At 47.3% G+C, this 144,179-nt stretch overlaps 1 long non-coding RNA gene across 1 annotated transcript; it reads right to left on the minus strand.

The window, feature by feature from the left end:
- Nucleotides 1–37,798: 37,798 nt before the first annotated feature.
- Nucleotides 37,799–120,611, minus strand: LOC135190838 (uncharacterized). The gene is made up of 3 exons (XR_010308650.1): nucleotides 120,352–120,611; nucleotides 43,676–43,887; nucleotides 37,799–37,879 (listed from the first exon to the last, which is right to left on the minus strand). It is a non-coding gene; the product is annotated as an uncharacterized LOC135190838 (long non-coding RNA).
- Between the last annotated feature and the right edge of the window lie 23,568 nt (nucleotides 120,612–144,179).

Consider the following 144,179-nt stretch of genomic DNA (forward strand, 5'->3'; position numbering starts at 1 on the left):
GCATCTTTGCAGCTTCCTGCCAACTACAGAGGCAGGGAGAGACTGAAATCACACTCACACTTCACAGTATCACAGTATTATTAGGATTGGAAGAGACCTCACAGATCATCAAGTCCAACCCTTTACCACAGAGCTCAAGGCCAGACCATGGCACCAAGTGCCACGTCCAGTCCTGCCTTGAACAGCTCCAGGGACGGCGACTCCACCACCTCCCCGGGCAGCCCATTCCAGTGTCCAATGACTCTCTCAGGGAAGAACACTTGGTGTTCTTTTAGCAAGAACAGAAGCACTCATTCCAGAAGAGGCACACTTGACCAGTACAAGCCAGCAGTAATATTATGCAGATGATAAGAGAAATATTATCTTATGGTCAGCCACAACAGCAGGGTGAACCTCACGGCAAACATTCACTTGGCAAGTTTTAAACAGTAAAACACAAAACAAAACAAAGCCTGGGAGGGAAAAATTAAAAAAGAAAAAGAAAAAGAAAAAGAAAAAGAAAAAGAAAAAGAAAAAGAAAAAGAAAAAGAAAAAGAAAAAGAAAAAGAAAAAGAAAAAGAAAAAGAAAAAGAAAAAGAAAAAGAAAAAGAAAAAGAAAAAGAAGAAAAAGAAAAAGAAAAAGAAAAAGAAAAAGAAAAAGAAAAAGAAAAAGAAAAAGAAAAAGAAGAAAAAGAAAAAGAAAAAGAAAAAGAAAAAGAAAAAGAAAAAGAAAAAGAAAAAGAAAAAGAAAAAGAAAAAGAAAAAGAAAAAGAAAAAGAAGAAGAAGAAGAAGGAGAAGAAGAAGAAGAAAAAGAAGAAGAAGAAGAAGAAAAAGAAAAAGAAAAAGAAAAAGAAGAAGAAAAAGAAGAAGAAGAAGAAGAAGAAGGAGAAGGAGAAGGAGAAGGAGAAGGAGAAAGAGAAGGAGAAGGAGAAGGAGAAGAAGAAGAAAAAGAAGAAGAAGAAGAAGAAGAAGAAAAAGAAGAAGAAGAAGAAGAAAAAGAAAAAGAAAAAGAAAAAGAAAAAGAAAAAGAAAAAGAAAAAGAAAAAGAAAAAGAAAAAGAAAAAGAAAAAGAAAAAGAAAAAGAAAAAGAAAAAGAAAAAGAAAAAGAAAAAGAAAAAGAAAAAGAAAAAGAAAAAGAGTGAGACTGAGAGAAAAAGACGACCAAAAGTGAAGAGCTGTGACCAGGGAAAACAAGAGCCCCACAGTGCCAAGCCGAGCCTTCCACAGACGGCTGCAGAGCAGCCCCTGCTCTGCGCACATGCAGCCCTACACGCAGAGACAGGTCCCGACGGCTCCCAAAGCTCAGCAGTTCCACCGTCAGCAGCCAGCTCTCAGCAGATTCCCTGATAGCACCTTGGCAAACGCCAGCTCCAAAGCTCCGGACCCGGCAGGTGCCTTGCATCAGCTGCGAGAGGCTTCCTCCTCTCGGCAAGCCTGCGCTGACCCTGCCTGCCCATGCCGGCGCTCCTCGCGTCCCTGCCACCACCGCCAGCTCCTGCACCGCGCCAGGTCATAGTATCATAGTATCATAGTAGTATCATCAGGGTTGGAAGAGACCTCACAGATCATCAAGTCCAACCCTTTACCACAGAGCTCAAGGCCAGACCATGGCACCAAGTGCCAACCTTGCCTTGAAGTGCTCCAGGGACGGCGACTCCACCACCTCCCCGGGCAGCCCATTCCAGTGTCCAATGGCCCTGCCGCAGCAGCTCTCGTTTGCCAAGTCGGGACAAAGGGCAGCAGTGGCATGGAGTGAGCCCAGGGGCATCACAGAGGCCCTCAGGTGTCTGACAGAGCATGAAGCTGTCCACTGGAGAGCCAGAAACTTCTCTCAGCAAGGGACAAGCCTCCCCGGGACAGGCAGAGGCACAACAACCTCAACCAGAGCGGCCAGCAGCTTGTCACCAGCCCCTAACCATGGACCGAGAGCTGTAAACTCCTCGGGGCTGAGGGTGCTGAGTGCCTTGGGAAGCCAGGCCCAGCCTTTTGGCTTCCAACACCACCGTGGGCAGCCAGAGCTCTGCTGGTGCCTGCTGTGGTGATGGAACAAACGGGCCCCAGGCTGGCCACAGCTCACAAGGCTTGGAGACATCTGCTGTATTATGACAATGTAGTGGCTGCTGAAGGAGAAATAATGCAGGAGTAGAGGACGGAGAAGAACTCTGCCCAAGGCAGCATGAAAATAAGCAATAGCAGGTCTCTCTGATGAGTTTCTCCAGTGTGCCCTGCCCCTCTCAAGAGACACATCAAAGGCAGAGGGGGAAATCAGTGCACGGCAAGGAGCCTGCTGGAGCCCGCTTGCTCAGCACAGGCAAAGTTAATTAAGAGGGAGGGAGAAAAAGAGCCAATACCAGCCTGATTCTGTCAGGATGTGCAGCACTGACAAACAGCAAATGCTAATTCAGGAGTTTTCCATCTCTTTTACACCTGCCTAGGAGGGAAAGAGGAGAACAGCTCAAATTTGACACAGAGTGGATGTGGATACCTCTAACACACTGCACAATGCCACATCTACCAGGGCTTCGTGGGAGCCTGCAAAAGCTAAAGGTAGCTCAAGAGAAACTCAGCCAGTTGTTGCTGTCACAGGAAACAAAGCAAAGGTGAGGCCAGGAGAAGCCACTAATAGGGCCCTCTTACCCTGTTAGAAGAACCTCTTACCCTGCACCTCATCAGAACAAGAGAAACACAACCCATAAACAACCCAGGAGAAAGGAATTCAATTTTATTTGACACAATAAGCACTAAAACTGATTAACATTGCTTTGCTATGTATTAAATGCTACAGGAGAGGAAACAGGAGACCCACGATAGTAGGAGGAGACAAAACACCAGACAGGAAAAGTGTTAACAAGTAGGATTTGCAGACATTCAGGTGCTGAAGTTGAGAGTCCCTGGAAATGTTCATATCTTAATTAGATTAAAGATGTAAAGCAACCACTCCAGGGGTGTTGTTGCTCTGCAATTTCTTTTCTTGCTTATCATTCATAAGAAAAGAAAAAGAAGATGAATCAAAAAAGGAGATGAAGCATTTGAGCTCAGTGTGGGACTAATAATTTCTAAATCAAAGATAAATTTGTCAAGGTCTCATAAACAGAAAGGAGAGGGTGGCACTATAAATAAGCTTTCTTATTTGTTTTATTGTAAAGGTTATCTGGTTGGGCTCCTGCCTTTCACCAGAGTGCTTTGGACAGGGCTGGGTGCTAGGTTGGACTGGATGAGCTTGGAGGTCTCTTCCAACCTGCTTGATTCATGATTCTGTTAATATTACACATACAGTGCATGAAAAAATTCTACTGGAAAAGGGACTTGCTTTATGTGTCACAGAACTCCTGAAGCACTGCTTGTGGAGCAGCCTCTGCAATGTTGTGGCACAGCTCTTGCCTATGAACAGCCACTGTGCTGCATCTGTGGCAAGCAGGGTCTCTGGACCTAGCCACAGGTGCCTTAATCTGTGTGTGCTGCTTTCTTCTGCTTATTTCCTGTTTGTGGATGTTAAGACCAGTCCTCAAATCTATACAAGACAATTAATCTGAAGAGCTCCCATGATATCTCCTAAATTCATGGACAAAGACGTGTGGGAACAAAATCCCAACAGCAGGCAGCAGTCCCTGACTACCAGGCACAAAAAAGGCATTGCCCAAGAAACTGGTCCACTGGTGCCATGCTTTCTAGGGGCAGACAAAAGACTATCAGGCTACCATCTGCCCAGTAGCTAAGCAAAGCAATGCCTGTCTCATCTAGAGAGTAAAAGGTGCTTTGTTCAAGTCAAATAGAATCATCTATCAGCAGCATGCATTAATAAGTGATAACACAAAAATATCTGGTGCATTTAATACTATCAAACTAATTAGGTGTTGGTTTGCCAGGAATAAAGGTGAGGTTTAAAACTCCAAGATGAGATGATTACCTGAGTAAGATATTCTTGCTCATCCTGAGCACAGGCTAAAAGCATAGGTGACTGAGAGAAGTCACCAGGCTGGAAGCCAAACTTACTTCACACACTAAATTTGCAATGAGAATTCTAATGAAGCCATCTCGACAAGCTGAAACAATGCTGCTCTGGCCAGAGGTCTTCAGCTTGCTCTGAGGAAGATCTGGAGGCATTAGCTTGCTGAAGGGTCACTCAGTGCATGGAGCTACTGCTAAAGCTGGCATTGCAAAACTATCAAGGCTGCCATGAAAGTTTGGCAGGCCAGATCTGGGAAGGGGATAAATAATGAAAGCAAAAAATTCCTTTGCCACCCTTACTGTTATTACACTGCAGGAAGTTCCTATTCCATAAGTGTACCTGCTCCACTCAGGCAGGGAAGAAGTTGTTCTATCAGCCTGAAACACTGCATGTACTAACCTTTCACTCTGTGAGAGAGAGCTGGAGTTAAATAGGGTCAGAGCTACACTTGCTCTGGGGAGAAGAAAGGCTGACTTTGAAGACAGGCTGGTTACCCTGTTTTTCTTCCTACACCACAGCTTTCAGATTGCAGCTAGAACTTGAAGGGAGTTGTTCCCACAAGCTCTCTAGTCCAATGTCTCCACCCGAGAGGCTTGAGTAAATAGCAGGAGCTCTGGATATGAATCAGATGGAAAAGATTCAGTGCTCTCTGCTAGGTCTGAGTTCAAAGGCATCCACGGCTGAACATTCAAATCAAGATCACTATCTGCATGTGAGGGCAGAGTGGAGTGTTCAGTACTAATGAACTGCTCACCCTTACCTGCTCGTTTCTGGATGTAGTGTAGCAGGTTGTAAGTGGAACCCAGCTGAAGTCCAGGTACCACTGCACACAACACCAAGAGAGGTGGGAAAGTCTGGATGGTTTAGGAAACCTTCTTTCCTTTGTTTCCTTTCTGTTTTCCTTCTATTGCCTCCAGATGAAATCTTGGACTTGACCTCTCAGTGTAAGTGCTCAGCTTCACTGAGTGCTTCAGAAGGGGAAGACCACAGATGCCACAGAACACATCACAGAGCAGAGAGCTCAGTCTACAGCACTGAGATCCATGGCAGAGCTTCTCCTGTCACCAGGAATAGTGTGCACGATTCAGTGATTCATTCCTCATATGCACACATCAGACCCAAGTTCTGTTGCATGACATGGTGCTCCAACCATGGGTTACACCTACACAGCTGCTGCACTCTCAAGCAAATTCAAGTACAGACACCCATGCTGCAGCCACATCTCACTGCATGATGCCTACAGATGGTGCCATGATGAGCTTATGCAGAGATGGGCAGAAACCAGGGGACAGTGAGGATGCACAGTGAAGATGCACACAGGGAAGGATGCATCCATACACAACAAAGCTCCATGGCAGTTGTTGGCTGAGAACTCAGGTGCGTCTGAAGGCCTGCTCAGTGACAAGTCTGTTCACCTGTGCCCCTCCTGCAGGTCAGACCATCTGCATCTGTGTTCCCCTAGCTCCTCACCAGCAAGGGTACCCCAGTTGGTAGCTGATGCTGGAATCCAGCCGGAGCCCACAGCTAGGGTGTGTCTGTACCTCCCTCTGTGAAGCTGCCTGGTTTATTATCTGTAGAGCAGCACACCTGGGAAGATGAGCCAAATAACTATTAGATATAATCAGATACTTTCTGTCTTCAGGTGCCACCCATGTGCACACCTTCCCTACAAGCTGTGGAGTGAACCTGCTAAGGATTCTATTAATAACGAGCAGTGCAAGTAGGTGAACTGGATGAACTTGTGTGAAAGCAAAACCCCAGAGGTAGATGGGTTGCACTGTTCAAAGCAAACAGATAACTATCCCAGGCTGCAGGCAACTGTCCCCCTCCCCCTTTCCCACCTCCTCCTCTGGGACATCTCCAGGCATGTCCAGGGTGGTGCAGCCTGGCAAACAGACATTTGATCAGTGATTTTTGCATCTGAAAAAGAGGATTGAAAAGCCACCAATGACCCTGGGAAATGACGAGTGCCAGAAGTCCTCTGAGGACTCTCTTTTGTGTTCATCTGCACCATACAAGACACTGATAACAAACAAAACCAAACTGTTTATTCCTCAGAAATGTGTGTACCTCTGTTTCTTCCCTGCCATCTGAAGTCATAGAATCACAGAATCAACCATTTTGGCAGAGACCTTCAAGCTCATCCAGGCCAACCTAGCACCCAGCCCTGGCCAATCAACCAGACCATGGCACTAAGTGCCCCAGCCAGGCTTGGCTTCAACACCTCCAGGGACAGCGACTCCACCACCTCCCTGGGCAGCCCATTCCAATGCCAATCACTCTCTCTGACAACAACTTCCTCCTAACATCCAGCCTAGACCTCCCCTGGCACAGCTTGAGACTGTGTCCCCTTGATCTGTTGCTGCTTGCCTGGGAGAAGAGCCCAACCCCATCTGGCTACAGCCTCCCTTCAGGGAGTTGTAGACAGCAATGAGGTCCCACTTTACCTGACTGATAGCACAGAGGGGCCTGGGTTCAGCTGAGAAGAGAGCAGCAGGGTTGGAGAGCAATGCCTAGGACACACACAGCCTACTTGTAGGCAAAGCTACTTGTTGCCTGCAAGAGAGCACCACCAGCACAGCCACTGCTCCCTGGGAGCCTCTCTCCTCTGAGGCAATGCCTGAGTGTCGTGGCAGAGCAGTGAGGAGCGTGGGGCAGGCTCTGGAGTGCAGGTTTGTCAGTTGGCAGCTGTGCCATTCGCAGGCAACTCTTGCTGAGGTGAAACCATGCAGGCAAGCTGGCAGCCAGAATTTAGTGCCGTGGTGTAGTTACTCAGGAGGGTTAGGCAGTAGGTTGATGATCCAAGCTGGTTAGTTCTGTGGCTCTGTGAACAAGGACTCAATGATCCAAGCTGGTTAGTTCTGTGACTCTGTGAATAAGGACTCAGTGATCCAAGCTGGTTAGTTCTGTGACTCTGTGAATAAGGACTCAGTGATCCAAGCTGGTTAGTTCTGTGGCTCTGTGAACAAGGACTCAATGATCCAAGCTGGTTAGTTCTGTGACTCTGTGAATAAGGACTCAATGATCCAAGCTGGTTAGTTCTGTGACTCTGTGAATAAGGACTCAGTGATCCAAGCTGGTTAGTTCTGTGGCTCTGTGAATAAGGACTCAATGATCCAAGCTGGTTAGTTCTGTGACTCTGTGAATAAGGACTCAGTGATCCAAGCTGGTTAGTTCTGTGACTCTGTGAATAAGGACTCAGTGATCCAAGCTGGTTAGTTCTGTGGCTCTGTGAACAAGGACTCAATGATCCAAGCTGGTTAGTTCTGTGACTCTGTGAATAAGGACTCAATGATCCAAGCAGGTTAGTTCTGTGGCTCTGTGAATAAGGACTCAATGATCCAAGCTGGTTAGTTCTGTGGCTCTGTGAATAAGGACTCAGTGATCCAAGCTGGTTAGTTCTGTGACTCTGTGAATAAGGACTCAGTGATCCAAGCTGGTTAGTTCTGTGGCTCTGTGAATAAGGACTCAATGATCCAAGCTGGTTAGTTCTGTGACTCTGTGAATAAGGACTCAATGATCCAAGCTGGTTAGTTCTGTGGCTCTGTGAATAAGGACTCAATGATCCAAGCTGGTTAGTTCTGTGGCTCTGTGAATAAGGACTCAATGATCCAAGCTGGTTAGTTCTGTGACTCTGTGAATAAGGACTCAATGATCCAAGCTGGTTAGTTCTGTGACTCTGTGAATAAGGACTCAGTGATCCAAGCTGGTTAGTTCTGTGGCTCTGTGAATAAGGACTCAATGATCCAAGCTGGTTAGTTCTGTGACTCTGTGAATAAGGACTCAATGATCCAAGCTGGTTAGTTCTGTGACTCTGTGAATAAGGACTCAGTGATCCAAGCTGGTTAGTTCTGTGGCTCTGTGAATAAGGACTCAATGATCCAAGCTGGTTAGTTCTGTGACTCTGTGAATAAGGACTCAATGATCCAAGCTGGTTAGTTCTGTGACTCTGTGAATAAGGACTCAGTGATCCAAGCTGGTTAGTTCTGTGGCTCTGTGAATAAGGGCAGATGAGAGGCTCTCAGACATTTTGTACCTTGGCAAGAATTGAAATCTATGGCTCTGGGGGGTGATTGTCAAGGGGCCACAGGCTTAGGATTAGTGTGGTGAGCAGGGCACCACCAGAGAGACAGAGAGATGGCCTCAGGACCACCAGAACTGCGAAAGAAGAGTCTCCTTAGCAAGACTTCAACCTGAGCTACTGGTACACCTCTAAAATGCATGCACTTTGCCTGCCTCTCCTCCCTTTGGATCTAAGGACAGGGCTCAAAGTCATGAAAGAGCAGGATAACCTCGAGTACTCCAAGGAACATTCCTGAGGAGGAACTTGATCTGAATCCACCTGCACCAAGACCTTGCAGACAGCCTCTTAGGCAGGAATAAATTCAAGTGCTTGAAACTTGCAGAGGAACAAGTTTTTCTTTCTCCTCTGGTATTTAGAAGGCCTTTTTAAAATGCAGGTTTTCTCTCAGCTGCACAAGTCCAAGAGAAGTGCAAAGTTCTATAACACTCTAGAATTTTACTGAAAGGACCTGGTCTAGTGTAGGGTGATCCTGCCCATGGCAGGGGGGTTGGAACTAGATGGTTCTTGTGGTCCCTTCCAACCCTGACTGATTCTATGAGTTCATTGTCAGGAACTGGTCAAAGATAATGCTGGGAATATAGCATGAGGACAGGGATCAGAGCCAGCAGACATATTTAGTCCTCACTGAACATAAACAAGGACTCTCATTCCTCTTCCCTATTGTCTAGAACAGCTTAAGGCTTCCTCATGTGTTTTTTTTTTCCCTCAAGGAGGATCCTCTTGAAGTGCTGACTGCACCAAAGTCTCTCACTGAGATTCTTGTGTCAAGCATCTTAAAAAGGGACAAACACTATACATGGTGTATATAAAGTCATTTAATGGCAGTAGCTCAATTCCTAATGTCAGTGACAGCAACTCCTTCAAAATGAGAAGAATATTTTTCTTTCCAAGACAAAAAAAACCCCAAACCACAAAGATAAGGGGGGAAAAAAAACCCCAAACCCTGCTGCAATACTGGCTCCTGAGGCTGGGGCACACTGGAGTGGAAGGGGTAAGTGATGGATCATCAGAGGCACTGTTCTACCAAAAGATGGTTTCATCTCCAACTGGAGCAGGGCAATACTGGCTCCTGAGGCTGGGGCACTGGAGTGGAAAGGGTAAGTGATGGATTATCAGAGGCACTGTTCTACCAAAAGATGGTTTCAGTTCCAACTGGAGCAGGGCAATACTGGCTCCTGAGGCTGGGGCACACTGGAGTGGAAGGGGTAAGTGATGGATCATCAGAGGTACTGTTCTACCAAAAGATGGTTTCATCTCCAAATGAAGCAGGGCAATACTGGCTCCTGAGGCTGGGGCACTGGAGTGGAAGGGGTAAGTGATGGATTACCAGAGGCACTGTTCTACCAAAAGATGGTTTCAATCTCCAAATGGAGCAGGGCAATACTGGCTCCTGAGGCTGGGGCACACTGGAGTGGAAGGGGTAAGTGATGGATTATCAGAGGCACTGTTCTACCAAAAGATGGTTTCATCTCCAAATGAAGCAGGGCAATACTGGCTCCTGAGGCTGGGGCACTGGAGTGGAAGGGGTAAGTGATGGATCATCAGAGGTACTGTTCTACCAAAAGATGGTTTCATCTCCAACTGGAGCAGGGCAATACTGGCTCCTGAGGCTGGGGCACACTGGAGTGGAAGAGGTAAGTGATAGATCATCAGAGGTACTGTTCTACCAAAAGATGGTTTCAATCTCCAACTGGAGCAGGGCAATACTGGCTCCTGAGGCTGGGGCACACTGGAGTGGAAGAGGTAAGTGATAGATCATCAGAGGTACTGTTCTACCAAAAGATGGTTTCATCTCCAAATGGAGCTTTGGTCTCTGGATTCAAATGATAATAAATTATGTGGTTTGAGAACAAATATTACATCTTTTGCAAACTCTAAAGGGAGAAGTAGTAAGGCTGGACAGGCAGACCCCTCCTGAGTGCTGCTCTGGCTCAGTGCCATTTGCTGACTGACAGCTGATAATTATCTTTGATTTAATGTCACTTAATGTTCTCTTCCCCCTCCCCCAACTCCCCACCCTTAACACCTTGGTTATTCCCCTCCTGTACTGACACACACCAGGAAAAGTGGTGTCTTGGAAGACAATGCACACCAAAAGGACATCCTGCTTCAGACAGCTACAGAGAAAATGCCAAGTTTATTTACTCCTTAAAAATATTAACTAATCCACCAGCTGAGAAAACTATAATTAAAGCTTTAAACTTCAGAGGAGAGTACAAAACATGGACAAAAGGCCAACCCTAACCAGAAATGAATTCAGCATTTCTTTTTTATCTGCAGAGTAGTGGCACTGAGCATTCCCAAATAAGGGAGCTCTGGAATCAAGCAAATCAAAGGCTTTTCTTTATGTCCAGGACAAGCAGTATAAGCTATTTCATTGCCTTGAGAAAGTACCTCAGAGGCCTAAGCTTCCAGGTGAAGGAAGGAAAAGAGGGTTTCTGTTATTTCCTCAGTGTGGAGGACAAGAAAAGACTGGATGAGGCACTTAGTGCCATGGTCTAGTTGACTGGATAGGGCTGGGTGATAGGTTGGACTGGATGATCTTGGAGGTCTCTTCCAACCTGGTTGATTCTATGATTCTATGACAAGGAAGAGCTCCCAGCTCCTCTTTTAGCTTTCCCCCTTTCTCGGGAGCTTAGATCTCCCCTTCTGCCTTCTTCTATGTGTGCACTTGCAGCCCAGAGGGCTGACCAGATTGTTGGCTGCAGCAGCAGAAGTGTGGCCAGAAGGGTCAGGGAGGTGATTCTCCCCCTCTGCTCTGCTCTGCTCTGCTCTGCTGAGACCCCAGCACCATTCTGGAGCGCCATTACAAGAGGGATGTGGAGATGCTGGAGAGTGTCCAGAGCAGGGCCAGGAGGATGCTCAGAGGCTGCAGCAGCTCTGCTGTGAGCACAGAGTGAAAGAGTTGGGGCTGTGCAGGCTGGAGCAGAGGAGGCTCCCAGGGGACCTTCTTGTGGCCTTCCAGCATTTGAAGTGGGCTACAAAAGAGCTGGGGAGGGACTTTTTAGGCTATCAGGGAGTGACAGGACTGGGGGGAATGGAGCAAAGCTGGAGGTGGGGAGAATGAGGCTGGAGGTGAGGAGGAAGTTGTTGAGCAGGAGAGTGGTGAGAGGCTGGAATGGGTTGCCCAGGGAGGTGGTTGAGGCCCCATGGCTGGAGGTGTTTGAGGCCAGGCTGGCTGAGGCTGTGTGCAGCCTGCTCTAGGGTAGGGTGTCCCTGGGCATGGCAGGGGGGTTGGAAGTGGCTGCTCCTTGTGGTCCCTTCCAACCCTGACTGATTCTCTGATTCTCTGTGCTCTCTGAGCAGAGCTGTGTTTGTCAGCAAATTTCCCTTGTGCTGAAGCTCAAGAAAAGCCTCAAATCTGTCTGCTTCTCATCCCAACAAACAGAACAAACTGAAATCTGACCAACTGATTGATGAATCCTCATGTAAGTGAGAAAAAGTACAGAACTTTCCAGCCAAGGTGGTGAGACACTGGAACAGGTTGCCCAGGGAGGTTGCACATGTCCCCTCTTTGGAGGTGTTCAAGGCCAGCTTGGATGAGGACTTGAGCAACCTGGAAGGTGCCCCTGCCCCATCATGACAGGGGGTTGGAACTAGATGACCCTTCCCATCCCAAACCACTCTATGAGTCTATGAAAGCAACCAGGAAAGTCACCAACTGAGTAAGCTGGCACCTGACAGTGTCTTCCAGACCCTGAGCTTCCCAGTCTCTCTTTAGGAGTGAGATAGCCTCTTCTTAGCAGACTACCTTTCACCTTGATTCTATTCTATTCTATTCTATTCTATTCTATTCTATTCTATTCTATTCTATTCTATTCTATTCTATTCTTTCAATTTAATTTTATTTTGTTTTTGCTTTGGTTTACTTTTATTTTAGTTTCAGGTTTTTGGTTTTGTTTTACTTTATTTTATTTGATATTTTATTTCAGTTCACTTTTTGGTTTGTATTTCAGGAAATGCTTCTGTCTGTCTTACACCAAGCAGCAGTTTAGGGACCTCTAAGACAATTTTAAGGAGGTCACAGGATCACAGAAACATTCAGGTTGGCAAAACCACTCAGAGTCACCATGTCCAACCTATCTCCCCACTCCACCCTAAACCATATCCCCAAACACCGCATCCAAACAACTTTTAAACACATCCAGAGTTGGTAACTCCACCACTTCCCTGGGCAGCCCATTCCAATGCTTGACCACTCTTGCTGGGAAAATTTATTGCCTAATATCAAGTCAAAACCTACCCAGGGGCAGCTTGAGGCCATTCCCTCTTGTTCTGTCACTAACGACCTGTGAGAGGAGCCCAGCACCAACCTCTCCACAACCTCCTTTCAGGTAGCTGTAGACAGCAATGAGGTCTCCCCTCAGCCTCCTCTTTTTCAAGCTAACCAGCCCCAGCTCCCTGTCACTCATAGTCATTCCTCTGAAGGGGACATCCACTATCATTCTAATTAACTCATTTTTTTTTTAGCATGCAGATGGATTCTGGCCAAAAAGGATCCCACAGCAAGTCCAGAGGGAATTTTTCTTTCATCTAGTTCCCCAATATGGCTAAGACAGTGTTCATTTCAGGCCTGCATCCTCATGGCAATCTTAGATCCTGGAGTTTTCTGCCTGTCATCATGGGTAAAAACAAATTCAGTAGCTTTTAAAACACTTAGCAGCCTAAAGCCTGCTTCAAGAAGGATTCTGCAGTCAACATCAAGGATTTCTGACATCATCTGTGCAAGGTAAAGATCCGAATCCCACTGCTGAATGTTCAGTGGGGCTTTGGGTTCTTTGCCAATTAGCTATTGCAAAGTCACAGATAAGAAGCAGTGAAAAATCTTAAAGCACTGCAATAAATACTATTATCACTGTTTAGTGCATACATATTGGAGTAAGCAGAGAGAAGAGTGCAATATTCATAGAAATGTAGCTTAAAAGTAAGTTCCTTTGCTTTGGGAACTCTCAGAGAACACAAAGGAAGTGAATGTAAAACCAGAGCTGTATTTCCTCTGCAAAAAAGGCACAGATTAAGGAACCACTCAGAGTATTTCTGTACTTGGTATGCAAGCCTCCTCCTTCCTTTCCCAGCCTCCTACCCTTAACTAACAGCAGCTTCAACCTGGGGAAATGTTTGTTACTGCAGTGATTTCAGACAGCCTTCATCAAGGGCAAGTCCTGCCTGACCAGCCTAGTGGCTTTCCATGATCACAGAATCAGCCAGGCTGGAAGAGACCTCTGAGCTCATCCAGGCCAACCTAGCACCCAGCCCTGGCCAATCAACCAGACCATGGCACTAAGTGCCCCAGCCAGGCTTGGCTTCAACACCTCCAAGGATGGCGACTCCACCACCTCCCTGGGCAGCCCATTCCAGTGCCAATCACTCTCTCTGCCAACAACTTCCTCTTAACATCCAGCCTAGACCTGCCCTGGCACAACTTGAGTCTGTGTCCCCTTGTTCTGTTGCTGGTTGCCTGGCAGAAGAGCCCAACCCCACCTGGCACTGAAGATGCTGAGCTCTTGCACTGTGAGGTGATGCTCAGTAATCTTGACCAACTTTGGTTCCCACATACCCCTGGTAGGGCACAGCTGGCAACAGCACCCACAGTGCTTCCTCCACCTCTGTCAAGCTCTTCAGCACAGTGTCCCTTCTGAGTGCAGGGTTTAGCATTCCTCTCTTAGGAAATGATAACTTCTGGCTCCATTGCCAGTGTTTTCCTGATCCTGCCATTGCACCACAACTATCTTCTCATGCCAGGTGGTGCCATTCTAGTCCGTTTGTCTCTCAGGTCACTGCAGAAAGTGTCCATGGATCATTGTTTGTCTCTGTGCACCAAAGAAAGTAGGAGGCATGCCTGATGCTTCCTGTGCAGGAGGGTATGTATTCACTGATGGCATCTTTTATAAACACATCATGTACTCCACCTAAAGGTGCTGTGTGCCCTGAAAGAGCCAAACACATTTGCATTCCTCCACCATAACTTCTGAAGTCGGCATTTGACTATTTTTGCATTTCTTCCAGGTTGTAGTTAGACAACTCCTAACTCTTTGGGGAAAGCAAAGACCATAAAATGCCAGAGCTCCACTCTGCTGAAATAACATTAGTGAAATATCAAGTCCCTTATGATGTCATGAGGGATTCCTTAATGTGACTATAGCCTCCTAATGACATCATAAAAAACAACTGCAACATCAGAAAGCAGCCAAGGGTCATCAATCAGCTCATCCTCTCTCCTACTCACCAGGGGCAGCAGCCCAGCCTGCTCCTATCTGCTTTTTATGAGCGGTGCTGTCCGCTGAATAGCAGCCAGAGAAGAGACTAATAACCATACAGAGATCAGGGAGAGGACTAATAACCATACAGATATCAGGGAGAGTGCTCAATCATCACCTGAAATGTTCACTGCACCTGAGGGAAATCCGGGTGCTGGAGCCTGAAGAGTCTGCAAGCTTAGCATGTCGAAGAGACAGCATTTACAGCCTTAGAGGTGACCTGGTGTTCTCTGGGCAGCTGGCAGCACTGAGTTAGCAACTCAGTCAAAAAATGAGGGGAGAATGGGACTGGAAATTGAATTCTTTGGTTCCTCTTTTTGTCCTCCAGCTATAAGCAAAAGGGTTTTTTCCCTCCCCCTCCCCATGCTCTCCAGATACCCACCTGCATGCCACATATTGCAAAAGACCACACTGAAAGAAGGCTTTGCACAGTAATGGGTTTAAACTGGCAAAAAGAAGACTGAAAGTAGATGTTAGGAAGAAGTTGTTTGCAGTGAGGGTGGTGAGACACAGGTACAGGTTGAGGGTGGTGAGACACTGGCATAGGTTGAGGACGGTGAGACACTGGCACGGGTTGAGGGTGGTGAGACACTGGCACAGGTTGAGGGTGGTGAGACACTGGCACAGGTTGAGGGTAGTGAGACACTGGCATAGGTTGCCCAGGGAGGTTGTGGAGCACAGAAGCACCCAATGTGATCAAAGCCTGGAGAAGAAAAGGCTTTGAGGAGACCTTGGAGTAGCCTTCCAGTATCTGAAGGAGGCTACAGGAGGGCTGGGGAGGGACTACTGATAAGGTCTTGTAATGACAGGAGGAGGAGGAATGGGTTTGAAGTGGCAGAGGGGAGACTGGAAGTGGATGTTAGGAAGAAGTTGTTTGCAGTGAGGGTAGTGAGACACTGGCACAGGTTGCGGGTGGTGAGACACTGGCACAGGTTGCCCAGGGAGGTTGTGGAGCACAGAAGCACCCAATGTGATCCCTGGAGGTGTTCAAGGCCAGGTTAGATGAAGCCCTGAGCAACCTGTTCTAGTGGAAGGTGTCCCTGCCTATGGTGGTGGTTGGAACTGGCTGAGCTTTGAGGTCCCTTCCAACCTAAACCATCCAATGATCCTCAATCCACCAGGATACTGTGCCTGCCAAGTCTCCTGCTCCTGACAAGAATGGAAACAGCTTCTTTACGTGTGAAAATGCAATGCCTCAGAGCTAAAGGCTCATTATACTCTCTTAAGAACTCTTGGAAGTTTTCCAGGATTGAGGATGCACTGAGGACTTTCCCAGACTTTCAGTAAAGTGAAACAATTAAGTGGCAGATACTATGGTCCCTGCATGGTTCATGATCACTGGTGGAAAGGGTTTGAAACAGAGCTTCTGCCAGAGGAGCACTGGCCAGATAAAAAAAGGTTGGTCTGCCAAATAAGAAGGGAAAGGATCTGGCTCCTCATGACTTTGTAACTGTGTCTGCAGCGTGCTCCTGTGTGGGCAGGCTGTAGTTGGGGTCTCTTCTCCCAGGAAACCAGCAACAGAGTGAGGGGACACAGTCTCAAGGTGTGCCAAGGGAGGTATAGAATCATAGAATCACAGAATCAGCCAGGTTGGACGAGACCTCCAAGCTCAGCCAGTCCAACCTATCATGCAGCTCTGTCCAATCAACCAGACCATGGCACTAAGTGCCCCAGCTGGGTTTTTGCTGAGCACCTCCAGGGACAGAAACTCCACCACCTCCCTGGGCAGCCCATTCCAATGCCAATCACTCTCTCTGCCAACAACTTCCTCCTAACATCCAGCCTAGACCTCCCCTGGCACAGCTTCAGGCTGTGTCCCCTTCTTCTGTTGCTGCTTGCCTGGCAGCAGAGCCCAACCCCACCTGGCTACAGCCTCCCTTCAGGCAGCTGCAGACAGCAATGAGCTCTGCCCTGAGCCTCCTCTTCTCCAGGCTGCACACCCCCAGCTCCCTCAGCCTCTCCTCACAGGGCTGTGTTCTATGAGGTAGAGACTATCAGCACTTGTCACATACAAACCTACACACTAATATGTTTCCAAACCAAGACCTATTGTGGTGTACTTGAGGTCAGATTTCAAGGGCAAAAGGAAGTTCCTCTAATAACCTTTGATTTTAAAAACTCTGATCTTTGTAAGCCTAAAGTTCCACACTCAAACTCGCATCCAGAGTTCTAGGAAAGAGTAAGACCTGCGACCAAAGCCATGTCCCTGGGATTCTTCATCGGGTCAGGAAGCAACCCAGAAGTGTGTATGTGTGCACCTTGCATCCAGACACAGAGTCACAGGCTCACAGAATTTCTTAGATTGGAAAAGACCTTCAAGCTCCTCGAGTCCAATCATTGGTTTCACACTGACAAGTCCTTGACTAAACCCAATCCCTCAGCACAACCTCTGCTCACTAGGAATTGCTATGGTTGGAAGAGACCGCAAGGATCGTAGACTCATAGAATCAGTCAGGGTTGGAAGGCAACACAAGGAGCAGCCAGTTCCAACCCCCCTGCCATGCCCAGGGACACCCTACCCTAGAGCAGGCTGCACACAGCCTCAGCCAGCCTGGCCTCAAACACCTCCAGCCATGGGGCCTCAAACACCTCCCTGGGCAACCCATTCCAGACTCTCACCACTCTCCTGCTCAACAACTTCCTCCTCACCTCCAGGCTAAATCTCCCCCTCTCCAGCTTTGCTCTGTTCCCCCCACTCCTGCCACTTCTTGATATCCTAAAAAGTCCCTCCCAGCTTCTTTGTAGCCCCCTTCAAATGCTGGCAGGCCACAAGAAGGTCCCCTTGGAGCCTCCTCTTCTCCAGACTGAACAGGATCATCCAGTCCAACCTTCACCCCAGCATCTTTCATCACCAGACCATAGCCTCAAGCATCACATCCACTCTCCTTTTAAACACCTCCAGGGATGATGACTCCACCACCTCCCTGGGCAGCCTGTGCCAGTGCCTGAGCACTCACTCAGTAAAGACCTTCCTCTGAACACGCAGCATTCTTACCTGTAATAGGTGCCAAAGCATTTCCAATCCATATTCACCAAAGTTTTCTTCCATAACCCCAGCAAAAATTCCCTTCATTCCCTTTTTGGTAAACTTAGGCATCCATGTAATTTCCCTTGCTTATCAGGATCTCAGTCACACTTGTGCAGTGCTGTCAACCATGTCCTGAAGGCACAGGAGTGCTTGATATATTCCTGCAATTAGAATTTACAGGGAGGAAAAAGAATTTACTGATGATGCATAAAACTCTCAAATTGAATTCAGCCTCTCAGCAAGTAGCCAGGAAGAGCATTCTGACAACAGCAACCACTCCACTAATGTCAGCAGACCTGACTTGGAGAGAGAGGATGAGCTAAGTGAGGCCAGGTCAAACTCACATAATTCCTTTTCAGAGCAGAGTCACATTTCAAACAGCACATGCAGGCAGTTTTAATTCCTCCTTTTGGCCACTGCCATGCATTATCAGGCCATGTTTGCACTTCATGCAAAAGTCAAGATAAACTGAACATAAAGAAACTACCCAAAGCAATCTCCTTCCATGGGCAACCTGTAGGAAAATGTCTCCTTAAAGTACCTCTAAATGAAGCACACGGAGAAAATAAAGACCGTTACGAGCTGCAAAAGCTGTGTGCTTGTTACCCAGATGCTGCTTAAACACAGGGTTCATAAAAGGGAAGGATAAAAACCACCTCAACAGCTTCAGGGAGTGCCAGAGCCAAGACAGAGGGAATAAAAATGGGCTAAATGTGCAGGTGAGGGAAACAGGGGTTCAGGAAGGGAGAAGTTTCAGAAATAGGCTATCAGGTAGTGACAGGTGATTCTTGCCCTCTGCTGCACTCTGCTGAGACCCCACCTGGAGTACTGCATCCAGTTCTGGAGCCACTATAACAAGAGGGATGTGGAGATGCTGGAGTGTGTCCAGAGAAGGACCAGGAGGATGCTGAGAGGGCTGCAGCAGCTCTGCTGTGAGCACAGACTGAAAGAGTTGAGGCTGTGCAGGCTGCAGAACAGGAGGCTCCAAGGGGACCTTCTTGTGGCTGAAGGGGGCTACAAAAAGATGGGGAGGGACTTTTGAGGCTGTCAGGAAGTGACAGGGCTGGAAGGAATGGAGCAAAGCTGGAGGTGGGGAGAGTGAGGCTGGAGGTGGGGAGGAAGTTGTTGAGCAGGAGAGTGGTGAGAGGCTGGAATGGGTTGCCCAGGGAGGTGGTTGAGGCCCCATGGCTGGAGGTGTTTGAGGCCAGGCTGGCTGAGGCTGTGTGCAGCCTGCTCTAGGGTAGGGTGTCCCTGAGCATGTCAGGGGGGTTGGCACTGGCTGCTCCTTGTGGTCCCTTCCAACCCTGATTGATTCTATGAGTCTATGATTCTAAATTCAGCCAGGCCTCTTAGTACAGTACTGTGTAGGGGACCTCTACAATAGCAGCCAAAGCATGAAATGAACTAAGACTCAGTTCTGTCAGGTGAGTCTCTCTGTAGCTGATCCTATCAGTTAGAATCCTTCCTCTTACACAGAACTTGGCAAACCAGATGGCTCATCCAGTGACGTGGCATGAGAATGCCTGGCAGGTTGTTATCCATGATCAGCACTGCCTACCTCGGGCTATGGAGCTTCATCTTAAGTTCATCTTCTCACAACTCTAAGCCTGGCCTTTGCATGGAAATCACAGGTCAGTCGTGCTCCCCTGGCATCCTGCAGCATCACCTTGGGCAATGTGGTCAAACCTGAGAGCAGTTCCCACTTGGAGGAGAGGATTAAGCCAGATGCAGCCAAATACCTCCTCCCAAGCCAAATGAACCTGTTCTTCCACAGTTCCAAAGTGGTGGAACACAGAGGTTCCAGGAAAAGGGATGGAGCAACTTGTGATGCTTGCTTGCCCTTTACTCAAGGGACAGTTTCCTCATCAACCAAGCTACTTATCAACCTGTATTCAAAGGAGACTGGATCATTAACAAAACGTAATTAACACACAATCATAGAATGGTTTAGGTTGGAAGGGACCTTAAAGATCATCCAATTCCAACCCCCTGCCACAGGCAGGGACATCTCCCACTAGAACAAGTTGCTCAAGGCCTCATCACAGAATTCCTTAGATTGGAAAAGACCTTCAAGATCATTGAGTCCAATCATTAGAATCCAATCATCCAACCTGGCCTTGAACACCTCCAGGGAGGGAGCATCCACAACCTTCCTGGGCAACCTGTGCCAGTGTCTCACCACCCTCACTGCAAAGAACATCTCCTAGTACCTAGTTTAAATCACCTCTATTCCAGTTTAAACCCATTACCCCTCATCCTGTCATTACAAGACCTTGTCATCTCTTCAAGATCTCTGCTGGTCTACACTCCTGCTGTTTGAGGGGCAAAATATCCTCTGGTGACAGCAGGAGAGGCAGCAGGAAGTGCTGCTGTTTGGAATGCACAGGTCCTGCAGTCCACAGCTATTCTCCACTTGATCCAGCTTTTAAGTGTTGGTGTTTTTGCTCCTCTGACTTCACATTAGGTTAAGTTGTTACTTGTGATCAGAATCAAAGAGAGAAAAATGAGCAGTAAGAGCATAAAATGTGTTATGTTCTTGTGCATCTGTAGGACTGCAGAGGGTGCCAAGTCCTTGCATGCACCAGGTGAGCAGAACTAAGGCTTGACTGCAGATTTCCTCTGAGATCCTACTTGCACAAGCCCTGCCAGCTCCTTCTGCTCTACCTGCAAGGGAAAAAGCCCAATCCTTCACTACACCAGAGATCAGAGGAACACAGCTGTGTGTGGTTAGACAGGATTGAAGATCTACAAGTGTGTGTTAGACAAATATGTATTTCGGGGAATTTCTCTCTCTGCTGCCACAAAAGGTTATTGCTGACAGCTGTGGATGAGAAATTATAGTGTGTGTAGCACTCTTAAGGGCATCACATGAAATTGCATTACAGCTGTGATGGCAGAAAATGTGACTTCTTTTCTTGTCTTTTTTTTTTGATGGAGCCTATTACCCAGGACTTAGTACTGGCAGCCTTAGATTTTCCTGCTGCTTGACCTAACAAACATTGAGCCAAGTGAAAAGAATCAGGACAACAACAGCAGTGATCCTGAAAGTCTGTTCTGAGGTGGAAAGCTGTGTTTTGTAATGCCTACTTGTATGCCCTAGCCCCACAGTTCAGAGTCCGTGGTAAGTGGGAAAATGGAACATCACAGCTCATAGGATGTCAGGGGTTGGAAGGGATCCAAAGAGATCATCCAGTCCAACTCCCCTGCCAGAGCAGGACCACACAATCTAGCTCAGGGCACACAGCAACACATCCAGACAGGCCTTGAAAGGCTCCAGAGAAGGAGACTCCACAACCTCTCTGGGCAGCCTGTGCCAGGCCTCTGGGACCCTTCCAGTCAAGAAGTTCCCCCTTGTGTTGAGCTGGAACCTCCTGTGCTGCAGCTTCCATCCATTGCTCTTTGCACTGCCCCCAGGAGCAAGTGAGCAGAGCCTGACACCCCCACCCCCTCAGACCCCCAGCCCTCAGATAAACATTGATTCAATTCCCTCTCAGCCTCCTCTTCTCCAGACTAAGCAGCCCCAGGTCCCTCAGCCTCTCCTCACCAGGCAGTGCTCCAGTCCCCTCATCATCCTCCTAGCCCTCTGCTGGACTCTCTCCAGCAGATCCCTGTCCCTCTTCAACTGTGGAGCCCAAAAACTGCAGGCAGTTCTCAAGATGAGGTCTCATCAGGGCAGAGTAGAAGAAGAGAAGAACCTCCCTCAATCTGTTGGACACACTCTTCCTAATACACCCCAGGATCCCATTTGCCCTCTTGGCCACAAGGGCACATTGCTATTCCATGGATGTTATCCACCAGCACTCCCAGGTCCCTCTCCACAGGGCTACTCTCCAGCAGATCACTTCCCAACCTGTACAGGTTGACATGATTAGAGCCAGCTTTCTTGCTTTTGATGAAGTCAGATCACTGTGTGCTCCAGGCCCCTCCCCAGCCTTGCTGCCCTGCTCTCAACACCTTCCAGCACCTCAACATCTCTCTGCAATGGAGGAGCCCAGAACTGGACACAGCACTCAAGGTATAGCCTGAGCAGTGCTGAGCACAGGGGCACAAGAACCTCCCTTGTCCTGCTGCCCACACTGCTCCTGAGCCAGCCCAGGATGCCATTGCCTCTGCTGCCCACCTGGGCACTGCTGCCTCCTCTTCAGCTACTATCTACCTGCACCTCCAAGGCCCTCTCTGCCTGGCTGCTCTCAGCCACTCTGGCCCCAGCCTCTAGTGTTGCTTGGGGTTGTTGTGGCCAAAGTGCAAAACCCTGCACTTAGCCTTATTAAATCTCAGCCCATTGGCCTCTGCCCACCCATCCAGCCTGGCCAGGTCCCTCTGCAGGGTTCTCCTACCCTCTAACAGCTCCACAGCTGCTCCTAGCTTGGTGTCATCTGCAAACTCACTGATTGTGGACTCAACCCCCTGGTCCAGATCATCAATAAATATATTGAACAAGACTGTGACCAGCACTGATCCCTGGGGCACACCACCAGTGCCAGCTGCCAGCTGGATGTGGCACCATTCACCACCACTCTCTGGGCCCAGCCCTCCAAGCAGCTCTTGACTCATATCAGAGTGAATCTGTCCAAGCCATGAACTGCCAGCTTGACCAGGAGCTTGTTGTAGCAGACAGAGATATTAATTGAAACATTAATTGAAACTTAAACATAATGATAATACGCTATTATTATTTCATAATATCAAAATCATAAGTATTAAATATCACATTAAATGATCTGTGGCTACAACTAAAAGCCAATGACCTTTTTCTTTCACTGGGGTCAATAATCAGCATTCTCTGTATGGCAAATCCCTGATTTGCCTTTTTTTTGGGTTGTTTTTTTTTTGGGTTGCCCTGAATCCAGACTGGCTGTGGGCACCTGATTCCAAGGGGTGCATCAAATGGTTGATGCTGCCCAGGGAGGTGGTGGAGTCACCATCCCTGGAGGTGTTCAAGCAAAGCCTGGATGAGGCACTCAGTGCCATGGTCTGGTTGACTGGATAGGGCTGGGTGCTAGGTTGGACTGGATGATCTTGGAGGTCTCTTCTAACCTGGTTGATTCTATACCTTCTACCCCTTTCTGCTGACAAAACCTTTATCAACTCATTCACCATCTGCCCAGGCTGATGTTAGCTGAGGCTGCAATACAGCAAGGTTCAATAATTTTATCTGCTTTGTATTTCTAATGGAAAACAACATGGTAATTTCAGAATGTTACTGATTAGATGAAAATGATATTGCATCAAAGTTACTTCCTTAATTTATTCAGAAAAAAACAAGAAGGATTTCTCTATTAAGATGCTTAATTAAAATCTATCTCTCCCCATACAAAATCCATACTTCGGGACCCGCGTGGCACATCTGAAAAGAACAAAGGCTGATTAGCATCTTGTACAGTCTGCTCCTCTTTTTGTCACTTACACATTCATCAACAGCAATCCCAGCCAGGTTTAGAAGGTCTGAGCTGGTGCCATCACACAGCCTGGCTGAGCGAAGGCAGAAGAACAAAGAACAGAGCTCAGCTTTTTGGGTTTGTAGAGAAAATAGTGGGGAGGGAGAGTAGTCAGAGTCATAGAATCATAGAGTCAAGCAGGTTGGCAGAGACCTCCAAGATCATCCAGCCCAACCTAGCACCCAGCCCTGCCCAACCAACCACACCATGGCACTAAGTGCCCCAGCCAGGCTTGGCTTCAACACCTCCAGGGACAGCGACTCCACCACCTCCCTGGGCAGCCCATTCCAATGCCAATCACTCTCTCTGACAACAACTTCCTCCTAACATCCAGCCTGAACCTGCCCTGCCACAACTTGAGGCTGTGTCTCCTTGTTCTGTTGCTGCTTGCCTGGCAGAAGAGACCAACCCCACCTGGCTACAGCCTCCCTTCAGGCAGCTGCAGACAGCAATGAGCTCTGCCCTGAGCCTCCTCTGCTGCAGGCTGCACACCCCCAGCTCCCTCAGCCTCTCCTCACAGGGCTGTGCTCCAGGCCCCTCACCAGCCTTAGTGCCCTTCACTGCCTACATTCCAGTACCTCAACATCTCCTTTCAGGTAGTTGTAGACAGTCCAGACAGGAAAGGGTAGGGTGTGATGTGGAACAGTTCCTACTGTAAGGGAATCTGTGAGAAACACATCACATAAATACCAATTCAGGAAGGGATGCTAAAGTCAAACTGCTCCATCACTCTCCCCCACTTTCAGAGTTCTTTCCCAATTTCAGCAGTAAGATAGGAGAAAGGCAATTGGAGCACCAGCATTAAGGCAGACACAGACACACACATGCACAAATTCATGAGCTATCAGAAACAGGCTGGTAAAAGACACAAGGGAAAAACCTGAAGTTCCATCTCTTTCTCAGCAAAGCAGTGAATTAGGGTTGCTTAGATGAAAATAAAGCTTGCTAGGCTTTAGTGCCTCTATCCTGAACATATTACTTACAGAAAACTCTGAGACCTCTGATTATGAGAACTTTCCATCTGTCCTGTTCCTGGAAAATGAAGTTTGCATCAGCCCAAGTATCTACCTAGCTGAATGTGATGCAAACCAAGATGATGTTGGTTCAAAGTAAGAAAAGTCTATACCATGAAAGTCTTTCAATCTTATTTTATACAGAGTCTAAATGAGAGAAAGGATCATAGAATTGGAGAATGGTTTAGGTTGGAAGGGACCTCAAAGCTCAGCCAGTTCCAAACCCCTGCCATAGGCAGGGACACCTCCCACTAGAACAGGTTGCTGAAGTCCTCATCCAGTCTGGCCTTGAACATATCCAGTGAGAGAGCAGCCACAACCACCCTGGGCAACCTGTGCCAGTGTCTCACCACCCTCACTCTAAAGAACTTCTTCCTAACATCCACTTTCAATCTCCCCTCTGCCACTTTAAAACCATTCCTCCTTGTCCTGTCATTACAAGACCTTGTCAATAGTCCCTCCCCAGCCTGCATGGAGCCCCCTTCAGATACTGGAAGGCCACTCCAAGGTCTCCTCAAAGCCTTCTCTTCTCCAGGCTGCAGAGCCCCAACTCTTATAGCCTGTCCTCATAGTAGAGCTGCTGCAGCCCTCTGAGCATCTTCACGGCCCTCCTCTGGTCCTAGCAATACCACACAGTGTTATTGGCATGAGTGAAAAGAAAAATGATGAAGTAATTAGCTGCAAGTTGGGCAAAATATCTGCTGAAAACCTGATCCTCACTCTTACAGGGGCTCTAATTCTGTCCTTGCTTACTTCACCAGAGCAGGAAAAGCCTCCTGCTAACCAATGTGCCGCAGAGAGAGCCACGAGCAGCTCCTCCTTACTGCAGCACCTCGGCAGCTTCTAAGACACAACTGGTGCTTGGGTTTGGGAGCAGTGCACACAAAACCTACTCCCTCAGAGTAATCTCTAGCAGATCTTCTGACAAGATGCCTCTTGGTAGCCCCAGGGCATCCTGAACATATTCGAGTGCCACAGTCTGCCTGTCCGAGGAGCACATCTGCCAGCTCTCCAGCAGGAGACGTTGGATGAGTTTGGGGAATACCTTCACACACGGAGCAAAGCCAGAAAATGTGCATTTTGCTTGCCTGCCTGGGGTCAGTTTGCCTCTCGAGCCTGATTCCAGCATCTCAGGCTTGTCACACAGGAGCTAGAAGTTGCAGAGGAAATTACTTTCCTCTGTTCTCAGAGGACGAGTAGTGACGAATTGATGTTCCCCCTTGCAGTGTCCACTTACTTCAGATTTACTACTCTAAGTGTGCTCCAGGATCACTTGTCCTGAGAGGTAAGGCTCAACTATGGCACAGTGCTGGATGCTGTTCTGAAAGGTGCTTAGACAGGCAGAGGAGATCCAAGGACAGGAGAAAAAAGGAGTGGGCTTAGCTTTTGCTAATTTGTGACAGTATCTCTTTGACCCAGAACTGTGATCAGCAGCTAAGCTATTCATAAAACCAGCCAAGCTCCTTTCTAACTCTCCAAAGGAACTGAAAAGATCCTAGGTGTCCAGCTCTGGCTGCAACACAGAGAGTTCTAAGCATCCACCAACTCACTTTATTAAGCAACAGCAGCAGACAACAGACTCCAGCCTTCTTCTAAGACCAAACTAACACATACTCAGTTCATCTAATGGGTTGCATCTTGTTCTTCTCACTTAGCACTAAGGACATGTGTGTGAAGAACAGCTGAGCAGGCTGCTGAGCTTCTCCCACATCCTGGACTGTGCAGGCTGCAGAAAGCTTCCTGTTCTGCTCCTCAGCACAGAGGAAAGGTGTGCAGGGTGCTGCCCCAGAGAAGGAACAGCAAGCAGAAAGCAAAGCTGTAGTCACAGTATCACCTCTCCCTTTTTACTTCTCCAAGACTCCTGCATCTTTACAAGGTGTCTGACTCCCACAACTTGCAGACATGTAATTTGAAATCAGGAAAGTGTGTTCAACAGCCACACTGCAGATACAGGCTGTTGATTTTTTTCCCTCTTTCATCACTGAAGGATTCCCTGCTGGTTGTAATCAAGATCCATAAACTCGACTTAAGTCAGTCTGGATGCTGTGATCTCAGCCTCATTACTGCTGCTAAAATAAACCACATGAACACATCCACTTGTCTTCTGACCCACCAAAAGCAGGAGTGATATGAGATTTACATGGTTAAAATTTCAGTGGCAGGATCATAGAATCAGAGAATCAAACAAATTGGAAGAGACCTCCAAGATCACCCAGTCCAACCTAGCACCCAGCCCTGGCCAGTCAACCAGACCATGGCACTAAGTGCCCCAGCCAGGCTTGGCTTCAACACCTCCAGCCACACAGACTCCACCACCTCCCTGGGCAGCCCATTTCAATGCAAATCACTCTCTCTGACAACAACTTCCTCCTAACATCCAGCCTAGACCTGCCCTGGCACAGCTTGAGATTGTGTCCCCTTGTTCTGTTGTTGCTTGCCTGGGAGGACAGACCAACCCCACCTGGCTACAGACTCTCTTCAAGTAGCTGCAGACAGCAATGAGCTCTGCCCTGAGCCTCCTCTGCTGCAGGCTGCACACCCCCAGCTCCCTCAGCCTCTCCTCACAGGGCTGTGCTCCAGGCCCCTCCCCAGCCTTGCTGCCCTTCTCCAAACACCTTCCAGCACCTCAACATCTCTCTTGAATTCAGGAGCCCAGATCCGGACACGGCACTCAAGGTGTGGCCTGAGCAGTGCTGAGCACAGGGGCAGAAGAACCTCCCTTGTCCTGTTGCCCAAACTGCTCCTGAGCCAGCCCAGGATGCCATTGGCTCTGCTGCCCACCTGGGCACTGCTGCCTCATCTTCAGCTACTCTCTGCCTTGCTGCTCTCAGCCACTCTGGCCCCAGCCTCTAGTGCTGCTTGGGGTTGTTGTGGCCAAAGTGTAGAACCCTGCACTTAGCCTTATTAAATCTCATCTCCTTGGCCTCTGCCCACCCATCCAGCCTGGCCAGGTCCCTCTGCAGGGTTCTCCTACCCTCTAACAGCTCCACAGCTGCCCCTAGCTTGGTGTCATCTGCAAACTCACTGATGCTGGACTCAACCCCCTAGTCCAGATCATCAATAAATATATTGAACAAGACTGTGCCCAGCACTGATCCCTGGGGCACACACCACCAGTGCCAGCTGGATGTGGCACCATTCACCACCACTCTCTGGGCCCAGCCTTCCAGCCAGTTCTTGACCCATATCACAGTGAATCTGTCCAAGCCATGAGCTGCCAGCTTGACCAGGAGCTTGTGGCAGATGGTGCCAAAGCCTTTGCTGATGTCCAGGTAGACTCCATCCACAGCCTGCCCCACGTTCACCAAGCAGGGAACCTGATCATAAAAGGAGCTCAGGTTGGTCAGGCAGGACCTGCCTTTCCTAAACCCATGCTGGCTGGGCCTGAGCCCTTGGCCATCCTGTAGGTGCTTTGTGATGGCATTCAAGATAACCTGTGATACAGGGCAGCAACTCTAACCCAAGAGACAGAAATCTCAAACTGGACAAAGCACTACACAGAATACTGTGAAGAGTGATCCTCAACTGTCTTCTGAGGAATAAACTGAAGGAGATCTCTTTTTGTCTCTTAACTTCATGATGTACATCACCACTTAGTATTGGAGCAAAGGATAACAACAGTCAGAACCTTCCTGTGACAGACACATGCTATAAAATGTAAGAAATGGACCCAGAAAATGGAATTTCAGTTCTGTGTCTTAAAAAAAAAGGGCAAAGTGAAAAGGAAAAAGAAACCCATCCAAATGTCTTTAACCTGAAATAAATGCAACACTGAGCTTATATGGCTGCAGTCCTTTATAGGGAATGATTTATTGCAGCAACATGGCATCTAATATTGCTGCACTGCATTTTTCCCCCCCTAACATACACATGTGTAGATTGGAACATCTCCTATTGCATGATAACTCATGGCTCAATTAATTGCTTCACGTTCAGCAAAGTGGCTATTTCTCAGTGGGGACTAACCACATGCCAGCTGTGAACTTTAAAGTAAACCCAATTATGAGTTAACAGCAGAGAAACAATCTAGGAGGCATCTTATGAGGAGAGGCTGAGGGAGCTGGGCTGGTTTAGCCTAGAGAAGAGGAGGCTCAGGGGTGACCTCATTGCTGTCTACAACTACCTGAAGGGAGGCTGTAGCCAGGTGGGGTTGGGCTCTTCTGCCAGGCAAGCAGCAACAGAAGAAGGGGACACAGCCTCAAGTTGTGCCAGGGGAGGTCTAGGCTGGATGTTAGGAGGAAGTTGTTGGCAGAGAGAGTGATTGGCATTGGAATGGGCTGGATGCTAGAGTGGACTGGATGAACACCTCCAGGCACGGTGACTCCACCACCTCCCTGGGCAGCCCATTCCAATGCCAATCACTCTCTCTGACAACAACTTCCTCCTAACATCCAGCCCAGACCTCCCCTGGCACAGCTTCAGGCTGTGTCCCCTTGTTCTGTTGCTGCTTGTCTGGCAGAAGAGACCAACCCCACCTGGCTGCAGCCTCCCTTCAGGGATTGGACCCAAGGAGCTGGAAGGTCTTTTCCAACCTAGGGAATTCTGTGAGTCTGTGATTCTGTGAGTCTCCTTCCCTGGAGATGAAGTCTCCTTCCCTGGAGACTTTCAATGCCTTTCTGGACACATTCCTCTGTGATCTGTGCAAGATTGTCCAGTCCTGCTCTGGCAGGGAGTTTGGACTGGATGATCTCCTTGGGTCCCTTCCAACCCCTAATACCCTGTGTGATCCTGTGTGATCCTGTGTGATCCTGTGTGATCCTGTGTGATCCCATGACTCCTAAGCAGCCCAGAAAGATCAAGAGTGGAAGCTCCAATGTCCTGGCAAATGCTAACACTCAACAGGGCAATCCATGCTTTTAGGAGAGTTCTGTTTCTGCTGGGTTTAAGCTCTACTTTCACTCCCTTCCTGCAACTGATTGTGCAGAAACAGAAAACAACACTCAGCATTGGTTAAAAAAGAAGGCTCAATTATTTCAGTTCCAGCATTGTAGCTGCCTAGAGCAGAATAACAGAGAGCAATGTCAGATATTCACTACCCCACTGCTTCTTTGGTGGTCTCTGTCAAACAGTAAGGTTAAGCTAAAGCACAGAGTTAAACATTCTCCCCCTTTCTGTGACTTCTCTACACTCTCCCTGAATGCTCCTGTCAAGTCAGTTTGTGTGGGCTGTGACCTCTTAGTTCTTTGCAGGCCACAAGATTGTGACCTTATGAAAATTGTTTGTCTTTTTTTCCCCCCCTGCCACTGTGAGCCATATTTTTAGGCTGGAAGGCAAGAAATTTTAAAGAGAATTATCACCATTTTGGGGGGGAAAATAAAACCAATTTAACTATCAGAGCAGAACAGAAAAAGCAATTTGCCTGTCATTGTCCTCCCTTACAAGGGCAGGCTGAGGGAGCTGAAAGTGGTCAGCCTGGAGAAGAGAAGACTCTGAGGAGACCTAATAGTGGCCTCCCAGTAGCTGGAGGCTGCAGAGGAACTGTTTCCAAAGGGCTGTAGGGGTAGGGTGAGGAACAATGGTTTGAAACTGGAGAAGAGCAGAATTAGGCTGGACATGAGGAGGAAGTTCTTTGCCATGAGGTTAGTGGAACACTGGAACAGGTTGTCCAGGGAGGTGGTTGAGGCTCCATCCCTGGAGACATTCAAGGTCAGGCTCAGTAGAGCTCTGGGCAGCCTGATCTAGTGGAGGAGGAGGAGGAGGAGGAGGTGCCCCTGCTGAGTGCAGGAGGGTTGGACTAGGTGACCTTTGGAAGTCCCTTCCAACCCACAGGCTGACAGGATGTTAAGTGTTGGAAGGGACCCAAGGAGCTCATTGCCACCTGAGATGATGTACACAGTTCTCTGCTCAAAGCAAGTCAGCCTTTAGGTTTTCTTTTGGGTTTGCCTTTCAGGGTAGAAATATCTTTAGAGGATAGACCTGCAAGCTAATCATAGAATCACAGAATGGTTTGGGGGCTTTTTAGTCTGGAAAAGTGAAGATTTAGAGGGGATTTGATAAATGCTTATAATGATCTGAGGGCTGCCAGGAGGGGGGGACAGGCTCTGCTCACTGCTCCCTGGGATAGGACAAGCAGCAATGGATGGAAGCTGCAGCACAGGAGGTTCCAGCTCAACACAAGGGGCAACTTCTTGCCTGGAAGGGTCCCAGAGCCCTGGCACAGGCTGCCCAGAGAGGTTGTGGAGTTTCCTTCCCTGGAGGCTTTCCAGGCCTGTCTGGATGTGTTCCTGTGTGATCTGTGTTAGACAGCATTGTCCTGCTCTGGCAGGGGGGTTGGACTTGATCTCCTCGGGTCCCTCCCAACCCCTAACATCCTGTGAGCTGTGACTATATCTAATCACAGAAATTAATATTACATTCAGCCTTTTTATTGTTCCCTGGCCCCCTTGGGCTGCTCCTAGCACCTCCCAAGTCACTGTTCCAGAATATATTACAAAAGCAATTTTTGGCCAACTGCTCCCACAAGAGCAGATCTTTGTCCATGCATAGAGTTGATGCAGCTGAATAAAGGAAGGGGACTTTGTGCTTCCATCATTCTTGATGCACAACAGCACCTCAAAGAAATTGCTTTTGAATGCTTTGTTTTGGCTGTAGCAACACTGCTTCTGTTTTCACTGGCTTGGGTTTGGGTTTTTTTTTTTGCCTCACAATGCTATAAAGATTTCCTTTGGAAGATTAAAAAACAAAGTCTGAAAGAATTAAGCAGATTAGAACTGGCTCTCAAATGATCTACCAAAGGCTCTTCTAACAAAGCTTATTTGCTGTGGCCCTATCAGTTCATGTGCAGAGTGCAGCTCTGGCTCATCCTCTCATGCACACATATGCACAGTTTGCTCAGTGGCACCAGGCACTAGAACATGTGCACTGGTGAGCAACACAATGCTGCTGGAAAACTTGAAGGCAGTTAGGCTCATTTGTGCTACTGAAACCACAGAATCACAGAACATTAGAGGTTGGAAGGGGCCTCCAGAGATCACAGCTCATAGGATGTCAGGGGTTGGGAGGGATCGAAAGAGATCGTTGAACCCAACCCCCCTTCCAGAGCAGGACCAGACAATCTAGCTCAGGGCACACAGGAACACATCCAGACACACTTGGAAAGGCTCCAGAGAAGAAGACTCCACAACCTCTCTGGGCAGCCTGTGCCAGGGCTCTGGGACCCTTCCAGGCAAGAAGTTCCCCCTTGTGTTGAGCTGGAACCTCCTGTGCTGCAGCTTCCATCCATTGCTCCTTGTCCTACCCCAGGGAGCAGTGAGCAGATCCTGACCCCACCCACCCAGCCCTCATTTATTAAACATTGATTCAATCCCCTCTCAGCCTTCTCTTCTCCAGACTAAGCAGCCCCAAGTCTCACAGCCTCTCCTCATCAGGTAGTGCTCCAGTCCCCTCATCATCCTGGTAGCCCTCCCTTGGACTCTCTCCAGCAGATCCCTGTCCCTCTTCAACTGATCACCAAGCCCAACCTTGGCAGAATCACCCAGAGTAGTCCACACAGGACTATGTTCAGGTAGGTTTTGAAAGTCTCCAGGGAAGGAGACTCCACAACCTCTCTGGGCAGCCTGCTCCAGGGCTCTGTCACCCTCACTGTAAAGAAGTTTCTCCTCATGCATAAAGAAGATACCAACTGAATTTAGTTTGCTCTCTGCTGCACACATTACAGGCTGGGGGTCACTTCAGTACTGGACAGACCTCACCACTTCTGGGCCAAATGGGCAATAGAGCTGCAGAGGAGTCAGGAGACTCCTTTCAGCTAGATCCTGTGCTGTCATCCCTCCATGCTGCCTCATCCTTGATAACTGCAGAGAGGGCTTGCAGCACAGAGCTCAGTGAGAACATTGCCTCTGGCATGTTCAGCAGGAGCTGCTAGTGTCAAGGAAAGATTATTCCAGCAGGACAGGGAAGCTTGCCTCTCTTCTCCAGTGCTACAAGTAAATGGTGTAAGTGCCTGATGAGTTTTACATTGCTTTTATAAATCTCTCTTCAAAAGGGCAACTGAAATCCAGGAGTGCTGTTGTGAAGGTTTTACACAGGAGGGTCTGAGACTAAGGGGGATTAAGGTTTGGTTAATCCATGGATGAAGTCAGCAGGGGTCTACTGTTCCACCTCAAAATGAGGAAGAGGATTTTACTCTAAGGGTCACAGAGCCCTGGAACAGGCACCCTGGAGAGGTTGTGGAGTCTCCTTCTCTGGAGACTTTCAAGCCCTGTCTGGACGTGTTCCTGTGTGATCTGCACTGGATTATGGTCCTGTTCTGGCAGGGGTTTGGACTCAACAATCTTCAGAGGTCCCTTCCAACCACTTCCATCCTGTGATCCTGCGAGCACGGCACAGAACTGCAGCATTTGCAATGCTACACTTGTAGTTCAGGCATTGCCTCAGCCCCACTGTGTGCTTTCACTTCCCCCTCCATGGCATTTGGAAGCAAGAGAGAAGAAAGGCCAGAAAATTGGCCTTTAGCTGCCAGCAAAGGCAGAGACATCAACAGTTGTCACAGGCTCACAGTCACACAGAATCACAGAGTGTCAGGGGCTGGAAGGGACCTCTAAAGCTCAGCCAGTCCAAACCCTTGCAAGAGCAGGATCACTCAGAGCAGATCACACAGGAACACATCCAGGTGGATTTGGAATATCTCCAGAGAGGGAGACTCCACAGCCCCCCTGGGCAGCCTGGTCCAGGGCTCTGGCACCCTCACAGGCAAAAAATCCTCCTCGTGTTCAAATGAAACTTCCTCTGCCTCAGCTTCCACCACTGCCCCTTGTGCTGGCGCTGGCATCCCCCAGCAGAGCCTGGCTGCAGCCTCCTGCCACTCACCTGCACACATTGAGAACCATTGCTGAGGTCACCTCTCAGCTCCTCTTCTCCCAGCAGCACAGCCCCAGCTCCCTCAGGCTCTGCTCCTAACAGAGCTGTTTCATTCCCTTCAGCATCTCTGTGGCTCTGTGCTGGACTCTCTCCAGCAGTTCTATGTCCCTCTTGAATTGGGAGGTCCAGAACTGGACACAGTACTCCAGATGTGGCCTCAGCAAGGCAGATGAGGGTCAGGAGAACCTCTCTTGACCTACTAACCACAGCCCTTCTAATGCACCCCAGAATGGCATTTGCCCTCCTGGCTACGAGTGCACATTGCTGGCTCATGCTCACCCTCCCATCCACCAGGACCCCCAAATCCTTTTCCCCTTCACTGATTTTCAACAGAGCAGCCCTCAGCCTGATCCCTGGGGTTGTTCTTTCCCAGGTGCAGGACTCTACACTTGTCCTTGTTGACTTTCACTCATCAGAGCAGGTGACAGCTGGGCTAGATGGTTGTTGTAGGCCCTTTCCAGCTAGAACTATTCTATTCTATAATGTACAGTACATGTGGATGGTAAAGGGTGAGCTGTAGATGCTGAAGGGTGTCTGGTTCTGCAAAGGCTACTTTGTCCTGGTGTGCACTGGTGGTCAGTGTGTGCTCAAGTCAAGACAGGAACTGTGCACAGCTCATGAGGAGGAATGCCATCCTTTCCCTAGGGACCAGAAGTGTTTCAGGAGCAGTGCCCAAACTGTTGTCCATTTCTTCCTGTACTGCCCCTTCACATTGTGAAGTACAAATAAGAGTGCAAAGCCACTGCCCTGCCACAAAGGAAACTCAGGGCATCCTTTTCCCCTTCGCTGCTTTCCCACAGATCAGTCCCCAGCCTGAATGAGGTCTCCCCTCAGCCTCCTCCTCTCCAAGCTAAAGAGCCCCATCTCCCCCAGTCCCTCCTCATAAGACAGATGTTCCATTCCCTTAATCACCTTTGTGGCTCTGCCCCACAGGAGTTGTCCTGGGATGCCTCCTCAGAGCTCCAAGTCTCTTCTGATAACAATGAGGGATTTTTTTCCTTATCAATTCCTTTCTGCAACAGAGCTTACCCAAACAGAACTTCCCTCAAATGATTCTTCCATCTAATCTGATAGAAAACTAACCTTGTTATATTTATTGACAGAACACTGAAATAAATATTATAGGTCTAGAGGGAATGCTTCAGTCCATTGATTATTTTTTTAAGAGGAAATAACAAACAGGCTTCATTCCCCTTGGGGTATTATGATGGGAATAATCTGGGGGGAAAAAAATGCTTACTTTGTTCAAAATGCATCTCCAAAAGATCTTCTTCCTGTCCCCTGAGGAGCAGGGACCCTTTGGAATAAATCTGCTCTTGAGCAAACAGGCAATTTGCAAGTTTAATTGTTTGCAGAATTCTCCTGTGCTTGTTCAGGAAATCAAAAGGAAGCAGTTCATGCTTGTACCTGTGGCAGACAGAGGACATGAAGTTTGAGGGGGGACGCAATTTGTTTCTTAGGGAGTGGGTAGGGCTTAGAATCAGCTATTGCAAGTTTAATGCATTTCACTGAACCACAGAATCAGAGAATGGTTTAGGTTGGGAGGGAGCTCAAAGCTCAGCCAGTTCCAACCCCCTGCCATAAGCAAGGACACCTCCCACTAGAACAGGTCACTTAAGGACACATCCAACCTGGCCTTGAACACCTCCCTGGGAAACCTGTGCCAGTGTCTCACCACCCTCAACCTGTGCCAGTGTCTCACTACCCTCACTGCAAACAACTTCTTCCTAACATCCACTTCCAGTCTCCCCTCTTCCAGTTCAAACCCATTCCTCCTCATCCTGTCATTACAAGACTTTGTCAATAGTCCCTCCTCAGCCTTCCTGTAGCCCCCTTCAGATACTGGAAGGCCACTCCAAGGTCTTCTCAAAGAAGAGACCAACCTGGGAGAAGAGCCCAACCCCACCTGGCTACAGCCTCCCTTCAGGTAGTTGTAGACAGCAATGAGCTCTGCCCTGAGCCTCCTCTTCTCCAGGCTAAACAACCTCAGCTCCCTCAGCCTCTCCTCACAGGGCTGTGTTCCAGGCCCTTTACCAGCTTCATCAACCTTCTCTGGTCTCCTCAAAGCCTTCTTCTCTCCAGGCTGCAGAGCTCCAACTCTCATAGCCTGTGCTCTAGCAGAGCTGCTGCAGCCCTCTGACCATCATTTTTCTTCCTCCTTCACTACTTGCTCCCAGCAGACTGCTTCTCCCAAGGCTGGTAGTCAGAGCAGTACCCATCTAACATCTGCACTGCTCATAACCCTGCTCTGGAACCTCATAGCAGAATCATTCATTTGGCAGAGAGTGATATGAACATTGAATAAAAGGCTTTGGGGGGCCAAGGATGAGAAGAGTACAATAGAAGAAGAGAACAAGGGAACACAGCCTCAAGCTGTGCCAGGGGAGGTCTAGGCTGGATGTTAGGAGGAAGTTGTTGTCAGAGAGAGTGATTGGCATTGGAATGGGCTGCCCAGGGAGGTGGTGGAGTTGCCATCCCTGGAGGTGTTGAAGCCAAGCCTGGCTGGGGCACTTAGTGCCATGGTCTGGTTGACTGGGCAGGGCTGGGTGCTAGCTTGGATTGGATGTTCTTGGAGGTCTCTTCCAACCTGCTTGATTCTATGATTCTAAGTGCTGAGAGCCCTTGAATATAGGGAGAGAAACTACTTTAAAAATCATGCATAAGGCTGAAGAAAAACAGATGAATCAGAGCAGAACTTTGCTCTGGTTTGCTAAATATGGTACTTGGTATGAAAAATACTCAGGTGCTCAGAATGAGGATGTCTTCAGCAGCATGAAGTGAAGAGCCAGCACACACAGATAGCCAATGGCCCCTTCTGCAAGATTTATAGACAGCTCACCAGTACTCAGTCAAATAACCTCCTAGGGCAGGTTCTCTGACATCCTAAAGACAACAGTCTGAAATAATGTGAGATGATAAATGCAAATGTGTAACAGTGCAATGCCACAGAGCTCCCCAAAACACTGTCACTTTCATTATCCCAACAGCCTGACATTACCTATTCTGCTGTGAGGATCCAAAAGGACACTAATTTTTTCAGAGGTTTTAAAACCTGAAACTAGACCTTGGAATAGAAACAAACAGGGGGAAAAAAAATATCTCCCCAACCCCAAAGAAACCAAAGGATGCTTGGGTTAGAAGTCCATGCCACATGTGAGTGCACGCCGTGGAAGTGCTACAAGCTGCATCTCAATCTGATTTACCTTCAGGGTCCCTTGCTGAGTCAAAAGCATTGCTAAAATCCTGAGGAAGCTTTCTGTGATTAGAAGACCAATGCTGAGTTTGACCAGAGACAGAACATGATTATACTTCTCCCACAGGACCAAGCATGAACCTCATCTGTATACGGCTTCTAGCTAAAGAGCTCTGCTGCTGAAAGGAACTCGTTCTTTGCCAGGGGTTATATCCAGTGTCTTTTCTGTGGCCATTATGTAGAGAGGCTTTACACAGCACTGAAAAAAGAGACATGTGAAGCCTTCTGGATAGGATCTGTTCAGGAAGCACTACAGGATTCTTTTCAGCTCTGCTCACCGTTAGAGCTTCACTGACTGAGCATGCAGGCTCCGAATCCCTGCCATAAAGAATTGGTTTGTACAAGTTCTGCAGCAGTAATGATTTCTTCCCAGCACACTCTGAAGTTTTGACTAACCTTGGAGACTGTTTATGAATTCACACTGCCTCTGACTGTGTTATATGCAGATTAAGCCCCGGTGCTTGATGCCTTTTCTCCCACTGTCACTGTAAAACTGTTCAAAACAATAAACACTGATTCAGAAAGGGAAACAAAAAGCATTTCTTCTTGGCAAAGCTGGTCATCAGGTGGCTTTCACAGGCCCTGGTTAACCACTGAATGCCCCTCTCTGGAGATGCATGAAGATTTCCCATATCACAGCATCAGAGGATGTCAGGGATTGGAAGGGACCTCTGGAGATAGAATAGAATAGAATCATTGAATCACTCAGGGTTGGAAGGGGCCACAAGGATCATCTAATCCAACTGCCAACCCAGCACTGCCTGGTCACCACTTAAGCAAGTCTGGCAGCATCACATCTCTACATTTAAACACCTCCAGGAATGATGAATCCACCACTTCCCTGGGCAGTCTCTTTCAGTGCTTTACAGTCTTTAGGGTGAGTTTTTTTCAACCTAAACCTCCCCTGGTGCAACTTGAGGGCATTTTCTCATGTCCTGTCATGATGTCCTAGGGTGCTCAGAGGGCTGCAGCAGCTCTGCTGTGGGCACAGACTGAAAGAGTTTGGGCTGTGCAGTCTGAAGAAGAGGAGGCTCCAAGGGGACCTTCTTGTGGCCTTCCAGCATTTGAAGGGGGCTACAAAAAAGCTGGGGAGGGACTTTTGAGGCTGTCAGGGAGAGCCAGGACTAGGGGGAATTGAGCAAAGCTGGAGGTGGGGAGAGTGAGGCTGGAGGTGAGGAGGAAGTTGTTGAGCAGGAGAGTGGTGAGAGGCTGGAATGGGTTGCCCAGGGAGGTGGTTGAGGCCCCATGGCTGGAGGTGTTTGAGGCCAGGCTGGCTGAGGCTGTGTGCAGCCTGCTCTAGGGTAGGGTGTCCCTGGGCATGGCAGGGGGGTTGGAACTGGCTGCTCCTTGTGGTCCCTTCCAACCCTGACTGATTCCATCACTTGCTACTTGTGAGAAAAGAATGACCTCTATCTTGCTACAACTTCCTTTCAAGTAGTTGTAGAGAGCAAGAATATCTCTCCCCCAGCCATTGGTGGTTGATCTTTCACTACATTCCCTGCTCAGACAGTGGGGTTTAGAGCTTCACAATTTCCTCTCTTCTTCCTGAAAAGTAAGGAGCAGAGTAGGCAGAGGGAAAAGCTGAAATTGGGAGGGATCTGCTCATGAATCAGACTGGAGAACTGTTCAAAAGGGATCTGTCCTAAAACCAGTGCCAGCAGCCAGAACAGCAGAACCAGGAGCCATGAAAGAGTGAATGTACCAAGCCAAGCTTAAAGCTGCATGCAACTTCTCATTATGTAGTCCAACACAAACCAACTCAAAAGACCACAACAACCACAGGCACACTGCTCCCCCTAGACACTTTCTCCTGCAGCCTGCTGCAATTCCACTCCTTCAGGAACTGGCCCACTCAAGTTTTGCACACACAGGAGCTTTGAAGCGGATTAAAAGCAAACAGAAGGCCAGGGAGCCATTAGGTGTGAACTCACATCATTCCATGGACTCCTTGGGACATCCACTTGGCTGCAGCAGGCAGCAAACTGGATCAGAGGATCCTGCTTAGGAAGGACTAACACCTGGGGGAAAAAAAGAACACCCATTTAGGTTTTATTCCCTAGTATCTCACTCCTTTATGTCTCAAAGAGTTGTTCACTCTCAGGGGAGTGGTCTTGACCCTGACCCCAGGTCCTCCTTACCCCTCCATGGTGAGTCTGAACACCACCAGGCGTGGTGCTTAGCCCACTCCCACATCCTGCCTATATCCCTATGCAACCAGAGGAACTTCCTGTTTCTCTCTCCCTGCCTCCCAGCATCACCATCCTGTCTCCTGCTGCTCTTTGTTTTTACCATGTGGCCCTAACCCACGAGGCAGACAAACCACTGCCATCAAATCTGCTTGCATTTACACATTGTGTATCTTCTCTTCCCTGCCCTATACCTTTTGTAACTTGCCTACCTCAAACACCTTCTATTTACTGTTAAACTTTCCCTCTTTTAACCTCCAAACTGAAGTGAGACTTTATTTGGGTGTGCTTTACCTTCTCCTCTTTACCTCTAATTCCTCTTATATGTTTTGTGTATTTTTATACATTCTAGTCAAGTTGGTTTAGACATCCCCCAACCTGCTCTAGTTGAGGAGGTCCCTGCTGACTGCAAGGGGGGTTGGGCTAGATGATCTCTGGAGATCACAGGCTCACAGGATGTTAGGGGTTGGAAGGGACCCAAGGGGATCATTGAGTCCAACTCCCCCTGCCAGAGCAGGACCATGCTATCTAACACAGATCACACAGGAACACATCCAGACAGGCCTGGAAAGGCTCCAGAGAAGGAGACTCCACAACATCCCTGGGCAGCCTGTGCCAGTGCTCTGGGACCCTTCCAGGAAAGAAGTTCCCCCTTGTGTTGAGCTGGAACCTCTTTTGCTGCAACTTACACCCATTGCTCCTTGTCCTATCCCAGGCAGCAGTGAGCAGAGCCTGTCCCCCTCCCCCTGGCAAGCCCCCAGATAGTTATAAACATTGATTAAATCCCCCCTCAGTCTTCTCTTCTCTTCTCCAGACTATGCACTCCCAGGTCCCTCAGCCTCTTATAAGACAGTGTTCCAGTCCCTTGATCATCCTCTTAGCCCTCCCTTGGACTCTCACCAGCAGATCCCTATCTCTCTTCACCTGGGGAGCCCAGAATTTATCAAATCCCCTCCAGCCCAGCCCATTCTATGATGCTATATTCCTTTGGGAAAGAAGGGGGAAGAGAGAAAGGCATCCTAGAACTCATTACTGGTTCTATTAACAATATTTGAGTCTCTGGGAAATTTAAACTAGAGCTGAGACAAGATGATAAAAAAAAGAAAAAGCTGTTAGCACTTCTTGATATTTTGAAGATGTAGCATTAAGGACAAGTCAAATATATATATATAGGCAATACTTTTTTGCTAAGAGTAGTTTGAAGGTTATGTGAATTTCTACTTGCACATAGACTTAATCACACTGCTGCACATTATGCTTCCTAGAACCTTGGGTAATTGGCAGCACCAGGCAAGTCTACAGTGCAATACCTTATGCTGGGCCACCATACTGTGAGACCACAGAGTTGATAACTCACCTACCAGGAGTTGACAGACTACACTGAAAATTGGAGGGTGGAAAAAAAAAAAATCAGGGAAGAAAGAGGGGGAGGGAGACAGAGAAATACATTTTTAAAGATAACCTGGAGGCAAATATAATATTTATACTTATTTATCCTCACAGCACAATCATAAGCCCCAAAACATGTCTAATGAGGTGGAATTGCAAAATGGCCATGAGTCCTACTTCCTTGGCTTCTCAGTGGTCTCTCAGCAGTCACATGGACCTATATTTTTCAACTATGTGACTGCTGCAGGCAAAACTCCTATAAGTAAGAGTGAGAGTCACAGCCAAGTCCTTAACTCCCAGTGGTATTCATCCAGGAAAATGCCAACCTAGGGAAAATGAGAAGACAGACCAGGAAAAAAAAAGTTGCAGGGGCAATTAAGCAGTGCAGACAACTGTGCTTAGTGCTTGGTTCACATTTGCTGGGCATCATCTGCTCAGATGAACTTTGATTCACAGCTTTGCTCAACTCTTTGAAGTTGTCTGGGAACTCTTGGAATGGCCTCAATTCTTCAAGGTTTCATAAAGTATCAAAAATACCAAAAAACCCCACCCAAACCCACAACCTAACATCATAGAATCCATGATTCTGTGATAGAATCAAACAGGCTGGAAGGGACCTCCAAGATTATCCAGTCCAACCTAGCACCCAGCCCTGGCCAATCAACTAAACCATGGCACTAAGTGCCTCATCCAGGCCCTTCTTGAACACCTCCAGGGATGACAATTCCACCACCTCCCTGGGCAGCCCATTCCAATGCCAATCACTCTCTCTGGGAAGAACTTCCTCCTCACATCCAGCCTAGACCTCCCCTGGCACAACTTAAGACTGTGTCCCCTTGTTCTGTTGCTGCTTGCCTGCCTCAACCACCTCCCTGGGCAACCCATTCCAGCCTCTCACCACTCTCCTGCTCAACAACTTCCTCCTCCCCTCCAGCCTCACTCTCCCCACCTCCACCTTTGCTCCATTCCCCCCAGTCCTGGCACTCCTTGATATCCTGAAAAGTCCCTCCCCAGCTGTTTTGTAGCCCCCTTCAGATACTGAAAGGCCACAAGAAGGTCCCTTTGGAGCCTTCTTTTCTGCAGCCTGCGCAGCCCCAACTCTTTCAGTCTGTGCTCACAGCAGAGCTGCTGCAGCCTCTGAGCATCCTCCTGGCCCTGCTCTGGACACTCTCCAGCATCTCCACATCCTTCCTGTAATGGGAGCTTCCAGTACTTCTAGTCCCCCCCCAAAAATAAAGCACTTTGCAGGCTATGATTGGAAACATACAGCAACGCACAGCTACAGAAGTTACTGACAGCCTTAGTTGTTGCTGTTTGAGTGACTTCAGAAGCAAGCCTCAAGTCTGATCCTGCCATGACATCTGCAAGGTCCCAAAAGGCAGCAGTTCTGACAAGATGTCAAAGCCAGAAACACCCTGAGCTGAAGCACCACAGGTGGCAAGCACCAGTGCACGCAAAGCAGCACTTGTCTCATTCTCTGCTCCAAAGGGTTTGTGTGGCTTAGCTTCCTCATTGCACTGCAATCTCTGTTGCAGGCTGAGATACAAAAAGAGCCCCAGAAATTCATCCCTAGCAAAGGCTGCAGCAGGCAGCATGGAGCTGCTTTCTGAACTGTTATTATATGAATGACTCATGCACACTAACTTGGAACAGACAGCCTGAGATGATAGAAACAGATCCCCAAGAGGTATCACATCACAATGCACTGGAAAGATGCATTCTAATCTCCATTCATACCCAGCATTGCAATTAGATTTTGTAATCAGGAAGCTTAATCTCTCTTAAACTTCCTCTGACATTGCAGATTTCCTTATTTCCCATCCAATTCATCAGCCTGTTTAAAAAGACAGAATAAAATCTTAGAATCACAGAATCAGTCAGGGTTGGAAGGGACCACAAGGAGCAGCCAGTTCCAACCCCCCTGCCATGCCCAGAGACACCCTACCCTAGAGCAGGCTGCACACAGCCTCAGCCAGCCTGGCCTCAAACTTTCTAAGCAGCACATGAGTAACAGATAATCATAGAATCAACCAGGTTGGAAGAGACCTCCAAGCTCATCCAGTCCAGCCTATACCCTAGCCCCAGCCAGTCAACTAAACCATGGCACTAAGTGCCTCATCCAGGCTTTTCTTGAACACCTTCAGGGATGGTGCCTCCACCACCTCCCTGGGCAGCCCATTCCAGTGCCAATCACTCTCTCTGCCAACAACTTCCTCCTAACATCCAGCCTATACTTCCCCTGGCAATGTGGAATGAGTAACAAGAGTCTCAACACCCAGAGCCATGAGATCTCCTGCTGCTATCCTCGATCTTCTTATGCAATGTAACGTTACTGCCTGGGATCCCAGAGCCCTTCCAACTGCACAGCTGCACTGCAGACACAAACCTGCCTGCTCTCAGATGCCTCTTCCACTGCCCTGCCGACAGCCGGGTGCTGGGGTTAGACCTTGCTCTCCTGCTGCTTCCGATGGTCTACAACTACCTGAGAGGTGGTTGTGGCCAAGAGGAGGTTGCTCTCTTCTCTCAGGTGGCCAGCACCAGAACAAGAGGTCACAGCCCCAGGCTGTGCCAGGGGAGATTTAGGCTGGAGGTGAGGAGAAAGTTCTTCCCTGAGAGAGTCATTGGACACTGGAATGGGCTGCCCGGGGAGGTGGTGGAGTCGCCGTCCCTGGAGCTGTTCAAGGCAGGACTGGACGTGGCACTTGGTGCCATGGTCTGGCCTTGAGCTCTGTGGTAAAGGGTTGGACTTGATGAGCTGTGAGGTCTCTTCCAACCCTGATGATACTGTGGTACTGTGGCTGGCCCTCGCGTACTTAACCAGTGCCACTGCCACCCGTGTGCGGGGAGCTGAGCTTTTCAAGGCGGAGTGGCTGGCAGCTGTGACACAAGCTGCATCTCCTCGGTGCACAGCCTGTGACAGTCACTTTGACCCTCCTTAGCGCCCGGCGAGGGCATTGTCTGCGGGCAGCAAGGGGCAAAGGCAGCCTCTCTGCTTTACGGCTTCCTCACCCTCCACGCAGGGAGCTGTTTGTCTGCGCCGCTCTGCCCCACATACAGTCATATTTATGTACCTGTGGGGGCTGTAAGGAGCTTATTTATTATTTGTTTTCATTTAATGATCTCTGCCATTCTCCCTGAGGAATACCCATGCACACTATGCAAATCGTATTAAGCCCCTGGCAATAGTGAGAATGCCTTGAGCAGTAATATCTGCTACATTAGCTCTGAATGGAGGCAACTTGGTCACTGCGCTAAGTCCTCCCCTGCACTTCCCCCCAGCCCCAGCCAGCCACCTTCATTTGCTGACAGTGTCATTCCCCTCCCTGACTTATGGTCTGTTCTAGCAGCTAGCTGGGGCTTGCTCCAGGCTCCCTTTCCCCCAGTAATGACATCAAAGCCAGCAGTTTCCAAACAGTGGTCTGTGAACCTGCTCAGCTCTGCAGGCCACTCTCCATGCTGAGAGCTCACCATGTCACACCAGAAATCAAACACTTTTGGAGCAGCATCTTTGATTTAGCTAATAACTGTGACAAGATTATGGGGGCTTTGCTGAAGGGGGACCTAGGATCCCTCAAACTACCACATGAATGATCAAATATTTCAGGCAAGATGGTGAAAGAAGAGGTCAGCAAATCATCAGTAAGCTCTGCAATAAGCAAGCATCCACACTATGGAAAGAGGATGTGAGAGCTGACAAGAATCCCTTCTCTCTAACCACAGCATTGCAGAGCCTCAGGGACAGCAGATTGACCCTGAGGTATAGAAGTGTTTCCTTGCAATGTCTTCTTCCATAACCTTTACCAATCCACTTAGGCTTTGTAAATCACATTGTCCTGTCTGTGATGCAGAGATAAAAATCAGGAGCCACAAACTGAAAATTAGGGAGGTCTGAATGGCAAACAAAAGCATGATCACAGTAAGAATCACTGGTTTTGATAAGGGAAAATGTTCATGTTTCTGATAACCCCTTGTCATGAGCTTTCCAGTGCCCAGAGTGCAGCAGCCTTGCTAGAAGTCAGGTCTAACAAGTCAAACAGCACTTTCAAATGCATCATTTTGAAAACATATACTACATTTTAACTTATCCTTCATTATCCTTATCCCTGTCTCGTTTTAGCACTCAGCGCTGCTGCTTTGCTATTCTAGTCCACATGATCTGCACTTTGATTAATTAATTTATTCTGATTATTTAACTCCTTTCTCATTTTTTCCATAGTCTTCTTCCTTGATTTTTCTTACCTTTATCTCCCTGTCAGTCTTTCCTTTGTAACTCTTTCTATTTCCGCTCTCGAGTAATTGTTTTTTCCTTTTCATCTCCGCTTCTTCCATTTATTATCTTCATATATGGAAAATATATACACTAATATCTCCAGGGAACATAATCCACAAAGCAGACACTCAGTGAGAGAGAGGGAGAGGAGATCCAAAGACGCTGCAGTGCTGAAAGAGATCTAGCAGAGACAGCAAAGTGAAGATTAGATATGGTTTTGTAGGAAGACACAGCTACAGCAAGGGCTAATGAAATCTTGTCAGCATATGCAGAGGCATCACCTTGTGTTACTGACCAGAGAGATTTAAATCTGGCCTTATAGGGATTGCTTGTTAGCTCATCTGGAATACTGCAGCAGGCTGCATGCAATACGTTGCCTTAGCAATACACCTTCTACCCAGGTGTTTCTATAGACTCTCTCAACAAGACTCACTACAACGATCTAAAGGGAATCCCAAGAGGATCAAAAGAAAAACAGCAAGAAGCTGAAAAACTGCAAAAAAAAAAAGAGAAGATTGTGGTAGATGTCAAACAGTGCTCTTAGCTTGAACAGGAAGGGGTTAAAGAGCTTGCAAAAGAAATGGCAGATGCAGACTATGTTTCATTATGCAGGAGCCAGGAAGGCATTTTCACACCACGCACGAAGAGAGTCAACGAAACCAGGATATCCGAGGTTAAATCTAGTGCAAAACTCGAGGCTATGGAAGAGGATCTCAGGTGAGAGGCTTGCAAGAGTCATCAATTAGGACAGCAGCAGCAAGATAGAAGTTTTAATCTGCTTTAATAGTCCCCAAGCAGGTGCTGAGATGGGACACTTCAAGAAGCGTTTCTATTAGGAGCAGTGACTGTGCCTTTAACTGGCATCCAGGCATCACAACCGCTCCCTAAAACACTTAAGTCGACAAGCACCTCAATTCCGTGACCTTCCTCCAGATTCCCTCCCACAGAAACCAACACGGGATGAAAACATGGAAGTTATCTCCCACTCAGCAGCAGTACTGCTGTTCCAGATCCATGTTCAACATCGGAGCTTAATGAGCTTTATCTGCTACTTGACCGTGCTGGAAGTCAGTGTTAATAAAAATATGCCATAAATAATTAACAGCCATTTAAATATTCATATGTTGTTGGGGGCAAGGCCTTGGCAGGCAGCTGAAGACACAGCAGTGAACCAGGATACATTTCACTGAGGTTAACTGTGTCCTGAAAACGCCACCCCAGAGCAGGGAGTCAGCAGAGATCAACACAGCCCTCGGTCTGCTAATACACAGCGACAATATCCTGACTCGATAAGCTACCAGTTCAGAAACAGGTGACCCATGTCAGCAAGCTCTGCAAACGAGTACTGGAAGCTTCATTTCACCTGACTAATGCTGCTGTTAGCCTTTTAAAGCATAAATAATGATCACGATTAAAACATCAACCTTTATCTTTCTTTTTTCTTTTTCCTTTTCTTCTTTTCCTTTTTTTTCTTTCTCCTTTTCCTTTTCCCTTTTCCTTTTTTCCTTTTCCTTTTTCCTTTTATTTTTCCATTTTCTTTTCCCTTCCTTTTTCATTTTCCTTTTTTCTTTTCCTTTTCCTTTTTCCTTTTATTTTTCCTTTTTCTTTTCTCTTTTCCTTTCCTTTTTCTTTTTCTTTTTCCTTTCCCTTTTTCCTTTTATTTTTCCATTTTCTTTTCCCTTCCTTTTTCATTTTCCTTTTTTCTTTTCCTTTTCCTTTTTCCTTTTATTTTTCCTTTTTCTTTTCTCTTTTCCTTTCCTTTTTCTTTTTCTTTTTCCTTTCCCTTTTTCCTTTTATTTTTCCATTTTCTTTTCCCTTCCTTTTTCATTTTCCTTTTTTCTTTTCCTTTTCCTTTTTCCTTTTATTTTTCCTTTTTCTTTTCTCTTTTCCTTTCCTTTTTCTTTTTCTTTTTCCTTTTCCTTTTTCCTTTCCCTTTTCCTTTCTCTTTTTCTTTTTCCTTTTTCTTTTCCCTTTTCCTTTCCTTTTTCTTTTCATTTTTCTTTTTCCTTTTCCTTTTCTTTTTTCTATTTTCCTTTTCTGATTTCTTTTCCTTTTCCTTTTTCCTTTTCTTTTTCCTTTTTCTTTTCTCTTTTCCTTTCCCTTTTCTTTTTCTTTTTCTTTTTCCTTTTCTCTTTTTCTTTTTCCTTTTCCTTTTTCCTTTTTATTTTCCCTTTTCCTTTTTTCTTTTTCTTTTCATTTTTCTTTTTCCTTTTCCTTTTCTTTTTTCTTTTTATTTTCCTTTTCTTTACCTTCTTTTACTTTTTCTTTTCTTTTTCTTTATTTTTCTTTTTATTTTCCTTTTCCTTCTTTTCCCTTTTTCCTTTTTTTTTTAATCTTCATTTTTCCTTTTTCTTTCTCGTATTTTTCTCTTTTTCCTTTTTCTTGTTCCTTCTCTTTTCTTTTTCTTTATTATTTTCTTTTTATTTTTCCTTTTCTTTTTCCTTTTCCTTTTCTTTTTTCTTTTTCCTACATGTATTTTTATTTTCTTATTCTTTTTCTTTCTCTTCCCCTCCCTCCCCTTTCTCTTTCTCTTTTCCTTTTTCACCCAGGAAAATAATTATTCTTCCACAGCATTGGAACTGTCACCTCAAATAGTCACTTGAAGGCAGAATTGCTCCTGAGCCAAATGATACTGTATATAACTGCAAACATCGTCTCCCCCAGGTGACTTTAGGAGCTATGGTTTCCTTCTTCTGTAAGTGTTCAGATATGTGGCATCGCCTCTGGAGCCTGAACAGAAAGGCAGCGTTGAGTGTATGCTCTCCTACCCATATGCACACATAACTTGATATTAACACAATCCATACCCACACAGTGATAAAACTGAACAACAACAACAACAAGAAGCAGCCTTAGTCTAAATGTAGAATTGATGCTGGGAAGAGCTCTGTGAACCTCCTCTTGCCAGGAGATTCCTCTCCCCAGGCGAGCACACAATAGTGACAATGGAGTGGGGATTCAGTGGGGCTATTAACCCCCTAGGATGCAAATGCAACACGAAAACATTCCTAAGCTACTACAAATAAAACCACAATGAGCTAACAGTTAATTTTAAAAACCAATCTGAAAGGCAGAGAGTAAAATGCTATAAATGTGAGGAGTCAGAGCTCCACCAACTTGTGATTTCATTTGCATTTCTCATCTGTAATATTGGCTACTTGAGCTTCCCTTGCTTAATGAAGGGTCTGCTGCCTTCCAGCTTGTGCTCCGTTTATTTACTGAAGGATACAAGACAGACTTAGCAGTCAGAGAAAGGAGCATGGTTAGCCAGGCCACCCACTGATAACCACCCAGCACCTGGAGGTTGCAAAACCAGCCCCATCTAAACAGAAAATCAAACTCAGTTACTGGATGAAACAATTTCATGTACTGAAAAAGAGAGCACTTCTTCACGAGGCAGTGGCAGAGGATGGGCAGCAATAAGGACAATCAGGTTTCCAACAAGGTAATTAATCACAAGTGCCATATCTAATTGATTTGGTGTGAGTGGGCCAGCACAGTTCTGCCCCACTGCTCCAACCCTTGGCTGTGTATTCATGTCCTAGCCCTGCACACGAGGACTGAAGGCCAAATTACAAAGTCTGAAGTTCTCAGTTCACTTCAGGGGGGATTTTACCAATTTCTTTCCAGTGCATCCTGTTTCCTTTAATAAGAAGTGAAATACCTGCCATTAACTCAAATACCTTGCCCACTGCCCAAGAAGAGGTAAAAGGTGACTTGAGGTGGTTTATCTGTTGGATGTTTCCAAACCAAAGGACTTTGGCTGTGATTTTTGAACCAGCTTGTACCAGGAAGCTTTGAGTTTGCTTCTCCTTCACATATCAAGAGCAATGCCCTTCTGCACAGCACACAAAGATTGCTCTTCCAGTTCCTTTGCAAGGGTACAACACTCACAGAGCGTTCAAAGCATCCTTCAGAAACTGGGTCTTTATTTCCCATTATCCTGTGAGTAAGACAAGAGAAGAACTCCCACAGAGCAAAGAGAAGGAGGAGCTGACTGCAGATCAGCTGTCTCCACTCCTGTACCTGAGTTCATCCTGACAATCTGGCACCTCACACAAACACTGACTAGGGCCACCAGCTCAGGTAAGAAGACAGATCTTTACCTCCTTTTGGTCTTGCTCACACATTTCTGTAGGTATTATTTCTTCTGAATTAAGCCACAGCCTATCAACAGTGTAATCAAGCAGCAAGTTTGGTGTTTGCTTCTTAATCCCTACTCTATTTCCCATAATATGGTCTCCTAGTTTGAAGCTAGCTAGAATGTCTGGGGGAGAAGAACTAGATTACAGGCTGTGAAAGAGAAACAAGGGTGATGTCTACTTCACTCCTAGGTTTGCTGAGAGGTATAAGAACAAGAATCCAAGCATAGACAAGGCACTTCTGCTTGGGAGCTCTGGGCTGCATTTCTCCCTCTACCCTCCCTGCCATCACTCTGATTAATCCACTTTGCTTCTTAACCTCCATTCTTCCTTGGGACTGGGGTAAGGTTGAGAGGGGTGGGAGATGGTGGAAGGGCAGTTGGGAGCCCCTCCTGGGGACTCAGGTTTCTGGGGGGGGAAGTTGTGTTTCTCTATTACCTTTTACCTTGTCTATTTCTGTCCTTAACTGTATATACTGTAAATATCTCTTGTATTTGTGCTAAGCTGTCAATATAAGCTTCATTCCATTTCCAGAGATGGCTGAGTCTAGTCTGGGTGATTTCCAAAGTGTGTGGGGGGGGGGGAGGGGGTAGGTAACACCCTAACCATCACACATGGATTAAGTGGATGTGCATTCCATATTTGGAGTGAATCAGTCTATGGTTTGCACAAAGGAAAAAGAGGTAGAAAATCCAGAGTTCACCCTCAAGCTTCATACACAAGTGGGCAAAGGACTGCCTCAAGCAGCCCACCCATAGAACAGGAATAATTCAACTGGCAGCTGACACAGTTGAATATACAAAGTGCTTTGAGATCCCTGAATGACCAACAGTAGGGAGGAAAAAAAGAACTCTGCTGCAAGATGACAACTCACAGCCATATGGATACAGGAGGGCCACTTCTGTATTAAAAACAGCAGCAAGAAAGGAGCATTATGCTACTTCTCTTGGGTGGCTACAAGGTATTTCTTTATGAATATATGTTTATACATATCTGAGGGTCAGAAGGGGGGGCACAGGCTCTGCTCACTTGCTCCCTGCAATAGGACAAGGAGCAATGGATGGAAGCTGCAGCACAGGAGGTTCCAGCTCAACACAAGGAGGAACTTCTTGACTGGAAGGGTCCCAGAGCCCTGGCACAGGCTGCCCAGAGAGGTTGTGGAGTCTCCTTCTCTGGAGATTTTCAAGGCCTGTCTGGATGTGTTCCTGTGTGACCTGAGCTAGATTGTCTGGTCCTGCTCTGGCAGGGGGGTTGGACTCAATGATCTCTTTGGGTCCTTTCCAACCTCTGACATCCTGTAAGCCTGTGATTTGCTACCAGAGCTTCTGCTGGAAGGTCACAGCTAGCCCCTGGCATTCTTCCCCTTCATCGAACCAGTTTCAAGAGCAGTTGGGTCCAAGAATCCCTTTCTTAAATCAGGTAAGGAGTATTTCCAAGTCCATCTCCCAAACCTGTGACACACCCTTTAAAGCAAGCTTCCCAGTATCCAAACCCTCTGTCAAACCTGCCCCATTGTAATTACCGGGCAGCCACTGCCTCGGGATAAATCTAACAGACTTTTTGGCACTGTCAGATTAAAACTTACCTATCAACTCACTGCAGTGCTTTAGCTCTCCCTAAATCTGTACTTGGGAGAGAATTTACGAGCAGGAATTGCATTTTGCAAAATGATTAAAGTTACCAAACATCCATAAAAAGTTGCAGTTGTAGATATCTGCTTTTGAAAGTCTGCTTAATTTATGAGGGGTGGAAGGTTTATTGTCATTTAGAGTCCACAGTGATGCAGCAATTTAGCATTTTGCTGAAGCTGTACACAGCTGCTGTCTCATTTATGGTTTTTACATGTTTTTAAATTGCCATGTTTGTGACTAGGGGGTGTTTGCATATTGGGGAAGGAGGGGGGGGAGGGGAAGCAGCCTCTCCTTATTGCTCCCTACCCCACTGTTAAAATGCGAAGCAGGTCATGCTCCTTCTAAGGAGACTGTGAACTGTGCAGTGTGCTTCAGCACTTACTCTCAAGACAGAATGTCCCTCACTCCTCCCCACCCACCCCCACCCGGGTCTGCAGTACAATAAAATTAAACAGAGATGTAAACTCCTCTGCTGCCAGCCCAGCACTGAAGATGCTGCAAGGACAACTGAGCTGCCACATTAATGCTAATGGGAAGTGGTTCGGTCTGCCTGTTCCCAGCAATAAAAGGCTGCAACTACACAAGCCAGTGACCTGCACATTCATGAAGTAAGGTCCTTTAGCCTTCCTAAAAGAAGACAGCCTCAAATTCTGCCATGCATTGGTGTTCTTACCTCATTACAGGCAGCAGAGGATAGGAAGGCTTCGACCACCACCTTGCAGCCAGTTGCCCATTATTTGGAAGTAACAGATGAAGTCTTCTCTAGATGTTAAATCCACACTGTGCAGGGGGAACTTCAAGCTTTCCAAGAGCACAACCACTGTCTCTTTAAGAGCTACTGTATAGCATCAGAAGCCTTATGCAACTCAAATTACATTTCATTCAGTCATCCTGACAGTCTTCCTCACAGCTTAAGGCTTAGTCACCCTTACAGTAGAAAACATTTCCTCACGTTCAAAGAGAGCCTCTTGTGTTCCAGTTCGTGCTCACTGCCTCCTGTCCTATCAACAGACATCACTGACAAGAGCCTAAACCTGCCATCTTCACATTCTCCCTTCAGTGCTGAGATGCATCCCCAGCATCTGCAGCTTAGCAAAGACTCTGCAATGTCATCAAGCAATACTTGGGCTGCTCACTGGCACCTACAGCTTGTTGAAACCGGCAACCCAGGACAGGATCAGGTAAGGGAGGGACATCCTTCTGTGTTCAGAGATGTGTGTACTTGTAGCACTGCTTACAGGTCAAGCTTTTGCTTCTGTATGCAGGTCAGGTCCTCTCCCACTGTGAGGCAAATGCACCCTGACCTTTCAGTAAACTTTGACAGAGACCTGGAGAGTTTGGATTAAACAGTAATGAAGGCTACCAATGCTGTGTTAAAGACAGAGGAAGGCAGATGGAGTTGAGTCAGTGTGAATGCTGGCCATGGAAAATGTGCAAATGCCACTTTGTTTATTTATTATCTACTGCTTTATGACATTTACTCCCATTTGCAAATTGGCCCAGCTGTAGACATGAGATTGGACAGAAGACAGTCTTGATCACCAGCCCCAGCCCTCCAGTCTGCAGCTTGCTAACAATTGAGGCTCTGACAAGCACCAGCACTGCCATGTGCTCATCACAACTGAATCAGTGAGATTGCCAAGGTCAAAGTAGCAGAAGGCAGACAGCTCCAAGCTGAGAGGTGTGCATCAGAGCACAGGGATGCCTCACCTCTCTGCCTATCCTGCTGTTATTGAGAATTCCTTTAACTCTGTGCTAGTTTGAAGCTACCTGGAATGTTTTGGTGAGAAGAATTAGATGCTAGGCTGTGAAAAGGAAACAATGGAAACATCTGCTGCACTCACAGGCTTGCTGGGATGTATAAGAACAAGAACAGAAGCACAGATAATGCAGTTGTTTGATGTCTGTCTTTGGGGTGCACTTCTCTCTAACCTAACCTGCTGTCTGACTAATCCATCTGCTTCCTAACCCCCCCCCCCCTTCAAACCCACCTTTGAACATAAGGCAAAGTCAGGGGTAAGGTAGAGGGGTGGGAGAAGGTGGAAGGGTGGTTGGGAGCCCCTCCTGAGCACTCTGGTTCCTGGGAGGGCTGTTGTGTTTCTGCACTACTTTTTAACCTGCATATTTCTGTATAGGGCAACAAAGCTGGTGAGGGGCCTGGAGCACAAATCCTATGAGGAGAGGTTGAGGGAGCTGGGGGTGTTTAGCCTGGAGAAGAGGAGGCTCAGGGGTGATCTTATTACTGTCTACAACTACCTGAAGGGACATTGTAGCCAGGTGGGGGGTGGCCTCTTCTCCCAGGCAACCAGCAACAGAACAAGGGGACACAGTCTCAAGTTGTGCCAGGGTAGGTATAGCCTGGATATTAGGAAGAAGTTCTTCACAGAGAGAGTGATTGGCATTGGAATGGGCTGCCCAGGGAGGTGGTGGAGGCACCATCCCTGGGGGTCTTCAAGAAAAGACTGGATGAGGCACTTAGTGCCATGGTCTGGTTGATTGGTTAGGGCTGGGTGCTAGGTTGGACTGGATGATCTTGGAGGTCTCTTCCAACTTGGTTGATTCTATGATTCTATGATTCTATCTGCTTGTGTCCTGTGCTAAGCTGTAACTAGAAAGCTTCATTCAATTTCCAGCGACCAAGTCTAGTCTGGGTGATTTTCCCAAGTGTGTGGAGGGGGGCAGGGAATACCCCAACCATCACAACCCCATTCTGTAGCAGTTCATTTTTTTTTCCCCATTGTACCAAGCTAGACTTGTGTTTGCAACCCCAAACTAATTAAAGACATTTTGATTTATCTCTGTACAAAATCCAGCCTCTTGCCCTTGAGCATTCTCATTTTCCAGCTTCATTGAATTCTACATTTTGTTGCTGATGTAATTTTCAAGAATCCCTCCCCCCCCACCCCAAACTCCAAAGGCTCTTTTCATTCCTTATGAATTTCTTCTGCGTGAGGCAGTGCTTTATCTATGGAGCAGGCAGGAGTTCCTGTCAATTGTAATAAAATCCAAATGCTTCTTAATAACTGGAGTGGAGTCAAAAGGAGCCACAACAATGAGGAATTAGAGATTAGCAGCAGTAATCATGGACTAATTGAAACAATAACATATTAACTGGTGTCTTGGTGGTCCTCGCAGGCACAGGAAGCTATACGCAACCCAAGCTGGCATTACTAAGCACTTAGACCTGTCCTTCTGAATGAAATCCTTGCATTGCCAGGAAGACAGCTTACATTTTCCCTTCTCTATGAGAGTATAAAAGTGCTAACCACTCACATTAGGTAAGTTTCAAAATCAGGAACACATTTGTGGGTCAGGGTTCCATACACAGCAGAGCAGCTCCCTCGCTGCCAGCCACTGAGAATCAGCTCTCGGTGCCAGCTTCTGTAGCACTGCTTAGATTAAAATGCAGGCCACAGCTTGAGTGCTGTGTCCAGTTCTGGAGTCCTCAATTCAAGAGAGATGTTGAGATATTGGAATGTGTCCAGAGAAGGGCAGCAAGGCTGGGGAGGGGCCTGGAGCACAGCCCTGAGAGGAGAGGCTGAGGGAGCTGGGGGGGTGCAGCCTGCAGCAGAGGAGGCTCAGGGCAGAGCTCATTGCTGTCTGCAGCTGCCTGCAGGGAGGCTATAGCCAGGTGGGGTTGGGCTCTTTTACCAGGCAACCAGCAACAGAACAAGAGGACACAGTCTCAAATTGTGCTGGGAGAGGTCTAGGCTGGATGTTAGGAGGAAGTTGTTGTCAGAGAGAGTGATTGGCATTGGAATGGGCTGCCCAGGGAGGTGGTGGAGTCTGTGTGGCTGGAGGTGTTGCAGCCAAGCCTGGCTGGGGCACTTAGTGCCATGGTCTGGTTTATTGGCTAGGGCTGGGTGCTAGGTTGGGCTGGATGACCTTAGAGGTCTCTTCCAACCTGCTTGAGTCTATGATTCCATGATTCCATGCTAAGGAAGTACAAATTAACTATTTTAAAACATAATAAGCACATGAGGAAGAACTTCTTTACTGTAAGGGTCACAGAGCACTGGGAGAGGCTCCTCAGAGGGGTTCACAGAATCACAGAACATTAGAGGTTGGAAGGAACGTCCAGAGGTCAAGTCCAACCCTCCTGCCAAAGCAGTGCTGTGGAGTCTCTTCCTCTGGAGACTTTCAAGATCTGTCTGGATGTGTTCCTGTGTGACCTGAGCTAGATTCTATGATCCTGCTCTGGCAGGGAGCGTGGACTCAATCTGTGGAGGTCCCTTCCAACCCCTGACTGATTCTGTGATCATTACAGTTTATAAATATGTAAGGAGTGAGTGCCAGGAGGCTGGAGCCAGCTCTACTGGGTGATGCCCAGTGACAGGAATGGGGGCAATGGGTGGAAGGTCAGACATAGGAGGTTCCATGTGAACCTGAGGAAGAATTTTTTCACTGTGAGGGTGACAGAGCACTGGAACAGGCTGTGAAGCCTCCCTCTCTGGAGATATTCAAGAACCATCTGGATATGCTCCTGTGTGATCTGCTCTGGGTGATCCTGCTCTGGCAGGGGAGTTGGACCAGAAGATCTTTTGAGGTCACTTCCAGCCCCTGACATTCTATGAGGCACTTAGTGCCATGGTCTGGTTGACTGGATAGGGCTGGGTGCTAGGTTGGACTGGATGGTCTTGGAGGTCTCTTCCAACCTGGTTGATTCTGTCATTCTCCCTGTGCAAAGTGTGGCAATTGTTTGCTAACTCAGGTCATACTAGAGAAGAAGGCACAAAAAAAACCCCAATCCTTGGAAACAAAAAGTGAGAGAAACTGTTAGGATTCCCCTCAATTGTTCCAGAAAGTGCCCCAGCATCAGCAGAAGCTGTCCTGCAGAGCATCTGTGCCAGAGCTGACAGGCCAGCAGCCTAAACCCTGTAGACCAGAGCAGTATATGATGTAAATGTTGTCCATCATAAAAATCAATGCTTCTTTTGCTAAGTGGTCAATATTTATTTAGCTTTAGCATTGTTTAATTCAATGCATCAATTAAAGATAGTGTAATGTCTGATTCGGTCCCGAGCTGCTGTTGCTGTTTGTCGTTACCTCATCTGTTTGATATCACTCATGTCTTTAAGTCCCTGCTCTTTTGTCCCCTTTGCATAACTCAAGGACAGGAATAATTGACGTGGAACTTTCAAAAATTAATTTGGCCGCCTGCGCCGCTAAGGGAGAGTGCAAGTCCTGAGCATCATTTATAACCTCACCGTGATTGGCCCTGACAAAACAATACCTTAAAAACTCACCAAAGTAAATTATGGTGCAGGCAAATGGCTGAGCATGAGCTGGGCCCAGGGCTTGGAGCTCAGCCAGGCAAAAACAAAGTAATGCGCTTTTGATATTAATAACAGAGCCGCTATTGATCCGCCAGCCAGTGTCACTTCCACGCTCAGGCAAGGAGATTGCTTCGGGCATTTAGTCCACTGAAAGCCACTTTCCATAGAGGCCATTTAATTCTGGGAGTCTTTAATTATCTGAAATGGAAGCCAGTTAAAGGGGCCAGGTAGCTATTTACTGGGCTTTGGCTAGGGGGCTGCGGTTCGGAAGCCGTCAAGAAGACAGACAGCTCAATTCTTGGATTTCTAAATACAGCTGTCTGGGTTTTTTTTTTTCAGATGTTTATTTCATCTGTGTATTTCCTTGGCTTGGAGCCTGCTGGGAATTTGTAGCTACATGGATTCAAATTATAGGATGAGATTTCTCAAAAGATCTGAAGCTGATCGCCCTTTAAAAACAACCAAAAAAACCCAAACCCCAACTCAATAAATTAAATACACTTAAAAAAGGAAAAACAAATTCAACAAAGCACACAAGAAACCCACAAGAAAAGCAGCAACTTAGAGGAGAGAGTCAACATCTCTTCCTAAAACCCAGAACGATCTGTGCTCTAAAGAGGAGGGCCACAAAGATGCTTAGAGGGCTGGAGTAGCTCTGCTATGAGGATAGGCTATAAGAGTTGGAGCTCTTAGAATCACAGAATCAACCAGGTTGGAAGAGACCTCCAAGCTCATCCAGTCCAACCTAGCAACCAGCCCTATCCAATCAACCAGACCATGGCACTAAGTGCCTCATCCAGGCTTTTCTTGAAGACCTCCAGGGACGGTGCCTCCACCACCTTCCTGGGCAGCCCATTCCAATGCCAATCACTCTCTCTGCCAACAACTTCCTCCTAACATCCAGCCTGAACCTGCCCTGGCACAACTTGAGAATGTCCCCTTGTTTTGTTGCTGGTTGCCTGGGGGAAGAGGCCACCCCTTACCTGGCTACAGCCTCCCTGCAGGTAGTTGTAGACAGCAATGAGGTCACCGCTGAGCCTCCTCGCTTTGAGAAGACCTTGGAGTGGCCTTCCAGGATCTGAAGGGGGTTACAGGAGGACTCTGGAGAGACTACTTTCAAGGTCTTGTAATGACAGGATGAGGAGTAATGGGTTTACAGAGGAAAAGAGGAGATTTAAACTGTTAGGATGAAGTTCTTTGCAGTGAGGGTGGTGAGACACTGGCACAGGTTGCCCAGGAAGGTTGTGGAGCACAGAATGTGATCTTTGACCACATTCTGTGCTTCTGTGCTCATCAGCCTCCCTGGAGGTGTTTAAGGCCAGGTTGGATGAGGCCTTGAGAGACCTGTTCTAGTGGGAGGTGTCCCTGCCTATGGCAGGGACTTGGAGCTGGCTGAGCTTTGAGATTCCTTCCAACCTAAACCATTCTGTGATTCTATTCCATGATTCTATGACCTGCAGTTTGAAAATCCCCTGTCTCTTGTGTCTGCACATCCCTGAAAACACACTTGGTAACCTCAAACAGAAACAATCAGATCTGCATAAATAGATTGCTTGCCTTCCCTCTACCAGAAGAGACTGCCCCTTTAAATTTTACCCCCAGGGAAGGATACTAAAGCAGTGCCAGGGACTGCTCAGATCCCAGTTGTGCCTTTACCTGCTCAGAGGGCATAATTCTGTAGGGCTGAAGGATGTGGAATTGGAGTGCATATGGGACTGGGTAAGGGGAAACCAGGGTAACCAAGCACTGCAGGCAAGTGCAGAGGATCATCCTGTGCTTAGTCATGGAATCATAGAATCAAGCAGGCTGGAAGAGACCTTTAAGCTCATCCAGTCCAACCTAGCACCCAGCCCTAGACAATCAACCAGACCATGGCACTAAGTGCCCCAGCCAGGCTTGCCTTCAACACCTCCAGGGATGGTGACTCCACCACCCCCCTGGGCAGCCCATTCCAATGCCAATCACTCTCTCTGCCAACAACTTCCTCCTAACATCCAGCCTAGACCTCCCCCAGCACAGTGCCACAGTGCAGCCAAGTTGTCCTGCTATTAAACAATCCATCAGCTTCTGTGTAGCACACACAGCTTCTGTCTAGCTCTGAGGAACAAGTTTGTCTTTTATGGATGTGAGATGAGCTGAATCCTAAACGCAGCTGCAGCATTTCTGCAGTCCTGTGCACAAAAATACATAATACTGCCAAAAAAGCACCCACCCTTCACCATTCTTGTGCTCCTGATGCCAATCTTTATGTCTGAGGATGGCAATAAACAGGACATTTTATCCTCATCATTTTGGAGTCTTATTTTGTGTAATCATGCATCACAAAGCTGCTTACAAGAAGAGGGGGAAAACTAATTGCGGTTCACAGAAGTTTCAGATGCTGCCATCAGCAGTAAATCATAAGAGTAGGTGCAACTGCTTTCAAGCTGTGGCCTTAAAATCTGACAGACCCCTCAGATTTGGGAAAAACAGTTTGAGAAAGATTTACCTTGCTGCTGGCTTTAAATGGACAACAGCAGCAGCAGAAGATAAAACAAAACACAACCCCAGAGACTTAGCTTCATAGAATAGAATCATAGAATCAACCAAGTTGGAAGAGAGCTCCAAGCTCATCCAGTCCAACCTAGCATCCAGCCCTGGCCAATCAACCAGACCATGGCACTAAGTGCCTCAGCCAGGCTTGGCTTCAACACCTCCAGGGACACAGACTCCACCACCTCCCTGGGCAGCCCATTCCAATGCCAATCACTCTCTCTGACAACAACTTCCTCCTAACATCCAGCCTAGACCTTCCCTGGCACAACTTGAGACTGTGTCCCCTTGTTCTGTTGCTGGTTGCCTGGCACAAGAGACCAACACAACCTGGCTACAGCCTCCCTTCAGGTAGCTGTACACAGCAATGAGCTCTGCCCTGAGCCTCCTCTGCTGCAGGCTGCACCCCCCCAGCTCCCTCAGCCTCTCCTCACAGGGCTGTGCTCCAGGCCCCTCCCCAGCCATGCTGCCCTTCTCCAAACACCTTCCAGCACCTCAACATCTCTCTGCAATTCAGGAGCCCACAACTGGACACAGCACTCAAGGGGTGGCCTGAGCAGTGCTGAGCACAGGGGCACAAGAACCTCCCTTGTCCTGCTGCCCACACTGCTCCTGAGCCAGCCCAGGATGCCATTGGCTCTGCTGCCCACCTGGGCACTGCTGCCTCATCTTCAGCTCCTCTCTCCCAGCACCCCCAGCTCCCTCTCTGCCTGGCTGCTCTCAGCCACTCTGTCCCCAGCCTGTGAGACTGCTTGGGGTTGTTGTGGCATGCCCTCAATATGCCACTTCATGCATCACTTTCTCACTGAAGGGACAGTGTAGACCTAGAGAAGTACACAAAGTGGCCAAGGTATTCAAGTTGTATGAAATAATTCCTCCCTACTTCACAAAATTAAATAGATTGGGATGTTTAGCTTGGAGGAATGAGCAGTTGAGGACAATAATAGGAATCTGTAAATCAGCTTGTGGAAAATTAATTATGTACCAATACCTCAACAAAAAAGTTTCCTGTCTTCCTCCCTGCCTGTCCAGAATGGTCAGGGAGAGCATCTGGGATAAGGACAGAAGCATGTGATTGCTGTTTGCTGCATGTTGTCCTGGAGGCAGCAATCACAAAAAGCTGCTAAATTGGGACTGGACAAACTGACACTGTTGTCCACTTACAATCTGATGCTAGGAAATCCCCCTGAACCAGAGTAAGAGGGAAAAGGTGGCTTTATAATTAAAATCATGCCATCATTTTGGTTGGAAATGGCCCATAGAGATAATTTGGTCCTAATTATGCTTGAAGCAGAGCTAATTTCAAAGTGGGATCACAAGATGTCAGTTGGAAGGGATCCAAAGAGATCATCAAGCCCAATCCTCAACCTCCCTGCCAGAGCAGGACCACACAATCTAGCTCAGGGTACACAGGAACACATCCAGACAGGCCTGGATAGTCTCCAGAGAAGGAGACTCCACAACCTCTCTGGGCAGCCTGTGCCAGGGCTCTGGGACCCTTCCAGGCAAGAATTTCCTCCTTGTGTTGAGCTGGAACCTCCTGTGCTGCAGCTTCCATCCACTGCTGCTTGTCCTATCCCAGGCAGCAGTGAACAGAGCCTGTCCCACTCTCCTGACCCCCAGCCCTCAGATAGTTATAAACATTGATTAAAACCCCTCTCAGTCTTCTCTTCTCCACACTAAGCAGCCCCAGGTCCCTCAGCCTCTCCTCATCAGGCAATGCTGCAGTCCCCTCATCATCCTCCTAGCTCTCCCTTGGACTCTCTCCAGCAGATCCCTGTCCCTCTTCAGCTGGGGAGCCCAGAATCGTTTTGCTCAGGGCTTTGTACAAGCAGGACAGCCTTGCCCAGCCTTGTGCATCTGCTTGCTGCCTTTGTGGACAGTAAAACACTGGCTCCTAATGCAGCAGTCATGCATAGCAGAGCACAGGGCCGCTGAATCACAATGGGCTACCAGCTAACAAGAGGAATGTGTGGTAACCTCTCATAATTTAGCACTGCCCATGACACATTCAGAGGACAAAAAAAGATGAAATCTTGCTGGGTAATAATTCCAAAGCACTCTCTGAGCATTATGGATGTCACCATTTCAGAGGTGTCACAGTTCCTGTTGACACTCTGTGGCCAGAGAGGCAAAGAGTTGGCAAAGGATTCCATAAAACTGCTGGCTTTAGACTGTGGAACTCATTAACCTCCTGAGTTCAAACTTCTTTTATGGCCAAAATAAGAAGGGTTTAAAAAATTGAAAAGTTATTGCTAATCTTTGCATCACAAATGTAAATTTCTCTCTGTTGTAAGGAGCTGCTCTAACTCATACAGCTGCCTGAGGAAGACTGTGCTGCACATAGCAAGCTCCCCCAAGTGGAAAGCTTTTAGCTCCTCAGTCACTGAGGAGGGTTAAGATGGGGGAAATGAGAGTCCACCAGGTGACACATTAAAGGATTTTGAACTGTAAGCATCACCATGCAGTGGTGCACACTTGGAGTCAGAGAGAAGACATGAGGAAATAAGGCCACCAGGAACAACTAATTGTTCTTGTTGGTAAATTCAGACATTAGAGAGGCAGCAAGAAAGGGAGGTTGTAGCCAGGTGAGGGTTGGTGCCTTCTCCCAGGCAACCAGGGACAGAACAGTCTCAAGCTGTGCCAGGGGAGGTTTAGGCTGGATGTTAGGAAGAAGTTCTTTGCAGAAGGAGTGGATGGCATTGGAATGGGCTGCCCAGGGATGTAGTGGAGATTCCTGGAGGTGTTTAAAAGGAGGCTGGATAAGGCACTTAGTGCCATGGGTTAGTTAATTAGAAGGGGTAGGTGATAGGTTGGACTCAATAATCCTGAAGGTGTTTTCTAACCTGATTATTTCTGTGATCCTGTGTTGGGGGATAGGATGGACTTGATGAGCTCAAAGGTCTTTTCCAACCTGATTAATCCTTTGATTCTGTGAGCCTGCCAATGTGTCTGGGAGGCACCCTGCTGCCCTTCTCAAATGGATACACTAGTACAAAACCAAACCAAACACCAACATGTGCCTGAAACAAACCCAGCAAATAACAAAGCCACTGTATTGCAAATCCTGCCAGCCAAGCATCCCTAAACACACTGGCTGCAGCCAACATTCATCCAATTTAATAAGAGCAGTCTAGAAGGAAAAAAGGTAACAAGGATTTGGTGCTAAAGCAGCACAGATTGGTCCCTGTAATCTGTCATGCTCCTCTCTTGATTTCTGTAAATAGACAAGACTGCCTGCTTTGCCTGAGATGTCTGCCAGCACTCCTGCATTCCTTCCTGGTTTTTTGGACTGGAAAGCTCCCAAACAAAGAGTTAACTCACTTTCTATATTAAATATTTACATAAAAACGTTGAGGAAGGTGTGTGTAAATTATAAATAATGTAAGGCAGGACTGGGCTCGGTTAGAGCTAAGAGACCCAAATCGCATCATCATAATACATTATTCACATATAATGCATCTATTCTCCTCCATTAGTGTTACTAGAAAAAGCCCCTGAGTGCTTAACTTGAATTTGGAAGGCTGTAATAAATGGGAGATAAACAAATAGCAGTGGGGATGCATCTGTAGTTAAACAAGTGTAAATTAGAGCCTAGCCTAATTCCTCCAAACTACATGGAGGACAAACATGATGCTTTCTAGAAACAAGAGATCAGTTACACAGTGGGATGAAAAAAAAGGGGGGGGGAGGAACCAAACCAAAGCAACCCAAGAGCAAATAAACCAAGAAACAAACACACAAACCCCCCCAAACCAAGCAGCCAAAAAAAACCTGCCACCATAAATCCAAATTAGTTTATATTGCTCTCCCCACAGCCTCACTCAAAGTTACACTTCAATAAACCTTTGTGTTGTGACAACAAACGACAAACACAGGAGCCACACATTTCAGCTCACTCCCACACATTCCAGCTCACTCCCACACATCCCAGCTCACTCCCACACATCCCAGCTCACTCTTGCTCCTCATGCCCACTGTGTGTGCACCTTTGCCTCGGTTCTAGTTTACATTTCCCAGAGACTCAAATACAGTTGAGACAACCAGCAACAATTTATAGGATGCCTCTCCCTCTTCTTTCCCAAAAGGAATTAGATGTAGAGAGGGGAAAGATAGGCAGACCCAAATAAACAAACAAATAAATCTCTCTTTGATTTGGAAGTTACAAGAAGAGAAGTTTAACAATGAATAAAAGGTAAATTGCTGGGTATCTCAGATTCCACAAAGACAGGCTGAGGGTCACCAGAATGCTGAGTTGGTCTCTCTTTAGGCCTAAAGACAAGAGCAGATACCAATATGGTACATAGGAGGTCAGTCCCTTTATTGAAGCTAAGCATGGTGCTTGTATTGTGGAGTTCAGGACAGGGGCATGTACCTCTGATAGGCTTACACAGCAGAACATGGGCTGTCCTCCTAAGAGATTGGTTGTGTCACTGCAAATCACCCAAAATCACAGTCTCACAGTATCATCAGGGTTGGAAGAGACCTCATAGATCATCAAGTCCAACCCTTTAGCACACAGCTCAAGGCCAGACCATGGCACCAAGTGCCACGTCCAGTCCTGCCTTGAACAGCTCCAGGGACGGCGACTCCACCACCTCCCCGGGCAGCCCATTCCAGTGTCCAATGACTCTCTCAGGGAAGAACTTTCTCCTCACCTCCAGCCTAAATCTCCCCTGGCACAGCCTGAGGCTGTGTCCTCTTGTTCTGGTGCTGGCCACCTGAGAGAAGAGAGCAACCTCCTCCTGGCCACAACCTCCCCTCAGGTAGTTGTAGACAGCAATAAGGTCTGCCCTGAGCCTCCTCTTCTCCAGGCTAACCAATCCCAGCTCCCTCAGCCTCTCCTCATAGGGCTGTGCTCAAGGCCTCTCCCCAGCCTTGTTGCCCTTCTCTGGACACGCTCAAGCATCTCAATGTCCCTCCTAAACTGGGGGGCCCAGAACTGAACACAGTACTCAAGGTGTGGTCTAACCAGTGCAGAGTACAGGGGCAGAATGACCTCCCTGCTCCTGCTGACCACACCATTGCTGATGCAGGCCAGGATGCCACTGGCTCTCTTGGCCACCTGGGCACACTGCTGGCTCATGTTCAGGTGGGTATCAGTCAGCACCCCCAGATCCCTCTCTGTTTGGCTGCTCTCAGCCACTCCAACCCCAGCCTGTATCTCTGCATGGGGTTGCTGTGGCCAAAGTGCAGCATCATCACTTGGAGCTATTGAAGCCATCCCCTTGGACTCTGCCCATCTGTCCAGGCGGTCAAGGTCCTGCTGCAGAGCCCTTCTGCCCTCCAACCCAGCCACATCTGCCCCCAGCTTAGTGTCATCTGCAAACTTGCTGGTGACTGACTCCATGCCAAACCTTGGTCTTGACAAACAGAAAACCAAAATACAGAATTCAAACAAACCAAACCCAAACCCCCAAAACCTAAACTGCAATGTCAAAATGGATCTGAAAAAGAGTGTATAGAATTTATTGGATAAAAGCAGTGCCAGAGGGAAAGTTCCATTCAAAAGCACAGATGTAAAACATCCACGTTTTCAGCAGGCCTAGTAAATGACTAAATCCCTGCAGAACTGGCCAAGGGTGCTGGCTACAAACCTAAACCTCCACTCAAAAGGCAGAGTCTTTAAATGAGCTCTCTGACATGGGGCAGTCAAATCCTGTCGCTGATGGAACTGGGGCCTGAAGCTGTGCAGCTATAGGTCAACACTGGACCTCTCTGGTCTCTCTCTGAACCACATGGCAGCAGTGAGAGGAGCAGCTCCAGGCACAGAAGGCAAGGACAGAAGACAAGGCATTCCTGCTGGCAGGAAAGCAGGCTCAGTAACCCCATGACCCAGGGGCAGGCACTCTGCAGACACCATCCCAGCCTCCTGCGAGCTTAGGAGTCTGTTGCTGTCCCACGATTTCTCCTTAACTAGAGAACTTCTTTTCCCCAGGCCCAGAAAAACATCATCAGCTGCTGACTACTGAGAAGTGATTTATTAACTTCCCACTCAGTCTGAGCTTTGGAACATGACTGTACTCAGCAGCAGCCACCCGAGTCCTCGGGCGAGTTCTGCCAGGTGTTTCCTGGTGCCTCCAGCCTCTCTACTGCCTTTCTTCACAGGGATTCATATTACTGCCATAGACAGAATTGTTTCAGTAGTTCGTGGGGCAAGTTTTTACCTTTCTGGTATTTTCCTGGAAGTGAAATAAATAAATGCTCTCTTCCCCTCAACAGCACAACTATTTCTGCCTGTTTGGAGCTCTGACTCATTTCTCCAGGTGATGCTGGAGTAACTTATTTGTGGAAGGAACCTTCCCCTTACCCCTGAAGCAGGGCAATGCTTTCTGCTCTAACACACACATCTAGCAGGGGTGCAAGGTGTCAACCAGCAATAGAACCTGCAGCATTCCTTCCAAGTCAGAGGTGAAGACCTAGCTGGGTGGTCCCACAAAGAGGAACTCTCTTCTCAGTAGCAGCAGGATTGTTGCCACCTCCTAACACGTAAGAAAACTCTTTCCAAGTCCAAGTTCTCCAACAGCAAAGCAAAGCAGAAAGCAAGAAAGATTTGTGGCTGAATTAAGTCCTTCTTTGCATACAGACTCTATTCAGTGTCTAGTAGCATAAGGGGTGGCTGTCAAGTGGATGGGACCAATCTCTTTTCAGTGGTCAGCAGCAAGAAGACAAGGAGCAATGAATACAAACTGGAATATAGAAGGTTTCACTTCAACATGAGGAGAAACCTCTTTACAGTGAGGGTGACAGAACACTGGAACAGGCTGCCCAGAGAGGTTGTGAAGTCTTCTTCTTTGGAGACTTTCAAAGCAAACTACCCTAGGGTATCCTGCCTTGGCAGGGGTGTTGGACTGGATGATCTCTGGAAGTCCTTCCCAACCTCTAAAGTCTGTGATTCTGAAGACAGAAAACAGAAAGTAGATGAGGAATGTCTTGCAGGTATGCCAGGAGAGGTAAAGGGTGGCTCCATGCTTAGGCGTGCATCACCTGCTCCACACCTTTCTGAAAGACCTGTTGGAAGCCACATGAAAGGCCTTTGTATGTCACACACAATCCTCAGAGCCAAGAAATGTCTCTAAAATCCCTCAACCAAGTTTAAAAACATTAATGTCACCTGAGGAAAAAAAAAATGCAGCTACTGAACAGAACAACATGAAGGACTCAGCCTTACCACTATTGTGTGTATTACACATTGCTTTGCTGGATACTTTTAGGTTCTGTGTTCATCAAATGAAGGGAGTTAGCCACAAATACCTTGGTAAAATGTCCAGCACAGTGGGACCCTCATTCTAAGTGGGCAATATGCACGTTAATTTAAATATTGGGCAACAACTTCATGATATCCTGTGATGGTTTGGGAGTTACCTGCCCCCTCACTCTTAAGAAAATCACCCAGACTAGACTCAGCTGCTGGGAATTGAAGAATGAAGCTTTCTATTTACAGCTTAGGACAATATACAAGCAGCTATTTACAATCTATACAGCTACAGACAGAAATAGACAGGTTAAAAAGGTAATACAGAAACACAACAGCCCCCCCAGAAACCAGAGTCCCCAGGAGGGGCTCTCAACCACCCTTCCATCTTCTTCCACCCCTATACCTTACCCCAGACTTTGCCTTATGCTCCAGGGGAGTTAGGAAGCAGAAGGATTAGTCACACAGATGGCAGGTCAGAGACAGAGAAAAGTGCAGCCCAAAAGCCAGAGAGAGACTCTCTTATCTATGCTTGTGTTCTTGTTCTTATCCATCTCGGCAAGCCTATGAGTGAAGCAGACATCATCTTTGTTTCCTTTTCACAGCCTGTACTCTATTTCTTCTCACCAAAGCATTCTAGCCAGCTTCAAACTAGCACATACCCCAGAACACATCCCAGGCACAATCTACAGAAAACCACCCCAGAATCACTATAGAAAGTGAACTTCAAATAGCAAACATCTCCTCCCCACAGTAAGAAGGTATTTAGCCTTCTCCATTCATTAACATCCAATTAGCTCCCAAGCCCTTTCACCAGCACCAAGTTTTCTTTTCAGCAAAGCAAAACACTACTGCAAAACAAAACAGCAAAGAACCCTAACCCCAAACAAACTCCTCAGTGCCATTAATTAACATAGAGACAGATCTATGGAAAAGCTGAAAGGCAGCAACAGCCACAGAGAAACCACAAAAATAAGCCACTGAGACTTGCAAGAGCTGCAGCGAGCTGAGAATTGCAGTCTTACAGCCTGGAACAGATTACTTTGCATCATGATGATGCTGACGACCATCAGGCAGTCATATTTGGCAGTACAAAGATGTTTCAGATCCACTGGCACAGCTTCTCCTACTACTTCAGAGGGTTTCCCTGGCATTCATGTGCTGGCTGAGAAACGTGCATTAAATTCATGCGCCTGTGTATGCCAACATGTGACTGTGTGAGTGTGGAGCTACAGACACATTGCCAAAACCTCATTTGCTCACAGAGTTCAAACAGTTCATTAACAAATTAAGCAATATTTTATCTATAAGCACGTTCCTCAAGTATGCAACTGCTTTGTTTTCTTCAATACTTATCATGAGATCTCAGTCTCCCTCTCTCTCACTAAGCATTTCACAAATAACTAGAATTACTTAGAAACAACCTGATTTAATAAGACACAAGGATGGCTATAAAACCACTCTGCTTCTATTATCACACTCAAATCCACTAAATTATTCACCAAAGATAATTACATTAAGTGAGTTTATAAAGTTGCATAAAACAACAGCCAGAAAAGACCAAACAGATCTCATATTTGAATAGAATTCCTCCTGAAACAGACTAGGCTCATCTCATTACAGTGTTTAGGCTTGTTTGTGCTCTTCACTAGGCTCTTCTCATTACAGGCTTGGTTGTGCTCTAACTTACAACACCCATCATCAGCAGCCACTCTTTTGTGGCCTCTTCCCATAACCAATTCACCAGAAACAGGACTGTCTGTTTTTAAGCCCAAATGCTCCCTTACACTGTTTATATCCCAGTCTCCCAGTGTGGGACAGCAACACAATACTCCTAACCCTGACAATGCTCCTAACCCTGACAGTACTCCTAACCCTGACAGTATTCCTAACCCTGACAGCACTCCTAACCCTGACAATACTCCTAACCCTGACAGTATTACTAACCGTGACAATACTCCTAACCCTGACAGTATTCCTAACCCTGACAGCACTCCTAACCCTGACAATACTCCTAACCCTGACAGTATTACTAACCGTGACAATACTCCTAACCCTGACAGTATTCCTAAGCCTGACAGCACTCCTAACCCTGACAATACTCCTAACCCTGACAATACTCCTAACCCTGACAATACTCCTAACCCTGACAGTATTACTAACCCTGACAGTATTCCTAACCCTGACAGCACTCCTAATCCTGACAGCACTCCTAACCCTGACAGTATTCCTAACCCTGACAGTACTCCTAACCCTGACAGTATTCCTAACCCTGACAGTATTCCTAACCCTGATAGTATTCCTAAGCCTGACAATACTCCTAACCCTGACAGTACTCCTAACCCTGACAGTATTCCTAACCCTGACAGTACTCCTAACCCTGACAGTACTCCTAACCCTGACAGTATTCCTAACCCTGACAGTATTCTTAACCCTGACAATACTCCTAACCCTGACAGTATTCCTAACCCTGACAGTACTCCTAACCCTGACAGTACTCCTAACCCTGACAGTATTCCTAACCCTGACAATACTCCTAACCCTTACAATACTCCTAACCTTGACAGTATTCCTAACCCTGACAGTACTCCTAACCCTGATTAAAAAAAAACACATGGCAAAAAATAAAATAACTGTCTTGGTTTGCCTTAGCTTTTGAAAAGTGCTGGGGAAAGAACAGCCTGGAGTGTGAAAAAATGATGTGACTTTCACCGTCACTGCAGTGCAAGTAGCTGAGGGCATTAACTAACAGCACCAACAGGAAAAAGAACCCAAATCATTCCCTCCCACCCCCACCCAAATTTCAAGAGGAATGATATTACTTGTGGGTATATTTCTAAGCTTATTTAATGTGATAGTGTCCCTTTAAGTAAACTTGTCACAGAGGATTTATTTCCCCCCCACCCCCCATTGTCTAAGAGTATAGTGTAAGGAGTACAAAAGGTCCACTGCCCAGGCTACAAACCCTAGAGGCTTAGGTTAACAAAGCAGATGACAAGGAGGGACTGGGTGACACAATGAACGGAGTGTTCACAAGATCCTTTCGTTACAGATAGCAAAGGCACGTAAAACCAAACAGCATTTGATGCAAAGAAATTAAAGCCAGCATCAACCAACCCCTAAACCTGCAGTGCCCAAGCCCTGGGAAAGGTGGTGGGTATCAACCATTTAATTCTTTCCAAATGCTTTAGCAGAGATCTAGATGTAATAACTCAATTCTGTGCCACTTGTGTGGAAATCTATTTCATTATTTTCTTACTGGTTTTAGGGTTCCTTTTGCATTGTTCTGTTCCATTTAATGAATACATGGATTTTGAGTATTAGGTGAATAGCCCTTGCAACTGCACACAAAAGGGAAATGATGCAGATAGCATTATGGTCCCGCTTCTTCTCCTTGCATTAGGCTGGAAATGATATGCAGTAGGGATTAGGCTTTGTTTAAAGCTGAACCTCTGCCTCTAAAAGAATACATTATACAAATCTTCTAATGTTGTTGAAATTCCCCAAAACTTGATTGTGTCAGACATAATGTGGCAATGAGGTTCTTATCCCTACCTTATGCCGAATAAATATCTAATATCAGAGAGTATAACCTTGGAAAAGCATACACCAGGGACCATCCCTCACGTCAATAATTCATAGTGCTGTTGGTAGGAAGGTAGCTGCAGCTAGCCCTGAACATTACACGGAATACATTAATGCCCAGGCAGCCACAGCTCGGAGGAGAGGCGGTGGGGGAAGGGGAGAGCGCAAGAGGGGAGAGCCCAAGAGGGGAGACAGCGCAAGAAGGGAGAGCGCAAGAAGGGACACAGCGCAAGAGGGGAGAGCGTAAGAAGGGACACAGCGCAAGAGGGGAGAGCGCAAGAAGGGACACAGCGCAAGAGGGGAGAGCGTAAGAAGGGACACAGCGCAAGAGGGGACACAGCGCAAGAGCGGAGAGCGCAAGAGGGGACACAGTGCAAGAAGGGAGAGCACAAGAGGGGAGAGCCCAAGAGGGGAGACAGCGCAAGAAGGGAGAGCGCAAGAAGGGACACAGCGCAAGAGGGGACACAGCGCAAGAGGGGACACAGCGCAAGAGGGGGGACAGGGCAAGAGGGGGGACAGGGCAAGAGGGGGGACAGGGCAAGAGGGGGGACAGGGCAAGAGGGGACAGGGCAAGAGGGGACACAGCGCAAGAGGGGACACAGCGCAAGAGGGGACACAGCGCAAGAGGGGACACAGCGCAAGAGGGGACACAGCGCAAGAGGGGACACAGCGCAAGAGGGGACAGGGCAAGAGGGGAGAGCACAAGAGGGGAGAGAGCAAGAGGGGACAGCGCAAGAGGGGACAGGGCAAGAGGGGACAGCGCAAGAGGGGACAGCGCAAGAGGGGACTGACTTCTTTTCAGGCCCACTGCAAAAACCACCTGGGAATTGTTCAAAGTAGCACTCTAGCTCCAAAAAGCAAACCAAGGCAGACATCCCTCCCACCTCCTCAGCGAGTCCACAACCAGGAGTGTGCCACACCACGCATGGGTGTTCTGCAAAGGTTTGCCTTTAACGCAGGGAGAAGCTTCCCCTCGACTCCGCGCAGCCGGAATCGCACCGCCAAGGCAGTGGAGCAATGCGCTGATGAATGAGCCTCGCCCCCCCAGGAGTCCACATGTTAATTCCACTAATGTTAACCCAAAAATCAATGCGTTTGGGTTCAGTGATGGTTCTACATGGCAAAAAAAACCCCAGACTCCAACCCACAGGTGCCAGATAAAGGAGCTCAAAAATAAACAAGGTAATTTTGTGCGGGCGTCTGGAGGACTTAAAGAGGATTCCAATCTTCAAGGCAAAATGGGGAGATTTTTAATACAGTTTGAGGTCTTAATGATTTAGGAAGCAGAAGAATAACTAAGAAAGCCAACAGTCATTATCTCAAATAATGAGACTTTTCAATGCAAAAATCAATGTTTGTTATAATGCAAATGGACTCCTCAGCCCCTGCAGGGCGATACCTACGATTCCTTTTCGCCGGTAAATAGAAGGTGATTGCTTATTTTCAACCAACACGCCGAGCATTTCCAGTCAGGAGTAAAAGTTAAATGTCAGAAGTTATTTACTGTTATGAAGCACAGGTATTTAACCAGAAGCTCCCACCGTGGGGCTGAAGCTGAGCAAACTGGCAATCATTGTGGGCACAGAATCAATCAGGTTGGAAGAGACCTCCAAGATCGTCCAGGGGCAACCTGCGCCCCTGTAAAAAAAACCTTGCTTGTATCTAACCTATATCTTTCCTCTTTCAGTTTAAAATCATTAGCCCTTGCCCTGTTGTAACAGGCCCTGCCTATAGGCCCTCTGAAAATGCTAAGAAGCTGCAATAAGGTCTCCCCAGGGATTCTCTTCTCCAGGCTGAACAACTCTCGGAGGAGAGGCGGCGGGGGAAGGGGAGAGCGCAAGAGGGGAGAGCGCAAGAGGGGAGAGCGCAAGAGGGGAGAGCGCAAGAGGGGAGAGCGCAAGAGGGGAGAGCGCAAGAGGGGAGAGCGCAAGAGGGGAGAGCGCAAGAAGGGCCTCTCAGCCTGTCCTCACAGCTGATGTGTTCCAGCCCTCTGATCATTTCAGTGGCATCCTCTGGACCAACTCAATCTCTTCAGACTCACAACCCAGTGGTCACTGCCGATCAAAGAGTAGAGCAAATGGATAGCAAAAGAATATGATCCTCTCTTGTTACTGAAAAGTCAGGGTTTACAGCCTTGTTTTTTCTAGAAGACAGGCATTTGCTGTCTCAGCTCTCATCAGCATTCTTTTAGCTCAGTGGTGAACTGCAGCCTTCCTTACTGCTGAAGCCTTTTCTGTGGTTCTGCTCTGAACACACCAGCACCATCCAGGCACCACAAACAAACAATATCACCCAGCCCTATCCAATCAATTAGACCATGGCACTAAGTGCCCCATCCAGTCTTTTCTTGAACACCTCCAAGGACAGCGACTCCACCACCTCCTTGGGCAGCCCATTCCAATGGCAAATCACTCTCTCTGTGAAGAACAAACTTTTGGAAGCTTGAGGAAGAAATGCAAAATGCTCAACAAGTCAGGGAAAAAGCTCATTCAGGGGTTGGGGGGGAATAAATTAGCCTGGTTGGTTGCATTGCAGTTCCTATTCAGATGGTTGACTGAACTCTTCACTTGTTAAGTCAAATGAAGCAAACTCAAAAGCTAATAAAAATATCTTAAGCATGCTTGATGAGGTAAAATAAATCACTTCTTCCATAATAATATATCAAAACTGGTATAAATGCTGACAAAATGATGATGATGATGATGATGATCATTATTATTTAGAGTTGATTTGTGCATTTATGGTCATGTTTGATCTGTGAACATTAGGAGAAGCATTCACATTAATATTTCAGTGCCATATTCTGCTTAGAGTCCAGAAGATCTAAAGGAATGCACAGAAGCTCATGGGCTTAAATGCTTCATTTGGAAACCTTCTGCATTTCCCAGTAGTCATATTTGGATTGGTCTCTCATGCAGTCACAGAAGCCCAGCATGGTGGGAGTTGGAAGGAAATTTTGGGCATCACAGAATCATTCAGAGTAAAAAAGACTTCTAAGATCATTGAGCCCAACCATAATGACCACTAAGCTATATCCTAAAGCACCATATCTACAGCTTCTTGAACACCTCCAGGGATGGTGACTCCACCGCCTCCCTGAGCAGCCTGTTCCAACCTGTCACCACTCTCTCAGTAAGGAAGTTTTTTTTTCCTAATGTCCAATCTAAACCTACCCTGTCACAATTTGAACTCATTTCCTCTCATCCTTATGCTGGTTACTTGGGAGAAGAGATCAACACCAGCCTCACTCCAATCTCCTTTCAGGTAGTTGTAGAGGGTGATAAGATCATAGAACCATAGAATCAACCAGGTTGGAAGAGACTTCCAAGCTCATCCAGTCCAACCTATCCATTCAGTCCAACCTATCAAACCTAGATCATCCAGTCCAGCCCTAGCCATCAACTAAACCATGGCACTGACTGCCCCAGCCAGGCTTTTCTTCAACACCTCCAGAGATGGTGACTCCACCACCTCCCTGGGCAGTCCATTCCAATGCCAATCACTCTCTCTGCCAACAACTTCCTCCTAACATCCAGCCTGAACCTGCCCTGGCACAGCTTGAGGCTGTGTCCCTTTGTTCTGTTGCTGCTTGCCCAGCAGAGAGCCTAACCCCACCTGGCTACAGCCTCCCTTCAGGGAGCTGCAGACAGCAATGAGCTCTGCCCTGAGCCTCCTCTGCTGCAGGCTGCACACCCCCAGCTCCCTCAGCCTCTCCTCACAGGGCTGTGCACCAGGGCCCTCACCAGCTTCATCACCCTTCTCTGGACACCTTCCTGCACCTCAATATTTCTCTTGAACTGAATAGCCCAGAACTGGACACAGCACTGCAGGTGTGGCCTGAGCAGTGCTGAGTGAAAGGATGAGGAGTAATGGGTTTAAACTGGCAGAGGGGAGATTGAAACTGGATGTTAGGAAGATGCTCTTTGCAGTGAGGGTAGTGAGACAGTGGAGCAGGTTGCCCAGGGAGGTTGTGGAGCACAGAATGTGATCAAAGATCACATTGGGTGCTTCTGTGCTCCACAACCTCCCTGGAGGTGTTCAAGACCAGGTTGGATGAGGCCTTGAGCAACCTGTTCCAGTGGGAGGTGTCCTTGCCTATGGCAGGGGGTTAGAACTGGATGATCTTTGAGGTCCCTTCCAGTCTAAACCATTCTATGATTCCCAAGGAAATATCTAAAATGCCTCTGGAAAAAGGATTTCTTAGAAAGATGAATGAGATTGAAGTTCAACCTCAATGGAAACTTGTTCCACATGTTCCACTTCTTGCCGTAGAAGTTCAACTTCAATGGCAGCTTTGAATGGAAAAAAAATCCTCTACTACAATTCATCTCTGCTGTTGAAAACACGGAGTTCAGGAAGAAGTGGGACAAACCAAGAGTTAACCAGGAGTTGTATTTGGTAGGTGAATACATCCACTTTGGAGATAAAAACTGAGGCAGCTTTCAACAGACCTTAGAACAAACACATCTAAGAAAAAACCTGAGCCTTTCTTTGAAACCTTCAAGCTTTGCCACCTCTTCTTTCTCCTTTCTCTTTAGCATTTAGGAGTTTGAAAATCTCTAATGCATCTTTTTCAACATGCAGGTGTATTCACCATCAGCTAAACTGAAGGCTCAATCAGCATACATAAACTCTGCCCCTAAGCAGTCTGTACTGGTTTATACAGAGATTAGGATTGCTTTGAATTACACATGCAATCAGGACATTTCACAGAGCAAATTGTGGTCATTTTGACAACTATACAGCAAGCTTAATTTTAGGCCTAAGTATATATGATGTTCAGGGATACAATGAGGCAATTTAACATTTAGAAGGAGGAGTATGTAGGATAAATTAGCAGGAAAATCATGACACTCACAAACTTCTTCTAAAGATGTATTGTTCCTTTTACTTCAGAAAAAAAAAACCCCACCAGTTTCTATTAAGAATAAATTAACCACTAAAGAAGAATTCCATTGATGGCCAATTCATACTGGAAATCTATTTCGAACTTGGAAAAGAAAGGAGGATAAAAGAGGGAAGGAAAGAGGAAGGAAGAGAAGAATACAAATCCGTGCTGGATGCGGGCAGAAATGCTTCCAGCGCTCAGGCTGCAGAGCAGCAGCTCACACGAAGGCAGTGTCCTGCTTGGAGGACATCAGCTGTTCTTGTAAGAGCTTTTCAGGCTAAGCTGGCACTCCTCACTGTAAATATAGAGATGTGTGTCTATACACATACCTATGGTTCCAGAAACGTTCCTTTGCCAAGGTGTGGGAATCTTAGGTGCGAAGAGAGTCTCACACCAGGGCTTACTCCTGCCCTACAAACCAGACTATACTGACTAATACTGACCTGATGGCTCTAGGGATTGAGGTTTTGCTTAGTGTTTTTAACCCCAAAGATCCTGCTATGTCATACAAGGAAAAAAAAAACCCTAAAATTAAGAAGGTGGGTGTTGGGGAGGGGAAATTAATCGATGCAAGATGATATTTTCCAAAATTAATATTGTTTATTAATTTTGCTATTCAGAACTCCTCAATTCAAGAGAGATGTTGAGGTGCTGGAAGGTGTTTGGAGAAGGGCAGCAAGGCTGGGGAGGGGCCTGGAGCACAGCCCTGTGAGGAGAGGCTGAGGGAGCTGGGGGAGTGCAGCCTGCAGAAGAGGAGGCTCAGGGCAGACCTCATTGCTGTCTACAACTACCTGAAGGGAGGCTGTAGCCAGGTGGGGTTGGGCTCTTTTACCAGGCAACCAGCAACAGAAGAAGGGGACACAGTCTCAAGCTGTGCCAGGGGAGGTCTGGGCTGGATGTTAGAAGAATGCTTTTGCCAGAGAGAGTGATTGGTATTGGAATGGGCTGCCTAGGGAGGTGGTGGAGTCACCATCCCTGGAGGTGTTGAAGCCAAGCCTGGCTGGGGCACTTAGTGCCATGGTCTGGTTGATTGGCCAGGGCTGGGTGCTAGGCTGGACTGGATGAGCTTGGAGATCTCTTCCAACCTGGCTGATTCTCTGATTCTATAAGACTGGAAGTCTTGTGAATATTGGGTAAGTACCATAAATACTGGATCAATAAAAGATCTCATTTCAAGAGAGGAATATGTAAGATTGACCACATTGGTTGCTTGGAGCTACCACAGCCTTTAGCAAAGATAATGCCGCTCTCAACTACACAACTCTCAGATGAGACCAGCCAATGACTCTTCATTTATTTCTGCCCCAGGTGGTGCTATCCAGTACACCAACTCCTTTCAATTAAAGATTTGTGTTAAAAGGCATAAAAACTTCACCTTGTTTTATAAAACTGGGTCTTTGGAATGATGGAGGTTTGCTTTTGGTTGGGTGGGTTTTTTTTCCCCTTCACATTTTGACTGATGGTGACATCATCATCTTAGTCTGATTTACCGCTCATCACTTTATCCTCCTGCCAAAAAGGGTTAAAAGCCCTCTCCTTCCAAGCATTTAATACCTGACCTTTATATGGCTAATTTTACTACCCTGCCAGAATTTTTAGAGCTCTGTATTCCTTAAAATGCACCACGAGAGTAGCAGGAACCTTCTAATTTCTTCAGACTGCCTCTTGCCAATTATTTATTTAAGAGCTGTGTAGATAAGCTCCTCCGTTCTCACCTAGCTCAGTGATAAGAGAGGAAATGGCCTTTTTAGAGTGTCTCTGCTTTTTAAAGTGGGTAGAAATAATAAGGTTGACAAAGAGAAAAAAAAAAAAAGGGGGGGGGGGTTGGAAAATTGAGCATTATGAGGGTAATAACTCTGAAAAAGTGTCAGATTCAGAATAATTGAATTCAATGACATTTAATGCTAGGGAAAACAATAGCAGCAGCCCAGCCGCCCATCTGATTCATGTCTAGTTCATGTTTAACAAAACAAGGCTAAGGGTCACGCAGTCATGAGTCCCATAAATAACCTGTTAATGGGATTTCCAAACAAGCTGTCCTCAAAATGGGTTTTCGTCTCACAGCAAGAATATTAAAATGCAAATGGATTGGGGCTGTGTCCTCATAAACAACCATGTTCATTTAACCTCTGACCCCAGCGTTTAACTGCCCCTTCCAGCCATTTGTACGGTCTTAGCCACGGCGTGCCACTCCAGAGCGCTGACTTGGGGAGGAGAGGGCTAAAGCCATGGGGGTGCTATCTGGGAGGCTCAGTTCATCCCCTCAAAAAGGGCTTCACAGGCGTTAAAGTGTTCTTCTTAAACTGCCCTGCTGTAATGGGTTAGAGTGGATCTCTCCCCCCGGCAAATTCACTGCAACTTGGAGGTTTGGAAAGTTGGGGGGAAAAATGAAATGGTGAGGGGAGGGGTTTGGAAGAGTATCAGGACAGTAAAGTGCTACAGAATCATAGAATCACAGAATCAAGCTGGTTGGAAGAGACCTCCAACATCATCCAGTCCAACCTAGCACCCAGCCCTATTCAGTCATCTAGACCATGGCACCAAATGCCTCATTCAGTCTTTTCTTGAAGCCCTCCAGGGATGGCGACTCCACCACCTCCCTGGGCAGCCCATTCCAATGCCAATCACTCTCTCTGACAACAACTTCCTAACAACATCCAGCCTATACTTCCCCCGGCAAAACTTGAGACTGTGTCCCCTTGTTCTCTTGCTGGTTGCCTGGGAGAAGAACCCAACTGCACCTGACCACAACCTCCCTTCAGGTAGTTGTAGACAGCAATGAGGTCTGCCCTGAGCCTCCTCTTCTGCAGGCTGCACACCCCCAGCTCCCCCACCTCTCCTCATAGGGTTTGTGTTCCAGGCCTGTCACCAGCTTCGTCGCCCTTCTCTGGACACCTTCCAGCACCTCAACATCTCTTTAAAGAAGATGGGGATGGGGTGAAGCGGTGGTGAAGCAGCAAAGAAGCAGCCAAAACAGCACAGGGGAAGATAGCAGTGGGAGAATCAGAAGCAGCAAGGTGGAAGATCCAAGCTGTGCTTCCAGACTTAAGCTTTTGATGCTCCAGTGAAATGATATTAACTTATCTATTGTTGCCATTTTATGGCCTATCTCTGGAATGTTCAATATCTTTATTGATGATCTGGACGAGGGGATTGAGTCCACCATCAGTAAGTTTGCAGATGACACCAAGCTAGGAGCAGGTGTGGAGCTGTTGGAGGGTAGGAGAGCTCTGCAGAGGGGCTTTGACAAGCTGGATGGGTGGGCAGAGGCCAATGGGATGAGATTTAATAAGGCTAAATGCAGGGTTCTGCACTTTGGCCACAACAATCCCAAGCAGCACTACAGGCTGGGGCCAGAGTGGCTGAGAGCAGCCAGGCAGAGAGGGAGCTGGGGGTGCTGGGAGAGAGGAGCTGAAGAGGAGGCAGCAGTGCCCAGGTGGGCAGCAGAGCCAATGGCATCCTGGGCTGGCTCAGGAGCAGTTTGAGCAGCAGGACAAGGGAGGTTCTTGCGCCCCTGTGCTCAGCACTGCTCAGGCCACACCTTGAGTGCTGTGTCCAGTTCTGAGCTCCTGAATTCAAGAGAGATGTTGAGGTGCTGGAAGGCATCCAGAGAAGGGCAACAAAGCTGGTGAGAGGCCTGGAACACAAACCCTATGAGGAGAGGCTGAGGGAGCTGGGGGTGTGCAGCCTGCAGCAGAGGAGGCTCAGGGCAGAGCTCATTGCTGTCTACAGCTGCCTGCAGGGAGGCTGTAGCCAGGTGGGGTTGGGCTCTGCTGCCAGGCAAGCAGCAACAGAACAAGGGGACGCAGTCTCAAGTTCTGCCAGGGCAGGTTGAGGCTGGATGTTGTTAGGAAGCTGTTGGCAGAGAGAGTGATTGGCATTGGAATGGGCTGCCCAGGGAGGTGGTGGAGTCACCATCCCTGGAGATGTTGAAGAAAAGCCTAGCTGGGGCACTCTGTACCATGGTTTAGTTGATTGGCTAGATCTGGGTGCTAGGTTGGACTGGATGAGCTTGGAGGTCTCTTCCAACCTTGTTGATTCCAGCCTGGGTGATTCCTAAACTAGTATCTTTTCAGTGTGGAAAGGAGGCAGCATAAGAGAAGTATGATATTATCATGGGTATATAAAATCATGAGTGTTAGGCACAAAGTCAGCAAATAAAGATTATTAACTTTCTTTTTTTCCTCCACACCAAGGCACAGGAGGAATAAATAACAACATTAAAACACTCAAGCAGGTAAATGATATTTCTATCACTTAGATTCTCTCATTTCTAATGAACACTAAAGCAAGTTCCTTGCATTTTTAGGGGGTCAAGCTACCTTAGCCCACTCTGAATAAGGTGATTTTCCCCTCTCTCACTCTTTCTCTGCCCTAGATCTTCCCTCTCTCATGTGCTCACTTTTTTTCTTCTCCCTCTCCTTTTTCTCTTGGTCAAAAAATTATTAATGAGCTTCCAGGCTCCCACTGACTAGACTGGTTTTGAACCTCACCCTTCATCTGCCTTTTTGCTTTATACCTTGTCCCTTATTAACTTGCAATTTGCTTTTTTTCCACATTGAGCTCTGAAAGAAAAAGGAGGAAAGCAAAGGGGGGGGGGGGAAGAAAAATTGTAAAAGCAATAAACCAAGCTACTGCCTTATGCACAGCTGAGAGAGAAGCCATGGTGCATTATGTGTTCTGTTCTCAGAGCACATTTTACAGACATTATCTTTATATTAAGAGTTCTTACTATGACTGAGCCTTTTGCACTATTAATTCATTGCACAGCAAACCAATACTGAACTCAGTGTTCTGTCAATTCAGGTTTAGTTAAAGGATTTAAATATATCCCTCCCTTCCTCCCCTCATATATTCTTAGGGAAATATTCCCAGAAAAGGTTTTTATCTCTACCTGAGTTTTCTTTGTACTTGAATTTCAGTCCCTTGATCTGCTGGACACACTCTTCCTAATACACCCCAGGATCCCATTGGCCTTCTTGGCCAAAAGAGCACATTGCTGTGCCATGGGTGACCTGTTAGCCACCAGGACCCTCTCCACAGGACTGCTTTCCAGATACACACTTGGAAAAAGGACTTTCCAGAAAATTCTGAAAGCAGGGACAAGGGGCAGTGGGTATAAACTACAGCACAACGAGTTCCACCTCAACATGAGGAGGAGCCTCTTTACTGTAAGCATCACAGAACACTGGAACAGGCTCCCTAGAGAGATTGTGGAGTCTCCTTCTTTGGAGACTTCCAAGACCTATCTGGATGTGTTCCTATACAAGTTCCTCTAGATTATAGTCCTGCTCTGGCAGGGAGGTTGGACTCAAAGAAGTTCTTTACAGTGACACTGTAACTTGGAGTGGCCTTCCAGTACCTGAAGGGAGCCTACAGGAAGGCTGAGGAGGGACTATTGACAAGGTCTTGTAATGACAGGAGGAGGAATGGGTGTGAACTGGCAGAGGGGAGAATGAAAGTGGCTGTTAGGAAGAAGTTGTTTGCAGTGAGGGTGGTGAGATGCTGGCACAGGTTGCCCAGGGAGGTTGTGGAGCACAGAAGCACAGAATGTGATCAAAGATCTGCGCTTCTGTGCTCCACAGCTTCCCTGGAGGTGTCCAAGACTGGGTTGGATGAGACCTTGAGGGACCTGTTCTAGTGGGAGGTGTCCCTGCCTATGGCATGGAGTTGGAACTGGATGAGCTTCCAACCTAAACCATTCTATGATCATTGAGTTCAACCATGAAGCCACTGAGGTGTCCTTGGCTATGGCAAGGGGTTGGAACTGAATGAGCTCCAACCTAAACCATTCTATGATCATTGAGTTCAACCATGAAGCCACTGAGGTGTCCTTGGCTATGGCAAGGGGTTAGAACTGAATGAGATCCAACCTAAACCATTCTATGATCATTGAGTTCAACCATGAAGCCACTGAGGTGTCCCTGCTTATGGCATGGGGTTGGAACTGGATGAGCTTCCAACCTAAACCATTCTATGATCATTGAGTTCAACCATGAAGCCACTGAGGTGTCCTTGCCTATGGCGAGGCTTTGAAACTAGATGATCTTTGAGGTCCCTTCCAACCTAAACCATTCCATGATCTCCAGAGGTCCCTTCCAAATCCTTACACCCTGTGATCCTTTCCGAGGCCCCTGGACCGCTTGGCGACTCTACTGATGCAGCCTGTACCGAAGATTTACGTTTAGTTGGCTGGCTTAGAGCAGACCTGGTTAGACCACACCTTGAGTACTGTGTTCAGTTCTGGGCCCCCCAGTTTAGGAGGGACATTGAGATGCTTGAGCGTGTCCAGAGAAGGGCGACGAGGCTGGGGAGAGGCCTTGAGCACAGCCCTACGAGGAGAGGCTGAGGGAGCTGGGATTGGTTAGCCTGGAGAAGAGGAGGCTCAGGGGAGACCTTATTGTTGTCTACAGCTACCTGAGGGGTGGTTGTGGCCAGGAGGAGGTTGCTCTCTTCTCTCAGGTGGCCAGCACCAGAACAAGAGGACACAGCCTCAGGCTGTGCCAGGGGAAATTTAGGCTGGAGGTGAGGAGAAAGTTCTTCCCTGAGAGAGTCATTGGACACTGGAATGGGCTGCCCGGGGAGGTGGTGGAGTCGCCGTCCCTGGAGCTGTTCAAGGCAGGACTGGACGTGGCACTTGGTGCCATGGTCTGGCCTTGAGCTCTGTGCTAAAGGGTTGGACTTGATGATCTGTGAGGTCTCTTCCAACCCTGATAATACTGTGATACTGGACCTTTCCTTAAAAGCAAAATCTAAGCTGGGAAAAGTTAGAACTGGAAACTTTTCCTTTCCCCCCCCCTGCTCCTCCTCCTCCTCTCCCTCTAAGGAGCTGAAAGAGTCATTAGTGCTGCGATCGGTCTAATCCAGAGCATTTGTCGCTGCTAATTATTACGGACAAGCCTCTTTATTGAACCACATCCTCTTATCGACATTAGGATGCATGAGCCCAGGCTGTTGTTTTAAACGCACTCATTAGCCACACAAATCAGCCCTGTTGACAGAGCGCTTTTGAATTAAGCTTCAGCCTGTAGTCATTGGACAAGGAGCAATTTATAATGCCATTAGCAACACTTGCGAAGGTTACAGGCATCAAAAATTGTTCAGCTGTAATTATTCTTAATGGATACAAGGAATAAACTGACGCAGGACAGCTTTTTCATTAGCTTTCAATCAAGGCTGATGGCTTTGAGAAATGTACAGTAAGTGCATTTTGGGGAGAAATAATGATGTTGCAGCACCTTTCACTGGAAAATGCTCTCAGTTCAGAACTTAACTTTTAATAACCTTAATTTGATATAATTAAAAAAAAAAAAACCAACTGATTTGCTTTGAAGATCTTACAGTGAATTGGCCAGGCTGCTGGTTAACCCTTTTTGCAAGTATTCAATCCCAAAGATGCTAAAGAATAAGGAGCTTCAGAAAAGTCAGGGAAAGAAGGAGGCTGCTGATCCCCTGCAGCGGCTGGTAATTAGCCTGGAGTTCTAAAGTGGATTTGGAGCGCTGGGAGAATGAAGGGAATTTTACAGAGTTTATCTGCCCCTAGAAAAGTACCAGCACATAGACAACAACTCCATAAAACTCAGTCACAGATCCACAGAGAAGTGATCCAGTGCTTCTCTTCACTTACAAAGCACTGAACCTCAAACCCTTGCAGCTCTCACATCCTGTTCTAACTTTTGTCTACTGGCACCTGCATTCTGTACTCCTTAGCTGTGTGGAGTTCTGGCCTGATGCAGTGTCTGCTCCTATGTTCTCTGTTCAGTGTCCCTTTATGAGGATGCTCAGAGGCTGCAGCAGCTCTGCTGTGAGCACAGACTGAAAGAGTTGGGGCTGTGCAGGCTGGAGCAGAGGAGGCTCCCAGGGGACCTTCTTGTGGCCTTCCAGGATCTGAAGGGGGCTACAAAACAGCTGGGGAGGGACTTTTGAGGCTGTGAGGGAATGTCAGGACCGGGGGGAATGGAGCAAAGCTGGAGGTGGGGAGAGTGAGGCTGGAGGTGAGGAGGAAGCTGTTGAGCAGGAGAGTGGTGAGAGGCTGGAAAGGGCTGCCCAGGGAGGTGACTGAGGCCCCATGCCTCCATCCCAGGCTGCATGAGGCTGTGGGCAGCCTGCTTTAGGGTAAGGTGTCCCTGCCCATGGCAGGGGGGTTTGGAACTGGCTGCTCCTTGTGGTCCCTTTCAACCCTGACTGATTCTAAGATTCTACTATACAGTGTAAACTTGTATGTGAGCTGATGTGATGCAGAGAATTCAGAATCACTGCAAGCGTGGCCACAGGCACAATGACAGCACCATGTCTCTCTGTGTAGCAAACCAGCAAGAAGGCAAACTGTGTCCTAGGCTGCATCAAGAGGACTATGGCCAGCAGGGCAAGAGAGGGGAGTTCTTCTTTACTCTGCTTTTGCAAGACCCTGCCTCAAATACTGCATCCAGTTCTCATCAGCCCGGCATAAGAAGGACATAGAAATCTTGGAGTGAGCACAGAGGAGGCCACAAAGGTGATCCAAGGTCTGGAGCACCTCTGCTATGGAGGACAAGCTGAGGGAGCTGGGGTTGTTCAGCCCAGAGAGAAGAAGACTCCAGGAGGACCTTATTGCAGCTTTCCAATACTTGAAGGGGAACGGGCTGCCTGGGGAGGTAGCTGAGTCACCACCCCTGGAGGTATTTAAGAGGAGGCTGGATGAGGCACTTAGTGCCATGGTTCAGTTAATTAGAAGGGTTAGGTGAGAGGTGGACTCGATGATCTCAGAGGTGTCTTCCAACCTGGTTAATTCTGTGATCCTAGAGTATGGTTGGAGAGGCCTTCCATAAGGGTGTCTAGAGGCAGGACAAGGGGGAATGGCTTTAAGCAGAGGGAGAGCAGAGTTAGACTAGATCTTAAGAAGAAGTTCTTCAGTACAAGGGTGGTGAGACTCTTCAGTCCAATTGCAGTAACAGCATCATGACTGGTTCAAATACTCTTCTCAGCTCCAAACAACAGATAGCACAGAGGTCCTGTTCCAGTCTATTAGAAGAAGTTAATGACCATTAAAAGGCAAGAGGAGATTTCACAGTATCACAGTATCACCAAGGTTGGAAGAGACCTCACAGGTCATCAAGTCCAACCCTTTAGCACAGAGCTCAAGGCCAGACCATGGCACCAAGTGCCACGTCCAGTCCTGCCTTGAACAGCTCCAGGGACGGCGACTCCACCACCTCCCCGGGCAGCCCATTCCAGTGTCCAATGACTCTCTCAGGGAAGAACTTTCTCCTCACCTCCAGCCTAAATCTCCCCTGGCACAGCCTGAGGCTGTGTCCTCTCGTTCTGGTGCTGGCCACCTGAGAGAAGAGAGCAACCTCCTCCTGGCCACAACCACCCCTCAGGTAGTTGCAGACAGCAATAAGGTCACCCCTGAGCCTCCTCTTCTCCAGGCTAACCAATCCCAGCTCCCTCAGCCTCTCCTCGTAGGGCTGTGCTCAAGGCCTCTCTCCAGCCTCGTCACCCTTCTCTGGACATGCTCAAGCATCTCAATGTCCCTCCTAAACTGGGGGGCCCAGAACTGAACACAGCACTCAAGGTGTGGTCTAACCAGTGCAGAGTGATTTGCATCACTCAATCGTTCAGTGTCCTTCCAGTCTTCACCATGGAGGAGCAGCACATTTCTTTTAAGTGAAACATTCCTGGGAGCTCACTGCTCCAGCAATTACCTCTGAAACACATTGTTTTCTCCAAGCCATTAACACGTCAGATCATGGCAGTGCCTGACATCCAAACACGCCTTGGAGGGCTGCAATTCAATTTAAGGATCACCTCCCTCTGAACAGGCCAACCTGCAAATTTCACCAAATCGGTGAGAAACTCTCAGGGCACACTTTGATCATGCTGCTTCCTAAATTAAAATCAAAACTCTAAGTGTTAAACATCTTTAACAGGGCATTAAACCTCAGCCATAAGCCAGGAAGGGTCCCTTAATGAGTAATGGCATCTGTTGTGAAGGCAGTTATCTCCTAATGTTCCAGTGGAAGCGGTAGGGTGGAATGGCACAGTGTTCAAAAGGGATGCATCATCACTAATGAGAGGATAATCTGAAGCTGCTCTTCTGAGAACCTCAGAGAAGACTTCCCATTGCTGCAGGGTGGCAAAGGATGTAATGTTCCAGCTTATCACACCCCCTTTCAAGAGGGATGGGCAGTGACAAAGCCATAGAACAAAAGCTGAGTTAAAGACAGAAAATGGGCTAGGTCTTTTGGAGAATCCCTGAAAGGGCTACCTGCTTTTGCTTTCCAGGCTAAGTCCTGGAGTGAATTAGTCACAGAATCACAGGATGTGGTGCTGACCTGGACACTCCTGTCTGTGGTAAATCAGTTACTAGTGCTGCCAGCCTAGCCTGTGTACCTTCAGACCTGGGTTACAGGCTCACAGGATGTTAGAGGTTGGAAAGGACCCAAGGAGATCATCCAGTCCAAGCCCCCTGCCAGAGCAGGACAATCCTATCTAACACAGATCAGGGAGGGACACATCCAGACAGGCCTTGGAAGGCTCCAGAGAAGGAGACTCCACAACCTCTCTGGGCAGCCTGTGCCAGTGCTCTGGGATCTGGGAAGGAACTAGGGACAAAACAAGCAAAAGCACAGGGTGTAGAATGTTTTCTCATTTCCTCCTTTTGGGATTGGAAAGCACTTCCAGAGATCACCAAGTCCAACCCCCCTGCCAAGCTCAAGTGCTTGGACCTTGCACTTGGTCTTGTTGAACCTCATGAGGTTGGCTTGGGCCACCCTCTCCAGCCTGTCCAGGTCCCTCAGCGTGTCAGCTGCACCACACAGTGTTGCTGGCATAGGCTTGGTTCTGGTGCACACATGGCTTAGTGAACAAGGTCTTGTAATGACAGTGAGGAGGAATGGGTTTAAACTGGAAGAGGGGAGATTGAAACTAGATGTTAGGAAGAAGTTGTTTGCAGTGAGGGTGGTGAGACACTGGCACAGGTTGCCCAGGGAGGTTGTGGAGCACAGAAGCAGCCAACATGATCAAAGATCACGTTGGCTGCTTCTGTGCTTCACAACCTCCCCAGAGGTGTTCAAGACCAGGTTGGATAAGGCTTTGAGAGACCTGTTTTAGTGGGAGGTGTCCCTGGTTGGAACTGGCTGAACTTTGAGCTCCCTTCCAACCTAAACCATTCCATGATTGTGTATGTGACAGGCTTGGTTCTGGTGCCCATATGGCTTTCACCTTCTATATGACAAGATTTGTCACCTGCCATTTAGAGAGAGGCTGAGTCAGTGTTTTTGAGCAGAATGAACAGGGGGAAAAGAAGATAACAGACCTGATAATTGTGCTCATCATTTCTTTGTGTGGAAAACCCTTAGCAAAGTCCACAGGAACAATTAATTCCCACACATTCCATCACTAGATTTTCACAGAATTCTAAGGAGTTTCTCTGAGCATTCACTAAAGCAGTGCACTGCTGGCATCTCTTAGTCACTAACTCCTTGCACTACAAGACAGTTGTGCATACAGAAGGGAGAGGCACATCCAAATGGGCTTTCTGCTCCCATTGTGTGATGAGAGGCAGAGGACACAGCTGTGCTCATCACCAGTGCATGGCTGGGAAGGGATAGAGGATTCAACCCAAGACAACAGACACTCAAGTCAAAGCCTGCCTCTGATTTCATTGCTGCTCATCAAAACAGTCATTCCCTGTCCAGCAGCTTTCCCACTTTGGTATTTTTTGTCTGTTTTGTTGCTGGATGGGTTTTAAGGATGAACTTTGGAGGCTGAAAAGAAAAAAAAAGCTTGTAAGTGCCTCTAGCATTACTGCAAAAGCTCCAGTTTGGTGACAGAGTAGTATTTAATAACTATTGATACCAAATGTGTAACTGAGCCCTCCTCCCTTGACCCTTCCCCTCATGTACAGATATATGCAAATGCAGTGAGTAGCAATCAATTGGCTATGTTGTCACTTGCTGAAGCAGGCATTACTGGGTTCTACCTGATTCTTCCTGTGTCTAAATTAAGGGAGCTGCTTCCAGAGCAATGACAACTTGACCAGTACATGGCAAAAGCTGTGACAGGCATGAGAAGCTGAGTAACCCTGAATTGTATTTACTAAAGCACAGCTGTTACTCCTGCAGCACCCCTGAGTTCTGCAGAGAAGGTCTTTTAGATACCCAGGTAGCCTCCCTGGCAGAAGGGGAACTTCCCGAGCTTATGCCTAAGGAAGAGCCTAAGAACAGGTATCCTATGTAGTGGATTTTCCTCAAATTCTTTCCCACCTTCTAATATTTGGTAGCCTGAGGGCTTCTTGAGACCAAGGTCCTGTGCACTGGTGTGAGAAGTTCTGTAGCTGGGTCAAGGCAATGCCAAGCACAAAGGCAGGCTGGGCAGTGAGTGGCTGGAGAGCAGCCCTGAGAAGAGGGACTTGGGGATGCTGCTAGATGAGAAGCTCAACAGGAGCCAGCAGTGTGCACTTGCAGCCCAGAAAGCCAAGCAGAGCCTGGGCTGCAGCAGCAGAAGTGTGGCCAGCAGGGCCAGGGAGGGGATTCTCCCCCTCTACTCTGCTCTGCTGAGACCCCACCTGGAGTACTGCATCCAGTTCTGGAGCCCCTGGGACAAGAGGGATGTGGAGATGCTGGAGAGGGTCCAGAGCAGGGCCAGGAGGATGCTCAGAGGCTGCAGCAGCTCTGCTGTGAGCACAGACTGAAAGAGTTGGGGCTGTGCAGGCTGCAGCAAAGGAGGCTCCCAGGGGACCTTCTTGTAGCCTTCCAGGATCTGAAGGGGGCTACAAAAAAGCTGGGGAGGGACTTTTGAGGCTCCCAGGGAGCGCAGAACTGGGGGGAATGGAGCAAGGGTGGAGGTGGGGAGAGTGAGGCTGGAGGTGAGGAGGAAGTTGTTGAGCAGGAGAGTGGTGAGAGGCTGGAATGGGTTGCCCAGGGAGGTGGTTGAGGCCTCATGCCTGGAGGTGTTTAAGGCCAGGCTGGATGAGGCTGTAGGCAGCCATGCAAGTCCCTTATCCTTTGGTGGCGCCATTCACTGGTTCATTCAGTTCTGTGATGTCCTTTAGGACAGGGGCTCTAGACCTGCATCACATTTACTGTGCAAGAGGTCACAGATTTCCATGCCAGCCCATTTCCACTTTGCTTTCTGTCTCTTCCTGGTTTCAAGCATTTGGAGTCCCTTTTTGACTCCTGTTGAGTGCACATTTGACACCTCTCACTGAAGCATGGTCTAAAAACCCAACTCCTTATTTATTGTGCATCACCACTTATTGTGCCTTCCTAACTAAAATTGTGACAAGGCAAAACCCAAACACCAAATTCTACCAGAGCTGGAGGTTCTCATCTCTGTCCATAGGAATAATGAGCATTAAGCTTCCAGAGTTACACTGATTTAGCCAGCATTTTAGTTTTGGTTTTCTAGGAAAACATTAGGAAGAGGCTTGGATGAGAAATAGAGATGACTGAGTTAAAACCTGGGGATGATTATCCAGACTAAAAGCTTGGGATGACCACAGAATCACAAAGAATTAACCAGGTTGGAAAAGACCTCTAGGATCATCAAGTCCAACCTATCACCTAACTAACCCATGGCACTCAGTGCCTCATCCAGCCTCCTCCTAAACACCTCCAGAGATGGTGACTCCACCACCTCCCGGGCAGCCCATTCCAATGCCAATCACTCTTTCTATCAAGAACTTCTTCCTACTGTCCAGCCTAAACCTGCCCTGGCACAGCTTGAAGCTGTGTCCTCTTGTTCTGTCACTGAGTGCCTGGGAGAAGAGCTCAACCCCACCTGGCTACAACCTCCCTTCAGGTATTACGATCATGTGAAACGAAAACTACCAACTGAAATGATTGACCAAGAGGTCACCACCTCTGGTCTGTGGGTTTGGTGCTGTTACCTGGGGGGTTGGGGTTTTGGTTGTTTCTTGGTTGGGGGTTGTTTTGCTGGTGCTGCTGGGGAATCCCCTGATTCCCTAGTTTCCTAGATGACTGCCCTACTTTTTAGCAGGAGAGAGCCATCTCTTTTTTCTTCCACTGTGTGATGTACAGCATTCACCCCTCTCCCAAGTGGAGAAACAGCAGGGGGGCTTAAACACTCACAGGGGCAGAAAAAAGAACAAGAAAACCCTCTTTGTTCCAGGCAGACACTACCAGGTCACGTTACTATGGCAGCATCAACCATTTCCCCTCATTCTAGCTAGTAGTTCAACTTTGCCCATAGTTTATTCCCTGGGAAGCCTAATCCAGAGTTCAGGTTTGTGTATGTGGGGCCAGAGGTCAACAGCAATCTGACAATGGCCTAGTCAAAAGAAAAGAAAGCTATGATATAGCAGAATCAAAGAGTTGCTTCACCAATCGCTGGGGGCTGGCTCAGGCAGAGGTTAGAATTCATCCCCTCGCTTCAGCCTAAAGTTCCTGATTTAGCTGTTTTGTGCTCAGCATACAGAAAGGCTGAATGGTGAAGCATAAAGATGACAGTGGAGCAAACAGGGGAAAGATAGGAAGACAGTGCTGTGTTGTGTTTACCAGCTAAATGACTGCTACATTCACAGGCAGCTTGGATTTAAGCACTTCTCCTTCCTGCATCCTTTCTTACAATAGTGAATAAGCTGCAGATGGGACAAAACTGCTCCACACAGAGGCTGCAAGAAGGCAAGCAGGAGTTGCTGAATAACCACTTGTACATGTGTGCACCTGTGCTTCCTTCTGCAACGAAAAGGGGCAAGAGTAGGCTCTAAAATAGGTTTAAAAGAGCAAGAGGTAAAACTTCTGAGTGAAATCATTCCTTTCCCTAACCTTAAAAGAAAGTAAAGGATGAGGATTGGTTTCCTTTCACTTGCTTTTACTGTTAGAGGGAGGCAGAAAGGGGTGTGTTGAGCTTTATGGACTGAAGTTGGTCACAGTGCTCACATGGCACCTTTCTTTCATGGGACAGCAATATGTCCTAGTGGCCAAAAGGGCCAATGGCATCCTGGGCTGCACTGTGTGGCCAGCAGGTCTAGGGAGGTTTTCCTCCCCCCTCTGCTCTGCCCTGGTGAGACCACACCTGCAATACTGTCTCCAGTTCTGGGCTCCCCAGTTCAAGAGAGACAGGAAGCTACTGGAGAGAGTCCAAGGAAGAGCTATGGGGATGACTGCAAGACTTGAACAACTCTCCCATGAAGAGAGATTGAGAGCCCTGGGGCTGTTTAGTCTGCAGAGAAGGCTGAGAGGGGATCTGATTAACGTCTATAAATATCTGAGGGGTGGGTGTCAAGATGCTACCGAGGTGACCTTATTGTGACCTTTCAGTATCTTAAGGGGGCTACTAGAAAGCTGAGGAGGGACTTTTTAGGCTGTTAGGTAGTGATAGGACTGGGGGGAATGGAACAAAGCTGGAGATGAGGGGATTCAGGCTGGATGTTAGGAAGAAGTTCTTCACCATGAGGGTGGTGAGTGAGACCCTGGAACAGGTTGCCCAGGGAGGTGGTGGAAACCTCATCCCTGGAGGTGTTTAAGGCCAGGCTGGCTGAGGCTGTGGACAGCCTGATCTAGTGTGAGGTGTCCCTGCTCACGGTAGGGAGGCTGGAACTGGCTGATCCTTGTGGACCCTTCCTGTGCAGCCTGCCCCAAGTGATCCTGCTTTGGCAGGGGGGGTTGGACTTGATCTCTGGAGATCCCTTCCAACCCCTAACATTCTGGGATTGAATTGATTGGACCACTGGGTTGAAACAAACGCAGATGCCTAAGAAAGCATTCCATTCCAACAATAATGACAGCTATTGGCAGGCTGGCAGATCTTAATAGTTGTTTAAATATTTTGGCTATAGCCTGCAATTCAATCACAAATTGTACACAGTGGAAACTGTCTTAGGTAAGAGAGGAAAACACAAGTAAATGCCTGCCAGCAAATGAATGAGGGGAAGGAAAGGAGGGAAGGGACGGAGGGAAGGGACGGAGGGAAGGGACGGAGGGAAGGGACGGAGGGAAGGGACGGAGGGAAGGGACGGAGGGAAGGGACGGAGGGAAGGAAATGAAAGAAGGGAAGGAAGGAAATGAAAGAAGGGAAGGAAGGAAATGAAAGAAGGGAAGGAAGGAAAGGAAAGGAGGGAAGGAAGGAAAGGAAAGGAGGGAAGGAAGGAAAGGAAAGGAAAGAAGGGAAGGAAGGAAAGGAAAGAAGGGAAGGAAGGAAAGGAAAGAAGGGAAGGAAGGAAAGGAAAGAAGGGAAGGAAGGAAAGGAAAGGAAGGGAGGGAAGGGAGGGAAAGGAAGGGAGGGAAGGGAGGGGAAGGAAGGGAGGGAAGGGAGGGGAAGGAAGGGAGGGAAGGAAGGAAAGGAAAGGAAGGGAGGGAAGGGAGGGGAAGGAAGGGGAAGGAAAGAAAGGAAAGGAAGGAAGGAAAGGAAAGAAGGGAAGGAAAGGGCAAAGTGCTCCTTTTTTTCCCTCAAGCTGCAAGACAGGCAACTCTTTCCTCAAGGAAGGCTGCAAAGGATCACATATTTGTGCTTGCAAAAGAAAGTATTTGTTATTAATTCTCTAGTGGAAGCTGTTAAATAATTTTCTTTTTCTTTTCCCCAAGTTATAAACTACTGAAACTTCTTCAGGATGTTTTACTGATGCCTCTAGTTAGCAAATGCACAACAGAAGCATTACACTGGCTGAAAACATGGTCTGGCTAAATCTCTCTCTGGGCAAGCCATAAACCAAAGGTAATTGATGGAGGTCTGGGGCCAAATTATCTTCAGAAAGATTGGATTTATTCACTGCCGATGCCAGATGCACAGAAGTCATCAGGAAGCATTTATTGATTAGCCATTGACAGCACTGTCACCCACATGCACCATACTATTGATCACTTGGGGTTTACTCGGTCAGTATGCATCTCGACGCTATTGTCTCCTACAAGGGAACAGCACAATGGCTTCTGGGGAGAAGCAAGACTGGAGAATGCCCAAGACATAAAAAGTCTCCATGACAAAGGGCCCAGGGGCAGCTGTGCTCAATTCCTAGACTGAGAGAATCAGAGATAATCCACTAATCCTGAACAGAGCAGGACAGAGCATGCCTGCCACCCAAGCTGAGCTCCAGAAAGATGTCTGTACAAATAAAGAAGCACCTTTCCCTTTGTCATCAGAGGTCATGGCTGTTGGCTCAGAGTAGTAGCTCCTTTCATCATTCATTCTTTCCTGCTGCAGGATGAGTCTGCTCTTTTCACAGTGCTGCCAAGGAGGTACTTTCACTTTCTCTCTCATTTGGAGGAATACAGGAATTAAAGGAAATTAAGCAATTTGGTCTGCTAAGAGACTGGTATCATCTTTTTGTTGCATGTTGAAGAGGGTTTGCTACACTGCATTTTAAAAAGTAAATTATGGCAAATGAATCCAGCCTTAAGTGGATGGCAAAGTCAAGTCCTTTACCTACAGGTAAATGATGGAGGAGAGAGAGGAAGCTGCTTCTAGCCATTGCAAGTCCAAAACAAGAAGCAATCTTCACATACTCTTCTGTGATACTCTTCAAATCCCCTACTGTGATCTAATGGACAAAGAAATCCTCTGGTGGGCACTTCTCAACCCCATTTCTGTGCAAGGGTCTTTCACATAAAGCCTTAGTCACAGTAGCTCCACTTTAAAATCATAGAATCATAGAATCAACCAGGTTGGAAGAGACCTCCAAGATCATCCAGTCCAACCTAGCACCCAGCCCTATCAAGTCAACCAGACCATGGCACTAAGTGCCTCATCCAGTCTTCTCTTGAACACCCCCAGGGATGGCGACTCCACCACCTCCCTGGGCAGCCCATTCCAATGGCAAATCTGCACTTCTAAACTCTAAGGCAATTGCCTGCATCCCCCAGGTGCTCTGAGTCACTAACCACCTGTAAAAGTGGCAGACCCTGTGTCTTCCATGGAATTAAATAGTACTTAAGCAGGACTGGCAGAGAGGAAGCTCAAAGACCTGTATTTTTCTGTATTGGCATAGGAACCTTTATCCTAGAAAAAAGCTTCCTTCCCTTCCCTTCATTCCTTTCCTTCCTTCCCTTCTTTCCTTTCCTTCCTTCTCATCCCTTCTTTCTTTCCTCCCCTTCTCTTCTTTCCTTTCCTTTCCTTTCCTTTCCTTTCCTTTCCTTTCCTTTCCTTTCCTTTCCTTTCCTTTCCTTTCCTTTCCTTTCCTTTCCTTTCCTTTCCTTCAATTCCCTTCTCTCCTTTCCTTTCCTTTCCTTCAATTCCCTTCTCTCCTTTCCTTTCCTTCAATTCCCTTCTCTCCTTTCCTTTCCTTCAATTCCCTTCTCTCCTTTCCTTTCCTTCAATTCCCTTCTCTCCTTTCCTTTCCTTCAATTCCCTTCTCTCCTTTCCTTTCCTTCCCTTACCTTCACTTCTCTTCTTTCCTTTCCTTCTCTTACCTTCACTTCTCTTCTTTCCTTTCCTTCCCTTCTTCCCTTCCCTTCCCCTCTTCCCTTTTTTCCTTTCCTTCCTTCTTCCCTTCCCATCTTTCTTCCCTTCCCTTCCTTCCTTCCTTCCATTTTCCCCCCCAGGGAGGGAGGTGTGTTTTCTTTTTGAAACCCCAAACGTGCCACCCCTGCTTTCACCACTGCAGGCTGTCCTGGCAACTGACCAAGAGTCTGAGGGTTGTATTTCATTTGCATAAATCAGAGCTGATTACAGTTACTTTCCTCATTAATACACTGAGTAGTGATTAACAATCGGCCGTACCCAGACTGCACTGATGCATCTGCAAGGGTCTGAATGCATGCTCGATGCCAAAAACGTTTGTGCAAACAAAACTCCTGTTCCAGAGCACTCATTCCAGACACATAAAGGAAAAGCAGGCTACATCACAGTGCAGCCTTTGTTCTGAAAGGGAGAGAAAGACCTGAGAGTTTCTTTAGCTGCTGCAGGACAGGACACATTCTCATTTTAAGCCCCGGGGGGGGGGAGGGTGCAGAGATGTGAGCTATTGGGTCCCCCAGCTCAAAAGACACAAGGAATTATTGGAGAGAGTCCAGCACAGCCTACAAAGATGCTGAGGGGACTGGAGCGTTTCTCTCACAAGTAAAGCCTGAGAGACCTGGAGCTGTTGAGCCTGCAGAAGAGCAGCCCGAGAGAGGATCTGATCAATGCTCAGCAAGAGCTAAAGGTGGAGGGCGAGAGGATAGGATCAGCCTCTTTTCAGTGGTGCCCAGTGACAGGACAAGGGGCAATGGGCACCAACTGGAAAGCTGGAAGTATAAACATATGGGAAAACTTCTTTGAAGGCGACAGCAAACTGGCACAGGCTGCTCAGAGAGCCTGTGGAATCTCTTCTCCTTTCAAAACCTGCCTGGATGTGACCCTGTGCAACCTGTCCCTGCCATGCCCAGGGACACCTTACCCTAAAGCAGGCTGCACACAGCCTCAGCCAGCCTGGCCTCAAACACCTCCAGCCATGGGGCCTCAACCACCTCCCTGGGCAACCCATTCCAGCCTCTCACCACTCTCCTGCTCAACAACTTCCTCCTCACTTCTAGCTTGAACATACCACCTCCAGCTTTGTTCCATTCCCCACCGTCCTGCCACTCTCTGATATCCTGAAAAGTCCCTCCCCAGCTTTTCTGTAGCCCCCTTCAGATCCTGGATGGCCACAAGAAGGTCACCTGGGAGCCTCCTCTGCTCCAGCCTGCACAGCCCCAACTCTTTCAGTCTGTGCTCACAGCAGAGCTGCTGCAGCCCCTGAGCATCCTCCTGGCCCTGCTCTGGGCACACTCCAGCATCTCCACATCCCTCTTGTAATGGGGGCTCCAGAACTGGATGCAGTACTCCAGGTGGGGTCACAGCAGAGCAGAGTAGAGGGGGAGAATCACCTCTCTAGCCCTGCTGGCCACACTTCTCCTGCTGCAGCCCAGGCTCTGGTTGGCTTTCTGGGCTGCAAGTGCACACTGCAGAAGTCAAGGGGTTGGACCAGATGATCTCTAGAGGTCCCTTGCCACCCTTAGTGTTCTCTGTGACTTTTTCATGATCCTTCTCTGGCTCCACATAGATGTCTCAGGCAAAACACTTCAGACTCCTTACTGCTGTACTCACAGCTCCCATGACCTGCATCCTCTGCACTTAAGAGCTGGGTTGCATTTAGCAAAACACCACTGTTAAGTGTAAGAGGCTAAACTGTTGCAAACTGTTTCCTTCCTGCCTGTGCTGGACAGATGCAAGAAGCATATTCAACACACCACATCTCTCATTTCAATGTGACAATACACATTATCTACCAGCATATTTACTGCTTACACAGATGTGAGTTATTCACATGGAAAATTGATTTATCTATCAGATAATTAGTAAACTTCAATAATTTCCAAAACCTCTTAGCAATCAGTTGACATTTAATTAACATACAATAACTGTCTTATTAAATCTCCATTAAATACCTGTTGGAGTTAATTAAAGCTGCTAGGCAGGATTCCACAATTCCTGGGGAAACCATTCTCTAGTTCTACAGTAAGGAGCCTGGAATTAAATGCCTTGCTCTAGTTTAAGGTAGAATCATAGAATCAACCAGGTTGGAAGAGACCTCCAAGCTCATCCAGTCCAACCTAGCACCCAGCCCTATCCAGTCAAACAGGTAAGGGCAATACTACAGATTCTGACACTGTGATTATGCAAAAGCAGAACATGAACAACATGAATGGATAGAACCATGAAATGCTCTACAGTTGTCAGCTGCACTCATCTGCAAACCTTTTCTTCCTTATGTATGTGCAAAGCTCTAATGAAGACTTTGGCTTAGCTCAGTTCCTTCAACTCATACTGTGGCTAATGCCAGGTGAGTCTTAAAAACATTGGGTCAAAGTCACCTTCCTGAAAGAAGCAAAAGTCTCACTGACTTCACTGGCAACTTTGTATGAATAATGTCTGAGTATAAACTAAGTGGTGACTTCAGGGCTCTGGCCCAATAGCTATGAAACATGAATCTCACTTAAATGTTTCTATAGGCTTTTAGAATCCAGAGACATAGGATGAAAACATAGGAGTGGAAAAGCCAAAGACAGCTCTGGCTTGGAATGCACATGGTTCTGGAAAAGAAAGGAGCACTCAAAGTCCCATAACATTACCACCAGCAATTTAGGACCTGCTTTCACAGAATCACTGAGGCTCATTAATCCATGACCTAACACCATGACATCAGCTTTATGTTCATAGAATCAGGCAGGTTGGAAGAGAACTCCAAGCTCAGCCAGTCCAACCTAGCACCCAGCCCTTACCAACCAACCAGACCATGGCACTCAGTGCCCCATCCAGGCTTGGCTTCAACACCTCCAGGGACAGTGACTCCACCACCTCCCCTGGGCAGCCCATTCCAATGCCAATCACTCTCTCTGACAACAACTTCCTCCCAATATCCAGCCTAGACCTCCCCTGGCACAGCTTGAGGCTGTGTCCCCTTGTTCTGTCCCTGGTTGCCTGGCAGAAGAGCCCAACCCCACCTGGCTACAGCCTCTCTTCAGGTAGTTGTAGACAGCAATGAGCTCTGCCCTGAGCCTCTTCTTCTCCAAGATGCACATCCCCAGCTCCCTCAGCCTCTCCTCACAGGGCTGTGAGGTAAACCATGCCACCAAATGCCACATCCAATCTTTTCTTAAAGACCCCCAGGGATGGTGACTTTCTCATCATATGTATATAGAGAAGCACAGCCAGCATGGCTCAGGGACACCCAGTGCCTCAAATTTCTGAGCAGCCATGGCCCTGCTATTAGTCACTGTCTGTAAGGTATCAAGTGAAGCTCAATGTTACACACTCTAATGCAAGGTGAAATGACACTGACACACAGTCTGTAGTGTCCTGAGTCACCTCAACACACCCTGACAAAGACACACAGACTGCCAGGTTGGAAAGGACCCCAAGGGTCCCCTGGTCCAAGCTCTCTGTGTGATAGTGTAGTTCCAGGGAGCAAGGAAGTCAAATCTCCCTCATTTCATCATAGAATGGGTTGGAAGGGACCTCCAATGGTCATCCAGCCCAACTCCCCCACAGTCAGCAGGGACAACCTCCACCAGAAGAGGTTGTTCAGAGCCCTGTTGAGCCTGACCTTGAATATCTCCAAAGATTGGGCCTCAGCTACATCCCTGAGCAAACCACCCCAGTGTTGCACCACCCCCATGGGAAAGACTGCCCCATTAGGCTCTTCTGTATTTCATCCTAATGAGATTACTTGGAACTAACAATTGTTTGGTCTAAATTCATTCCCTTACTCACTGAGACTTACTTCACTGGCTTCTGCCAGGGTAGAAGCCTCTTATTCTATAAAATCAGCCAGCCAAGAGATGGATGACAGAGAGACCTTCCACAACACTAGGCAAAACAGATTCTACTCATTCATGGCCACAAAACTGAAACCCATCCAAACTAAAAAGCTAAACAACCCAGTTCAAACTAACCTTCATCTTGCAAGAGATTTTAAAAAGGCAAGCATTTAGCACTGTTTTATTTGAATGTGTCCAGAGAAGGGCAGCAAGGCTGGGGAGGGGCCTGGAGCACAGCCCTGTGAGGAGAGGCTGAGGGAGCTGGGGGTGTGCAGCCTGCAGAAGAGGAGGCTCAGGGCAGAGCTCATTGCTGTCTGCAGCTACCCGAAGGGAGGCTGTAGCCAGGTGGGGTTGGGCTCTTCTGTCAGGCACCCAGCAACAAAAAAAGGTGACACAGCCTCAAGCTGTGCCAGGGCAGGTTCAGGCTGGATGTGAGGAGGAAGTTGTTGTCAGAGAGAGTGATTGGCATTGGAATGGGCTGCCCAGGGAGGTGGTGGAGTCTGTGTGGCTGGAGGTGTTGAAGCCAAGCCTGGCTGGGGCACTGAGTGCCATGGACTGGTTGATTGGCCAGGGCTGGGTGCTAGGTTGGCCTGGATGATCTTGGAGGTCTCTTCCAACCTGCTTGATTCTATAAGAGATCCTTTAAAATGGAACTCAAAACTCTATAATAACATTCATATATGTGCATGTTTCTCTTATCCCTAAAGTCAGTCAAAGTCAGAATAAATTCAGATCACAGAAAACATCAATAACCAGAAGTTGGAAATCCACCTCCTTGTTGTTGACCTAGCCTCATAGTATTCAGGACTTCTCTTCTACATACAGTAATTTTCTGAACACCTAAGCATATGTATAAAAGTGAAATCAAATGACTGCCTCAGACTTGACAGAACTGCTGAACTAAGAACCATGAATTGTCCTCTGTTAAAGGGCATCACCTTGAGAATCTAAAGCTTTCTGAATGTTGCTTCTGAAGTTACTATTCTCTGCTGTTTGCTGCTGTGGATATTTAGAGAGGTAGCAATAATGATCTTCAAAGAATGGTGTTGCCTAACCACATTTTAAGTGCCCTTTACAAACCACCAGGGGTTTGTGAGTACAAATCATTACTCTGATAACAGAAATAGGAGTTTATGCCCATCAAAGGTACTAATACATATCTAAAAAGGGACTCTGCTTTTGAATGCAGCAAAAGAGATACTACAAAGGAAAACAAACCTCTAATCAGACAGCAAATAGTGGTTCAAGAGCGAGGGGCAATGCTCACTGATCTGGGGACACTCAGGTTATAATGAGAGCACATGATGCATGATTTGTGACTTCCTTTATTTTAGTCTGAGGTCCCTGAATAATTAACCTGCTTTGTTTCAATTTATTTCAATGTCCATCTCCTCCTGCTTATGAAGCTGCAATGTGTTCTACACTATAAACAGTCACATTGCTTCCAGTGCTGTACAGAGACTGATAGGGGGGAAAAAAATCCCATATATATATATATATAACTCATGATGATTCTTATGACTCAAATATTTTGCTCAGAAAAAGAATCCCCACCACAAACACACAGAAATGATTCTTATGACTCAAATATTTTGCTCAGAAAAAGAACCCCCACCACAAACACACAAAAAATGATTCTTATGATTCCAATATTTTGCTCAGGAAAAAGAATCCCCACCACAAACAAACAAAAATGATTCTTATGATTCCAATATTTTGCTCAGGAAAAAGAAAACACCAGAAACAAACAAAAATCCCCAATATTGTTTTGGGTTTTTTTTGAAAATAAGATTTTAGAGGAAATAGTTTCTCCTAATGACAAAACCAATACACAATTACTGTGTGCAGTTCTGGAGCCCCCAACAGAAGAAGGACATGGAACTGTTGGAGTCAGTCCAGAGGAGGGTCATGAAGATGCTCGGAGGGCTGCAGCAGCTCTGCTATGAGGATAGGCTAAAAGAGTTGGGGCTCTGCAGCCTGGAGAAGGCTTTGAGGAGACCTTGGAGTGGCTTTCCAGTATCTGAAGGGGTCCTACAGGAAGGCTGAGGAGCGAATATTGACAAGGTCTTGTAATGAGAGGACAAGGAGTAATGGGTTTAAACTGGCAGAGGGGAGAGTCAAACTAGATCTTAGGAAAGGGTTCTTTACAGTGAGGGTGGTGAGACACTGGCACAGGTTGCCCAAGGAGGTTGTGACTGCTCCCTCCCTGGAGGTGTTCAAGGCCAGTCTGGATGAGGCTTCGAGCAACCACTTCTAGTGGGAGGTGTCCCTGCCTGTGGCAGGGTGTTGAAACTGGATGACCCTTGAGGTCCCTTCTAACCTAAACCATTCTGTGCTTGTAAGAAAAGATATTGTGGGGAATAAATGGAAGGAAAAGCCTTCAGTATCTGAAGGGGGGCTACAAAAAAGCTGAGGAGGGACTTTGAGCCAGCAGTGTGCACTTGCAGCCCAGAAAGCCAAACAGAGCCTGGGCTGCAGCAGGAGAAGTGTGGCCAGCAGGGCCAGGGAGGTGATTCTCCTCCTCTGCTCCACCCTGGTGAGACCCCACCTGGAGTACTGCATCCACTTCTGGAGCCCCCATTACAAGAGGGATGTGGAGATGCTGGAGCACGTCCAGAGCAGGGCCAGGAGGATGCTCAGAGGCTGCAGCAGCTCTGCTGTGAGCACAGACTGAAAGAGTTGGGGCTGTGCAGGCTGGAGCAGAGGAGGCTCCCAGGGGACCTTCTTGTGGCCTGCCAGGATCTGAAGGGGGCTACAAAAAAGCTGGGGAGGGACTTTTCAGGATATCAGGGAGTGACAGGAGTGGGGGGAATGGAGCAAAGGTGGAGGTGGGGAGAGTGAGGCTGGAGGTGAGGAGGAAGTTGTTGAGCAGGAGAGTGGTGAGAGGCTGGAATGGGTTGCCCAGGGAGGTGGTTGAGGCCCCATGGCTGGAGGTGTTTGAGGCCAGGCTGGCTGAGGCTGTGTGCAGCCTGCTCTAGGGTAGGGTGTCCCTGGGCATGGTAGGGGGGTTGGAACTGGCTGCTCCTTGTGGTCCCTTCCAACCCTGACTGATTCTATGACTTTTTAGGCTGTCAGGTAGTGATAGGACTGGGGGGAATGGAACAAAGCAGGAAATGGGGAGATTCAGACTGGATGTTAGGAAGAAGTTCCTCAGCATGAGAGTGGCGAGACGCCAGAACTGGTTGCCCAGGGAGGTGGTGGCATCCTCAACCCTGGAGGTGTTTAAGGACAGGCTGGATGAAGCTCTGGACTGCCTGATCTAGTGTGAGGTGTCCCTGCCCATGGCAGGGGGGTTGGAACTGAATGATTCTTGAGTTCCCTTCCAATCTTGAGTGACTGCAGGAGCCAGTGCTGGTTAGCTTGGAAAAGAGGAGGCTGAGGGGAGACTGCATCACTGTGCACAGCTACCTGGAGGGAGGTTATGGGGAGGTTGGTGCTGGTCTCTTCTTACAGGCAAATACTGATAGAAAAAGAGGGAATGGCCTCAAGCTGCCACTGGGTAAGTTTATACTGGACATGAGGAAACATTTTTTCCCAGGAAGAGTGGTCAGGCATTGGAATGTGCTGCCCAGGGAGGTGGTTGATGTTGGAGGTTAGATGTGTTCAGAAGTTGTTTGGATATGATGCTTGGGGCTATGGTTTAGGGTGCACTTTGTAGAGATATGGGTTGGACTTTGTGATCCCTGGGGGCTCTTCCAACTGGAATATTTCTGTGATGCTGGGAATGTTGCTGGAAATATCTCTGTCTTTCCAAAGGAAGAAATGACATGCTGTCTCAGAGAAAGAAAATAACACAGAAACCAAAATAGGATGCTCTTTGCTCCCACAGGGACAAAGCAAGCCATATTTACCTCTGACATGGTAAACAAAAGATCAGAAAGGATTAGAACTAATGGCTCTGTAAATAGCACATTCATAAGAGAGGAAGCCTGCAAGAAAATTGTATCCACTTTCAGCTGCCACTTTGGGAGGAATTTTTTGCTCATCTTTTAACTCTCTATTTATGGGACAGTGTATGATGGCAGCACCTGTGGCCATCACCATCCTCACCTTCATAGAACAGAATCAAGCAGATTGGAGGATACCTCCAAGCTCATCCAGTCCAACCTAGCACCCAGCCCTGCCCAACCAACCAGACCATGGCACTCAGTGCCCCAGCCAGGCTTGGCTGCAACACCTCCAGCCACAGCGACTCCACCACCTCCCTGGGCAGCCCATTCCAATGCCAATCACTCTCTCTGCCAACAACTTCCTCCTAACATCCACCCTAGACCTCCCCTGGCACAGCTTGTGTCCCCTTGTTCTGTTGCTGGCTGCCTGGCAGCAGAGCCCAACCCCACCTGGCTACAGCCTCCCTTCAAGTAGTTGTAGACAGCAATGAGCTCTGCCCTGACCCTCTTCTTCTGCAGGCTGCACACCCCCAGCTCCATCAGCCTCTCCTCACAGGGCTCTCACTGGCTGATCCTTGTGGTCCCTTCCAAGCCTGATTGATTCTATGCTTCTAAAACCTTACACCACAGCTTTGCTTTCGTCACAGATGGACACAAGGTCTTGGCACAGCCCTTGCAGTATGATTAGAATTCATTCACTCAAGAAGAAAATTTCCTGAATAAAGGATGCAAAGATTACAATCTAAATACAATGTTGCTAGTTGAAAGAAATGAATGTAGAGTATTGAATGTTCACAATTGTGTTGAATTAGATAAGCAAATCCCATGTAGACTTTGCTAATGATTCATAATCAGCTAATAAGCTCATCTCTAGTAGAATAATGATCCATGGACCTGTTAGCTCATTTATCACTATGTTTTACAACACCAGCAAGGAAACTAATTAAATCCCAGCATCATTACAGAGAATTCCTTTTAATAGAGATACAATGATGCACTAGAGGCTACAGATTACACTGCAAATTGTACCAAGAGATTCTGGACAGCAAGTTTTAATTAACATGTTCAGAAAGAAGCTGCTCACTTAAATAATAACTAACTAGGAAACATCTGCACACCCCAAAACCAGTGGAGAAAGTAGAGTAAGGAAATGAGCATTATGTGAGGTATAGAAATTGTAGATGTCTCCATCCACTGCAAAAAGCTGCTGCTATTCACTGGCTTCGTTTGTTAGCCAACACGAATCAGAAGGCAGAAGTCTGGCTCCAGCTTGGTGTCAAAGAGGCTGCTGGGGGAATGTGTATCAGGGTATCAAAATCCACAGAATGGCAGGGGTTGGAAGGGACCTTGAAAGCTCATCCAGTCCAACCCCCCTGCCAGAGCAGGATCACCTCGAGCAGATCACCCAGGAAAGCATCCAGGTGAGTTTTGAGTATCAGCAGAGAGGGAGACTCCACAACCCCTCTGGGCAGCCTGTGCAGCGCTACCACTAGCTCAGTGCAGCAGAGTTCCTCGGGCAGACTACATGAAGTTATCTCATTTTGCTCACTGTGGGAGAGAAGACAGATAGGTAACTACCCAGAAGAACTCATCCTTGTTATGCAAACAAGAGTACTGATCTACAGAAAGAAACTAAGAACTTGGAGGAGGCATAGAGCGAAGAGTCAAATAACATAATGGTCCAGCAATGCTGGTATTCAAAGGAAAGATGATTCTACAGTGAGGAAACAGCAGGATGAAATCATAGAATCAGGGTTGAAAGGGACCACAAGGATCATCTAGTTCCACCCCCCCTGCCATGGGCAGGGACACTCTACCCTAGGGCAGGCTGGCCAGAGCCCCATCCAGCCTGGCCTTAAACACCTATCACTCATATTCCCTTTTGCCTGAACACCCCAAGCTGGAATAAGAAGCACACACAAGTCCTGCAGTGAATGGGAGAGAGGAATTGATGTTTGCAAGCATCCTTTGAATGCTGGTGTACAGGAATATGCAGCCCAAGATGGTGAGAAGATGCTGTGACTATTGGGAAAGAAACAAAACAGACAAAAACTCTCTAGGAAAATACCAGCCCAATCCTCAGCCCAGCAGAGATGTCCAAATCAGAAGAGCTAAACTTCCATTCCAGTTATCTCCTAGTCTGGATTGATAGGACCTAGGGAAACACTGGTTTTGTCAGTTTCTATTTCTCATTCTTACAGAGACTCAATGAATCACAGAATCAACCAGGTTGGAAGAGACCTCCAAGCTCATCCAGTCCAGCCTAGCACCCAGCCCTATTCCATCAACCAGACCATGGCACTAAGTGCCTCATCCAGTCTTTTCTAACTAATCCACAATTATGCTGGTTTCAGATGTAGTCAAAGGAACCTTGCTTTGGTCTTGCTGGATATTAGGAGGAAGTTGTTGGCAGAGTGATTGGCATTGGAATGGGCTGCCCAGTAAGGTGGTGGAGCTGCCATCCTTGGAGGTGTTCAAGAGAAAACTGGATGAGGCACTTAGTGCTATGGTCTAGTTGACTGGATAGGGCTGGGTGCTAGCTTGGATTGGATGAGCTTGGAGCTCTCTTCCAACCTGGTTGTTTCTATGAACAGAGTTGGAAAATACCTAAAAACAATCAAAAGCTTGGCAAGGTCACTTTTTCTTTTCACAGTTCAACTAATGGGAAGCAAAAAGTAAACAGAAAAGAAAATATCTGGGTTTGATTTGGGTCTGTTCTAAAATTAGTTCTCTAAGGACTTTCACAGCAATTTGTTACTTCGAAGTGTAGCATTCAAAGCAAGGAAGCAGAGCAATTGGTCACTCCAGCAGCTCCTCCTCCCTGATTTCTGTTTTATTGTCTGATGAGATGTAATTAAAGACTCTGATGGTGCCAATTAAAGACTTGAAGGAACTGAAGTTGGTTTTCACATTACTGCATGGCAAAACTGCAGCGATGCTGTAAACATCCATTAGCCATTACAGCTCTCATTAGCCCCTGCAAACAACTCATTAGTGTCCTTAGACATAACAGACAAAGTACAGTAAATGAGATAAACCTATCAATATATCCATTGTGTGCCAAACCAGGGCTTCCATCATCATAATCCACACAGTGACAATCAGAAGGTTAAATACACCTTCTGCAAGAAATCACAGTCTCACAGTATCATCAGGGTTGGAAGAGACCTCACAGATCATCAAGTCCAACCCTTTACCACAGAGCTCAAGGCCAGACCATGGCACCAAGTGCCACGTCCAGTCCTGCCTTGAACAGCTCCAGGGACGGCGACTCCACCACCTCCCCGGGCAGCCCATTCCAGTGCCCAATGACTCTCTCAGGGAAGAACTTTCTCCTCACCTCCAGCCTAAATCTCCCCTGGCACAGCCTGAGGCTGTGTCCTCTTGTTCTGGTGCTGGCCACCTGAGAGAAGAGAGCAACCTTCTCCTGGCCACAACCTCCCCTCAGGTAGTTGCAGACAGCAATAAGGTCTGCCCTGAGCCTCCTCTTCTCCAGGCTAACCAATCCCAGCTCCCTCAGCCTCTCCTCGTAGGGCTGTGCTCAAGGCCTCTCCCCAGCCTCGTTGCCCTTCTCTGGACACGCTCAAGCATCTCAGTGTCCCTCCTAAACTGGGGGGCCCAGAACTGGACACAGTACTCAAGGTGTGGTCTAACCAGTGCAGAGTACAGGGGCAGAATGACCTCCCTGCTCCTGCTGGCCACACCATTCCTGATGCAGGCCAGGATGCCACTGGCTCTCTTGGCCACCTGGGCACACTGCTGGCTCATGTTCAGGCAGGTATCAATCAGCACCCCCAGATCCCTCTCTGTCTGGCTGCTCTCAGCCACTCTGACCCCAGCCTGTATCTCTGCATGGGGTTGTTGTGGCCAAAGTGCAGCACCCTGCACTTGGAGCTATTGAACCCCATCCCCTTGGACTCTGCCCATCTGTCCAGGCGGTCAAGGTCCTGCTGCAGAGCCCTTCTGCCCTCCAAATAAGCACAAGGTGTGAAGGATCTGTCCCAGAGTGGAAAGATGCTAGGTGAGAAACTGACATCAGAAGCAGACTTCTTGTTTACACATAGGGCAGGTTCAGCTGAATCTCAGGTTGCTATGAACTGTCAGGGTTCTTCAGCCAGGACAAAACTTTCTGTAACACATTGATTTCACTTAAAACTGCTCTACTTCACCAAGTTCTTTCTGAACTGAATGCTGTCAGCTTGTGGAATTCAGTGCTGGCTTCTGGCTACTTATGCATATCACCAGTGGATTGATTAAGGGCAAGATAACCAAACCCAAGGCCAGCTGAGGTCTGCCACAGTGCTGAAGATGCCAGTGTTAGACCAGGCACTGCTTTCCAATGGGAGAAGCACTAAGCACTCCCCAGCATGTTTGGAGCACAGACACACTTTCATAGAGTCACAGCAACATGCAGGTTGGCAAAGTCCCTCAAGAGCACCAAGTCCAACCTAGAACCCTGCTCTGTAAGATTCACCTTACATCATAGCCCTAAGCACCACATCCAACCCAACCTTAAACACATCCAGGGTGGCTGACTCCAGCACCTCCCTGCACAGCTCATTCCAGTCCCTGACCACTCTCTCCACGAAAAACTTTTGCCTAATGTCCAAGCTCAACCTCCCCAGCCTCAGCTTGAGGCCATTCCCCCTTGGTCTGTCTCAAACTCCCTATGAGCAGAGCCCAGCAGCAGCCTCTCCACAGTGTCCCTTCAGGTAGTTGTAGACAGTGATGAGGTCTGCCCTCTGCCTCCTCTTTTTCAAACTAACCATCCCCAGCTCCCTCAGCCTCTCCTCATAAAATTTATTCTCTAGGCCCTTCCCCAGCTTCATTGCCCTCCTCTGGACCTGCTCCACACCTCCAAATCTCTCTTGTGTTGCAGTGCCCACAGTTATGAGATCAGGTCCCATAGGTTTCATGCAAAGGAGTTATGGCGAGATGCAAGCAGACACACAGACTGAAAGAGAAGTGAGAACTGAGTGCCTTATCTGGACTGCTTATGCCTCTCAGCAGAGCAAATCACTACAACTTTCCTCTTCACAGCCAATGACCTAATTTCTCTCATTAAAATATTCCAATGATCCTCAAACCAGCACAACAATACTCAAGGTGCAACCTCACCAGAGCTGAGTACAAAGGGACAATCACCTCCCTGCTCTTGCTGGCCACAGCAGTTTTAATACAAGCCAGGATGCCACTGGCCTTCTTGGCCACCTGAGCCCACTGCTGGCTCACATTCAGCTGCCTGTCTATTACAACCCCCAGATCTCTTTCTGCCAGACAGCTCTCCAGCCCCAAGCCTGTAGCATTGCTTGGGGGTGTAGTGTTGCTTGGGGCTGTAAATATCTTCATTTACCACCTATTTTTCTTCCTTCTTCCCCCCAGTTTCTCTGGACCAATGCTAGCTTCATGAACTCCTCTGACAAAAGCCTGTAGTTAGATCCTTCCCTTGTACATCTGCTCCTGACTGCCCATTTCTGGATTTAACATTACACATTCACCTTTTCACAGCTACATTTCAGAGTACTCACCTGAGAGCAACAGCTTTGCACACCATTGGGTGCAAAAAAGTCTTCTGCTGAAGTGCAGCACAATCAGAAGAGCAGAATGATTGTTGGGAGCCATCAAGAACGAGACAAAGCCACAGTGGTAATGTTAATCTATAGCATGGCCTCATCCAGAATGTTGATTTCAATTTTGCCTGCTTTATATCAGAGACAACAGAGCAGGAAGAATGAGAATTTACAGAGAGGTCAAAAAGAGTGGTGCCAGGCCATCAGCAACCTAACTGTAAGGCATAACTAGAAGCTGGATCTGCTTAGGTCAGAAGGAAAAAAGATTTCATGTAGATATCCAAACCAATGAACTGTGTAGGGAGTCAAAGAAGAGTTTCTACTGACTGCATCCAGGAATACAAGAACAGGATGAGATTGAACAAGGCCAAGTGCAGGGTTCTACACTTTGGACACAACAACCCCAAGCAGCACTAGAGGCTGGGGACAGAGTGGCTGAGAGAAGCCAGGAAGAAAGGGACCTGGGGGTACTGGTAGAGAGTAGGTGAACATGAACCAGTGGTGTGCTCAGGTGGGCAGAGAGCCAATGGCATCCTGGGCTGGCTCAGGAGCAGTGTGGGCAGCAGGACAAGGGAGGTTCTTCTGCCCCTGTGCTCAGCACTGCTCAGGACACACCTTGAGTGCTGTGTGCAGTTCTGAGTTCCTGAATTGAAGAGAGATGTTGAGGTGCTGGAAGGTGTTTGGAGCAGGGCAGCAAGGCTGGGGAGGGGCCTGGAGCACAGCCCTGTGAGGAGAGGCTGAGGGAGCTGGGGGGGTGCAGCCTGCAGCAGAGGAGGCTCAGGGCAGAGCTCATTGCTGTCTGCAGCTGCCTGCAGGGAGGCTGTAGCCAGGTGGGGTTGGGCTCTTCTGCCAGGCACCCAGCAACAGAAGAAGAGGACACAGCCTCAAGCTGTGCCAGGGCAGGTCTAGGCTGGATGTTAGGAGGAAGTTGTTGTCAGAGAGAGTGATTGGCATTGGAATGGGCTGCCCAGGGAAGTGGTGGAGTCTGTGTGGCTGGAGGTGTTGAAGCCAAGCCTGGCTGGGGCACTTAGTGCCATGGTCTGGTTGGTTGGGCAGGGCTGGGTGCTAGGTTGGGCTGAATGAGCTTGGAGGTCTCTTCCAACCTGCTCGATTCTATGAATGTGATAAACACAGCTGAAAAACAACCAGTACCTAATTGAAAGCAATCTTGAAAAACCAAAAGAGGGCTTGGGGGATGGTGAATTTGCACACAAAATTCTGTGGGGCACAAGAGGCACTGCAGATGAAGGGTGGCAGCACTGGTGTACAAGAGGCACTGCAAATGAAGGGTGGCAGCAGTGGTGTACAGGAGGCACTGCAAATGAAGGGTGGCAGCACTGGTGTACAAGAGGCACTGCAAATGAAGGGTGGCAGCAGTGGTGCACAAGAGGCACTGCAGATGAAGGGTGGCAGCACTGGTGTACAAGAGGCACTGCAAATGAAGGGTGGCAGCAGTGGTGTACAAGAGGCACTGCAAATGAAGGGTGGCAGCAGTGGTGCACAAGAGGCACTGCAGATGAAGGGTGGCAGCACTGGTGTACAAGAGGCACTGCAAATGAAGGGTGGCAGCACTGGTGTACAAGAGGCACTGCAGATGAAGGGTGGCAGCACTGGTGTACAAGAGGCACTGCAAATGAAGGGTGGCAGCACTGGTGTTGCTGTGATGACTTAGTCATTACTGAGAGACCTCAGCCCTGCCAGGCCAAATGATTCTCCTGGAACTTTGAGCCAGAGGAGAATCATTTCTCTGGAAACTGTTCTGCCCCTTCAGTGCAGGAAAGGGTATTACAGAACCACAAAATGGTACAGGTTGGAAGGGACCTCTGGAGATCTTCCAGTCCAACCCTTCTGTTAAAGGAGGGTCACCCACAGCAGGCTGCACAGGGACATGTCCAGATGAGTCTGGAAAGCCTCCAGAGGTGGAGACTTGAGAAGCTCTCTGGGCAGCCTGTTCCAGTGCTCTGTCATCCTGTATTCCACAGGACTAAAAAGCATCTGCTGTAGCCTGCAAGACCAAAGGGAGTGATCTCCACAGCCTTAGTACATCAGCCTGCAATCACTGACTGCACAAACAAGATTCTACTCTCGGGTTCCCCTGCTTGCCAGAAAGCCTCAGCATGGCTGCTCCTGTACACATCCCTTAGCTTCCCCTTCGTGTTCAAACAGGAAAGCATTGGGTTCTTGCCATACTTTCTGTAGTGGGATCTACTTTCAGTGCCCAACTTACACTTCAGAATGCTCTTAACACACAAATTCTCTACCTTTCTGTACCTCACCATAGGATGAGAGGCAAGTCCTGATTCAGAAGCAGAGGGGCAGGCATTCTAAACCATTTTAACACTGTGCACTCTCTCAGTAATAGAACAAATCTCGTTCAAGGAATGCTGTGACCTTACTGCCCCCTATTCTGAAGCCTGGAAAATTACAACTTTCCCTGATCTACACATTCTGAATGGTTCAGCAGAGACAGGAAAGAATTCCCTCTGAAAAGGAAATGACAGCAGAGATGTGGTTTCTCCCAGTTCCACACAGCTGCCATTCCTACAGGCTCTCTGTATTCCCTGAGCTAGAGCCTTATGGCCACTATATGCAGGAGTGAGCTCATTTCTATCCTGAGCTAGGCTTTGCAAAGGTCTGGGAAAATAGGCTGGCAACATCCACACATCACCACCAGGATGCACTGGGGCAGTTTAGCCTATTTGTCATTACACAGGAAACAAATTTAGCTCTTGTTTTTTTCTTCTTTGAGTTCAAACTCAGGTGTTACAAACACAGAGCTAGCAGAGCAGAAGGGTCTTAGTTCTGTTAAACATATCCTTTGTGGTTTGGTGGTTTCCACACACACTACATGTCCATCAACAGCTGAGGTGGGGAAAATGAACCATGGAAGGAACTGAACAGTCCCTTCCAAACAAAAAGCATCTGAGTCTAGCAGCCAGCTCCTGTACCTGCCCAGTAGAATCACAGAATCAAGCAGGTTGGAAGAGACCTCCAAGCTTATCCAGTCAAATCTAGCACCCAGACCTGTCCAATCAACCAGACCATGGTCCAGGCTTTGCCTGAACACCTCCAGGGATGGCAACTCCACCACCTCCCTGGGCAGCTCATTCCAATGGCCCAATGCTGTGGCCAGCAGGAGCAGGGAGGTGATTGTCCTCTTGGACTCTGCTCTGGTGAGGCTACACCTTGAGTACTGTGTTCAGTTTTGGGCACTTCATTACAAGAGGGATGTGGAGGTGCTGAAGAGGGTCCAGAGGAGGGCAATGAAGCTGGGGAAGGGCCTAGAGAATAAATTTTATGAGGAGAGGCTGAGGGAGCTGGGGATGGTTAGTTTGAAAAAGAGAAGGCAGAGGGCAGACCTCATCACTGTCTACAACTACCTGAAGGGACACTGTGGAGAGGCTGCTGCTGGGCTCTGCTCATAGGGAACTGGAGACAGACCAAGGGGGAATGGCCTCAAGCTGAGGCTGAGGAGGTTGAGCTTGGACATTAGGCAAAAGTTTTTCATGGAGAGAGTGGTCAGGGACTGGAATGAGCTGTGCAGGGAGGTGCTGGAGTCAGCCACCCTGCGTGTGTTGGTTTGGATGTGGTGCTTAGGGCTATGGTTTAAGGCGAGTCTTATGGAGCAGGGTTCTAGGTTGGACTTGGTGCTCTTGAGGGGCTTTGCCAACCTGCATGTTGCTGTGACTCTGTGCACATGAATCCTCAGCCTCACAACAGCAAGTGGGAAATAAATCAACAATACCAAAACCTACAGAGGCATTTGCTCAATATGCTGCTCAGAGCCCAGCCTCACTAGCACTAGGAGAACCTAGAGCCACATTTGATCCTGTGATTAATCAGAATAACCTTGCTGTTACAGGGTTATTTCTCTTTTGAGGTATTTCAGAGTTTAACAGGGCAATTCTTCACCCCTGAGTTTCCTTTCTTTGCCTGTAGACCAAGTAGAACAACATCAACTGCAGGCAATTAACTGACACAGCAGTTACATTTACTTCCATAAATCGTGGTAGCAGCAACTGATTTTTACACTCACATGGAATTATTTCTTAGCTTTAAAGTCAAAGGAGTTAGGTTTTGAGTAAAATGTGTTGGGTTTTGTTGTTTGAGTGATAGCAGCAACTGATTTTTATACTGGCATGGAAGTATTTCTTAGCTTTAAAGTCAAAGGAGTTAGGCTTTGAGTAAAATGTGTTGGGTTTTGTTGTCTGGGTGGTAGCAGCAACTGATTTTTATACTCACATGGAACTATTTCTTAGCTTTAAAATTAAGAGAGTTAAGTTTGGAGTAAAAATGTGCTGGGTTTTGTTGTCTGGGTGGTAGCAGCAACTGATTTTTACACTCACATGGGATTACTTCTATGCTTTAAAATTCAGAGAGTTAAGTCTTGAGTAAAAATGTGCTGGGTTTTGTTGTTTGGGTGGTAGCAGCAACTGATTTTTACACTCACATGGAACTATTTCTTAGCTTTAAAATTCAGAGAGTTAAGTTTGGAGTAAAAATGTGCTGGGTTTTGTTGTTTGGGTGGTAGCAACAACTGATTTTTACACTCACATGGGATTACTTCTACGCTTTAAAATTAAGAGAGTTTGGAGTAAAAATGTGTTGGGTTTTGTTGTTTGGGTGGGGGTTTCCTCCCAAAATCTAGGATAATTATTTTAATACTGAAGCCAGTCCTCACACTTAGGGTTGGGGTTTTTTTTCCTGATGAAAGAAGAGAAAGTCTTCCAATTTTGAAGTACAGCTCTCAGCAGAAACAATCCCAGTGCACAACCAAACTAATTGACAGCCAAATCAATTAATGCCTAGTTGGATAGAATTGAGTAAGAACCCAGTTGTGGGGATAAACAGTGACAGATTCATTACTTCCCTTTTTAAGCAGGAAAGATGTTTGCTCTTTTCTTGAGAAGTTTCCCATGTTTTCTGCTTTTCAGCTTTCCCCCACACCACAAATCTCTCTCTCCCTCCCTCCTCCCAGTCTCAGGCATTTTGCCTACATTCCTCACACACAAAAATCCCTTTGCCCATCGTCCTGCGACCAAGAACTTCATCCCAAACAAAAACTGAAGCCCAAACAAATCACATTTCTTACATCAAAACATATTAGGCAGACCTCAGAGCCTCTTTGTTGGATTTTGAAGGGGATTCTAGAGGAGCAATAAAGCTTAGACTCCGAGCAGAGGTAATTTGGGGGAGGTGGAATCACAGCTTAAGAAACTCTCCGGAGAATTTTCTTGATGCAAAGCTAAGAGGACTGTGATAATTTCTCAGGACCTGGCCTCATTCCAAGCTGGATTTTAAACACAGATTATAAAGCAAACACCATCCCCCACAAGTATTAAGAAAGAAGAAAATAACAGAACAGGGCTGCAGAAACGGTCTCTATTGTGGGACCAAAACCTGTCAATCAGGCGGGTTGACAGGCATCAGAGATTGACAGACAGGCCCTCTCTCTTGACTTCAGTTATCTGGGGGAATGGGAAAAGTGTCTGCAAGAACATGTTAAATTGCCAAAGTCATTACCAGTCACCAATTACCAAAGAAAAGATAACAAGGTGCATTTTAGAGGGATCGATGCAACAACATGCATTTCAATAACGGCACTTTCTCAGAACTTTAGAAAACAAAATGAACTATTTAGGGAATACATGATGGGTTTTTTCCTGGAATACTAAGCACTTCACTGTGCCAGCAGGCTTGGGAGATTCAGCACTCTTCGCTCTATATTTTGTATTGGGGCCAAAGGTCAACCAACAAATATTTCCCTTTGTCTCTTCCTAGGCTTACCCCAAAGCAAGGGAGGGAGCTCTGTGTCCCTCTGGTTAAATGCAGGTTCTGTGCTTGGCAAACTGCTGGCCAAAAGCCATTTTGGTTCACAAGTGCATTCACTCTGGCTGCAGGAGCAAATTGTCTTCTATGTTAATAAGCTAGGGGGGAAAAAGACCATTGCAACTGCTGGCCAAAAGCCATTTTGGTTCACAAGTGCATTCACTCTGGCTGCAGGAGCAAATTGTCTTCTATGTTAATAAGCTAGGGGGGAAAAAGACCATCGCAACTGCTGGCCAAAAGCCATTTTGGTTCACAAGTGCATTCACTCTGGCTGCAGGAGTAAATTGTCTTCTATGTTAATAAGCTAGGGGGGAAAAAGACCATCAAAAGGACTTTGATACTTTATTTACTGCCAGATTTGATCATAGAATCAAGCAGGTTGGAAGAGATCTCTAATATCATCCAGTCCCACCTAGCATCCAGCCCTGGCCATTCAACCAGACCATGGCACTAAGTGCCTCATCCAGGCTTTGCTTGAACATCTCCAGGACAGCAACTCCATCACCTCCCTGGGCAGCCCATTCCAATGCCAATCACTCTCTCTGTCAAAAACTTCCTCCTAACATCCATCCTATACCTCCCCCCTGAACCTGAGGAGATGGAGGTAAGGAGGAAGGAGCCTGTCAAAGGAAATTATTTAATTCACCCAGGCTTGAAAAGGCCACTTAAGGAATTGTGTTGGACCTGTTGTGAGATCTTCAAACAACCTCCCTGAGCTTGGAATATGACTGGGAGTTGGTGTGATGGTTTGGGTGTTCCCAAGATATGGAGTGAGAGGTGTTTGTAATTGATAAACCTAATGGAACGAAGTCATCCCTGAACTGAAGGAGAAGGGAGTTCTAAGTCCCAAAGAGATGAATTGGGCAGGCTGCTGTGCTGCTGATGGATACCCAAGGTGGACTAGAGAGCACTTTTCTTCCATCAGCACATCCACGCAGTGACTTTGGGGGCAGTCTGATAGATACAGAAACAGGTCTGTGTTCTGAACCCTCAATTATTACTGTTCTAAGTAAATCACTTTTCCAAAATCAGAAACTGCTCAACCTCAGCAGAGCTTTTGGAATGCTCAGTGCTGACCACAACAAACAGCAGGATCACTAAAATAAAAACTCCATCCACCACTTTGAAACACTGAAGAGAAATTTTAAAGCAAAGCCTTAGGAATAAATCCAAAAGAGAGGGGGAAAATTATTACTCACAAATAACTGCTAATGTTCAGCCTGCTATTGAAGAAGCCATTGGGACTATTTAATTCCTGATAGCAGTTTGATAACACGAAGGGGTTGGTTACATGTGAGCAGGAATTGAGACCCATCTCTTCTGCTTCTACTTAAAAAAGGTTTGCAGCATCACAAGTCATTAAGGTTTCTAAATATAATTTTACATTGACTAAATTCCTTACTAAAATCTGGGGGAAAAAAACAGAAACTAACTAAAGAGAATTTGAAACTCTAGCAGACAATTAGCTTGGATGCTCAGCCCAGCTGCTGTGCTTGCACTTCAAAAAGAAGCCACTGAATACTTCTCTGGACAGAAAAGTGAGGGAGAAATGTTCTAACGTACAGGACAGAATGCAAAGTTTACTCTGCTAAAAAAATGCTCTCCTTTGGCAATGTGGAGTCCTTAGCCAACACACTAAAGCTCCACTAAAACCCCACAGTTGCTGTATGTGCAGGCAGAGCTTGCAGCAAAAGGTGCCACGACCTTCCTTTGCACAGCTCTTCAACAAGGAGAGCAAAGAGGAAGGAAGACGAAGCAAAGCTGAGAATCACAGGAATATTCAGGTTGGAAAAGCCTCTCAGGATCACCAAGTCCATCCCAATATCCCTACTCTACAAGGTGCATCCTAAACCATATCCCCAAGCACCACACCCAAACGACTTTTAAACAGTTGCTGACGGCACCACCTCCCTGGGCAGCTCATTCCAGTGCCTGACCACTCTTGTGGGGAATTTTTTTTCCTAATATCTACTCTAAACCTCCCCCGTGGCAGCTTGAGGCCATTCCCTCTGTTCTGTCACTATTGACCTGTGAGCAGAGGCCAGCACCAGCTCCTCCACAACATCTTTCTGAGCAGCTGTAGACAGTGACAAGGTCTCCCCTCAGCCTCCTCTGTTTCACACTAACCATCCCCAGCTCCCTCAGTCGCTCCTCATCAGACTTATTCTTCAGGCCCTTCCCCAGCTTCCTTGCCCTTCTCTGCACTCACTCCAGCACCTCCACATCCCTCTTGTAATGAAGTGCCCAAAACTGAACACAATACTCAAGGTGTAGCCTCGTCAGAACAGAGTACAAGAGGGCAATCACCGCCCTGCTCCTGGTGGACACAGCACTTCCAATCCAAGCCAATAATAATGTATTGAATGGTAGATTTTAAAGGGCAAGAAAAAAAGCAATTGGTGCTGCCACATTCAGAAATGAGAAGGGGGAACAAGTCTCTGTTTTCTCAGCAGCAGTGTCTGAGAACCAAAGACCAAAGGGTTTCACTGCCAGACAATCTGATGCCCTCTGATGCAACCTTGGGAGCTGTAGTAACAACAGCAGGAACTCCTTGTAAGAGGAGGGGGGGGAAAAAAGGGATGTATTCATGAAGAATCATTTTGTTCATGGGAGCAGACTTGTGTGACTTGCTCAATTAGTAAGAATTAGGACAATTGATCTGTTTGGTGCACTACAATACCTGAAGTTCAATGGGTCCTAGTCATTGAATTACCTGGGAACAATAGCTGGCCCATTCTCCATGTGCCTGTAATTACACACGAACAAATTAGCAGCACTCCCAGAGACCTGCCAACTGCATCACCACATAACAAGAACAGAAACCGAGGAGGAGAGGATATAGAAAATAACTTCCCAGGTCTACAAATTTAAGACCAAATTTTCTTTGCTCTGGGGTACACATCTTCTTACTGCCACACACCAAGGAGAGAAAAATACAGCCCAAATTTTAGCCTGAAATTTCAAAGGGGGGGCTCAGGGAGGAAAGCAATTAGGAAAATCACTCAGGAAGTGTTCAAGAACAGGGGTCCAAAGGAAAATAAAAACCTAAACCCAAAAAGCATTTAGGATCCAGGCTAAAAATCTGTTAGAGCTTCAAATATACACACACACACACACACACACATATATATATATATATATATATATATTTAATGTTATGGGTTTGGGGTTATTTTATTCGAGTAAGGACTTTAGAGTCTGTAAAATGAGATTTGGAAGTCTCAGTTATTTGTGCTGCATACACTAGACTGATGAAAACATCCCCTCTAAACCACAGAACTACTAAGTCACCTTTTCTTCCCTACAAGGACTTTAGAATATGTTAAATTAGACTTTGAAACCTTAATTATTTGTGATGCACATCCTACAACGATTAGAATGTCCTCTCTAAAACATACAGATACTAAGTCACCCTTTTCTTCTTTACAAATCTAAGAACATTGCAATTTCAGGCTTGCCTGAAGCTGCTTTTGCCACCTGCACTTTAAGTAAGCAATATTTCCCCCCGACCCCACCCTCAATGTATACATTCAGCTGTAAAGCAGAGACATCCATCCTTAACCATCAATAATCTGCACAAGATCTGGCAATTACCTCTCTGCAATAAAAATCACCTAGAAGCATGAGCAACTAAGTGACTGTTAAAAAGTCTTTCTGAGCTTCCAGAGTAGCTCCCTTCAAAGGGCTAATTGCTGTTTGGAATTCACACGCGAGAAGCAAGGCTGGCACAGCAGACACAACCCAGCACTGGCCTGTGTTTCCTAACAGTCACATCCTATTAACACTACTGCAATGTCAAACAAACAAATTAAGAGTAATGTGACACATTCTGAAGAGCAAATAAATTTTCTGGAATGGGGGAAAACAAAAAAGGGGGGGGGGGAACAAAACAAAACAAAAAAGCAAACCAAAAGGAAAGGTAGAAGAATCATTCTGGGGTTTCAAATCAGCAAACAGGCACCACACCAAAAGCAAATGTTTTGCATTTCACTGAGACTAGAGCTTGCTCTCCCCACTAATGAGGTCACTGCATACGTATGCATTATACATGGGAGGTTTTTAGGCCAGACTGGGAGTGGGCTTCTCGGGGAAGTCACTTGATCATCCTTTCCACTCTACTTCAGCTTGTGCTGCAGAGCTGTCTCGGAGCACAAGGAGCTGAGTCCCTTTGCACAAACCCAGATCAGAAGGTGCACTCCAACCAGTTACAGACACCAGGCCACTGGAAGCAGATTAGAGCAGGTGAAACACCAAACTCTCTGGAAAATACAAAGTTTGAACTAGACCCCAGTGCCAGGTGGACCAAGCCCAGCACTAGGTATAAAGCTGCACTTAGTGAGTTCCCCTAGAGTGTAATGCAGACAGAAGAGAAGGCTTTGAGGAGATCTTATAGTAGCCTTCCAGTATCTGAAGGAGACTACAGGAAGGCTGGGGAGAGACTATTGACAAGGTCTTGTAAGGGCAGGATGAGGAGGAATGGGTTTGAACTGGCAGAGGGGAGACTGAAACTGGATGTTAGGAAGAAGTTCTTTGCAGTGAGGGTGGTGAGACACTGGCACAGGTTGCCTAGGGAGGTTGTGGAGCACAGAAGCACAAAATGTGATAAAAAAATCTGTGCTTCTGCACTCCACAACCTCCCTGGAGGTGTTCAGGACCAGGTTGGATGAGGCCTTGAGTGAGCTGTTCTAGTGGGAGGTGTCCCTGCCTATGGCTGGGGAGTGGAACTGGCTGAGCTTTGAGGTCCCTTCCAAGCTAAACCACTCTATGGCTCTATATACCACAACCTCTCTACAGTATCTGTACACTGCACACACATCTGTGGCACTGCTAATAAGGCACTAGCTCTGTTTCACATATGGGCCTGAACTCTCTGATTTTGCATTGACTTAATTCTAAATGAATCATTTCTGTTTCCCAACACTTCACATCACAGGATCTTAGTGGATGGAAGGATCACAAACAGATCATTGAGTCCAAACCCTCTGCCAGACCAGGGCCATACAATCTAGCTCAGGGCACACGGAACACATCCAGACAGACCTGGAAAGGCTCCACAAAAGGAGACTCCAAAACCTCTCTGGGCAGCCTGTGCCAGGCTTCTGGGACCCTTACAGTCAAGGAGTTCCCCCTTGTGCTGAGCTGGAACCTCCTGTGCTGCAGCTTCCATCCATTGCTCCTTGTCCTATCCCAGGGAGCAGTGAGCAGAGCCTGTCCCCTTCCTCCTGACCCCCAGCCCTCAGATAGTCATAGACACTTATTAAATCCCCTCTCAGTCTTCTCCAGACTAAGCAGCCCCAGGTCCCTCAGCCTCTCCTCACCAGGCAGTGCTCCATCATGCTTGTAGCCCTCCTTTGGGCTCTACTCCAACAAGTCCATGTCCCTGAAACTGGGGACCCCAAAACTGAGTGCAGTACTCAAGATGAGGTCTCACCAGGGAGAGCAGGATGAGGAGGACCTCCCTCAATCTGCTGGACACACTCTTCTTAATGCACCTCAGGATCCCACTGGCCCTTTTGGCCACAAGGGCACATTGCTGTGCCATGGACGTCATCCACCAGCACTCCCAGGGCCCTCTCCACAGGGCTGCTCTCCAGCAGATCTGCTCTACACCAGCCATGTTCAGCTTTAAAACATTCAATAGCTCCCAGTCTTAACAGAAGAAACATTCAGCAGTGCATTTCAGGCTTGCAGCACAACCTTTGCCAACACTTCAAAGACTTATTCAGAAGATGTTAATTTCCACTCTTGATCCTCTGCAGTCTCCACACCCAGGCAGGCTGACGTTTGACTTGCATACCTCTGCCTTCCTGCAGAACCCTCACACCAGAAAACGTGCTCAGATCAAAACTGCTTTCCAGACAATTACAAAACAGGCCACAGCAAAAGCACAAAAAAACAGAGAACTGTAAAACCTCCAGAGCAGCTCTAAGCTAATTAATTTCTATTACTAATGAAAGAAGAACCACTTAATGTGTCTTTTCTTATTCAAATTACCACTGACAGCACCTGCCTTCTTTTTTTATTCTTGGGAAATCCTGCTAGAGCAGCAACTGAATTATGTAAGGTTCTGGAATTTATGAGGATAAGGCAATTCCTAAAAACAAAAGCCAAACCAATTGCAGGTTACAATTAACAGTGAAAAGCACACCTGTGTGATGCTCCTTTAAATCATTCAAGCCAACCCCAAGCTAGGAGCAGCTGTGGAGCTGTTGGAGGGTAGCAGAGCCCTGCAGAGGGACCTAGGCAGGCTGGATGGGTGGGCAGAGGCCAAGGGGATGAGATTGAACAAGGCCAAGTGCAGGGTTCTGCAGTTTGGCCACAACAACCCCAAGCAGTGCTACAGGATGGGAACAAAGTGGCTGAGAGCAGCCAGGCAGAGAGGGAGCTGGGGGTGCTGGCAGAGAGGAGCTGCAGAGGAGGCAGCAGTGCCCAGGTGGGCAGCAGAGCCAATGGCATCCTGGGCTGGCTCAGGAGCAGTGTGGGCAGCAGGACAAGGGAGGTTCTTGTGCCCCTGTGTTCAGCACTGCTCAGGCCACCCCTTGAGTGCTGTGTGCAGTTCTGGGCTCCTCCATTGCAGAGAGATGTTGAGGTGCTGGAAGGTGTTTGGAGAAGGGCATCAAGGCTGGGGAGGGTCCTGGAGCACAGCCCTGTGAGGAGAGGCTGAGGGAGCTGGGGGGGTGCAGCCTGCAGCAGAGGAGGCTCAGGGCAGAGCTCATTGCTGCCTGCAGCTGCCTGCAGGGAGGCTGTAGCCAGGTGAGGTTGGGCTCTTCTTCCCTATACCTCCCCTGCACAACTTGAGGCTGTGTCCCCTTGTTCTGTTGCTGGGTGCCTGGCAGCAGAGCCCAACCCCACCTGGCTACAGCCTCCCTTCAGGTAGCTGCAGGCAGCAATGAGATCCCAACAGAAACAAACCAAACACATACATCTCCCCACAAAAAAAAACAGAGGAAAAAAAAGGCCCAAACATAGAAGACAACAGAGAGATTCATTCCCCAAGATGAGCCTTGCAGGGCAAAGGAAGTTAATGTTGGAAATTCAGATCTAATCCATTCCTGAGCAGGAAGAGCAATCACTTTGGCCTTAACCTCAGCTCTGAAAACACTGCTTTGCATACATGCTGTTTCAACATTTCTGGGTTGCAATTCAGCATCAAATAATCAATATTCAAGCCTGTTCCCCTTGCAGCCTCCCTGACACACTGGACTGAATTCCACCTTCTACAGGAGTGCTGACACCATTTGAAACTGAAGAGCAAATTTTGCATCTCTCCAAGCCTCAAGAAGAGTTCTGTGCAATAGAGATGCTAGGTTATTCAGTCTTCTGAGCTGTTGGCATATGCACACTTACAGATCTGGTCCTGGCTTTCATTTCCATTGGTCTGACTGCTTCCTGTGCTTCCCAGGCAGCAGCAGGGATGCACAGTGTGTGTGTGCATAGCAAATGCTGTCCACACCTGAAGACTCACACACAGAAAACCTTTACCATGTAAAGAAATTATTTGCATGATCAAAGTAGTTGTCCCTGGGTTATTTTTTGACAATGGTTTCTCAACAGAGCAACCCTGTGGAGAAGGATGTGGGAGGCCTCGTGGACAACAGATTATCCATGGGACAGCAATGAAGGCCAATGGGATCCTGGGGGACATTAAGAAGTGTGGCCAGAAGATCAAGGGAGGTTCTCATCCCCCTCTACTCCACCTTAGTGAGGCCTGACCTGGAATAATGCATCCAGTTCTGGGCTCCCCAGTTCAGAAGGGACAGAGATCTACTGGAAAGAGTCCAACTGAGGGCTAGAAGGATGCTGAAGGGACTGGAGCATTGCCTGATGAGGAGAGGTTGAGAGCCCTGGGACTGCTTAGTGTGGAGAGGAGAAGGATGAGAGGGGATCTAATAGCTGTCCCTCAGTATCTGTTGTCCCCTGGGATGGATCTTGATCTCCTTAGCTTTTTTAGGGAGTCTGGGATAACCTGGAACCCCTCAAACCACCACAGTATCCAAGGGCTGGGGTCAGGAAGGAAGGGAAAAGAGAAGACTGAGAGGGAATGTAATAAATGGTTAAACATCTGAGGGCTGGGGGTCAGGGGCGAGGGGACAGGCTCTGCTCACTGCTCCTTGGGACAGGACAAGGAGCAATGGATGGAAGCTGCAGCACAGGGAGCTCTACCTCAACTAGAGGAAGAACTTCTTTCCTGTAAGGGTCCCAGAGCACTGGCACAGGTTCCCCAGAGTGGTTGTGGAGTCTCCTTCTCTGGAGACTTCCCAGCCCTGTCTGGATGCGTTCCTGTGTGATGTGCAGCAGATTGTGTGGTCCTGCTCTGGCAGGGGGGTTGAACCCAATGATCCCTTTGAGTCCTTTCCAACCCTTAAGATCCTGTAGATCCTGTGAATACTTGGTGCAGGAGGGCTGCTTTGGTCACAAATACAAAACCTCTTTGCCCTTTAAAACCAGATTCCTGGTATGCCATCCTATCAGGACTGGCATGCACTGGAGGCATCTGCAAACCCAATTCCATGAGAAATAGCTCCACCTCCACTCAAATAAGCTCTTTGCTGTCTAGAACACTGCTGTAGTGTCCAAACCTTAACTGAGAGTTCATTAGCAAAATTTCTGCATAACAGGAACATACCTGGAAATATATTCAGACAGGTGTAAGCCAGAATTTATCATCTCTGGTTTTTTTGTTTGGTTGGGTATTTTTCCCCCCAGTAAAAGCTTCTCAGATACATACAGAAAATAAACCATAAGGGAATGAGATTTATTCTGGTTTACTGCAAAAAAACAAAATCAAGTTCCAAACATTTCAGGTCTTTTTATGGCCTTGCTGTGTGACATCAGTGCATTTCCTAAACAAAAGTGATTGCAAACTGCATGCCCTAAGAGAGGAAACAAAAATAATCTAGGTTTATAGGGAGAATCTACAGAGAGCTGCCATGGCACTTAGATGTCATAGAATGGTTTAGGTTGGAAGAGGTTTCAAGGATCATCCAGTCCCAACCCTCTGTCATAGGCAGGGACACCTCCCACTAGAACAGGTCTCTCAAGGCCTCATCCATCCTGGCCTTAGAATCATAGAATCAAGCAGGTTGGAAGAGACCTCCAAGCTCATCCAGCCCAACCTAGCACCCAGCCCTAGCCAATCAACCAGACCATGGCACTAAGTGCCTCAGCCAGGCTTTCTCTGAACACCTCCAGGGACAGAAACTCCACCACTTCCCTGGGCAGCCCATTCCAATGCCAATCATTCTCTCTGCCAACAACTTCCTCCTAACATCCAGCCTCAACCTGCCCTGGCACAGCTTGAGACTGTGTCCACACTCCACCACTAGTGACTCCCTGGGCAAGCTGTTTCCTATGCTCATTGAGCATATAAAGGGGGAAAAGAAATCAACAAAGTAAGGCTGTGTCATGGATTTCTCCAGAGCTGTATCCTGATTACACTTTTCCCCACTCAGCTGAGGTTTTCCTGCTAACACCAAAGGTACCTGTGACAGTGAGCAAAACTGTGTGATAAATATAAATAGATCCTTTGAGAGTAGATCACAAACTGTGTGACCAGATCCTAAAATACTGAAACAGCCAAAACAAAGCATCAAAACAAACACAAAGAATCTAAAGAATCTCCTTTAGAATCTCCTTTAGAATCTCCTACTTTCGTCCTGCATATACCCAGCCTCCTCCTAAGACTAATGCCACCCCAGTCCCACCTGCAAGGCTCAGGACTTTGTTTTGCAGGGTGTTGAGGAACTTCTCTGTGTGACTTTGTTTTCCCCCTGTTTCAAGTGACTGTAGAGAGAACAATTATCAGAGCAAGACTCTGCCAGAAGGGGCCTGGCTTGAGGGGACATTCAGAATGCCACATTCTTAACAAAGAGATGTATTACCAGGCTTACCTCCTCCGAAGAGTGCTCCTCACTCAGTGGTCCACGACAGGGAAGGTTGCAGAGTAAAACACTGCCCAGCATCAGTCATTAATGAAGTTAATTTTCCTTTGGCATTAACAAGTCCCACGGCACTCAGTGCATGGCTTAACCACAACCAAACTGTTGTAACAAAGCTTAAACAACTTCAGAAAAAAGATAAAATAAAATGGTAGCTTCTGCTCAGAACAGGAAAAAAACTGGAGCTAGCTTCCTGGGAGCACTTGCTTTCTTCTCCCAACACTCAGGACACCTGTGAGAAGGCTGAAGTGTTTTGCTACAGGTGTATCTCATATAGGTTTCAGCTATGATTCACAGCCTACACCTGTGCTTGCATCTTCTCCAGTTCTAAGTTTCCCACATGGCAAGAGAGAGATCATAGGATCATAGAATCAAGCAGGTTGGAAGAGACCTCCGAGCTCAGCCAGTCCAACCTAGCACCCAGCTCTTTCCAGTCAATCAGACCATGGCACTAAGTGCCTCATCCAATCTTTTCTTGAACACCAGGGATGGCAACTCCACCACCTCCCTGGGCAGCCCATTCCAATGCCAATCACTCTCTCTGCCAACAACTTCCTCCTAACATCCAGCCCGAACCTGCCCTGGCACAACTTGAGACTGTGTCCCCTTGTTCTGTTGCTGGCTGCCTGGCAGAAGAGTGTAAGAAAAAGCCACTTTGACATAAAAGCCCTGGAAAATTCACTTAGGAAAATCCATAGCACACAAGAACTGCTCCACTGTGCAGGAAATAAACCCAACACGTGGCCAAAAGCCGCAGCCTGTACTGCAGGCTGCGCCAAGCTACAAAACTCGAGTGGAGGACCAAGAAGTCTTCTGTGTACTGAGTGCATGTCTGCAGCTAAACCTGCACCGTAAGATCTCCTCCCAGTCTGGGTTGAGTCTGACTCCCTCTCAGCCAACAGAAATGCTCCTAGCAGTCTTTAAATGTACTACATGTCCCTGGACAAGTTGTTGTCAGTGGGCTCGGAATAACGCTCAGCCTTCTTGTGGAGAACAAACACAGCCGAGCACGGTCAAGTCAGATGTGATGGCAATTGCCAGGTCTTTTTGTCACTACAGAACGTAGACAACAGCAGACACTGATCCTGGGGTGTCTGCAGAACACTCAGCATTCTAAACCCACAGGAATTCCCAGGTGTCCCTGTAGAGAGCTGCCACAACGCTCTGCATAACGGCTCTGAGTACCCTGCCCCTGCTCAGCCTGTGCTGCTGCCCCACGGTTCCCCTCGGTGGTCCTGAAATAGTTAAGGTCGCAACAGAGTGGTGCTATGTAAAGGAGAAATTTCCCTGTCCTTGCCTAAGTGAATGGCTGGGATTAAACTGACAGCCCACCTTAGTGATGGTGGAATAATTGGTTGTTCAGCTCTGTCCTTGTCAGAGCTCTGACAGTTCTGCAGATGTCCTGCTCAGCTCTCCAAAGGTTAGCCTCAGCTGGAGCTAGTGTTCATTAATCATTCCTTCCTGACAGGACTCAGAGCAGCCCACATCTGCCACTCTGTCCCCCTCAATCCCTGTCGCACCCAGCTTGTGTGTAATCACTGCTGGTTTTCTTAAGAGGCTACTCAATAAAGGAATATGCATTTAAGTAGGAGACACATGGTGTGGCCTTCTCTCTTGGTAATTCTTACACCACAGAGCTGCTGTCTTTGTCCAAGGCAGCCTGGTACAAACAGAGTGAACTGTGAACTGGATGTACAAGAAGTAGTCAGCACCACAACCTTTCTACCCTGTAGTGCCCTCATGCAATGACCATTTTCAGTCTAGTGCCATGCTCAGAGTGCTGATGGAAGGACATGGTATCATAGTAACCCTGCATGGGTACATGACAGCTGCAAACTGCACCTCCTTTGGAGGGAATGGGGGAACAGAAGTCATGCAGCTGTGAACTCAGGGCAAGAGAAGCTCCAATGCATTCTTCTAATGTGGTGTTTTCCCCCAGCAAAAAGATCTCACTGGACACTTGCTTCACTGCCTGCTTGTCTACGCAGTGGCTGAAAAATCCTGTTGCCAGTATCCCTTTAACCCACGTGAATGGGATAATTTTCAGTTCACACACTTGGCTAATTTTATTCTGACTGCTTTTATCAGAACCTTTAAGATTCACCCATGGTTATTAGGTAGTACAGGAAAACCAGAAGACAACACCTGCTAAGATAATTCACAACATCTAATACCATTCGACCAATGCTAGAAGACCTCCAGCAGGAACAATCTGGCAGCACAGGACTTCACTGACTGTACCCCAAAGAACTGAAAGCAGTTGTAAAGCACACAGCCTTAATGAACCACCCTCTACAGACTGTTAGTCACATCCATATAGGTTGTAAAAAGCAAAATTCAAAGCTGGATTGTGGTTCTGCACAGCTCATGCCCTCCCAACCTGCAAGGAAACCTAAATCGCTCCTGAAAGAGAAAGTGAACTGGAAAAAACAAACAGAGGTAAGGAAGGCAGAAACCCAGGGAAAGCAAAGAACATAAATCACAGCTATCCTCCCCCAGGGGTTCTATGGGTAGGGGTTGGTTTGGTTGCTTTTTGTTTCTTATAGTTTAACTACTCATTAATGTGTGCCCCAGAATAAACTGTGCGTCCTACAGTTAGACAAAACCACAACCTGTCACTCAGGAATCCTGCTTAAGTTAAACTAGGCATCCACAGACAGACTGCCAGTGTGCTATAGTTGCCAGGACTCTCTAAGGAATGAAATTATTACCCACTTCACAATGTCATTACAAGATTGCCCACTGACTTCTCTTAGGGTGCTGCTGTTCATATGTGAGCATTGCAGGAATCATCATTTCAAGTAATCGATTAACTGTCTGGCCCACAAAGTTTAAAAAGGAACAAACAAGGACATGGAGTGATTAGCATTCCTCTTTTTAATTTGCAAAGCCTCTCTTCACAGCTAAAAAGCCAAGTGCCTCAGGCTCCATCCTGGGCACAAGGATCCCAGCAAGCCTGACAGTAGATAGAAGGTGCTACAGACACACATAACTGACACTGCTGGATTAAAGCAATCAACACATTGACCATTAATCACAATTGAAAGCTTTACAGTGCACTTACAGAATGGCAGTCAGCCTGGTCCAGAAGGCAGCAGCAGCAGCAGCAACTATGCTGAATTTCAGACTGTTGAGATGACTCACTAAATGTGACTTGGTCAACAAAAGCAGTTATGGCTGTGGATCTTCAGTGGACTCAAGTACAGTTGGGATTTAGAGGAATAAAGAAAAAACAAGCCATGGACTGCCTTTTGAGTTCCACAACACTGACTTTGCTAGGGAAACAAGTGATTGAGCCCAGGCTAAATGACATAACCAGAGTTCCTATCATAGAATCAAGCAGGTTGGAAGAGAGCTCCAAGCTCATCCAGTCCAACCTAGCACCCAGCCCTAGCCAATCAACCAGACCATGACACTAAGTGCCTCATCCAGGCTTTCTCTGAACACCTCCAGGGACAGCCACTCCACCACCTCCCTGGGCAGTCCATTTCAATGCAAATCACTCTTTCTGCAAAGAACTTCCTCCTAACATCCAGTCTGAACCTGCCCTGGCACAGTCTGAGCCTGTGTCCTCTTGTTCTGTTGCTGGTTGCCTGGCAGAAGAGCCCAACCCCACCTGGCTACAGCCTCCCTCTGGACAGTTGCAGCCAGCATGTATTGCTCCTCTCCCAGGGGTCATTAGAAACTCAGCTGACGATGCCTGGGGGCACTGCCCCCAACAGATAGATCAAATTTAACACCAGCTGAAGAACAGAAGTTAGAACCAATTGCAAACCATCCTGAATCTCTGCAGGACTGCTTATCAGCCACACAAAGATGCATGCTCCATTGCTGGATGGCACATTTATGTTGCAAAAGCTGTCTCAGCTGTCCTCTCAGCTATGCCAAGCACCCCACTGCTGGGGACTGCATAGGGACACCTTAGATAAAAAAGCTTACAAGTGACTACAAGAGATGAAAAGCAAAACTGGAACAGATGAGGAGCAACCCCATTGCTTTAAGAATTATTTTCTCATTCTCATCCCTATTGCCCCTATGCAGCAGTGCCAAGTTCATGAGTCACTCAAATGTGAAACAAAAAAGTTGGGCAATGACTGCAGTTTGAGTAGAATTTTGGTAGAGCAGTCACAGGTCCAGAACATGACTACAACTGCTGCCCATAAACACTAAGCACCACTCAGGCTCAGTATCTCTACTGTGCTTGGTGTGTCTGTACAACTAAAAGACCTCCTCCTAACCAAGTATGCTCATGCTGTCTCTTACCTTTTTCCTTGATCCTACTGGGAGCTACATCAAATGATTAAATGTGTTAGGCATGTGTTTAAGTCAGCTAAGAGCTGCATTTCTGCCTACAGACTACAGAATTACTTGAGAGCTGCATTACAGAATCACAGAATTGTCAGGGTTGGAAGGGACCTCAAGGATCAGCCAGTTCCAACCCCCCTGCCATGGGCAGGGACACCTCACACTAGATCAGGTTATTCAGAGCCCCATCCAAGCCTGGCTTTAAAAACCTCCAGGGATGAGGCCTCCACCACCTCCTATTATCTTGTGTTCCAGCACCAACTATTATCAGTTAGTTGTGTGCTTTGCATGGCAATTACAGCAAATGAGGACCACTATTTCTTGGTCTGAAGTTTATCTTTGTCTCTGCCCTTCTGCTTCCTGTATTTGCTCTCTCACTTCGCCACAGACTGTGCTTATCAGTGAAGTCTGCTTGCAACTCTGACACGTCAGAAGAACACTTTGAGACTCTTGGGCTACAGATCTGAGAGTTCAATTAATTTTATTATTGTGCTCCCTCTACTGGTTCTAAAAAACTAACTTAGGGGAAAAAAACTTTACTTGCAGAACTCTGCTGATGTCTCTGATGATTTACCACCACAGGAAAGCTGGACACTGGAAAGGCCTCAATATCTTGGTTTATCTTTGAAACACATTCAGAGTTGGTGACTCCACCACCTCCCTGGGCAGCCCATTCCAATGCCTGACCACTCCTGCTGGGTAAAATTATTTCCTAATATCTAGTCTAAACCTACCCAGTGGCAGCTTGAGGCCATTCCCTCTTGTTCTATCACTATTTACCTGTGAGAAGAGACCAGCACCAACCTCTCCACAGCATCCTTTTGAGTAGCTGTAAACGTCATCACAGAATCAACCAGGTTGGAAAAGACCTCTAGGATCATCCAGTCCAACCTATCACCTAACCCTTCTAATTAACTAACCCATGGCACTGAGTGCCTCATCCAGCCTCCTTTTAAACACCTCCAGGGATGGTGACTTGTTTTGTTGTTTCCCCTCTCTACTCAACATGTCTGTTTCATTCTGCACTCCCCTTTCTCTTCGCTACAGATAGGCATCAGAGCCTTCATGTAGAGCTCTTACTTATTCTGGTGATCATATACACTACCCTCAATGTCCCAAAGCATCAGTTGAGAAAATTCAAGTCATGTCTGCTCAAGCAAACTGCAATGCATGTGCTCACTTGCTCAAAATAGACAGAGACTATGTAGAGCAAAAAACATCAGGCACACTCCATGGTGAAAGGAGTCTGTGTTCACCGAGTTTAACACTGTGTTGTTTTGTGCCTACAGTTCCTCCATGAGGAAACTCAAACCCCAACTGATCTATGTTCATAGAATCATAGAATCAGTCAGAGTTGGAAGGGACCACAAGGATCAGCCAGTTCCAACCCCCCTGCCATGCCCAGGGACACCCTACCCTAGAGCAGGCTGCACACAGCCTCACACAGCCTGGCCTCAAACACCTCCAGCCATGGGGCCTCAACCACCTCCCTGGGCAACCCATTCCAGCCTCTCACCACTCTCCTGTTCAACAACTTCCTCCTCACCTCCAGCCTCACTCTCCCCACCTCCACCTTTGCTCCATTCCCCCCAGTCCTGGCACTCCCTCACAGCCTCAAAAGTCCCTCCCCAGGTTTTTTGTAGCCCACTTCAGATCATGGAAGGACACAAGATGGTCCCCTGGGAGCCTCCTCTTCTGCAGCCTGCACAGCCCCAACTCTTTCAGTCTGTCATAGAATCATAGAATCATAGAATCAACCAGGTTGGAAGAGACCTCCAAGCTCATCCAGTCCAACCTAGCACCCAGCCCTATCCAGTCAACCAGACCATGGCACCGAGTGCCTCATCCAGTCTTTTCTTGAAGACCTCCAGGGATGGTGCCTCCACCACCTCCCTGGGCAGCTGCAGCCCTCTGAGCATTCTCATGGCCCTTCTCTGGCAACCCATTCCAGGCTCTCACTACTCTCATGCTGAAGAACTTCCTCCTCATGTCCAGCCTGAATATGTTGAACCACCTGAGAGCACTGGGTCGGAACAGCAAACATTCAGTGGTCCCTTCCCACCTACACTACTCTGTGACTTTACATTTTGTTGGAAGTTCAGTTTGCACTTCATTATTGATGGAGTGATTAAATATGCTGAGCAGATTGGGAACTGCTTACCCATGCATCCTGCTAAAAACTGCATCTCTGCTTCTTGTCTTGAATGGCAGAAACATTTTCTTCACAGCCAAGTCCTCTGTTTTGCAAATGTTACAGAAGACAATAAGGTTTTATAGCTTTTTTTATATAGGAAAACCAGTAATTTATTTCCTTTAAAAGTTAACCTGATCCCACATTCAAAGGAGGGTTAGACACAATCCAGAGGATGGGTTTTTGGATGCCTAGCTAACACCTTGCCTATGCAAAAATGTTATACATGAAATGGCTTGGAAACCATGACAACACAAGCTGTCTAGAGCTCACACAAGCTCAATCAAGCCATAATCAAGGATTTTCTTACATGATTGTCCATTATCTCCTTCTCAGTTAGAGATGCACATTATAGGCATAAAATGATCAGAGTGGAATCACCAGTATTAATTACATGCTAGACCAGATCTGTGTTCCTTAAGGAGCTGTCAAAAAGACTTTGGAGTACCTCTAGGACATTCAGAGGAGCCCTCTACAGACTATACAGGCTGTAAACCAAAATAAGAGTTATTACCACTGGTCAGTGTACTGAAAACATATTCAACTGAAAACATTATACTGAAATCATATTAAACTCTTTTCTATTTGATGAAAGAGAAGGTCTGCTCAACTCTGAGAGCACAGAGGAGTTTGAAAAGGACTAGTCTGTACTTCTACCAATGATAAGGTACCTAAAAATAGAGTGAAATAGTTTTAGACTAGATCATTCTTGTGTATATTTCTTTATTTTACTAAGGACTTGTTAAAAGCAGCACAGACATTTGAAGCCTGTGCTGAAGAACAGTAAAAGTTCATTCTTTGTAAGTTGGTTTGAAAAGGCACAACCTACTTCAGTGTTATTCTTCAGCTAAACTTCCCAAAGCGATGCTGAAGAAAGAAAGAAGTCTCTAAATCATTAAATCATAGAATGGTCTGGGTTGGAAGTGACCTCCAAAGGTCATCCAGTTGAATCCCCTCTGCAGTCAGCAGGGACATCCTCCACTAGACCAGGCTGCACAGAGCCCTTTTGAGCCTCACCTTGAATACCTCCAGGGATGGAGGCACAAACACCTCCTTGGGCAACCTGTTCAAGTGTTCCTACTCTCATGGTGCAGAACTTGTTCATAACATCAAACCTAAATCTGCTCTTCTCTAGTTTGAAAACCTTGCCCCCTGTTTTTAATATGTCCAAAGAGAACAATTTAGTTTAAATCAGCTAAAGTATGGCCTTGACCAGTAACTTGGAACCCCTACAAACTCTGAAGTTCAGCACTACGACAACAGTAGTAGAGGTAGAAACTGTGAAAGATGCTGCCAGTAAGAAGAGCTTATCTAATCATGAACCTTTCCTTGCAGAAGTTACAAAGATCTAACCCTGTCTTATGGACAAAGGTTATTCTACAACAGGAAAACAAACTACAAGGGGTAGAGCTCCTCAGAAGCAGAGCAGGACCTCATTAACTAACATAGACAGGTACAGTGCAGAGCATCCAGATGGAAACAATACTAAGTTGAGTGAACCACATTGCCCCAAATTACCCTCACTTTGCTCCAAATTTCTCTCATTTTAGCCAAATTTCCCTCATTTTGCCCCAAACTTTCCACAATTTTAACCAAATTCATCTCATTTTGCCTCAAATTTCTCTCATTGTGCCCCAAATTTCCCACATTTTTGCCAAATTTGTCTCATTTTGCTCCACACTTCCCTCATTTTGCCCCAAATTTCTCTCATTTTGCCCCAAATATTCCACATTTTTGCCAAATTCATCTCATTTTGCCTCAAATTTCCCTCTTTTTGCCCCAAATTTCCCACATTTTTGCTAAAATTCTCTCATTTTGCCCCAAATTTCCCTCATTTTGAGCCAAATTTCTCTCCTTTTGCCCCAAATTTCCCACATTTTTGCCATATTTCCCTCATTTTGCCTCAATTTCCCACATATTGCCCCAAATTTCCCACGTTTTTGCTAAATTTCTCCCATTTTGCCCCAAATTTCCCACATTTTTGCTACATTTCTCCCATTTTGCCCCAAATGTCCCACATTTTTGCTAAATATCTCTCATTTTGCCCCAAATTTCTCTCATTTTGCCCCAAATTTCCAACATTTTTGCTAAATTTCTCCCATTTTGCCCCAAATTTCCAACATTTTGCCCCAAATTTCTCTCATTTTGCCCCAAATTTCCCACATTATTGCTAAATTTCTCTCATTTTGACCCAAATTTCTCTCATTTTGCCCCAAATTTCCCTCATTTTTGCCATATTTCCCTCATTTTGCCTCAAATTTCCCACATTTTTGCTAATTTTCTCTCATTTTGCCCCAAATTTCCAACATTTTTGCTAAATTTCTCTCATTTTGCCCCAAATTTCTCCCATTTTGCCCCAAATTTCCCTATTTTTGCTAAATTTCTCTCATTTTGCCCCAAATTTCCCACATTTTTGCCATATTTCCCTCATTTTGCCTCAAATTTCCCACGTTTTTGCTAAATTTCTCCCATTTTGCCCCAAATTTCCCACATTTTTGCTAAATTTCTCCCATTTTGCCCCAAATTTCCCACATTTTTGCTAAATTTCTCCCATTTTGCCCCAAATTTCCCACATTTTTGCTAAATTTCTCCCATTTTGCCCCAAATTTCCCTATTTTTGCTAAACTTCTCTCATTTTGCCTCAAATTTCCCACATTTTTGCTAAATTTCTCCCATTTTGCCCCAAATTTCCCACATTTTTGCTAAATTTCTCCCATTTTGCCCCAAATTTTCCTATTTTTGCTAAATTTCTCTCATTTTGCCCCAAATTTCCCACATTTTTGCTAAATTTCTCCCATTTTGCCCCAAATTTCCCTATTTTTGCCAAATTTCTCTCATTTTGCCCCAAATTGCCCTCATTTTGCCCCCCAGCTGGTCAGCAGACACTATGAACACGCAGCCAGTCTCAAACAAGGTGAGTGAAAAAGCAAAGGGGGGGCAGAACAAAAGCACAAAGCAGAGCATGTGCCTGATGCAGCCAATAAAAGCTCTGTGAGAAGAAATAAACACCTCTGAACAACAAACAGATGTGAAGAGCTCATGGACTACTCATGGATTTTTCATGAGGTGAAAAAGGAATTTGTCAGGCAAATTATTTCCCCTGAATTATTCACTCAGCTGTAATTATGGCCAATGGCAGGGCAGAGAAACCAATAACTTAGACGGATGATTTCTGAGCTTCCCAGCAAATCCTTCATCAGCAGACCACAACGTGAAGGAAAAAGGTGGTTTTGCTGAACTGGTGTAGCCCAGGTTGGCTCAGGGCACAGCCACTGCTCTGGAGAGAAACTCCAGCTCAAGATTCAGTCATAGAGACCACACAATCACAGCACCTCAGAGGTTGGAAAGGACCTCCAGAGATCATGGAGTCCAACCTCCCTGCCAAGCAGGATCACCCAGGGTAGTTCACAGAGGAATGCACCCGAGGTGAACTGAAGGGGATCATTGAGTCCAAACCCCCTGCCAGAGCAGGACCACACAATCCAGCACAGATCACAGAGGAGCACATCCAGACAGGCCTTGAAAGGCTCTACAGAAAGAGACTCCACAACCTCGCTGGGCAGTCTTCCCCAGGGCTCTGTCACCCTCACTGTAAAGAAGTTTCTCCTTATGTTGAGGTGAAGCCTTTTGTGTCCCATCACCTGGCAATCTCCTGTCTTTGTAATCACAGGATCACAGGATATTAGGGGTTGGAAGGGACCCAAGGAGATGATCAAGTCCAACCCCCCCTGCCAGAGCAGGACCACACAATCTAGCACAGATCACATAGGAACACATCCAGACAGGTCTTGAAAGTCTCCAGGGAAGGAGACCCCACAGCCTCTCTGGGCAGCCTGTGCCAGGACTCTGTCCACACACTGCTCTCCAAAGGAAGCAAAATTTCAACAGGGAGTTGCTTTCTTCCACCTGTAGTACACTGCAAGAAGGTAACCACTGTAACATTAAAGAGACACTACAGCTTGTTCCTCTGTCTTAGTTTCCTAACCATCTTAGCTGTGCTCTTCTCCAGGTATGTCTGTATCAGGGAGCAGCCTGAGGGGCACAAGGCCACATTTTATCTCTTGAGCATGGAGGTCACCATACCTCTAGATCCAAACCTCTAGATCCAAACCTCTAGATCCAGAGGTCACCATACCTCTAGATCCAAACCTCTAGATCCAGAGGTCACCAAACCTCTAGGTCCAAACCTCTAGATCCAAACCTCTAGATCCAGAGGTCACCAAACCTCTAGATCCAAACCTCTAGATCCAAATCTCTAGATCCAGAGGTCACCATACCTCTAGATCCAAACCTTTAGATCCAGAGGTCACCAAACCTCTAGGTCCAAACCTCTAGATCCAGAGGTCACCAAACCTCTAGGTCCAAACCTCTAGATCCAGAGGTCACCAAACCTCTAGATCCAAACCTCTAGATCCAGAGGTCACCAAACCTCTAGGTCCAAACCTCTAGATCCAAATCTCTAGATCCAGAGGTCACCATACCTCTAGATCCAAACCTTTAGATCCAGAGGTCACCATACCTCTAGGTCCAAACCTCTAGATCCAGAGGTCACCAAACCTCTAGGTCCAAACCTCTAGATCCAGAGGTCACCAAACCTCTAGGTCCAAACAAACAAACCCTCACCACATCTTCCAAGAAAGCAGGAACTAGAAATCCAGGAACGGAGGCTGGGTGCCTACCAGCCTTGCATGTATTTGCTTCTACATTCTTGCAATGAAAGAAATTCTTGGATTACATTCTTGCATTCTTGGCTTGGAAACTGCTTGGCAGAGAGGGATCTGGGGGTACTGGTCAGACAGCTGATGGAACACAAGCCAGCAGCCTGCTTCGGCAGCATCCTGCCTTGTATCAGCAACAGTGCGGCCACCAGGAGCAGAGAAGCAAGTTTAGACCAATCCTTCCCAGGAGTGGTCTAGTTTTGGTTAAATCTTGGATATGCAGGTGAGAAGTTTACTGTAAGATAGGCAAAGACAATCCCCCAAACATTTCTGCCAGCCTTCTACGCTACACTGCCTTCCCAGCGCTCTCCTGTCCGTGTGGGCTGCTGAAACGGCCAGAGCTGGCAGTAATTGCTGTTGACATTGTTCAGAGCCCTGCCTCACTGCCAGAGACAAATCTTTCATTCATGAAGAAGTGCTTGTTAGGCCAGTGCTGGACTCCAAATCCACTTAATTAAATTGGAAAAAGAAAAAAAAGAGAGGGGGGGGGCAGGGATGGAGAAAGAAACTGCTTGGCTCTGGTGGGAAATTTGCACACAAAGGCCTGGTGTCTGGGTCTGCCCTGTGCTATTGTGTCCCTCAAACAGTTTTCCAACATAACAGCATCTCTCTCCCTCTGTCCCTGTCCTTCTAGCCGCTGCAGAGGCAGCAGTGACCCTCATTAAGAGCCCAGTTTGTTGTGGCATGTTTTCCCAGCGATTCACTAACTGGGCTTTTCTCCGCAGCAATCAAGGGTCTGCAAGTGCTGCAAGAGGGCTCTCCAAGGGCTGATTGCTTCAAACCTTTCCAAAGTAAAGAGTGTAAACTGGTACGTGGAAAAAAGCCTCTTTTGAGCAGTTATGTAAACGTTCCCAATGGGATTTAAAAAACCTGCGTGCTGAAACTGTCAAGTCTCAGCTTCAGTCACATTCACACACTCTTCACACACTCCTTTCTTCCTAGAGCCTCCCAAACAGCTCTCGCTCAGATCCTCTGGAAAGCTGCGGCAGAACGCACACACTGCAGAACTACAGAACAGCAGACTCACAGAGGCACAGAACAGCAGACTCACAGAGGCACAGAACAGCAGAATCACAGAGGCACAGAACAGCAGAATCAGAGAGTCACAGAACAGCAGAATCAGTCACAGAACAGCAGAATCACAGAGTCACAGAACAGCAGAATCAGAGTCACAGAACAGCAGAATCACAGAGTCACAGAACAGCAGAATCAGAGTCACAGAACAGCAGAATCAGAGTCACAGAACAGCAGAATCACAGAGTCACAGAACAGCAGACTCACAGAGGCACAGAACAGCAGAATCAGAGTCACAGAACAGCAGAATCAGAGTCACAGAACGACAGAATCAGAGTCACAGAACGGCAGAATCAGAGTCACAGAACAGCAGAATCAGAGTCACAGAACAGCAGAATCAGAGTCACAGAACAGCAGAATCAGAGTCACAGAACAGCAGAATCACAGAGTCACAGAACAGCAGAATCAGAGTCACAGAACAGCAGAATCACAGAGTCACAGAACAGCAGAATCAGAGTCACAGAACAGCAGAATCACAGAGTCACAGAACAGCAGAATCAGAGTCACAGAACAGCAGAATCAGAGTCACAGAACAGCAGAATCACAGAGTCACAGAACAGCAGAATCAGAGTCACAGAACAGCAGAATCACAGAGGCACAGAACAGCAGAATCAGAGTCACAGAACAGCAGAATCAGAGAGTCACAGAACAGCAGAATCAGAGAGTCACAGAACAGCAGAATCAGAGAGTCACAGAACAGCAGAATCAGAGTCACAGAACAGCAGAATCAGAGTCACAGAACAGCAGAATCACAGAACAGCAGAATCACAGAGCCACAGAACAGCAGAATCACAGAATCAGAGAGAGTCACAGAACAGCAGAATCACAGAGCCACAGAACAGCAGAATCACAGAATCAGAGAGTCACAGAACAGCAGAATCACAGAACCACAGAACAGCAGAATCACAGTCACAGAACAGCAGAATCACAGAATCAGTCTCACAGAACAGCAGAATCACAGAGCCACAGAACAGCAGAATCACAAAGTCACAGAAGTTCTTAGACTGGAAAAAACCTTCAAGCTCCTCGAGTCCAATCATCAGTTTCACACTGACAAGCCCTTGACTAAACCAAGTCCATCACTAGGAATCGCTATGGTTGGAAAGGATCACCAGGATCAGCCAGTCCAACCTTCATCCCAGCAGCCTTCATCACCAGACCATAGCCTCAAGCACCACAGCCACCCTCCTTTGAAACACCTCCAGGGATGGTGACTCCACCTCCTCCCTGGGCAGCCTGTGCCAGTGCCTGAGCACCTGCTCAGGAAAGAACTTCCTCCCAACATCCAACCTAAACCTCCATTGATGCAACTTGAGGCCATTTCCTCTTGTCCTAGCATTAATAATTTGGGAGATGACACCAGCTCCAGCCTCACTACAATCTCCTTTTAGGTAGTTGTAGAGGGCAATAAGGACCCCTCTCAGCCTCCTCTTCTCCAGACTAAACACCCCCAGCTCCCTCAGCCGCTCCTCATAGGTCATGTTTGCCAGACCTCTCCCCAGCCTCGTCGCCCTTCTCTGCACCCACTCCAGCACCTCAATGTCCCACCAACACAAGGGTTGGTGTGCTAAAAATCAACCCACCAAAACCTCCACACCCTCCCCCAAACATGGCTTACACTTCAGAAGAAGCAGCCACAACCCTATGGCTCACACCAGACTGCAGGCAGCACAAGCTGAAGAGTCAGAGTCAGGAAATGGGATAACGAATACAAAACCGAACCAGCTTTGCCTGTGGTCTAAACTGGCAACTTTTGCTCTCTGTCTTGGCTGTCAAACTTACCAGATTGTTTGATTTAGATTTGGATTATGTTTTTTTTAACAACATCCATTTAGTCAGAAGGCTTTTGGGGCAGGTCTGAAGGCTACACAAAATCAAGCAAATCGCCAGGATTAATAATGGATTGCAACAGCATCTCAGGGAGAAGTACATGGAAAGGATCACTAACTGCAAATGTTGTTCCTCTGCACTTAATACCCTTTCCTGGATGAATAACAGCAATCTGTGCTTTACTAACAAATCATCACTGAATAATTTTTCTATTATAAGGTAAACAATGTTCAGAGTGAAATTACCTAATTCCCTCTGACAGCTGCATTCAGCTGTTTCTATATAATTCTCTCCCATAATTGAATATTGATTTACATAAAGAAAAATGTTTATGTGAAACACAATAAATTAGGAGGAACAACACTGTCCTATTTTCTTTTGAGATTCCACAGAGTTAGTCTGAAATGATGACACTAAAACCCTGGGAGAAGTCAGTTAAGATGTTAAAGCTAAGAGCCAAGTGAAAAATATCAAACTGTCACACATTTCATATCAGTATCATACTAAGTGTATTTATCTTATTGTTTCTGTCCTTATAGAATCAAACAGGTTGGAAGAGACCTCCAAGCTTATCCAGTCCAACCTATAATCCAGCCCTGGCCAATCAACCAGACCATGGCACTAAGTGCCCCCCCAGGCTTTGCTTGAACGCCTCCAGGGACTGAGACTCCACCAACTCCCTGGGCAGCCCATTCCAATGCCAATCACTCTCTCTGCCAAAAACTTCCTCCTAACATCCAGCCTAGACCTCCCCTGGCACAGCTTGAGGCTGTGTCCTCTTGTTCTGTTGCTGGTTGCCTGGCAGAAGAGCCCAACCCCACCTGGCTACAGCCTCCCTGCAGGCAGCTGCAGGCAGCAATGAGCTCTGCCCTGAGCCTCCTCTGCTGCAGGCTGCACACCCCCAGCTCCCTCAGCCTCTCCTCACAGGGCTGTGCTCCAGGCCCCTCCCCAGCCTTGCTGCCCTCCTCTGGACACCTTCCAGCACCTCAGCATCTCTCTTGAATTGAGGAGCCCAGAACTGGACACAGCACTCAAGGTGTGGCCAGAGCAGTGCTGAGCACAGGGGCAGAAGAACCTCCCTTGTCCTGCTGCCCACACTGCTCCTGAGCCAGCCCAGGATACCATTGCCTCTGCAGCTCCTCTCTACCAGCACCCCCAGCTCCCTCTCTGCCTGGCTGCTCTCAGCCACTCTGTCCCCAGCCTGTACTGTTGCTTGGGGTTGTTGTGTCCAAATTGTAGAACCCTGCACTTGGCCTTGTTCAATCTCATCCCACTGGCCCAATGGCCTGGATGTGTCATGCTGTGACAAATGGCATTTAAATTCTGCTAATACTAATACTGGGATGTTTGATATCATGCAATATTAAAAGGAAATGGATGTAACTCTATTTTGTGTGACTCCTGTGCAGGATCAGAGACATCAAAAATCATAATAGTCTACCTTGATTCTTAATTAAAACAATTTTGCTGTACAATCCCTCTGCTGCCTGTGTTTGTTTTTAATTCTTGCTAAGACTCCATTGCTGTTTTGATTTGTTGTCATTGTTAGTATCTTTTAGCAATGGAATGGAGCTAAAAATGTTGGTTTATAAAACGCCTTTTATACTTATAATTCACATACAGTTGAGCAGAAGCTGAAAGCATTCATTTGTCAGTCAGTCCTGCTCTATGTCAAGTCTCACTTGAAGCAGACTAAGTATACATACACACACACTCAAAAATAGCAATTTCCCAGGGGTAAGTGGGCTTGTAAACATTCAGGTGTGTTAGGACTTACTGAGACTATCATCTGTAATTCTGAAGCATATTGAACATGATATTGTGTTACAAAATCAAGGTGGCTTCAGCAAAAGAAATCTTGAGCATCTCCCCCACAAAGAGGGACTGAGAGCCCTGGGGCTGTTTAGTCTGGAGAAGAGAAGGCTGAGATGGGATCTGATCAATGTGTGCAGATATCTGCAGGGTGGGTGTCAAGTGGAAGGGGCCAGTCTCTTTTCATAGAATCATAGAATAAAGCAGCTTGGAAGAGACCTCCAGGATCATCCAGTCCAACCTAGCACCCAGCCCTATCCAATCAACCAGACCATGGTACTAAGTGTCTCAGCTGGAGGTTGTCCCTCTTCCCAGGGCTGCTCTCAAGCCAGGCACTGCCCAGCCTGTCTTAAATCAGTCCAGGTTGGAACTCAAAGGAACTACCCTTTGATGCCTTCTCACCCTGTGAGTTCCTTATGAGAGCAGGCAAATCTCATTCATCAACAGCCCAAGGGGAGGTGGGGACCTCCTGCAGGAATGAGAGAGAGGAAGCTCTCCCAGCAGAGCTCTCCACAGCACAAATCACTGTTAATTAATTTTCAGTGGTCAGCAGCAACAAGACAAGGAACAATGAACTCAAATGGGAGCAGAGAAGGCTTCACCTCAACATGAAGAGAAACTTTTTTATACTGGGGTAACAGAGCTCTGGAGCAGGCAGCAATGGATACAAACTGGAACAGAGAAGGCTTCACCTCAACATGAAGAGAAACTTCTTTATACTGGGGTAACAGAGCTCTGCAGCAGGCTGCCCAGAGAGGTTGTGGAGTCTCCTTCTCTGGAGACTTTCAAAACCCTCCTGGATGCATTCCTGTGTGAACTACCCTTGAGGATCCTGCTTGGCAGGGGCGTTGGACTCAACGATCTCTGGAGGTCCCTTCCAACCTCTAAGGTTCTGTGTCTCTGTGATTATAGGATGAAAATTTACCCATAATATGCAGAATTCTCAGCAACCAGGTATGATAGACTGTCATATCTTCAAAGTGGTTGGCTGGAGGTGATTTGATAAACAAATATGTCTGTCCTTAAGAAGAAAACACCACCAAACCTGCCACACTGCTAATAAAAAGCTTTTGCCCATGGGCCTTAACAATATGATAATTTATTTAAAACAGATACAGTCCTGGAAGTGACCCACTTAAAATTATTAAAAAAGATATGGTGCTTATGTTTTGCTGCCCATAAAGCAGGCAATGCCTTATGAATATGCAAACTGATCAGATGTAATTAACGTGATTGGCTCCTACTGAAACGCAATCCTCTGCGTTTCGAGGCGTTGGATGCACAAACCCTAATGAGGTCAAGTCAATATACTTGTGAAGAAGGCATCAGCTGTCGATGCAACTGACTGGAATGTTGGTACTAATTCCCTTCTCTGAGAAAACACTTTCCTTTTTTCCCCCAATAAAGCAGGAAATCTCAAAAGCAGGGAGCTGATAAACGCAGGAGGGTTAATGAGGAAGAAATAAAAGCTTGTGTGCATTTATAGGAAGGCTAAACATGGCATTTAATCAACTAGAGGGTTTTCAACATGTCTTAGGGGTAATTAGTTGACCATCACAGTACTGGCCTCATCAATCCTGTCCAAGATGCATAGATGACCTGCAAATATCTTGTTCCACTGACCTTATGGAAAAGGGAAAATGTAACTAAAATGTATTATGACATCAGCAGATTTAACCTCCTAGCATGAAAATCAATACCCAGAAGTTAATGAATGTTTACAGGTTTATATTTTTTGTCTTTTCTAGTGGTTAAAATCCCTCCAGAGCTCATTGCTGTCTGCAGCTGCCTGAAGGGAGGCTGTAGCCAGGTGGGGGTTGGGCTCTGCTGCCAGGCAATCAGCAACAGAACAAGGGGACACAGCCTCAAGTTGTGGCAGGGCAGGTCCAGGCTGGAAGTTAGGAGGAAGTTGTTGGCAGAGAGAGTGATTGGCATTGGAATGGGCTGCTCAGGGAGGTGGTGGAGTCTGTGTGGCTGGAGGTGTTGAAGCCAAGCCTGGCTGGGGCACTTAGTGCCATGGTCTGGTTGACTGGCTAGGGCTGGGTGCTAGGTTGGACAAGATGAGCTTGGAGGTCTCTTCCAACCTGCTTGATTCTATGATTCTATGAAAAGACCACTCCTTTCCTTCCTTTGCACTCCCCCACCCCTTTGCTTCTACACAGCAATATGATAGGATTCTAAAACCATCAGCAAATAAAGGTGAAAATGAAATTTATCCTCTCAGAAAGACTTGGCTTGAGATGTCACTGTCATTCGAGTTTAGGAATCACATAGAATCATGGGCAAACACAACCAACTGTGCTAAAATCAGAATGGAAGACTGAGTGGAAAAGGAATCTTGAGGATAACTCAGTTCACAAGCTAAGCCCCAGAGTCACCACTCAGAACTGTCAGCCAAAGAAAATCACACTCATGGAATAGTGCCACACTACAGGCACATGTTTATAGGACAGGAAAATGATCTCCCTCTTTACATATAAGTTCCACAGACACACCAAGCTGCTTGTCTCTGCCACTTGCACTTAACACCTCCCTTGAAGGGCCTTTGTAATTCGAGGCCAGAGAAATCCACTTTCTCCCAGATTCCTGCGGTGGAACAGTGACACCCAGTGACGAGTTCCACACTAACCTCCTGTGAGCACCCAGCAAAACTGCCACTCTGCTTCTGAAAGGTAAAAGTAGTTTCTCTAGCAGCTACACATTTCCTGAGCATCCCCCCCTGGATGTCCTGGGCTCCTAGGAGCTCAGCAGGGACAGCAAGCTCTCCACTGCAGGCTCTGCATGAACAGAGCTTTGCCTTGAAGAAGTGAGTTAAGCAAATATCCTCTTGCTTGAAATGAGATGATTTGCTTTAATGATCTTAAACGTTTAGGTCACCTGACAACTAGTCACCAAAGTCAAAAAACCCACCAAGCATCACTACCACTCACTCCCCTAACTCACAACAATCTTGCCCCTGTTGCTCCCAGGGCTTTCTCCCCATCACAAGGCCAGCAGGTGTGTGTGACCCATGACCACTGGACAAAGGCACGCTTTGGGAAGAAGGCAATCAAGAACAGCAGGCATCTCTCTGCTATTCCTTCCTAAATTGCCTGTGGGAAGAGGTCTGCCACAAGCTGGCAGAGGGCTAAGTGAACTGTCACAGCAGAATGAATTGGAGAACCTGAGAGTTGTTCTGGTTGGAAAAGACCCTTGAGATCACCAGGTCCAATCACTAATCCTGCTCTACCAAGTCCACTACTAAGCCATACTGCTAAGCATCACACCTAAACAGCCTTTAAACGTGTCCAGGGATGGTGACTCAACCACCTCCTTGGGCAGCCTCGTCCAATGCTTGACCACTCTTTCAGTGAAAAAAACTAACTGATGTCTAGCCTAAACCTGCCCTGAAGCAGCCTGAGGCCATTCCCTCTGGTTCCATCACTAATTACCTTTGAGACCAGCATCTGCCTCTCTATATTGTCCTTTCAGGTAGTTGTAGTCAACAGCTGCAGGAAGCCTGGCACTGGATTATTGTTGTTGGACTGCATGATCTTGGAGGTCTCTTCCAACCTGGTTGATTCTATGATTCTATGAATTGTGTTGGTTGGAAAAGCTCTCTAAGATCACCAAGTCTAACTGTTGACCTAGCACCACCATGGCTATTAAACCATGATTTGCTGTTGGAATGGGCTGCCCAGGGAGGTGGTGGAGTCACTGTTCCTGGAGGTATTCAGGAAGAGCCTGGCTGGGGCACTTAGTGCCATGGTCTGGTTGACTGGACAGGGCTGGGTGCTAGGTTGGACTGGATGAGCTTGGAGATCTCTTCCAACCTGCTTGATTCCATGTCCTGAAGTGCCATGTCCATGTGATTTTTGAACACCTCCATGGGTGGTGACTCTTCCACCTCCCTGGGCAACCCATTCCAGTGCCTGACTACCTTTGCTCGGTGAAGATTTTTGTTTCCCTAATATCCAATCTAAACCTCCCCTGGTGCAATTTGAGGCCATTAACATAACCAGGCAGAGAGACTGCAGACACACTAGCAGTAAACTCTGAAATGGACTGGAATGAAACATTAACTAAAGCCTAAAACATTGCCCTCACCATGCCATGCCATAACTGGCAGGTAAAGGTGTCCATCACGGATGAAGGTATTGGTAGCAAGATGAATCAAGCAGAATTATTTGGCTCCAGAAAGCATGATCTGCATGACTAAAACTATATTGCATGCTGTAGAAATTAAAGGCCTTCTTCACTTAGTGCAAAAGCTAATTATAGCCACTGGAGATGTTTGTTATTTACTCCTAATAAGCACCTTGATGCGGCATAATTAAAATGCCTGCCAGCTCGTTGGTGTTCACACACATTAGTGAGGACCATTCCTAACTCTGTGAACCCTTGTGAAAGAACAGCAGAGCTGACTCACACATGCAGGCTGCCCTCCTGCATGCCAGAAATGCTGAACTCACGACAGGTTGCCACTCATGAGGTGATGGTGAGGTGGATGCTCCTTCCCTGCTGCTCAGAACTGTAATCAACGCAGAAAGCATTCACTGACCCAGAGGCCAATCAGTATTTCACAGCCATACTCGGTGACCATGGCAGTGGCAGCAGCTGTGATCCTGCTACCATTGCAATCCTGTTACCAACAGTTGCCCTCAATGGAGAGGCAAAACACCAAACAGCGAAGTTAAACTGGCAGAGGGGAGACTGAAACTGGATGTTAGGAAGAAGCTCTTTACAGTGAGGATGGTGAGACACTGGCACAGGTTGCCCAGGGAGGTTGTGGAGCACAGAAGCACAGAATGTGATCAAACATCATATTCTGTGCTTCTGTGCTCCACAAGCTCCTTGGAGGCATTCAAGGCCAGGTTGGATGAGGCCTTGAGTGACCTGTTCTAGTGGGAGGTGTCCCTGCCTATGTTGGGGGGTTGGAACTGGCTGAGCTTTGAGATCCCTTCCAGCCTAAACCTTTCTATGATCCTAAGTTTGGGTACCCAACACCACAGTGATGCTGGCAGCACAAAACTATGATGCCAAAACATTTAATATCTGAGAGAGGTGGAACTCTTGTTAGGTGCTACCTGCTAACAGTTCAGGGAAGGGTTGAAAGCAGTAACAAAACCTCTGTTTAGGTGCCTTGATGACTTTCCTGGCCTTATTAAGCCTTTCACAATTATTTGGCCCACACAAGCTGAGAATGTGCATCAATTTAAAATCTTTAATCACAGACCTAACAGTTACTCATTTGAGATTCTGAGATGAAAGTAAAATGAAGGAGCAGACTGCTTAGAATACAAGGATTCCTAATTTGTAGTAAGTCCACTGTGAATCACAGAATCAAGCAGGTTGGAAGAGAGCTCCAAGCTCATCCAGCCCAACCTAGCACCCAGCCCTGGCCAATCAACCAGACCATGGCACTAAGTGCCTCAGCCAGGCTTGGCTTCAACACCTGCAGGCACAGCCACTCCACCACCTCCCAGGGCAGCCCATTCCAATGCCAATCACTCTCTCTGCCAACAACTGCCTCCTAACATCCAGCCTAGACCTGTCCTGGCACAGCTTGAGGCTGTGTCCCCTTGTTCTGTTGCTGCTTGCCTAGCAACAGAGCCCAACCCCAACTGGCTACAGCCTCCCTTCAATCAGTTGTAGATAGCAGTGAGGTCTACCCTGAGCCTCCTCTTCTGCAGGCTGCAGAATGAATGAATTCTATGACTGAATAAATGGCACTGAGGATCAGTGGAATTCTCTTGAAAGCAACAGACTCACCAAATCAAACCTGGAGCTTGTTGAGCCACTTGGGTCCTTTAATATATGAGCTGTTTTGAAAATGACTTTATTGCACTTAGTGAACTGAGAGAGAAACTAACTCAGAGGGTAATTTTAACCGTTTAAAGCCACTGTAAGACATAATTAAAAGCTGTGGCACAAACAACTCATCATTCATTTCTGCATTTTTCTTTGACAGGATATCTAATTCCTACAGCTTGGTGGGTGGGGTGGGAACTTTTCAACGGGATTAACACCTCCACATTGCTTTAAGCAAGGTATGTGGCTGTACCATAATATTCAGCACCATATAAGGGCTGAGTTGTAAATGAATGTTCCTATTTCACAGCAAACATTCTGTTTGAATTGAGACACCAATTCCCTGACAGAAGCAGGGTGGCCTGAAAGGATAAGCAATGCATGTCCTAGGCCAGAGTCTAGTTTACAAACACAGCTGTCATGCTAATTAAAACAGAGATAAAACTGGAAATGGTAAAGCCACAAATTCTAGGGACCCGCTCATCATTAGGCAGCCTGCACCAGCAACAGCTCCAAAAGGTTTAATCTGATATCAGAAACACCAAAGATAAAAACTGTACAGTCTCTAAATGGTTAATAATCATGTAAAGAACCTGTCCAAGTGCAAGGTCCTGCAGCTGGGCTGAGGCAATGCCAAGAACAACTCCAGGCTGGGCAGTGAGTGGCTGGAGAGCAGCCCTGAGGAGAGGGACCCTGCAGTGCTGCTGGACGAGAAGCAAAACTTGAACCAGCAGTGTGCACTTGCAGCCCAGAAAGCCAAGCAGAGCCTGGGCTGCAGCAGCAGAAGTGTGGCCAGCAGGGCCAGGGAGGGGATTCTCTCCCTCTACTCCACTCTGGTGAGACCCCACCTGGAATACTGCAGCCAGTTCTGGAGCCCCTGGGACAAGAAGGCTGTGGAAATGCTGGAGAGTGTCCAGAGCAGGGCCAGGAGGATGCTCAGAGGCTGCAGCTGTCAGGGAGTGACTGGACTGGGGGGAATGGAGCAAAGCTGCAGGTGGGGAGATTAAGACTGGATGCTAGGAAGAAGTTGTTGAGCACAAGAGTGGTGAAAGCCTGGCATGGGTTGCCCAGGGAGGTGACTGAGGCCCCATGGCTGGAGGTGTTTGAGGCCAGGCTGGCTGAGGCTGTGTGCAGCCTGCTCTAGGGTAGGGTGTCCCTGCCATGGCAGGGGGCTTGGAACTGGCTGCTCCTTGTGGTCCCTTCCAACCCTGATTCTATGATTATTCCTTGTAAAAGCTAACTACTGCTGGCACAAGCAAAATGTGCAAAGTCACAAAACCACAGACTGTTAGCAGTCTGAAGGGACCTCCAGAGACCATTGAATCCAACTGCCCTGTTGAAGCAGGACCATCTAGGGCAGGCTGCACAGGAACACATCCAGGTGGGTTTTGAAAGCCTCCAAGAGAAGGAGACTCCCTCACAAGTACTTAAGGTTCACAGCAAACGATGCCTTGGCTTTTTCTATCCTGTTGCACAGAGCTACTTTCAAGTAGTCCTAATCTCTGGTAGCTCCAGCCACTCTTTAAAAATTCCAGCTGACAACTGTTCAATGACCCACAAACAGCCTGTTGAATTCTGTGACCCTTCAAAGGTGTGTGGATTGCAGCACCGACAAACAGGACTTAGTGGTGACTCGGCTGTGCATGGTCTACAGCTGGAGGATTATCTTAAAGGTCTTTCCCAACTGAAATCTATTCTGTGATATCCTACATCCCTCTGACAAACCACAAGCAAAGTGGAAATCATTTGGCTGCCAGCTGGATGGCTTCCTCAAAAGCAGTAAAATGCCATATTCATGCAACCCTTTCTATTTCAGATCTCACCACTGGGCAGGTAATGGCGAGGCAGAAACCAAGACACCTCCAAGACTTCTTGATGGATTCGAAAGCAAGCTGAGATCAGCTGATCACAGAACATAATCATAATCATAGAATCAACCAGGTTGGAAGAGACCTCCAAGATAATCCAGTCCAACCTATCACCCAGCCCTATCCAGTCAACCAGACCATGGCACTAAGTGCCTCATCCAGTCTTTTCTTGAAGACCCCCAGGCACAGTGC

Source organism: Pogoniulus pusillus, chromosome 37, assembly GCF_015220805.1.
Source record: "Pogoniulus pusillus isolate bPogPus1 chromosome 37, bPogPus1.pri, whole genome shotgun sequence".
NCBI lineage: Eukaryota > Metazoa > Chordata > Aves > Piciformes > Lybiidae > Pogoniulus > Pogoniulus pusillus.